The 110,574-nt window shown below is 34.4% G+C and overlaps 13 protein-coding genes and 1 pseudogene across 20 annotated transcripts; 7 read left to right on the forward strand and 7 right to left on the reverse strand.

The window, feature by feature from the left end:
- The first annotated feature begins 15,333 nt into the window (after positions 1-15,333).
- On the forward strand, positions 15,334-16,705 carry LOC116028330 (F-box/kelch-repeat protein At1g15670-like). The gene has a single exon (XM_031270006.1). It carries the CDS (start codon positions 15,428-15,430, stop codon positions 16,445-16,447), a length of 1,020 nt encoding a protein of 339 aa, XP_031125866.1. The 5' UTR covers positions 15,334-15,427; the 3' UTR covers positions 16,448-16,705.
- A 2,713-nt stretch (positions 16,706-19,418) lies between these two features.
- LOC116028610 (dual specificity protein phosphatase 1-like) lies at positions 19,419-24,189 on the reverse strand. 5 transcript variants are annotated; one of them, XR_004100180.1, is made up of 7 exons: positions 24,106-24,189; positions 21,505-21,606; positions 21,261-21,396; positions 21,048-21,165; positions 20,816-20,963; positions 20,046-20,218; positions 19,419-19,540 (listed from the first exon to the last, which is right to left on the reverse strand). XR_004100180.1 is itself a non-coding variant. In XM_031270375.1 (7 exons), exons 3-7 carry the CDS (start codon positions 21,589-21,591, stop codon positions 20,183-20,185), a joined length of 525 nt encoding a protein of 174 aa, XP_031126235.1. In that variant the 5' UTR covers positions 21,592-21,606; positions 23,819-23,873; positions 24,106-24,172; the 3' UTR covers positions 19,607-20,182. The 5 variants fall into 5 exon arrangements, 4 of the variants coding, with proteins under 4 accessions (XP_031126235.1, XP_031126234.1, XP_031126236.1 ...); XM_031270375.1 differs by lacking the exon at positions 19,419-19,540 and adding an exon at positions 23,819-23,873 and having other exon boundaries at positions 19,607-20,218; positions 24,106-24,172; XM_031270374.1 differs by lacking the exon at positions 19,419-19,540 and adding an exon at positions 23,819-24,015 and having other exon boundaries at positions 19,607-20,218; positions 24,106-24,168.
- A 1,051-nt stretch (positions 24,190-25,240) lies between these two features.
- LOC116028395 (mediator of RNA polymerase II transcription subunit 7a-like) lies at positions 25,241-28,683 on the reverse strand. The gene is made up of 5 exons (XM_031270111.1): positions 28,396-28,683; positions 28,067-28,136; positions 26,855-27,021; positions 26,644-26,717; positions 25,241-25,696 (listed from the first exon to the last, which is right to left on the reverse strand). Exons 1-5 carry the CDS (start codon positions 28,528-28,530, stop codon positions 25,636-25,638), a joined length of 507 nt encoding a protein of 168 aa, XP_031125971.1. The 5' UTR covers positions 28,531-28,683; the 3' UTR covers positions 25,241-25,635.
- Positions 28,684-29,020: 337 nt separating this feature from the next.
- Positions 29,021-30,175, reverse strand: LOC116028396 (mediator of RNA polymerase II transcription subunit 7a-like). Its single transcript, XM_031270112.1, has 3 exons — positions 29,889-30,175; positions 29,560-29,629; positions 29,021-29,439 (listed from the first exon to the last, which is right to left on the reverse strand). The coding sequence occupies exons 1-3, from the start codon at positions 30,021-30,023 to the stop codon at positions 29,411-29,413; spliced, it is 234 nt and encodes a 77-aa protein (XP_031125972.1). The 5' UTR covers positions 30,024-30,175; the 3' UTR covers positions 29,021-29,410.
- Positions 30,176-34,570: 4,395 nt separating this feature from the next.
- Positions 34,571-38,239, forward strand: LOC116030461 (IQ domain-containing protein IQM6-like). Its single transcript, XM_031272714.1, has 9 exons — positions 34,571-34,826; positions 35,297-35,732; positions 35,959-36,073; positions 36,161-36,226; positions 36,329-36,417; positions 36,496-36,583; positions 36,715-36,954; positions 37,042-37,143; positions 37,285-38,239. Exons 2-9 carry the CDS (start codon positions 35,314-35,316, stop codon positions 38,026-38,028), a joined length of 1,863 nt encoding a protein of 620 aa, XP_031128574.1. The 5' UTR covers positions 34,571-34,826; positions 35,297-35,313; the 3' UTR covers positions 38,029-38,239.
- Positions 38,240-42,025: 3,786 nt separating this feature from the next.
- On the forward strand, positions 42,026-42,932 carry LOC116029518 (ethylene-responsive transcription factor ERN1-like). Its single transcript, XM_031271570.1, has one exon. It carries the CDS (start codon positions 42,026-42,028, stop codon positions 42,791-42,793), a length of 768 nt encoding a protein of 255 aa, XP_031127430.1. The 3' UTR covers positions 42,794-42,932.
- A 1,804-nt stretch (positions 42,933-44,736) lies between these two features.
- Positions 44,737-48,892, forward strand: LOC116030496 (5'-adenylylsulfate reductase-like 5). Its single transcript, XM_031272751.1, has 4 exons — positions 44,737-45,096; positions 47,350-47,531; positions 47,666-47,790; positions 47,987-48,892. Exons 1-4 carry the CDS (start codon positions 44,920-44,922, stop codon positions 48,400-48,402), a joined length of 900 nt encoding a protein of 299 aa, XP_031128611.1. The 5' UTR covers positions 44,737-44,919; the 3' UTR covers positions 48,403-48,892.
- Positions 48,893-50,592: 1,700 nt separating this feature from the next.
- Positions 50,593-51,880, forward strand: LOC116028842. Its single transcript, XM_031270670.1, has 2 exons — positions 50,593-51,308; positions 51,644-51,880. The coding sequence occupies exons 1-2, from the start codon at positions 50,772-50,774 to the stop codon at positions 51,692-51,694; spliced, it is 588 nt and encodes a 195-aa protein (XP_031126530.1). The 5' UTR covers positions 50,593-50,771; the 3' UTR covers positions 51,695-51,880.
- Positions 51,881-54,537: 2,657 nt separating this feature from the next.
- On the reverse strand, positions 54,538-56,986 carry LOC116029519 (the record flags this gene model as incomplete). Its single annotated transcript, XM_031271571.1, has 8 exons — positions 54,538-54,785; positions 55,163-55,227; positions 55,447-55,497; positions 55,943-56,008; positions 56,101-56,168; positions 56,546-56,636; positions 56,728-56,793; positions 56,885-56,986. Coding segments are annotated over 8 exons (558 nt in total), but the record flags the coding sequence as incomplete, so codon positions are not given.
- Positions 56,987-57,307: 321 nt separating this feature from the next.
- LOC116030251 lies at positions 57,308-61,698 on the reverse strand. The gene is made up of 11 exons (XM_031272439.1): positions 61,441-61,698; positions 61,289-61,345; positions 61,070-61,156; positions 60,250-60,348; positions 59,038-59,133; positions 58,880-58,945; positions 58,698-58,788; positions 58,254-58,321; positions 58,096-58,161; positions 57,600-57,650; positions 57,308-57,380 (listed from the first exon to the last, which is right to left on the reverse strand). The coding sequence occupies exons 1-11, from the start codon at positions 61,654-61,656 to the stop codon at positions 57,312-57,314; spliced, it is 966 nt and encodes a 321-aa protein (XP_031128299.1). The 5' UTR covers positions 61,657-61,698; the 3' UTR covers positions 57,308-57,311.
- Positions 61,699-71,200: 9,502 nt separating this feature from the next.
- LOC116030783 (glutamate dehydrogenase B) lies at positions 71,201-77,219 on the forward strand. The gene is made up of 10 exons (XM_031273118.1): positions 71,201-71,219; positions 74,995-75,106; positions 75,202-75,315; positions 75,448-75,669; positions 75,745-75,819; positions 75,931-76,047; positions 76,132-76,382; positions 76,470-76,545; positions 76,647-76,733; positions 76,840-77,219. Exons 2-10 carry the CDS (start codon positions 74,999-75,001, stop codon positions 77,023-77,025), a joined length of 1,236 nt encoding a protein of 411 aa, XP_031128978.1. The 5' UTR covers positions 71,201-71,219; positions 74,995-74,998; the 3' UTR covers positions 77,026-77,219.
- Positions 77,220-79,037: 1,818 nt separating this feature from the next.
- On the reverse strand, positions 79,038-85,027 carry LOC116030293 (probable glutamate carboxypeptidase AMP1). Of its 4 annotated transcripts, none has more exons than XM_031272507.1 (10): positions 83,866-85,027; positions 82,612-82,854; positions 81,929-82,081; positions 81,767-81,835; positions 80,933-81,062; positions 80,756-80,839; positions 80,419-80,507; positions 80,142-80,279; positions 79,845-79,979; positions 79,038-79,621 (listed from the first exon to the last, which is right to left on the reverse strand). In XM_031272507.1, exons 1-10 carry the CDS (start codon positions 84,820-84,822, stop codon positions 79,439-79,441), a joined length of 2,181 nt encoding a protein of 726 aa, XP_031128367.1. In that variant the 5' UTR covers positions 84,823-85,027; the 3' UTR covers positions 79,038-79,438. The 4 variants fall into 4 exon arrangements, with proteins under 4 accessions (XP_031128367.1, XP_031128368.1, XP_031128369.1 ...); XM_031272508.1 differs by having other exon boundaries at positions 80,166-80,279; positions 83,866-85,024; XM_031272509.1 differs by having other exon boundaries at positions 80,933-81,020; positions 83,866-85,023.
- A 2,070-nt stretch (positions 85,028-87,097) lies between these two features.
- Positions 87,098-89,282, reverse strand: LOC116028919. Its single transcript, XM_031270776.1, has 2 exons — positions 89,137-89,282; positions 87,098-88,331 (listed from the first exon to the last, which is right to left on the reverse strand). The coding sequence occupies exon 2, from the start codon at positions 88,318-88,320 to the stop codon at positions 87,511-87,513; it is 810 nt and encodes a 269-aa protein (XP_031126636.1). The 5' UTR covers positions 88,321-88,331; positions 89,137-89,282; the 3' UTR covers positions 87,098-87,510.
- A 1,503-nt stretch (positions 89,283-90,785) lies between these two features.
- Positions 90,786-106,998, forward strand: LOC116029447 (annotated as a pseudogene).
- The last annotated feature ends 3,576 nt before the right edge of the window (positions 106,999-110,574 follow it).

The following is a 110,574-nucleotide window of genomic DNA, read 5'->3' on the forward strand; positions in this document are numbered from 1 at the left end:
CAATCACAATCAACCAATCATCATATAATAAATAATAGAGATGAGGTGGTTGAAGGGCTTCCCTCGGTACAGCAAGGCGGGAACCCAGCCGACCGAGAAATGTGTGTCACAAGCCGTATGCTTAATGCAAGTCGAACGTGATTTTGCGGGGAAAATCTAAGCTTAGTCAAGAAAGGTCGACCTTTCTTTGTTGTCTAATCGAAAGGCTAATTCACGATAGACGACTGGGTGAGAGAGAAATGGGGGTCGTGGCAAAATTGGGTTCGAATCCCATACATACATACATACATATACATATATACATACATACATACATACATACATACATACATACATACATACATACATACATACATACATACATACATACATACATATATATATACATACATACATACATACATACATACATACATATATATATACATACATACATACATACATATATATATATATATACATACATATATACATATATATATATATATATATATATATATATATATATATATATATATATATTAAAAATGCAAGTAGTAGTAGTAGTAATAATAATAATAATAATAATAATAATAATAATAATAATAATAATAATAATAATAATAATAATAATAATACATTTTTATATAGGGGTATTTATGTCTTTTAAACGCATTCCATTTCTATTCCTTAAACTAACCAAATATTGAAATTACATTCCTAAAGTCTATTCCTTCGGCGAACCAAACAATAGAATACAATTCATATTCTATTCCATTACCTATGAAATACTATTCATATTTCCTTAAAATTCATTCCGTGAACCAAACACATTGTTAGGTATTAGACCTATGCCTATGAAACTGTGGTTTTCTTAGACTATATGCCTTTTGCCACTCTAAACAATATGAACCCCTATGCTCACGTCAATAAAGAAAATCATGACTATTCATTTCTTCATACCTACAACAAGCACAAAATAGAGTTTCAATTTGTCCTATCTGTCTTTCCTGGTTACTTAGAGTCGTTTCGAAGATATCATTATTTGAATCTCAATACTGAAAATATTTTATCGCATGCCATGTCCGATTTGATGAGAATTAATGTTTTCCCTTTTGTAGCAAATATGTTTCTATAGGTTCTTATTCGTGCTCAAGATGCATTATTATCATGAGTTGTTATTAGCGCTTCGAGCCAATCGCACTACCAACAAGAGAACATAACTGTGACACTCCCTGCCAATTGAGCTAAACTTGAGGTTAAAACTTTTTAACTTGTGACTTGTCAAACTACTTGTGAGCCATCTTCGGTCCACCCATCCACATACAGGTATAGTTCAAACTCGAGCTCAATTTGAGTCATTTGAACTAAGGTTGAGCCCCATAAAAATTAACATGTCAAACTCAAGCATAAACTTTTTAGTTAGATTAAGCTCGAACTACTATAACTATTTCAAATCTGAACTTGAATCAATTTATGTTCAAGCTCGACTCATATTGTTTGCATCTCTACTATATATAAATGTGAATTATTGTTTTATAGTGAAACTAACAACCACATTAGAGAATAAGAGTGATGGAGTAGTAGAGATTATAACTCCAGGAACAATTCCTTGTATCAAATCAACATGAAAACTCAAATTCCAGTGTCCTTATCTACTCAAAAAATTCTTTTTGGGGTAAAGAGTACATATAATTGAGGAGTAACTGAGTAAGCAATGACTTAGTCTTGTGTTCGCAATCAAGTGGAAATTAAACTTGAGTAGGGTATATACATCTGTCATAATCTGTATTATACTATTACATAACAGTATTTCTTGGATATATAATGACTTTAATTTACTTATATGTCAACTTCAACAATATAATCAATTAAAATTTAATGAGAAAACTACTCCGAATTAATTATTTTGGGGCAAAGTCATATTCAGTTGACATCTTCCTCTTGCATGTATTCCGCCTTTGCATGTTTCTCATGTAATCGGACAAATACTGGATAACCTAGGCCACGACGATTTTTTTTTTTCCTCAATAATTTTGGGATTTTTTTTAGAAAATAAAATTTCGACCACTTAAACGTGTAAGGCTTTAAACGTTTGGAAGAGTGGATGTTGCTATCAATCTGAAAATGAGTTGTTACTTATATCAATTTATATTATTATGAGTGACGAGGAAAATGTATTGTTATTACTTGATGATAATGTGTATTGGATAAGTTTTGTCTTGTGATCCTAGTTAATAAAGGATCATAAGAAGATAAACTAGCATAATTGATCGGCTCAAATTAAGAAGACTAATAAGTTATTTTCATTGGGAGTCAAATTACTTGCTACTTTGTAGTTACGAAGCTAATAAACTTATCAATTTAATTAGGGTTACCCTCACTTTATATTATCTAAATAAGGTATTATATGATGGAACAATGTATAGATAATTAATGCATTTGGATCGATAAATATAATATAATATTTAATATAATTTTTTAAGGGTAAATAACATTTTTGTGATAAGAAAGTATTAGTACACAGGCTAGCTACATGCATTTTGTAACACAATCTATGTATGGTAATTAAAATTACAAAGCATGTGTTTGGTTCGCATAAGGGAATCAAAATCATAATGTGAATCAAATACTTGGTAATAGTAATGGGTTTTGGTGAAAATATTTTGTATGTTCGGTAGTAGGGTGGAATTAGAATGATTATTAATATTAATATTTGATTATGTATAACTCTATAATGTGAATAAAGATTTTAAAAGTACAATAAAAAAAAAAGGTAATTGATGATTGATCCTAATATAATGAAACCCAAATCCCAATATGAACAAAAAAAAAATCAAAATAAAAATTTAAAAGCACTAATCCAAACTTAAAAATCATATTACCAATAAGATGGAATGATGCCAAAGGCCTTGTAGTCAAGTGGCATGAAGTGATTCTCCCAAATGGGAGGTCATAGGTTCGAGTCTTAGTGGGGGCAATGTTGTTTTTGTTGGGCTTCAAATCCTATAGTTGTGTTTTAAAAAATTATCAACCAAACATTAACTATGTTTTGATTCTCATTCCTTGTATGTAAATCCATGAACCAAACGCACCCTAAATGTGATAATTCCATCTTGGGTTTTCTTTTTTAAAACTTACTTTTGAAATTAATATGTGCCCCATATTTTAATTGCTAGAATCAAGAATTTATGGTTAAAAAAATTCTCCTCTATAAGCATTTTAATAATTATTTAAAGTAAGGATATATTAATAATTTTGATCATATTACCTTCACACAATAATGTAGTACATACGCATCCTAATTCAATTTACTTCACGCATATAATTTATCAAATTTATATTATACATACTTTCAAATAATGACTACATATTTTTTATCGTTACATAATAATAATGTAGCACACACACATGTATCAGTGGGGCCAATTGATCCACCGCAAATGAATATAGAGCAATTGAATGCCGTATGCTGATACTTTCAACTAATAACTTTTAAGATTCAAATTTCCACTTTCTAGCCATGCATAATTGCTTAAAATCAAACCTTGTGATTGGCATTTGTTTTTTCAACGCACTAAATTTGTTTGATATCTCTACCTCGTGTGTCTCTAACCAAATATAAGAAGTACAAACAATAAACTCTTTATATTCATTAACTACTCATAAATTATTAACTGACTTAATTGAAATTAAAATATCAGAAAAAATATAATTTTAAAAAAAAATATCTCATTTTTTAGACATAATAATTGTTATGCATGTATATAATATGTAAACATAAATATACAGTTCAATTATTAGTTAAAATTTAATACATCTTTCAATTTAGTATCAAAGTCAACATTCTATCATATCATATATAACAGTAACTGTTAATTATTAGGCTTTTAATTTTTTTGAATACTACTAACTCTGTTAGAATGCAGTATCTGTTCATAACTACTTTCTTCACCTTCCGTATAAAGAGAAGGGTTTGATGCCACTGGACCACAAGGTCCTTGGCAGACTTTTAATTATAATTGAACAAATATTCTAATTTTCTTTAGCTATATATACACGTTACTACCATTAGTTCGGCTTATAGGACTTTAGAAATTACAAATGTATTCCATCGTTACATGCATGCATTATGCACATGTAGCTGACGATCCAATTACTGGCAATTTTGACCACGCATCCACATGTCACAAACGCCACACAAATTAAACCCTTCCAATTGTAAGGCAATCAAAAAGTAGGCTTATTCATGTGTATTAATCAAGAGATGTATAGTGAATTAAAAGGGAAAGGAATTAGAATTATGTGAAAAAAGTCAAAGACATTGTGGTCAAACGGTATGAAGTGACTCTCATATATGAGAAGTCATGAGTTTGAGTCTCAATAGGAGCGATATTGACTAAACAGAAGAGTAATACTCCCTCTCAAGCGGGCCGTAGCAAATCGCACATGAAACCTCCCCTTACGAAACGATATGGTAAAACTTTCTAACTGTTTTAGCGCCGAGAAACACACTTCATCACTGTAGGACAATAACGATAGAATGGGAATGAAATTGAGATTTAGATATTTGTTTGGGATGGAGATTCCCGTCCACGTGAATGCAAATTGGACAGTTAAGGGTTGAAAAGGATTGGCAGCCAAATTAACGTTGCAGTCACGTATAGTATGCATATGCAGGGCATAATAATGTTACAAGTTGATCTGATCTGATCTGCCACTCTGCCAAACACACAACAACCATAGTACCATACAACAACACATTGGACACTTTACTTATAATTGAAAGGATACTTCTGACCTGACCTGAATCTCACCCTATACAATCACGCCAACTGCAATGCCCATATCCTCATTTAATGGATTCATTGGTGTACTGTACACTCTATCCTCATAACATCATTTCATTTATCCTTTTTTTTTTTTAAACTGAACGAAAATTGAATGTGTAATCTCGTATTTAAAGTTCAGTGCCAATTATGCGTAAAGCAGCAATTATTTATATGCGGGAATTATATTATTTATATGATGGCTAATTGACTATACATAATGATGAGTATAAAATTTATAATGTAATTGCAACTTACTAAATTAAAATATTTCTGCAGACATTCTCTTCTTTGTTTATAGTGTGAGTTATTTATGACCAAAAAAAAAATTGTTGAAGTGGCCATTTAACATATTGATCCACTTGAAATTTTATAATTGTAAGTGTCAATAAAATCAAATAATAGCGAAGCTAAGCACATGGTCAGGTTGGCTAATCAATCATGGAATGAACAGTAACTTTGGACTGGTTATTCTTTTCTTTAATTTCAAGTTAACTCGGGGACATTTTCTGATATTCCATGCAATATAATTATTAATTATAAATATATAATGGTTAGATGAAGCTCTCTTATTAAAATTAATATTAGTTAAATTTAATTAGTTTGAAATTTCTAGAAGCCGTCTTATTCTTGCTTTGCTAATAATGTCCACTGTTTGTACTACAACATCAAGCAATTATCTTATACTATATTTAGAATTAACCTCACTAGATTGGGACATCTAATTTTAATTACTATAACGTATATATCATCGATCATTATCCTTTTGAAGTAGCCCTTTCGTAGTCCAAATAATTTAACCAAATATAGTTTAATTGAATTTATTAGTTGATGGAATCATTCGAACGTCAAATGATGTCTTTAATGTATTTGCACTCATCATAAAAGTAAGTACATTGCACGTAGACTAACTTTACATTGAAAACCACTTGATATAACAAATTAGTAACCTTAGCTCAACACAATTATTATTACTCTTTTTTTTCATACGCTATAAAACAATATTTAAAAAACAATTAAGTAAAATTAAAAATTTATCTTTCAACTCTTACTCTCTTACATCAAAAAGCAAGAAAAAAAACCACAAAAATAAAAAACAAAAACAAAGAAACAAACTCCCGAAACTTTGAAACGACTATTTTAAAATAGTCTTATTTCACGCTCAATTATTCTAAAGATCTTCACAACCCAGCCTAATAAAATTGAAAGGATGTCCACATGAGCAGCTCAGTTGATTACATAGGTGAAGTTTGAGAACAATGACTCTGAACCGAGTCTCACCAATGTCAGTATTGAGAGCAACCTCTCAAACCGAGGGAGTTCCTTGTGCATAATAAGCAATGATCTAACCTTATCATAATTTATTACATCCTCCCAGATGTACTGTGGGACCTTGAGATTGCGAATTTAACCTTTTGCAGACAACAATAAAATTGAAAGTGTAAAAAGGAGTCACTTACATTGAATATAGGCAAAAGGGTCAAATAGGCCCATGTACTATCATTGATTGTTCATTTAGCACCATGAACTAAAATATGGTTCATCTAGGTCATTATACTCCTAATTATTTTTCATCTAGCATTTTTAGCCTATTTCTAACAAGTAACCCATATAATTTGATGACATGGAAAAATAAAATTAGAAAAAATGATGACATGTTATTTATATGGATGTTTTGAATGATTTCTACCATATTTCATTAATGAAAAAAATAATTTATTGCAGAAATCAAAATTGTTATATAAAGTTTTAACTACATGAGTGTATGTATAGTGGGGTATTCACTATCGTTCGGCAATGAGATTTCATGAAAATCGATATATGAAAATTAAATTATTTTTATAATAACTTAAGATATATTGTATTGGGTAAATTTTATTTTATTTTAAAAATAAATTAATATTTTTGGATTTTTAGATAATTGAATAACTTAAGATATTGTATTTTTGGATGATTTATTGGAAAGAAATAAGGCAGAAATCAAAGTTACGTTGCTGTATAAAGTTTCAATTATAGTGTACTGTGTATGTATAGCGGAGTGTACTGTATATGTATAGCGGGGTATTCAGTGTCGTTTGACAATGAGATTCCATGAAAATTGATATATAAAAATTAAATTATTTTTTTAAAAATAATAAAATTCACCCAATATAATATCTTAAGTTATTATATTTAATTTTAATATATCAATTTTCATGTAATTTCATTGCCGAACAACTTTGAATATCCCACTATACATACACAGTCGTGCAGTACACTGTAATTAAAACATTATATAACAACTTTGACTTCTACCGTATTTAATTGCAATAAATCATTTTCTTCATTAATGAAATAGGGTAAAATCATCCAAAATATTCATATAAATAACATGTCATCATTTTTTATTATTTTATTTTTCCATGTCAACAAATTAGATGGGTTACTTGTTAGAAATGGGCTAAAAATGCTAGATGAAAAATAATTAGGAGTATAATGACTTAGATGAACCATATTTTAGTTCATAGTGCTGGATGAACAATTAGTGTTAGTACATGGATCTATTTGACCATTTTGTCTTAATATAATATTTATGTTGTAATTGTCAAAGTACATTGAATATAATTTTTATGCTGTAATTGTCGAAGTCCAATCTTGATTCTTGAATTCTCACTGTTAATCTACTATCTAAGTACCATATTTAAATATGAGTCGTATTTAATGAAAATGGAACATAGTATTGTGTGTTGTTGCCCATGGAATGTAATCTTCTATGGGCAGTTTGTCTTTTTTACTGCAAAAGATATTACAAGAACTGCATGCCGACTCACGCCTACTAATCATTATGGAAACCATTTATTTTGCTTGTCGCCTTTATAATTTCCAGTAAAAAACTTTTGACTACATCTTACACTCTTTGTCCCCTTCTGTACGCGCTATATATATATATTTTTTTCAGAAAAATATTGGAATCTTTTATTCCAGAAATGAAAATAGTGAGTCTAATTTTAAAAATTTTATTAAAAAAAATAGATTATAAATAATTTAAGTCAAATCTAATTATATGTCACATGTATTTTCAGATAAAAAATTAATATTAGATAAAATTGTACATTTTATTTTTCAATATCCTAGAACTCCGAGGAACATATATTCTCAATCATCCAAAAATGGTGTCTTATCTCATCGGAGTCTAGATGACCAACCGTTACCGACTATAATTTTCTCTCATTAAAACAAACAAATAAATAAATAAATAGATAAAAGAGCCAATTGTATTAAATGCGGCCATGGGGGGCTGAGAGACCGTTTGGGGATAAAATATCGATAGACATCCGATTCATTCATCTTTCATGTCTTTGTCACATTATCGGCCACGTGTCATAAGCTTAGGTCATGATGAAGCGTGCGCCGTAGATTTGTAACACGAGGGGCCCACTTGAGGACCCCACCTTATCCTTCTTTCGCTGACGACCAAGTCAAAGCTTCGCCACTCGATTCCCCAAGTCCCGTTGGCGTTAACTCTAACGTCCAGACGCTGAGAGGTTCTTTTCAATTCGATGTGTAATATAGCGGCGCGTTGCCGTTACAATGAAAAGGACCAACGATTAATAAAATCGGGGAAAACTATACCATGTAATCGATGAACACTATGAATACTTTTTATTGTTTTAAGGACCAAATAATTCTTGGAAGGTAAAAATTTATGAGACCATCTCACAAGTCTTAATTCGTAAAATGAGTCGTTTTAGCATAATTTGAATCATAATTAGTATTATGAGCTAATTTTTGATTAAATTTTATGACCTAAATTATATTGATTCTACCCGTCTCACAAATTGAGACCCGTAACGATTTCACACAAGTGTGACCTTCCTTTGAATTATTAAAATAAAAACTCAATTACATTATAATTATGGTTACACAATTATTTTGGTCATTACTCATTTTACTATGTGTTAAATGAACGATAATTGCCAAAGATTTTGTGGTCAAGCGGCATCTGGTGTACACTCCCATATGGAAAGGAGTGGGTTCGCCTCCCAATGGAGGCATCTGTTGACTCTTTATGCATTAGGTTGAGAAAGTAGCTATGAATGAACGGTATTTAGCAGCACAATTTAAGGTGCATCACTTCGAACTCTATTATTATTAAAATAACCTATTATGTTTAATATTTATTGATTAAACCAACATTCTTTTAACCATTTAAAAGCATTTTTGTATAATTATGAAATTTGGTCAATTGGTATTTAGTCAACTTTATTAAAGTTTTTAAAGATGCATACAATTATAATTCTTGAACTCCAAAATGTTTCGAATCAACATGCAGAGTACAAACTTGCAAAAGGAAAATTAAAGTGCAATTAAATCTTGTTAACATGCAATGTTTCCTCCATTTCAAACCAAAAGTTACTAACTTAACGCATTACACGATGTTGACATCAAATATTTTGAATTTGTAAATTAAAGACTAAAAAGAAAATGGAAAATGAAAGAAACCTAACGTAGGCAGTCTTGGAGATCATCTTCTTCCAATGCCCAATTTTATATCCTCCTACTTCATAGAGTGGGCCAAAATTTTCTTTCTTTCTTCTCCAATCATAACCGCTTTTGCCTAATTGTAGGACAAATGCATTCATGACTGTCCTTTAAGCAAAAAAATTGTGTAGCAATCTTAGGGGAATCGTCACTACCTGCTCTTCCTTTATTTTGTTAAAATTCAATAGTTATGTATCATCCGACGAGGGAAACCGCAATCACTGCTTTGAGAGTTCTTATGTGATAGCCTTTGTAACAAGAGCTCAACTAATAAAATGTTGACAATTATTGAACGTAAAACATTTAAATACGAGAGTCAATAGGTTTAATACGTGTCTCGGTTAACACTCCCACATGGATGATGTGAGTGGGTTCGAGCCTCAGTGGAGACAACTGTTGACTCTTTGTGCTTCAGTAGGTTGAGAAAGTAGCTATGAACAAATACTACAGTCAGTAGTACTCAAAAAAAAATACGAGAGTCATGTTTCACATATTCAACCACGTCTTTAATTATATCTTTTGTTTATAAGTTCAACTGTTTATTCAAACTAAACCGGATACATACACCAAAATGTAAGGTGGACAAACTTGCATTAAAATTGGGAAATCGGAATAATATTGGTTTGTAAGGGAATTTTATAATTCAAAAAGAAATTCAAAATTCATGCCACAAAATTAATTCAAGACATGTGTGTCATTAAAATCAAGTTGCATCCTCCTGAAAGTGCAAATGGCGTTAAAACGTTAATTTTTCAGAATACAATGAAGTATAATGAATATATTTGACCATTCAAATATAAATGTTATCAACAAACTTGAACAGAGATAGACACTTCAAAATTTGAGTGAGTGTTTGACATAATTTTTGACAAAATAGAGTATGTGGGTTAAAAAAAAAATCTAAGATTTTGAGGTATCAAAAAGTTCAAAAACATTTCACCCAACACGAGATATTTATAGGAAATTATGAATTGATTACATTCAAAAGTTGAATTTAAAATTAAAATTAAAATTAATATTGTATCTCCCAAAATTGATAAATTAATTAAAATAAAGAGATAAAGTACAAATAAGCCATCGTACTATTTGGGAAATAGCAATTAAGCCATTGAACTCGAATAACCCCAAATAAGTCACCGAACCTGGAAAAAAAAGCAATTAAGCCACTGAAACCGGAAAAAATAACCATTAACATTTTTAACCGGTTAACTTCAGGTTAAAGAACAAATAAGCCACTGAACTATCTAAGAAACATCAATTAAGCCATCAAAGTCAAATAACTCCCAAATAAACCATTTTTTTACTTTTTTTTTTTAAAAAAAAAAACGTTTTTATGAGTTAATTCCATTTTTTGCCATAAATTTATAAGTGACAATTCACTTTTAGTCTTTTTTATCCGAACATCTTTATTTATTTTTTAAAATTTTTTTATGAGTTATAACCAAGCATTTAATTAATCAAATGAAAAAAAATAGTAAAATAAAAAAATATTAAAATATTAAAAGCCTCCTGGGCGAACTACGAATTAGTTCGCCCAGGGGCGAATTAATATTTTATTTTTATTTTTATTTTTTCATTTGATTAAAAAGGTAAAATAAATAAATAAATAAATAAATAAATAAGGATGTTTTGATAAAATAAGAGACTAAAAGTGAACTGTCACCTATAAATTTAGGGGAAAAAACAGAATTAACTTATAAATTTCTTTTAAAAAATAAAAAGTAAAAAAGTGGCTTATTTGGGAGTTATTTGACTTAGATGGCTTAATTGATTTTTCTTAGATAGTTTAGTGGCTTATTTGTACTTTAACTTTAAGTTGACCTATTAAAAATGTTAATTGCTCTTCTTTTTTTTTTTCAGTGGCTTAATTGCTCTTTTTTCCGAGTTCAGACTTATTTTGAGGTTATTCAAGTTCGATGGCTTAATTGCTTTTTCTCAAATAGTTCGATGGCTTATTTGTACTTTATCCCTAAAGTAAATCTGATTTACAAAGTTAATTCTCAAATAAATTAAAATTTATCATAATTATTATTAAATTATCAAAATTAACTCAATATTTTCAATATACTATTATTATAACATTAAAAAGGAAATACAATAACAAAGGATGTGAGCAATAAGCAATACAACAATTAGCAAGGGTCACCCTTACTGCCACAACATCAAAGCAGGAACACTGCCGCTCTCTTACTGCTCAAACTAGTAACGCTTTAACGTGTCGGTTTTCTTTATCATTCATTGTTTATCCATTTTAGGCGTATAATATATTAAATTTATCATTTTAAATATGAAAATTCTTTTTTTTTTTTTTTGAGAATTAAAATATGAAAATTCTAATATTTCAAACTTAATTTAAATTAAAAATAAACTCCAATCAAATTGATACCCCTATCGCAACTTCAACATATCAGTTAAAATGCTAATTTCTAATAATCTTTTCAACAAATACAGTAACTTGTTACTGAAATACAATGCCGATGAGAACTGAATGAATTGTATTGAATGAGATTATTGAAAGATACAGATTACAGGGATATATATAATGAGAGAATTTAAACGAGACTAGAAATAGGAGAGTCACAGTAAGCCTAGAATAGGGAGTCATGAGCTGGACCCCAAATATCAGTGTATACTAAATGAAGAACATTCAAACTAGACGACTCAACACGTGGTAAAGGAAATCATATTTTCCCAATTGACACGCATTATACAAACTAGAATTATCATGAATAGTATTTACAGACCCACTAACCGAACATGACCGAAGAACGCTACTAAGGACACGATGATGAGGATGACACCTAGTCGGTTCTGCCAAATAGAAGCAGAGGCACGAGCTGACAAAAAGGCGGAAGGAGATGAAACTGGAATAGGAAGAGTATAGAGTCCCCTGAAGCTATTCCCCTGCAAAAGGATTTCCTTAGTGGTGATATCCTTTACAACAAAAAAAAGAGGGGTGAAACTCAAAAGACACTTTATTATCTGACGAAAACTTTTGAACAGACAATAAAGATGTTGACAAACCAGGAACATGGAGAATATTAGATAACTTAAGAGACCTAGATGGGGTATCAAAAGTAGCATGACCAACATGACTAATAGACATGCCATTACCATCACCGACACGTAAAGTGCCATTACCAGTGTACTTCTCCGAAGTAGAAAGGGCAACTATGTTCGGAGTTGCATGATGTGTAGCTCCGCTGTCCAATAACCAAGGATGAGAATTTGATGAGGCACCCAAACCGTTCAGAAACACCAAATTAGCTTGAGGATCCGAAGTCCTTGAACGACGCCAAACACAATCGGTTGCCACGTGACTGAAACTAGAACAAATGAGACACTGTTTTTCAAAGCGCAGAACACAATTGGGTGCCGTGTGGCCAAAACCATTACAAAGTTGGCATTGAACAAAGCGTCGAGAACAATCGACCGACATATGACCAAAACTATAACAAACGAAACACGATTTTCTAAAACGTAGAAAATAATCGGATGCTGTGTGATCGAAGCCAGGACAAAGTTGACACTGAACATTAAAACCGTGTCTGCCGCGGCGCTTTTGGTTCGATGCCATCTGCTTCTAATTCTCTGCACCCAATCAACTCCGCCTAACGAGAAGATTTAAATCAACTCCGCCTAAGGAGAAGATTTAATGTCATGCAACGAATACGAGGCAATGCAACCAAAATTACGCTCCAATTTGCAAATCAAATATTGAATCATTAAAGTTGCATCTGGACTTTCAATTTGGGTTTACTTGCTTTGAACCAAAAACCCAAAATTACTATTCACAATTTCGCGAACAAAGATTTGGTCGACCGTCGTAGGTTCGTGGAAATTGGCGATTTTAGTTTTTGTTGGATAGAAACCTTGGTTAATTGATACAAAATGAGAACTGAATGAATTGTATTGAATGAAATTATTGAAAGATAGAGATTACATGGATATATATAATGAGAGAATCTCAAGAAGACTAGAAATAGGAGAATCACAGTAAGCCTAGAATAGAGAGTCATAATCTAATTCAAATACATAGTGTCCTACTATGCCCAGTGGTTGAAGATTTGTGTTTCCAAAGCCGGTGTAACTTTTCCCGACCACATGATTTTTCAGCTAATCAACCACTTTTAACTTACTGACTTTTAGGATAAACTAATTCTAACCGATAAACTCAGATAAATATAAAAATTGATAAAATTCTAACAAACTAAATATAAAATAATTTTAAGATAATCTTCCCAATTAATTAATAAAACTAATTATAACCTATTCCAACAATCAATTATTGATTTCCGTGCCCACACAACACTATGCATAGTAAAACTCATAAAATAAAGTGCATAATGCTTGTTTTGTACGATGCCTGAGAGTTACATTACCTGCAACATGTCACGTAGTTCGCCTTTACTAAAATTTAGCAAAATATGAAATTGAATTTGATTATTCAACAAATGCTTCCTACAAAGCGTATGTGTCAAATTGAGGGGTTAATCCCAAGTTTAGTTCATGTTCGACCGCTATAAAGGGTGGATATGGCTACTTCATTTAGGGCCTATTTGGTTGAGTGTAATTTGAGGAATTACACTTCATTGAATTTCAGTTTAGTGAATTTTCAAATTAAATTGTTTGATTGGGATGAATTATAATTTCGCAAAATTGCAATTTCCTCCATGAATTGTAATTCGGTAGAAAGAAGGGGCAATTTTGTTAGTGTAAAAATAATTTTGTCTATCATTCTATACCTTTGGTCTTTTTTTTTTTTTTCCCTTTAATTTGAGAGAATTATTATTATTATTATTCTTTTTTTAAAGAATTATTATTTTGAAAGAATTATTATTATTATTTTCTGAACGAATTATTATTATTATTATTATTATTTCTAAGCTATTAATTGCAATTCCACCAAATTACAATTCCTTCCCTTCCCCCACCAAAGGCTCTGTTATACTACAAAATTAGACTTTAATTTTTTACTCATGGACCAAACATTGAGCCGTACATTTTTTAAATATAATATTTATATACACTTTAATAGAGTAATTTTTATTAATCAAATCGAACTAATTCGATTAAAAAATAAACGGGCCAGTGGCAGTCTGGTTCAAGCCTTCTGTTTGCCACTTCTACTACAAAGATAAGAGGATATGATAGAAAGAGAGACACCATTACTTTTATGTATAACAACATTTAATTATAAAATGGGAAAAGAGATATAAACTTACTAAAAAAGTTAATTAGGACTTTAAACTTTCAAAAATTACAATTAAACTCGTACTCATGTTATTTTAAACCTAAGGGTTCGATGTCCCTTCTATCATTTTTCTGGCCACAATTACTAGCGATCATTCATAAATCAATATAAGTTATTAATAATTAACTGACTCAAATTAAGAGTCAAACTTATAATTTTGTGATTACTATGCTAATAATTATTTCCTTCCCATTTTGTTTGTCTGATTTGGTTAACGAAGATCGATTGAAGTTTTTTTTTTTTAATTCAAAATTTCATAATGTAAAATTTTGTATTAGTATATAAAATTTATAAATTATATTAAAATTTTTAAATATAAATTTTTTTAAAAAATAATTAAAAATTACTAACGAAAATAACAGTGAAGAAAGAATTAATTTGATTTATGAATAGTAAATCTGACATGTAATAAAATTTGACCAGAATTGTCGCAGTTTATTTGTATTTTATACGGAGTAATTTTTTAGTGGAATTAATTGCAATTCTTGAATTTAGCTTAGCATCACGGGAATTAAGAATATTTCTCGTCTTTCCCAAAAAAAAAAAAAGAATATCTCTTGTCTCTAGTCTCTAGGCGTCTGGGTTATCATAATTTTCTCTGTGGCATACAGACACAGTGCACTGTCATGACAGAGACTCCAAATCCTGGAGGACACGTGGAGGAATACGGTTGCTGGTTAGGCAGAGCTCAGGTGACCGCCTTGTCATTTTTCCCTCTCCTCCATACTATAAATATTCTAGATAGCCTTCTAGTCTCCACGCACCACTTTTTTCCATCATATTCTCTTCTTCTTACTTTATCTTCTCAGAGATAAGCTTCTGGAGAATAAATAATTAACGAGTCATGGACTCAGTACAACTCGCGGAGTTGCTTCCGGGTTTACCCGAGGAACTCGCTCTCGAATGTTTGACTCGGTTGCACTACTCGGCTCACTCGGTGGCCTCGCTCGTTTGTCGGCGCTGGCGGGAGATTCTTCTCAGCCGGGAGTTTTATTATCATAGGAAGAAAATGGGGCATACGCATAAGGCGGCATGTCTGGTTCACGCGCGGCCGGTTCCGTCCGATTCGAAACCGGTGGGGCAACCGAGTTACGGCGTTTCAATGTTTGACCCGGTGAGTGGGGATTGGGCGTGGGTCGACCCGATTCCGAAGTACCGGAATGGGTTACCGATGTTTTGCCAAATTGTGAGTACGGAGGGGAAGTTAGTGGTGATGGGCGGGTGGGACCCGGAGAATTGGGACCCAGTGAAGGATATTTTTGTGTACGACTTCGCCACGCGCGGGTGGACTCGGTGCTCGGACATGCCCTCCAAGCGGTCGTTCTTCGCCGTGGGGGCCGCCGACGGGCGCGTCTTCGTCGCCGGCGGCCACGACGAGAGCAAGAACGCGCTGAGCTCGGCGTGGGTGTTCGATATCCGGCGGGACGAGTGGGCCGAGCTGCCCCGGATGGCCGAGGAGCGAGACGAGTGCGAGGGCGTGGTAATCGGGTCGGAGTTCTGGGTCGTCAGCGGGTACGACACCGAGTCGCAGGGCCGGTTCAAGAGCAGCGCCGAGTCAATGGAACTCAGTTCCGGCGAGTGGAAGCGAGTCGACGACGCGTGGGGCGCCAATCGCTGCCCAAGAGCGTGCGTGGGAATCGGCAAGGACGGCAATTTACTATGCTGGGCAGAGTCCGACCCGGGAATCCGGGTCGGAGCCTGCGGGATTGATCTGGGCGAAATGACAATAGTGACCGGGGCACCATACCAGGGTGCACCGCACGGTTTTTTCTTCTCTGGAGGGCAAAATCGTAAACTGGTGAAAATAGACGTCCCAGATGAATTCCTTGGATTTGTGCAGTCTGGATGCGCAGTTGAGATATAAATATTTGTTTATAAAATATATATCTAAAAATGAAAACTCCATAATTATTAGTGTGGGGGTTTGTGGTGACGTCGGCATAGTAGTACTGGTTTTTCGTACTACTATGTTGCCACCTCTATCAAAACAGTTTATGCTTTCAGTTGGGTTTTTTGTGTGACGGTTATTGTATTTTCCTTTTATATAAAATATAGATAAATGTAGATATTGAGTTTGTACCTCTTTGGTTCAAATATTAGAATTAATGAGTTTAAGAAAGAAGAATTTATTTATTTAGTTTTAAATATTAATCAAAATTCAAAATAATTAATTAATTAAAATAAAAATATATAATACACATATATGTGCATATTTAAATAAAATTTTATGATTACTAAGAGCCATTTGAATATTATATTTTTTTAAAATAAGTTTTTGAGGGGCCAAATTGCCAAAGGGAAATGAGAATAGTTCTTTTTTTTTTTTTTTCTTTTGTTTCTTAAATAAGTTTTTGATGGGCCAAATTGCCAAAGAGAAACGAGAAAAAAATAGATGTGACATGAAAAGGAAAAAAGAAAAAACAAACGAACAAAGCGCATTTAACGTGCCCGTGCACTTTATGTGTGCTAAATGCACAAGTTTGCGCCTCTCTTTTCCCTTTCTCTCTTATGTAAGACCCACACAAATCCAATCTCATACAGGAAACTTTCAAATCTTCTATTTCATTTTCCTCTCTCTTCAACATAAATTATGTTCTCTTCAAAAATTAAGCAAAATTTACTAGTATAGTTGCTCTAAAAGATTTAAATTTATTTTATAATTACTAAAAGATTTGAATTTAATAAAATAATAAAAGTTAAGGCAAAAAATATAGTCCTAATGAATATTAAATAGGATAATAGGATACAAAATTTACTAATCCTGTGCTAAAACAAGATTTATAATTTTAAAAATGTACAATTTTTTTATTTAAAAAAAAAAAAGAAAGTATAAATGATGCACATTGATATGGTTAACGAGATCCGATGAATGCTTGTGGAAAAGATTTGAGTTACGTGGGAAAAGTTTGAATTAATTAAAGTGAATACTAAAATATACTTGAAGTGAAAAAGTAAGTTTTACAATTTAAAATGAGTTTGAATTGAGTTAAAGTGACTAAGTGAGCACCAAATATATTTATGTGGAGAAGTTTATGAATGAAAGTGGGTGTCAAATACAAGTGATAAAGGGAGCAACATTATTATTATTATTCGTGACTCACTTTGTGGGGTTGGGAGGTTCCAACCTCTATTTGTCAATTGTCACAACTTGTCACTACAAATGGCTATTAAATGGGATATTTCTTGGCATGAGTCTATATGCAATATGGTAACACCAAGGGTTGTGCCCAATTAGCTAAGCTAGGCAAATTATACGTAGACTATGGTTGACATTATAATGTGTAATTAATAAATATATATTTTTAATGTATTGAAAGTTCACTTTTTAAGTATTCATTGTATTAAAAATAAACTTTCATTATACTAAAAATGAATTTTATGTCAGTGGTCTATGGTATAATAGTTGGCTAAGCTAAGGGTTGAAATGGTACAAGGGGCTCAATTTTATGAGAAACGTATTCAAAGGAGAGGTATGTCCTTGACGTATTGATTCAACATCTCTCGAATATACCTTGGTGTTGAATCCTTATTTGTGCACCTAGGTTTATGCATATTTTTTTTTTGTGGTGATGAAGAAAATCCGCAACTACTAGCCGAAGGTGTGCACTAGAATACTAGATAAACTCTACTGGCTACAAAGAAACACAAGAAGGTAAACCAACCTAAGCTGTCCATAGATGACTGACTTAAATAAAAAAGGATGGAATTCAAACTCGTGACATTGTAATTACAAATTTGTATCATTAGCCATCTTAGTTGATGTTACTCCACCTCCAGGACATTTGTGCACCCAGGTTTATGCATTGATTTAGTGGAACAATGAGTAAGATTATTTTAACAGATACGAATTGTACAAAATGCAAAAGCACCTCTCTAAAAGTTGAGATACATTTAAATAACACGACTAAAATGCTCAAATGTTCCATGTTCACTATTGTCTAAATTAAATAATTCTATGTGACACACATTCCACTAGAGCCGAAATCTTTTTATCAACAACAGTGGGCGGAGGGAAAAAATAAAGAGAAATTATTGTGTAATTCCCCTGTTTTGTTATTTCAATAATGATTATTATAATAAAGATATATACACAATTGGGTGCTTTAGATAGCATGTAATATTTGTGGGGAACCACAAAAGATTCATGTTTTTGAGACTCTTATCTTTTTTGCAGGAGAAAGGGGGAGAATGGTCACTTTGTAGCCTACAAGCAACTCTTTTACTCAATACGTAGAAGAATTGTACTCCAAATACAGACACACCTATGGCCCCGCTATACAAAAATTATTGGAAAATATTATATATACTCCTATTTTTTACTCTCAATTTTTATTCTACATACAAAATCTTGTTGTACACTTGTATTGAGATCCACATAAAAAAGTAATTTATCAGTGCTTACCATATCAAATAATAAAATTTGGAAGTCCATGTATTTTTTTTTTTTGAAACCAGGAAGTCCATGTATTAAAACTCAAAGTTATATATGTAACAGTACAAAAATGGGACATTAAAATGGAGAAACAATATTTTAAAAAATATAAGAAATATAACACCCATAATATATATATATATATATATATATATATATATATATATATATGGAATGGTTCAAGTGCGGGTATATCTTCCCATGCAATTGTGTGGTACTCACCTTAAGCAATAAAACGACGCACCTTACACAAACCATGCACCTTAAGCTAAAAACATAAACAACACACCTAAAGATTTTACCGCATGTGAACTGAATTATGTATTTATTTATTTATTTAATCAGGTGAGAATCATGCCCATGTGAGAACCTATTGAACAAATCTAAACTATTTACATTGATATAAAAAATAATGCAGTAACTAAATAATTAAATCATCAATTTGAAGTAAAAGTACTAAACTGAGGCAAACAAATATCCTTAATAGGACCAAACTCTCCAAATTGCTCAAGAAGGTCTTCAGACCTGTCACAAATACTTCCTTTTATATATACATAAAAGAAATGATGCAACACTAATAGAGTAAATGCATTAAATAAATAATTCCTTTTATACACAAGCAACAAAACCTGATTAGAACAACAATTGGACTGTATCAACCATTCCCAGGTTGGATAAACTTGTTCTCAGTTCATTAAGTAGAACTGTGATTGGAACGAAGATTTTAAGCATATTTAACCCAATAAGTTCAGAATTTCAAGGCCTAATTCCTGACAAGTTCTCTGTTCATTAAGTAAAGCTCATCATCATACAAATTGAGTATAACCAGCACTATATAACTAAATGTTATCATAAATGAGACAAATGCAGAGGCTTATAGAAATCTGTATGTCAGCCAATAAACCTGTAAATCCTACAATCCTATATATATGCATTTATTTTTTTTTTTGAAATTTATTTAATCAAAAACCATGCACTTCAATGGTATGAAACATGATCTTGGAGGAAAGAGATTGCAGAAAGATCAGACCTGCAATCATGGGGCAGCTTGCGGACCAAGAGACTGGTAGGAGGTTCCCAAAATCGCCCTCCACGGTGACCTCTTGAGCTTGGACTTCGGTATCTCCTGCTATAGCCCCGAAGTGGTGAAGGACTGTAACTATAGGTCTATAGCTTCTTCCCTTCGTATTTCGACTTAGCTTCCTAATTCAAACACCAAAAAAACAATCACAACGAAACGGTAAAAAACTCCATTTTCCTCAAACGATTCCTACTATCTCTAGAATTCGACACCATACCAAATCATATATATATATATATATATATATATATATATATATTCCAGTGACGAACTTATAAGCAAGTGAAAAACAGAGCACCCACAGGCCACAGGTATGTACTTTTGTGTCTTGTTGCATGTATCAACTTATTCTACAACTAATTTTATCAAACACATCTAGCCCCAATCACCTAATTTAAAGTTTTAAGGCTTTGAATTAACTTTTCAGATATAGCCCATTGATCCCCTTGGGCCAAGATACACACCCCTTAGAGTAGTAACCCATGCTTAAGTTGAGTTTATTATGTTGAGCCAACCCCAATAAAACTAACAATTATGATGTATGAAAATAAATGCTACCTAAAATTGTTATGACCTATATGAATTATGAAATCCCTTTGCCAAATTTGATAATTCTTTGAAGGAAATTAACAAGTGACACCAGGCCAAATATTTGGTTTTAACCAAAATTGAAATGTTGAACTTTGTTCAATCAAGTGATAAAAAGTTGAAGGCAATACCTCTATAAGAAATTTTTCATAATTCTGTAGCAGCAACATAAAACCAGCATTAGGACAAGCCAATGGCCTTTTACTTTTCACAAGTTCCAGCGCTTCAGACATGCCCATACTATGCTTTTTCATCAGATAAGAAACAACAACCGTCACACTACAATATAAACAAAAGTTTTTTGTTATCTTCATCTCTAACGTATGCAATCACGTGAATTCAAGGCAAGGAACAAAAGTCCACCTTCTGGATCTTCCCATATAGCAATGAACCAAAACACCACCTACTCTTTTGCCCTCTTCAATGAAAGTGAAGCATTCATCGAAGTACTGTGAAATTTCTACATCTTCTCGGTCCAGCACTGTTCACAAAACAGTAATTTCTACTCATAATCAACTACTGAGCACTCCAATATTCAGAGAACTTGGTTTACTTTTCATTAAATAATTTTCCTACCAGCAATGACCTTGTAGGTAAAATCATTTGGATGAGCGGGTGGCAGTGCATGGGCAACTGTCAAAATATGTGTAATGTTCAAGCTTTTCAATCTAGTTTTATCATTTGCAGCTCCAACGGAACCCAAATAGAGGCCCTATAGAGGTAGAAGAAAGCTCATTTACTAAGGACATCAATAAACTGGAAATAAATAAATATATAAATAAATAAATAAAAAGAAAAAGCTAAAATCCGTAGTTAGTACCTCTTCAATCTTGCAAGGAACATTATCCTCCTTAATTATCTTTATTGCACATAATGCTTGCCGTACAGCTGCAATTCGCTGCTCCATTTGTCTGCCTTTTGCCTTTATAATCATATATAGGTATCAGTTTTATGCTATTGAAGAGAGGTAATCAGTGTGGACATAAATACAGAAAGAACTCAAAGAAGAATAGGAATTGCAATGCCTTGAAAGTATAAAGATAGAATATTATTCAATAATGCTCAATATAAAGTGCTACTAACTTTAAAAGTACCATTCATTACATCGCACTACATGATATCATTCTCAAATCTTTTTACTTCTTGGATTGTACATAAAGGTTAACTTTGCTTGAGTTTTAAAATGTTAAGCTATTGATCAGTCTCTCACTACTACAACTTTCAAAAGTAAGAGGTATATACTATATAATGGGTGTATATAGCATCAGATAAATGTCAAATTTCAACACCTCCCAATCCTTCCCCCAAATAAATAAAACGAAGGATTACATTTCCTTGTAGCACTTAACCAATTCAAATGAATTGAGACCAATTTCAAGAAAAAACGTATACAGATATTCAACCCTGCATAACCTGCATTCTTCTGTGAATCCCAATATACTATGTAATGAACTTGCTGTGAACAAAAATAGAAATAATGCAATATGAAATCATCTGAATATGGCTGGTTAAATCAACTAGGGAATGTTGATAATTATGAAAATGGTCTGGCTGTTATAATAGCTTCAACAGCTTGTAGAGCCTTCTTGAACTGAATTCGTTATGCAGTATTATTCCTTTTCGACTGTAATCATCGATAAGACAAATGAGTATGAGAAGGTTAGGTGTAAGAATTTCCAGAACAATCTCAATATTATCTTTTCCTAGTCTTTTTCCTTCTTTCCTTCTTACTAATCTCCTACATTTCTGCATATCTTCATTTCCTCTGTACAATTCTACTTGAAACGGTTACATACTACACATTCCAAAAAGAATGGGTATGTAATGGTCAGATTAATGATAAAATTGAACCAAATGTCGTCCCAACTGCCCAAACCCCAAAAATTATCCCATTTCCATGTGTCAAATTCAAGAATCCATTTTCTCAATTAATTATAACCGTATTCAGATGCCTAAAGATGGTTTGGGTTCGATTCAAAATTCCAAACAAAAAACGAAAGTAAAACCTAGGTTTTTCTCAGAATCCCAATAAACACAGCTAAACAAGAAAAAATGTGTAAGATCATAACAAAAATGAAAACCCAGTACATAGATCACAAGTATAACAATAATTCCTATCCAAAACCGGTAAGAAAAAAAAAAAAAAAAGCATACTTGTCGCCTGTGGGTGCCCTATTTTTCACTTGCTTATAAGTTCGTCACTGCAATATCTATCTTTTACGGAGTATATGATTTGGAATGGTGTCGAATTCTAGAAATAGTAGGAATTAGGGGTGGGTGTTTCGGTTTTCAGTTCAATTTTTTTAAGTTTCTCTTTGTTCGGTTTTGAAAAAATGAATCCATTTGGTTTAACATTGTAGTTCAGTTTGGTTTCAAAAATTTCAGATTCAGCTCAGATTTGGTTTGGTTCGGTTTGGCATCTTTTCACCAACTAAAATATTTAAACAAAATCAGAGTGTATTAGCAGTTTCTTCTCAAGCTCAAATCAATACTTGAAAGCAAAACAACTTCATGAAGGAACACATATATAGTACATGATTTTGAAGTGCACACATATTTCTTAAAATCAAAATAAATAGAAATGAACTTAACAGTGGGCAAAGCAGACTACATCAGCTGCTTTTTTACAGCTTTACTCACTATTTGACAAACAAAACCAGCTTAAGGAAACATAAAGTTGCATGATCTCAAGCAAACTCAAAATTATATAAATCAAATTATATTCAAGTGAAAAAAAAAAAACTAAAAAGATGTGCACCAGCATATTCCAATTATTAGACTTTAAAAATTAAAACACACCAAACTTTGAGATTCCTACCATATACAAGCATCTGCTGAAGTCCTAAAGAAAATTGTTCATAGGCACCCTTGAACAGTCGATCAATGGCAGTGACATCTTTCTTTAAATATAAGATTTACATATTCTAGCTAAGTTATATGCACAGAACTAAAACCCTGTTCAAAATAAGTAAATGTCACCCACTAAACAAAATAATCTAATTTAACATGAAGAGTAAAAGATAATTCAAAATAAATAGAATAAAATTGAAAGGATAAACCTCACAAACAAAGCTGAATTCAAGATTATTTCCATCCATGCAAATAATAAACCGGATAAAAGGAAATTCAAACACCTTGAAATCCTTCTTCCAATTCAGAAATGTGATGCACCACCACCGTCAATTCTCTCTAAAAAAAGCTAAAGCGCATTCAAAACCCACTTAATTGCAGAAAATGAAGACAACCAGATTTCAGCTAGTCTTGGACAATCGACACGGCAGGGAGAATTAAACCATCCCTACTTTCAACCCATCCCTTCACAAATCCCAGCCTTCGCAATGAAGAAAACTTAATTAACCCATCCCTACTTTGAGTGGCGAGGACGAAAAAGCTGAAATCTAAAGGGAGCAAGAAGACGAACCTGAGAAAGTCAGAAGGGATGGACAGAGCAGGGAGAGGAGAGGCAGAGAGCAGAGAACTCGAAAACTTTGCTCTTGGACCTTCTTTAGACCGTGTTTGGCCATAAGAAAAATTTAAAGTCAATAAAAATTAAAAAATTGATCAATTAAAAATAGCTTATATTTTTAAAAAATGACTTTTTTTTTTTTGGGAAATCATTTTTTGTTTATAGCAATGAAGCAACCAATCACCTCATTGTTGTCCCTCCTACCACCACCTCTACCACCAACACTCCACTGCCACCACAACCACCGACCACCTCCTCTACCTCCACCTCCACCGCCACCTCCACCTGCACCCCCCCCCACCACCACCACCACCACTACCACCATTGTATATTTTAAATATTTAAAATTAAAAATAATTATGCTCATTTTCTAGAAAATGAACCAAACACACCAAGATTGTTTTCTAAAATGCAATCAAGCACGGGAAAGAAAAATAATTTTTTAAAAATAATTCATTTTACAAAAAAACATTTTTCAAAAGTCATTTTCCTACTTTCAAAAGGAAGCTATAAAGTATTTTCTAAAAAAAAGTAGGCTATAAACTTTTGTTAAAAACCCCTTATGGGCCATTAAATTAAGGAGCAGTCACATACTTGTTAGTTTTTTTTTTTTTTTTTTTTTTTCAAGTAAATATAAATAGTGGCATTTTTTGTAGGGGCATTATTGTTCTTATTATCATTCTTATTCCCTTGTTCTAGAGTCCTCACATCCAACTGGACCAACTCGATAGGATAATGGAGAGGTAAATTGATAACTCACTACATTAAGTGTAATCCTATATTAGAACTCTTCGTGTGTGAATGTCAACTTGACATAATTATCATATATATCTTTTAATTTGTATTTTTTTTTAAATTTCATTTGCAAGACTAGCAAATTTAAATGAGTTTTTCTCAACCTTTTGACAGCTTTTGTCACTTTTTCTAATAATAATTACTCCGTATATTATATTTTGAAAGTAAACAAAAATTGTTGAAAAAATGAATTATAAATGTGACGAAATGACATTAAGTTTACTTTTGAAACTGTTGAGTTGTAAATAATGATGAATTATAAATGTGCATTTATGACATTAGAGTTGACTAGATATTCGGAGTTAGTTCAAACTTGAAAACTGAACAAAATAACTGACTGTGTCCAAAAGATGTACTTACGGGAGAAAACATCTTTGCTCTACTGAATCTCATGTTTAGCCAGAAATCACAAGGAGAACTTAATGGACATCAAAAGGAGTGACTAGTAAGAATATAACCAACAGTGTTGCATCATTCATAAACTTCCTATCATTTTACAGGCAATGACCCTCTGCTGTGCTACATATTAGCCTATTTGCTTTTCCAGCTGATATTGGTTTTGCTCTGCAACGTTCCTTTCCAAAGTATGAAATATCATCACCAGGATACTATTGCATCTTACCTTACAGGCTCAAATCATATGCTTCTTCAAAGTTCAAACCAATATAATAATTTTCAAAACTATGCATTTTACTGCCCCTCTAGAGTCCCCAGTGCTTCCTTCAGAAGTTTTTGTGCTTCTTCTCTTCTTCTGCACACAGAAAAAGGTTCAAATTTTCATTAGTTGAAGCACTCAACTAATATTTAGACATCCCTTAATTAGGACCTAATAAAAGAAAGCATCAAATTGAGTCAATTTTCTCATACAAGCATGTGCATGTGGTATTAAAAGAAAGAAGTGGACACCTGAAACTAATACCTACCCACTTTTATTTAGTCATATTAAACTTGTAACATCAAATTTCCTCTCACCCATCCCACTCAAATAAAGACACAAAGCAAAGGCACAATCTTAGATAATGATCCCAGTCAGAGATGCTCATTACATGTCTTTCTTAAAGCCTCCTTATCAATGATGCCCCATTACATAACTGTGTTTCTCAAACCCAAAATTAAGCATTGAAGATATCAATAAGATCAACAGAATGTTGTGCTGGAATTGATATCCTAAAATGAACAAATGAAAGTGACTAAACAGAACAATGCATTTGAAGCATGAAGCCAGAAATCCTAAATCATTTCTTGAAAATTTCAACTAATGAAATAAAGTTGTTCATAGAGAAGCATTCAGCATAAGCTAAGCTCCTCTGGTGCACGATTGAACATCTACTGATTGGAAATCATGAAGAACAGTTGCTTGCATGTATTTTGACTGTATTCTAATAAACTCACACTGCATATATTCCCGTATTTACTGCCCATAGCCTTGAAATATTCAAGAACAACCAGTGGGAGACCCTAGTCTAACTAGTTGGAAGTTACAAATCTGATTAGGATGTTGGTATTAATGGACACATTGAAAGAGAAACATCATTTAACAGTTCAACATATGGCTCCTTCTCTTTTTGACACACCAATTTAAGAATTAACGTTAGGGTCACATATTATATATTTTTATTTTGGAAGAGCTAGCAATTTCACCATGAACTACTTAGTACTTACACATATGTTTCAATAATAATTGCAAACATCACATACCTTTTAATGTCCTCAACAGCTTGTTTACGCCGTTGTATCTGACGTTCTAGGATATGGATAAGGGTTGCCCTGGCCTATCAAAATGGAAGACAGATGACAGAAAATAACACGAGAGTTTAATGATGGTCTATCCCAAAAAAAATAATAATAATAACAAACAAACAAATTGAAAAAGGTTGGGGTCAAGATGGAATTAAACAAAGAAACACACCTGGTGGGGACGTAATGAATTGAGAAGGTGATGTAAGTTCTTAAAGATGAGAGATATTTCTTCCACTCTCCGAGCATACTGTGATGGCCTCTCTACAAGAATATCAGCAAGCTCTAATATATGTAGCTGCAATTCTCTATTGAGTGATCTCAGCTCCTTCTTGAAATCTGTAGAGTCAAAATTTAGACATAAAGCAAATTAAGCCATACTTGATAATAACATCCAAAGTCCAAACTGGAAATAGAATCAAAGTCTCATCCTGCTCAGAAAAAAATTAAAAACTGAAGTGAATCAGGTTCAAAAAGAAAAAACCTGGGAGAACAAGATGACCAGAAAAAAAAAAATTACAAAACTTTCACTCGCACATATAACTACCCTATGAGTTGGATTTTGAATCCACCCTCAAGGACTGATCTATCTCACTCTCACTCAGTGTTGTAAAAATCAGCCCAGGCGCCCCTAGGCCAAGGGGATTTTAGCCTTAGGAAGCCAAGGCACCCAAGTCTGTCAACTCGGCATCTTGGCCAAGGTTTTATTTTATTTTGTTGTTTCGCTCAAAACAACACCCACATTGTTTTTAGCGAATCAAACCAATTTCCAAAATCCCCCAAATTACTAAATCCCTAAACAGCTACAACCAAAAAAAAAAAAAAAAAAAAACTGCCAACGTTGCAAATCTCCCTCGCCCTCTCCATAGCCTTACTCCAGTCTCCACAGCCTGAGCCTTGCCAAGTCGCCGTTGTCCACACACTCACACAGTTGTTGTCGCCACAGCCACACTCCACAGCGTGCAGTCGCAGCGTCTGCACGGAGCAGCCTTTTTTTTTTCTTTCTGTCCCCCGCCTAGGCTCTCTAGGTGCTAGGCGCCCATCAGCGCCTTCTACAACACTGATCTCACTCTGGCTTTTTCACCTTCCCCCTTGTTTAATTTGCAGAGCTAAGCACTTGATTCTCTACACAATGATCTTTCTTAAAGAAAATGTAAACATGTTCCAGCAATATAGCCAGTCTACCTCTTAACAGAGAGAGTAGTCTTAGATTTCAGATTCAAGATACTGATCACTCAACACATTAAATTTATCTTTGGGAACCCTTGAAAATAAAAGAGAGGGTAAAGTATATCAATAGGTTGTAACTAAAGAAAGAGGATATATATGTACATTAATATAGCATGCTTTCCTTAAATAACAAGGATACAGAGAAATATCCTACCGATATTTGGCCCTTTTGGATATAACTGGCGAACACCCTGATCCTCCAAACTTGGAAGCGCATCATCAGTCTGCATTAATCGTAACAAGTGACAAATCTCAGAAGCAATATTCAAACAAAAATTATTTTTCAGGGAAAAAAAAGACTTGTTACTGAGCACCATAGATTTTGCATCCTTCATGCGACACTATAAAATTGATCCATATAAAAGTAAGTAGATGCTAAAGCGAAATAACTAATTAATTCAAGGGAATTTAACACAAAAACACGCCAACAAAATGAAAATTTCATGTTCGCCAGGAAGAAATGATTAGATTAAAGGATTATACAGTGTAATTGCAGCCGTAAAGGACATAAGTCCCTTCAATTGGAGGAGGGGGCTCCGGAGCGGATTTCGGGTCATTGCTGTAGTCCTTGTACAGCCTGTAAAACGGCGGTGGCGGTGGGTATGTTGCTGTCGACATGATTTACTTCCTCCAAATTCAATTCCCCTTCTTCTTCTTCTACTTCCGGCGACGGGACTAAAGTTCTTCTTTCATGCGTTCGCCGGCGTTCAATCGGCGAACCAGGAGTGAAACCTGTCTCTCTGAAGTCTGAACTCGCTAGTCGGAGTTGAAATTTCTGAGCTTCTGCCTCTGATTTTGGACTTACACCGGTTAAGGCCAGAATGTGGGCCTAAATCTAGCCCCAATTAGTTTGTTAATCCAAGGCCCATGTCTAGTGAAGCCCATTCCATGAGCTGCGGCAAATTATGCCGTGGACCCAGGTCCACTTGCAAGGTGGACCTGGGTCCAAAACTACGTCGTTTTGTCTTTTTTTTTTTTCTTAAATTAGTAAACACATTGCTGAATTAGAGTTGCCCAAAAATGTGTTAATGTAGAGGTTTCAAAGTGTGAATGTAGAGTATAGAAATCGTGAATGTAGACTTATGATTGTGTGAATGNCCAACGTTGCAAATCTCCCTCGCCCTCTCCATAGCCTTACTCCAGTCTCCACAGCCTGAGCCTTGCCAAGTCGCCGTTGTCCACACACTCACACAGTTGTTGTCGCCACAGCCACACTCCACAGCGTGCAGTCGCAGCGTCTGCACGGAGCAGCCTTTTTTTTTTCTTTCTGTCCCCCGCCTAGGCTCTCTAGGTGCTAGGCGCCCATCAGCGCCTTCTACAACACTGATCTCACTCTGGCTTTTTCACCTTCCCCCTTGTTTAATTTGCAGAGCTAAGCACTTGATTCTCTACACAATGATCTTTCTTAAAGAAAATGTAAACATGTTCCAGCAATATAGCCAGTCTACCTCTTAACAGAGAGAGTAGTCTTAGATTTCAGATTCAAGATACTGATCACTCAACACATTAAATTTATCTTTGGGAACCCTTGAAAATAAAAGAGAGGGTAAAGTATATCAATAGGTTGTAACTAAAGAAAGAGGATATATATGTACATTAATATAGCATGCTTTCCTTAAATAACAAGGATACAGAGAAATATCCTACCGATATTTGGCCCTTTTGGATATAACTGGCGAACACCCTGATCCTCCAAACTTGGAAGCGCATCATCAGTCTGCATTAATCGTAACAAGTGACAAATCTCAGAAGCAATATTCAAACAAAAATTATTTTTCAGGGAAAAAAAAGACTTGTTACTGAGCACCATAGATTTTGCATCCTTCATGCGACACTATAAAATTGATCCATATAAAAGTAAGTAGATGCTAAAGCGAAATAACTAATTAATTCAAGGGAATTTAACACAAAAACACGCCAACAAAATGAAAATTTCATGTTCGCCAGGAAGAAATGATTAGATTAAAGGATTATACAGTGTAATTGCAGCCGTAAAGGACATAAGTCCCTTCAATTGGAGGAGGGGGCTCCGGAGCGGATTTCGGGTCATTGCTGTAGTCCTTGTACAGCCTGTAAAACGGCGGTGGCGGTGGGTATGTTGCTGTCGACATGATTTACTTCCTCCAAATTCAATTCCCCTTCTTCTTCTTCTACTTCCGGCGACGGGACTAAAGTTCTTCTTTCATGCGTTCGCCGGCGTTCAATCGGCGAACCAGGAGTGAAACCTGTCTCTCTGAAGTCTGAACTCGCTAGTCGGAGTTGAAATTTCTGAGCTTCTGCCTCTGATTTTGGACTTACACCGGTTAAGGCCAGAATGTGGGCCTAAATCTAGCCCCAATTAGTTTGTTAATCCAAGGCCCATGTCTAGTGAAGCCCATTCCATGAGCTGCGGCAAATTATGCCGTGGACCCAGGTCCACTTGCAAGGTGGACCTGGGTCCAAAACTACGTCGTTTTGTCTTTTTTTTTTTTCTTAAATTAGTAAACACATTGCTGAATTAGAGTTGCCCAAAAATGTGTTAATGTAGAGGTTTCAAAGTGTGAATGTAGAGTATAGAAATCGTGAATGTAGAGTTATGCATGTGTGAATCTGTAATAGAGTTAAGAAGTTCTAGCAACTTGTAGCCTTGTAATGTGTGATGTGTGAATGTGGAGTTCTTAAGTTGTGAATATAGAGTTTTGAATGTGTTAGTGTGAATGTAGAGTTTACAAACTGCGAATGTAGAGTATAGTGTATGTTATGTGAATGTAGACCCAGGTCCACCTTGCAATGTTAAGGTGGTACTGCTGAGGCTCAAACCCACCACCTCCCGTATAAAGGGAAGGGTTTGATGCCACTGGACTACAAGGTCCTTGGCAGTTTCATATATACTTTAATTTGCTCCTTATTTTTATTCGAACATTCTTAGCAAAAACACAAAATAGATATTGAAATGCAACTAGCTCCTCTCCGCCGTTGTGCTTTTCTCTTGGAATGCTTCCTTTTGATGATTATATGTGTAAAAGACTGTTTATTTAATAGTTGGTGCTGCTTCCTTGGGCATTGACTTTATCATCATGTTTAATTTGCTCCCCTCTTTAAGAACACGGTTGAAGGCATAGCATTTCCCAACATCTATCCTCCTCAGATTATATTTTTGGTTTTAGTTATAGTTGTGAAGGGTAAAATTGAAAAGAAAGTGTAAAGGAACAACATAAAAAATAATTGAAATATTTGATACAATTTATATTACCAACACAGTTTCATTTAAGTTAAGGACTAATAATATTGAGTCTTATTAAATTTTAGAGATTAGAGAATGAAATAGATATTTATTGGGCAGCAACTTAGAGGGCGAGTGCATGCAATATCATGCATGTTACTGGAATGTGCTGATAGTTGCTATGCAAGTATAAAGAAATAAAGTTGTGTATGAGCTAATAGTTATAGCTTTTGGCGTAATGGTTGCTGGAGAATAAGTTGATAACAAAAAAACCTTGGATTCAAAATTCTTATTAGAATATAATCATCCCAAAAGGTCAACAGTATGAAACCAAAATTCTTTCAAGCCTTTCCATAACTATTTTTTCAATTCAAATAGGTATACTTTTTTTTTTAATTTAAAAATAGGTATATTTGATACTCAATTTTTCATTCACTCATTATTCATTTTGAGTGTACAATATATCAATTCATTCGTCTCACTTATGAGAACCCGAATCTACTTTAATTTGTTCCAACCCAAATCAGAAGTGAATTCCACAATTAATTATACCACAAAATGATCACTTAAAATACTATTTTAGTTAATTAAAAAAAAAGAATTTAACGGTGGTAATCGCTTGATCTTAACAATATCAAATTACATTCTAAATTTTAAATTTTAAGTTAAATAATTATTATGCAATTTTAGTTAAATTTTGTCTTTAACACATTTGCTATATTGAAATTCAACAACTTGGCTTGAATCACATGTTTTTAGCTGCAAAGTTGGATTCAATAATCGTACATAAAACTTTCCGATTCAATATTTGATTTGCGAAATCAGAGTAACGTTGTCGGGGAGGTAAGGCTGACTATATGTTAAACTCCGCGTTTAACCGTCCAATGGGAATATGGGATAATCAATTTTGAGACATTCAACCTTACTTTCAGTAATTCTTAATAATTAAATAAATAATATTTTTTTATTGTTGAAAAGTATAGTATTTATTATTATAAAAATAAAAATAATTATAATTTTTAAAATTTATAATAACAGTAAATATGTTTTTTTTTTGACATTTTCAAAAATATTTTAATGAGAAGTCAATACACATTAATAGATATATTTACAGACACACCAAAAAAAAAAAAAAGTTTGAGAGAAAGACTTGTCACACATTGTATTAATAATTTAGTATGTAAGTGTGAAATAGTATTTAAATATCTGTAATTTTACAAGAATAAATTGTATTGTTAGAACTTAGAAGGCACTCTATAGACTTAATATAATCGTATATTAATTTAAAAATTAAAATTAAAATATCAAAATATACTTTTTATATATTAATTTTATTTGTATAAAAGTTAATAAACTTAAGTTGAAAGAAAATTTAATTTGGTTCACATTACAATATGGACAATGGTCCATTGTATAAAATTCTCCTTAATTGATCAGCTCGAACAAAAAATGTCAATAGACAACTTTCACACAAAATAAAAAAGTTACCTGGATTAGTTTAGCTTACTGGTTCAATACACAGTATTTGAAAGAAGAGACCAAAGTTTGAAACTCGACAGTGACAATGTGAAAATTATGCCCAAAAAATTAAATTAAACACCTTATGATTACCAAATTAAATGCTCCTCCCACATGTTTTGTCGGGTCGGAGTGTGAAGGCCCATGCGTTGAAGATTCAATCATTTGGAATTTAAGAGAAGAAAATTAAAAAGTTAAACTAAATATTTTGTGATTATTAAATCAACCTAACTAACTCAGCTAAAATAACATGATAACTATTATTGCAAATATATTATATGTGTCGGATAATTATAAGGTAATGGATGAGGCTCGTGTTTCACGTCCATTAGCCATTATAAGATATAACATTCACGTGCATGCATGCGAATTAAATTAGATTAAATATATGCATGGTACGTATGCAATTGAGTGTTAGCCTCATTTTATAGACCAAGGCAGGAAGTAGAATTAATCAAAAGTATCTATATAAAATATTAATAGTTGAGTTGATCTTTTGATTGTAAATGATTGTGGATAATAATTGACAATGTTGGGCAACTCAATCGCAGATGATGTTAGCTGTCTCTCGAGCTAAATATTAGACTCTAGATCTAATCTCAGGATGATCTAGGTTAGTTCTGCCGATAATAGTTTCTCCTCTGATGGCTATCTCATGAATTAAGGGTTGGACGCTAGGTCTGGCCCTCGAGGGGCCTTGGTTGGTTCTGCCGAAGGTAGTGCCTCCTCCTCTGACAACTATAGTGCCAGTTGGATCTCTCGTGTTCCTCAGATGGAGAACTGACCCTCGCCTGGCCTTGCCTGCTAATGTGTTCCTGCGGATCTAGGGAACGTTGGCTTTGTAGCTCGGCGGCCATTTTGGTGTATCTCGGGGTTTAATTGCCTAAAGAGAAATATTGTAGAACGGGTAGAAACTAGGAACGCAGACTTTTCGTAACGTTCTCACATATGACGCTAATGATGGTTTTGTTGGAACCGGATCCACCATAAGTCGGGTATAGAGATATAGAACGGGGATAGAAAAATAGTACTATTATTAGCTCGGGGCTCTGGGCCCAAAAGACTACGTACAAAGCCCGAGATACTGGCTCAAAACGGCGGTCCAAATAATAAATAATACAAGTTATAATCCAAATGATGGACTAAGAATAATAAATAATACAAGTTATAGCTCTAATAATGAAATAGAAATAATAATGTTGGTAGGAGGGAGAAAATTCAGACCGGACCAGAAGGAGTTTGGTGAGCCAAGGATGGTTTTTAAGGGGAGGAAATGATGACTATTTATATTGTTGAAGACCCACGGATGCTTGACAAATGAATGACATCGAGTAGTCTTTATTCTTGGCCACACATGTGTTCTGCCACTACTTTACTTGTCCCACCCCCATGCATAAGTAAAACTTCCTGCCTTTTAGTACACAAAAGATATAGTGATTTGGTGGTTTGGGGCTTGTGTTGTTAAGTGGGAGGTTGTAGGTTCTTTTTCCATTATTCTTATTAGACCAACACTTCACCCATAAAGATGGACACCCCGCTTGGACAGTTATTAGGACATAACTTTTCCAATAAACGGATATACTTGAGGCTGTTTTATTGATTAAAGAAAAACATTTTGATTACATAACTAATTGCATGGTTTTGATGAATAATAATAATAATAATAATAATGGTCGTATGAATGAAATTAAAGGAGTATTGTATAGTGGTGTAGTGAAGAAGTAGAGAAACACGTGGTTGAAAAAGCATGTCATCAGTTACACACTCGATCATCATCTGTTTCCCCATGGACGGAGTATGATATATAATTATGTTATGTCGTCCCCCTATAAAAATGGTGTAATTGTTGGATTACATTAAGCACAGCTAAAGCATACATCGTCCCTCTATTTAAATTCCTCCACACACAATGTCGGGCCTGTTGAGGGGAAGAGAAACTCCGAAAAACAATTGAGTGTTTTTCTTTCTTCAATTACCAAGGGGATACCCACCCCCCCTTTCACTCTTTTCATTTCCCTTCCTCCTTCCACAATCATCCTCCTTATCATCATCCTATTTGCCCTCTCTCTGCCACTCTTTCTCCTTTTTGCATCACGAGCTATCCTACCTTCTCATTCCATTCATTTATGCTCTTTTTTTCTTTTATTTTTTCTGTTTGAACGTGCATCATTGTCATTGAGGCCTTCTTTATCAGGTAAAAACACATTTTGTTGTTTATTTATGTAGTTTTGCTTAAAAGATTGGATTTTGAAATTTGGGTTTGTGTTGGCATGAGGTGTAATCTAAGAAAATGGATTCAGATTGTGCATGCATTGGAATTTAGGGCCGGTTTTTTTATTTGCGTGGCTGAGGCCCTATCAAAGTATAATAAATTACGAATGGAAGAAAAATTGCAAAGAGAAAAAAGCAAAAAACCTGGGGTTGTGTTGATTTTGGTGTATGAATTCACATAAATGAATATGAGGTGTTCCTTTGGATTGGTGATTGGTTTGGTTAATTGCATTTGAATATATTGGATTAAATCCAACATTGTAACTTTGCTGTTTTGGAGTGAATTTTAGGACAATGGTAATGCTATGATATTGGAGGAATCTTATAATGCTTAGGAGATAGGGTTTCTTCATAGAATTATTGTGTTGTCATTATAATTTGATACATTCACAGGTTTTGTTTTTGCAAACATGGGAGCATCCTTTTCCTTCTCAGTGTCCAATCTTAACAATTTGGATAGTCAGATTGAATCTTATTTAGTGAGAACAATAAGCTTTGGAGGAGAGGGTGTGAAGAAGAAGAAGGCTAAACGACCGACGAGTTTAGATGATTCTGGACCTTCCATGTTGAAGTCCTCTGTTAGCTTCAATGGGAGTGGGAGTGAATTTAAGACCAAGAAGACATTGTTGTCTCGTAATGTGGTTAGATCATACAGCCATGGAAGTCGAGAATTCTCTCTCAAATCACCTTCACCAGGCTCTATCTCAATGCCGCCTCTAAATACTCGTGACCAAAGAAATCAGGCTGCAGTAAAAGTGCAGAAGACTTATAAAAGTTTTCGCACAAGGAGACAACTAGCAGATTGCGCTGTCCTCGTCGAACAAAGATGGTAAGCATCAAATGTTGTTCATGTTGTTAGGGATAAGACGTTCTTGGATAACAGATTGATCCATTTCATATTGCTTGATTCATTTTATATTTAATATTTAAATCAAACTTAGAAAGGTCACATTTGCAACATCCTAGAGTAGGATAAATGATGAAAAACGATAAAGTTTAATCACAGATGCTTTGTGCTATTTGCTCAATTTTGTGCATATGTCTTCGGGTTGCAGGTGGAAGCTTGTAGATTCAGTTGAACCCAAACTCAATGCTATATCGTTCTTCGACATTGATAGACCCGAAACTGCTGTTTCTCGTTGGTCAAGAGCAATGACAAAAGCCGCTATGGTAAGGATTGGCTCACTGCTCAAAGAATCCTTCGGTCAAACTATGACATTTAATCCTGAAATCGAAGTTTCTTTCCTATGTTGGTAGGTGGGAAAAGGTTTGTCTAAAGCTGGAAAGGCACGCAAACTTGCTTTGCAGCATTGGCTTGAAGCGGTAAGTTCTATTCTACAATTCCAATAATAATACTTCATGTAAGCATACTAAGTCGCTTTCACTGTTTGTTTCATTGACATCCATTCAAACTTGTGTATATAGATTGATCCTCGCCATCGCTATGGTCACAATCTTCAATTTTATTATGCCAAGTGGCTTCAATGTGACAGCAGACAAGCCTTCTTTTATTGGTAAGTTTTGCTTTGACTCGGAAAAAATCAATTAAAAGACACTTAGGTTCAACGTCTAGAATCAAATCGCCACTGCAGGTTGGACATAGGTGAAGGCAGAGAAGTAAATCTCGAGAGATGTCCACGACCAAAACTTCAACAGCAGTGCATCAAGTATCTCGGTCCGGTGAGCTTCTTCTTCTTCGATTGTGGATATCCTATTATTTTCATGGACCAAGCTAGAATCCATAATTATTTGCTCTCTCGGTGTCTTCGATTATGAAAGAAGCTCACCGATCATTTAATGCAATTTCACAGGTAGAGAGGGAGCCCTATGAAGTCAAAGTGGTATATGGAAAATTTTTCTATAAACATTCCGGGAAGTTGCTTGACACGAGGGAAGGCACCGATGATACGAAGTGGATCTTTGTGCTTAGTGTGTCGAGGGTTTTGTACGTTGGGCAGAAGCGTAAAGGAACTTTCCAACACTCTAGTTTCTTGGCTGGTGGTGCAACATTGGCCGCTGGAAGATTAGTCGTCGAAAATGGCATTTTGAAGGTACATGATCATAACTCGACTTTAACTAGCTTCTTTAAGTCTTTATAACTGCAGATTGATAATCTTTTATGGAATGGTATAATATAGGCGGTCTGGCCTCACAGTGGACATTATCTCCCAACGGAGGAGAATTTCGAGGAGTTTATTTGTTTCCTCGAGCAACATAACGTTGACATCACTTTGGTCAAGGTACAAGTAACTCGCAGTCTTGAACAATCAAAGTTTAGATGAACAGATACTACAATGTAGCAGAGTCAGTAGCATTCCAAAAAAAAAAAAAAGTTTAGAAAATTGTATCTAGTGAGAACTCTTTTTGTCGTGATTGTGCAGAGAGCACCAAGTGTCGACGAGGAGGGCTGCTTCATTAAGAAGGAATACAGCTTTGGCCTCCGTAGTAGCATGTCAGAACCAGATTTCAGAACAACATCTAGTGAAGAGAACACGGTGAAATGTGTAGAGAGCGAAGAAGACGACTCGAGCAGAACATATAGCAAAGGAGTAGAAAATGTGCGGGCGCCCAGGTCAAGGCGGGCTAGGAGATCGCGACCAAACATCCCAGTACTTCAAATTCCAAAGAGGGAGGATATACTCGAGAAGTTCAGGGGTGAAGAGAAATGGCAGCCAGGAACGAGTAGCACCCCCGTAGAAACGCCTGCAGACGGGTACGAAACAGCAGAAGAGTACTTGTCAGACACCGAGTTCTCGGTCTCTAAGCATAACTTATTCGATGGAGAAACTGAGGAAGACTTCGAGGAGCCTGTCCCGAGAGAAAAGATCGCGAGGAGAATAGTGTCACACAAAGGAATGAAGTCGTTTCAGCTGGCGGACCAGTTATCGTGCAGGTGGACAACGGGGGCTGGACCGCGAATTGGATGCGTGCGGGACTATCCCGTGGAGCTCCAGTTTCGGGTGTTGGAGGAGGTGAATTTGTCTCCCAAGAGCACGTATTCGTCCCCCCCGCGAAAATCTGCTCGTACAACGCCCACGCAGCTGTCGTGCAGAGAAGCAAATGCAAGCAAAAGTCCTCTGGGAAGAGAATCAATGTTGTTGAATCATCAAGTTGCAACACCATGAAATTAAGCAGCAGATTGATTGACCCATGACTAGTGTTTAGATGGAAATTTAAGGAGTCTTTTGTGTTTGTTTTTTTTTCTTTGTTGTTGAAGTTAGAGAAATTTGTGTTAGGAATTGTTGGCAAAAGTAACATATGGTCGGTCTTGTTGCCAACCAACCAACTTAACCAACCAGAATAAGAATCTCATTCACAATGGCTGCATTTGTTACAGATCAATTTTTTAATTCCAGTTCCTGCATCTCTTGTACTATGTCGGGCCGGGATGTGGGGCCCTTGGAGGTGGGAATTCAACCTTTTGAAAAGAAAAATTGCATAAGGAGCTAGTCAGGTGCTCGGGCCGTCCTAAACTGCCTAGTAATAAAATAATAATAATGAGAGGAATAAAATAATAATAATGATAATAGGCTCCAGCCACTCTACATAGTCCATGGACCTTAGCGTCAATGAGTTGTCGTTGCCTGTCCAAATCTTCATTTCTCCCATATAACAAAGTTATTATGAGACTCCATTAATGGCTTCCAAATAAGGCCAACCATCTATATGTAACATTACAACAAAATAGATGAATCCTTTTAACTTTGCTTAATCTAAAAAGGCTCATGATTTTCCTCTTAAATTTTCTTTCATTAAAACTTTGACTTATTTTAACAAGCTAAGTATTTTTTTTTCAAAATAATACAATAAAAGTTTTTAATATTTACAAAAATATTATTACATTTTTCATTTAAATATGAATCTCATTCTTCAACTATTTTACAATAAATAAATGAGATTCATTTTTATTTTTTTAAGAGAACAATTATTTTTACACGATTCAATTCGATCTATATAACCTAGGTTGCATCCCCATCCACAATTGTGAATCTTCAACATAGAAATATAGAATTATATTCATCCATGTCTTTATCACCTTTTATTTATTTATTTATTTGTACATATTCTTTTGTTTTTTGTTTTTTTTTTTTACATTGATAATATCATTCTCTAAACATAAATTACAGAAAAAAAAAAGCATTACAATTTTAGATTAATTTTTAATGCTTGGAGATGCGAGAGGGAGCTCTAGATCGAGCTGGCAAAAACAACTTGGAGGATAAGATTTTTAATCACTTGGGATGACGAGGGAAAGGATAAATTTTTTAATTATTTGGGATAATGAAAAATTTGTAATTATTATTGAGAGTGAGCATTTTGTAAACTCCGTTGTGTAATAGTTTTGTGTGACGGATTTAATTAAAAGGAACAAAAATCAACTCAAAACCTTTTAATATAAGAATAATGAATTTACCTACGCACCATTCGTTCCGGACATATTTTAATTATTTGGTGTTTTGGTTAAGCTCATTAACACTTATTGAGTAGTGAGTACTTGTCTTTCTTTGTAATTGTTATTAATGGGTCATATATAATTAAGGCTTCTATTTTTTATCCACGTGGCACCATTTCGTGTTTCTATACTCCCTTTTTTACATTTGACGTAGTTTTTAAGATTTTCTTTTAAATAAACTATAAAATTGGAATAAAAAGGACAATAGTAATAAAACTCTTGTTAAAAAACTCTACAATCAAGTTAAGGTAAACAGACAAAAAAACCAATGATAATGTATAATATATTTAATGCTTCAATGCAACTTTATATGTTCTATGTTCTACACATTACAAGAGATTCCAAACTCCTAAGAAAATTAGCAGTACTCATACAGCCTCATAGTATTTAATTTGTTTGCATTAATGTTGTTTCACTCACCTCGTACTATGCTTCCTTGTTGCAATGAGCATATACGAGGGCAAGACTGCATATATATAGCTCATTGGCTCCTTTTCTTGAAAGGTCACTTCTAGCCTTGGAAATAGTAAACGCATATATATATATATATATATATATATATATATATATTTTGGTTCAAATGCGGCCGTGCTCTCCCGTGCGGCCGTGCGGTCACACACCACTCAATGTTACAAAACACACCACTCAATGTTAAGAAACACACCACAATGAAACACAATGAAACACACCACAGTGTATATTTGTGTGGTGTGTTTCTTAACATTGAGTAGTGTATTTTGTAACATTGAGTGGTATGAACCGCACGGGAGAGCATGACCGCACCTGATCATGACTCTATATATATATATATATATATGNATATATATATATATATATATATATATATATATATTTTGGTTCAAATGCGGCCGTGCTCTCCCGTGCGGCCGTGCGGTCACACACCACTCAATGTTACAAAACACACCACTCAATGTTAAGAAACACACCACAATGAAACACAATGAAACACACCACAGTGTATATTTGTGTGGTGTGTTTCTTAACATTGAGTAGTGTATTTTGTAACATTGAGTGGTATGAACCGCACGGGAGAGCATGACCGCACCTGATCATGACTCTATATATATATATATATATATGTAATCTCCACTGTGCAGACTGCAGGAAGTATATATCTTAAATGTCACAATCTTATTATGTAGAAGAATTGGTCATTTTTCAAGCAACCCTTGTCATTGCAGACGAAACAATGCCCCCTAATACACATAAACACAAGATAAACGATTATTTATCTTCCCCTAATACACATAAACACAAGATAAACGATTATTTATCTTCATCCTGTGGGTCTCAAGTAAAGATAAACGATTATTTATCTTCATCCTGTGGGTCTCAAGTAAAATGTCAACATTAATATTTTATGAGAGGAAGTAAAAGTTGGGAGTAAAATTTGAGAGTACAAGTAGTATTTCCTTCTTTTTTTTTTTCTGTTTTTTTTTCTAGACCACAAGATGTCATGAATAGCAATTGTTATATTATGGACCATGGTTCATATTGCATTGTGAACTCTAATACAAAAATTATATACATTCCGTTAATACATTTTGTACCTACAGTTAACCGTTTTTACATTCCGTTAATACATTTTGTACCTACAGTTAACCGTTTTTGTATTCCGTTAATACATTTTGTACCTACAGTTAACCGTTTTTGTACATGTAAACAAATAACTTGATAATTGCTGACACGTAATAAGATAACTACATGTACAAAAACTGTCAACTGCAGGTACATAATGTGTCAACTACAAGTATAGATTATAAGGTTATTTTTGGAGACGATTGCAGACGAAACAATGCTCCCTAATACACATAAACACAAGATAAACGATTATTTATCTTCATCCTGTGGGTCTCAAGTAAAATGTCAACATTAATATTTTATGAGAGGAAGTAAAAGTTGGGAGTAAAATTTGATAGTACAAGTAGTATTTCCTTCATTTTTTTTCTGTTTTTTTTTTCTAGACCACAAGATGTCATGAATAGCAATTGTTATATTATGGATCATGGTTCATATTGCATTGTGAACTCTAATACAAAAATTATGTACATTCCGTTAATACATTTTGTACCTACAGTTAACCGTTTTTACATTCCGTTAATACATTTTGTACCTACAGTTAACCGTTTTTGTATTCCGTTAATACATTTTGTACCTACAGTTAACCGTTTTTGTACATGTAAACAAATAACTTGATAATTGCTGACACGTAATAAGATAACTACATGTATAAAAACTGTCAACTGCAGGTACATAATGTGTCAACTACAAGTACAGATTATAAGGTTATTTTTGGACCAGGTTCTACAATGCAAGGCAGACCCTGGTCTATATATGGTATAATTTGCCCATGAATAGGCTTTAACTGTAGAAGCATCTTTAAACCTGTATCATACTTATACTAATTTTGGTTCGTATTGGGTCGACCCAATTAAGAAGCAAAGTGTTGGCCATATTAATTTTTTCATACTAGAGAAGATTTTTTCTCAAGAAATGAGAGTGCACGGTTACTCACAACTTTTGGATCATAGAAAACTCAAACCTTCACATATATATAAGCGATAGCACGTACTCCTGGATCAACTGCAAGAACAAAGACATCCTTAACTAAAAAACCTTAAAAGCCTCAAATCTTTACCATATACTCCATGGAGAATATTCATGCCCAACAACATCATAAAGAAGCGATCAAACCCCAGGAGAGGAGGCAGAGCGACAACAACCTTAACAAGAAGTTTGTGGGAGTGAGGCAAAGGCCTTCTGGGAGATGGGTTGCAGAGATCAAAGACACAACACACAAAATAAGGAAGTGGCTGGGAACCTATGCAACAGCAGAAGAAGCAGCCCGGGCTTATGATCAGGCCGCTTGCCTGCTTCGTGGATCGAACACGCGGACAAACTTTGTCACTCGTGTTCCTGCAGATTCTCCCCTCGCTGCTCGAATCAGAAACCTTATTCTCAACAGCAAAAACTGCTCAAAACTTCGGCCTCAACCAAAATCCTCCTCTAATACTAATGTCCTTCCTAGTATTGTTACCAGAAGGAATAATTCAGATGATGATTCTGTGTCTAATGGGAAGATTCCAGACACAGACAAAGATTCGTTTTCTTATGATGTACAGACACAGTTTGATGTTGCTACATATAAAGCCGATGATTTGCAAAGGTGTTCATATGAACTCCAAAAGGGCTCATCATCATCGTCTTCTTGTTCTTCTTGTACGCTATGGAGTTTCGAGAAAAGCATTGAATTTGGTGAAGAACTAATAGAGTTTCCCAAGACTAGTACAGTAGGTGAAATGGGAATCTCAGAATTTGAGAGAATGAGGGTTGAAGAGTATATGCAAGCCATCAAAGATGCAGGTGAATCCCTGTGGGATTTGCCTCCCTTGTGTTCTTTGTCCAACACTTATTAAACTGCAGATTCCTAGCTAGATGCTAATGGGGAGTTCATAGCTGCTATCATCAATGGCCCTATTTGCTGCAACTGGGATCCTTATGTCGCCAAGGCACTGGCTTGTAAAGAGGTGTTCTCATGGTTTGACTGAGGTCAGTGTTCGGTGGCAAATTATACCGTGTTCCGTCGTTGCCGTGGAAAAAAAACTGCACTCATTTCGCGTAGATAGCTCTACTTGTATAACATATTTAGTTTCATTTTATATATGTAGTTTTATTTCAGTACAACTAAGGCAACGAGACATGTTATTGAATTTCATTTTATATACAATGTAGTTTGATTACAACATCATTAAATTATTATAATTCTAATTCAACTACGATTTTATGAGACGATATACACCTAAATATGTGAAACTGCTTTTTCAGTTTCATTTTATATACATTGTAGTTTCATTACAACACAATCACAGTATCATTTCGATATAACTACAGTTTCATTGAACAATTTGCACTCAAATATGTGAAAATGTTATTCAGTTTTATTTTATATACTCAATATGTGACACATATTATTCAGTTTTATTTTATACATACTGCAGTTTCATTTCAACACAACTAAAATATCATTTCAATTTAACAGTTTCATTTGATAATATAAACATAATATGTGAGACAGTTTCATTTTAAATACACTATAGTTTTATTTTGTTATGAACACACAAAAAATACAGAATCTGTTAAAACTTAACGACAATAGTTTTTTTACTTAAAAAACGACGCTAATTTTAGACCATGGTTCACAGTATAACGACTAGTGTTCGGTCGGACTGTCAACTGGATTTGTCTTATGTTGGTATCTTGGCCGGCCCAACAATGTCTAACGTTGTGTTCATCGTTTAGATCGGTATCTGTCTCTTATGTTAAACGAACATAATCTGGTAGCTGCTAGAGAGACTGAATAGGCTGATTGCTTGTCCTAGGAAACTCCCCCCTGATTTTGTTGCTAATTTTCTCACTATAAGGGCTTAATAAAACTGGTTTGTTTTGGCTTTCAAAAATATTTCTTCAGTTCAGTTAAGAAGATTGTTATGAAAAAAAATTAATTATTGGTTAAAGGAAAATGACATTTTTTTCTCTTGAGTTATTCATGTATTCATATTTATCGTTTCAATTATTTCAAAAGTGACAGTTTTTATTTATTTGATGTTAAATAGACATTTTTATCCTTAAAATAATTATTTCATTTATTTTTCTTCTCCAACAAATTATTGCTTATATGTAGTGATGACTACGGTACGATTTTGAATCAAATTGGACACAATAGCAATTGAACTGAAACAGTAGGGACAGTTATTGTAACGATTTAGAACTAGAAAAAAAAAATAATTGTTGAATTTAGACTATTTTAAAAATAAAAAATAAAATTTACAAAAATAAATAAATAAATTTTGAATTTGGTCATCCCGTAAAAAGTGAGAATTGATCGTACATCAGGGTTCATCAATGGTTGATGACTTGATGTTTTAGTAAAAAAAATACGGCATTAATTTTATAACTATTAAAAACTTTTAAGACTATAATTCATTTTATAATTATTGCAAATTTGAAAGTTTAATAATGTTAAGATTCTATCCTTTGATTTCTGAATATGAATGGTGTTTAAAAAATAACTAAACAAGCAAGTATTCCACCCATTGTTTCCTCTTGTTAAAACCAGCAGAAGGTAAAATCAACTGAATTCATACAGGATAATCAACCTAATATGAGCTCTGACTTCTTTTAATGAAGATGAATTGGATTAATTAATTAATTATGGTTAATGAATAATGATAGTGGAAGGGTGGCTTTCTTATCACCACGACTTTGAACATTGAGCAGACAAAAAACGAAGATATAAAAATAGATAATGCTATTTATTATATATTTTCAGCCTAAATTATGATCAACCACCTCCAGCGTTGACCGGAAACCCAATACCCTTCTTTCTAAGCCAGCCGGTCAACACCATTATTACTATTTAATTAAACAATCATCGATTCGCATACGCGGGCGGATACATTTTATAGGGAGCAAAGTAGGAATCTGATAGCTCCGCAATTTCTCAAATTTCTTCTGAGATTTGGAATTGTGATCTCCCTCCCCAATGGCGTCTTCCACGATAATGCGACTGTTTTTGCTCTGCGTCGGTTTCGTTTCTTCGATTCAGACCGTATTATCATCTTCCCCCTCGTCTATTTGTCGGTTTCAATCGAGGCCGGCGTTTCTGAATCATCTCCGTTCTCAATGCCCTCTCTCGGTTTCTCTCCACCCGCCTCTTGAGGTAAATTTACGGATTTTCTGTGTAATTCTTTTTGTTATACTTTTAATTTATTCGTTTTTTTTTTTTTTTGAATTTGTTGTGAGTTGGTAAAATCGTTTCTTTTTTTCTTGTGCGGGGAAATTTTATATTCATAATATTTTGTTCACAAATTTATGGGAATTCTATGTTTGAATGCATTGGTGCACGTCTTTATTTCTTGGAGTAATTTTGTTATAGCTTGTAGTGAGTGAAATAGAATTTTGGAATATTGCAGTAATTCAGGACTTTTATTTGTTACTTTTTAGATACTTTTCTTGAATTGCAGGTATAACCAATTTTTAGATGAAATACAGATTACCCACTACAGATCCTGAACTCTGTTATTGGCGTTTAGAATTCATAATGCCTAACTTAGGTTGTTTAGCTAGTGGTGTGAGTGGGGGTGGGTGGATATTGATTGATCAATGGTTAGTATTTTATTATTAGGCTTATGCATATCCTATCTAGTCATTCATTGCAGAGTCAAATATGAAGAAAAATTAGTTTAGACCAAAGATGTCACATTATTCTAGAAGGTTTGAAATTCTTATGCTTAATTTCTTTTGGTCATGTTGGCACCATTATTGAATTTAAAGGAACAGTGTAGCTGGTATGTAGAATCTACCTTACGGTTGACTTACATTTTCAATAGCTGGGAACCATTTCTATCCACAAGGATCAGAAGTTGAATTTTACTTGCAGTTTAGGAACAAAAAGTGGAATTATTTTGAAAAGAATTGTGCTTAGTTGGCTATAGCTCTTTGGTGATATGTAGCCCTTTTGCCTTGTTTTTTGAGGTCTCTAGCAGTCTGGCTGCTCAGTTCTTCAAAATCAAAATTGACTTTTGTTTGTCTTTAAGTTTTAGGAGCTTCCAACAGACAAGTCACATGACCTTAGCTTTCTTCTAATACTTGCTCTTTTTTCTTTTTCTTTTGAAATATCTTTCCCATTATAATTTTTATCTTCTCAATTTGAGACAGATGATTATTGGTTCCTAATATAGGTGAAAGGGTGTGATCCTTCCAAGGAAAAAAAAATTGGCAATATCAGTATGGGCCTATTCTTGCCAGAAATAGGCAAAGAATAGAGAGAGCAAAAACTAATGTTTAGGCCAAAGGCTACAAGCATATGGAGAGAGAGAGAGAAAGAATGTTTAAGGTAGAAAAGAAAAAACTACTACTAGTAATAGGAATTGACCTTACGGTTGACTAACGTTTTCTATAGTTGGGAACCATTTCTATCCACAAGGATCAGAAGCTGGATTGTACTTGTACTCGAGGAACAAAAAGTGGAATTATTTCGAAAAGAATTATGCTTAGTTGGCTATAGCTCTTTGATGGTATGCAGCCTTTTTGCCTTGTTTTTTAGGTCTCTAGCAATCTGGCTGTTCAGTTATTCTGCAACATCAAAATTGACTACTTTTGTTTGTCTTGAAGTTTTAGGAACTCCCTACAGACAAGTCACATGACCTTAGCCTTCTTTTTATACTTGCTCTTTAAAAAAAAAAAAAAAAATTGTTCCCATACTTTATAAATTTTTTATCTTCTCAAATTGAGACAGAGATGATTGGTTACTACAAAAAGGCCAAGGGCAGTATGGGCCTTATTCTTGCCAGAAATAGGCAAAGTATAGAGAAAGAGAATAAAAGCTTATTGAAATTTGGATCACTTGGTGGATGTTTAGGCCAAAGGCTACAAGCGTATGTATACAGAAGTACTGCTAATGCTAATAGGAACCATAAAAGAATGTTTAAGTTAGAAAAGAAACAAACTACTGCTATTAATAGGAGTGATAATTAATTTAGGCAAAGATGTCACCTTATTCTCCATTTTTTGTTACCAAGGGATTATGTTTCTTCCTTCCAATTCATTGTAAATGCTATGTGTTTGGTATATATAATGGTAACTTTGATTTTGCTGTGGTTGAGAACTTTTACCATGGTGTGTATTATTGTTTTCATTGTTTTTTTTGGATGACGAGGGAAACCCCACAACCTTTTCGAGTATGAGTAAACCCCGCCTTGTGACCCTAGCTGGCAAAGGACCACAAGGAAGTAAACCAGCCTAGGTTACCCATTGTTGACTGGCTCAAACCTAGGGCCAAGGATTCGAACTCGTGACCTTGTGGTTATAAGCGTGGATCTCTTGTCATTTTGGCTGTGATTATTATTAAGTTGTTATTATTACATTGTTCATTGACGATTTGAAATCCTTTTCATTTCTCTCTGAGTTTCAGGTCAGTGGGGAATTCATTGAAAGGTTGTTGGCATCCACAGATCAGGATGTGTACACTTCAGTCTTGTTTTATGCTTCCTGGTGCCCATTCTCAAAAAGTTTCCTTTCTGTATTTGAAGACCTGAAGTACATGTATCCTCAAATTGAACATGTGGCAGTTGAACAGTCTTCAGCAACGCCTAGGTGAGACATTGATGACTATATTCCTGAAAAGGAATTAATAAAATGTCAATGGCTTAAACACTATTTGCAATTGTGTTGTATGTTTGGCAAGTTTGTCTAAAATACTGAACTACCTATCGTGGATTATATAACAGATTGCTTTCAAGATATGGCATTCATAGCTTTCCAGCAATACTAATGGTGAACCAAACATTAAGGGTGCGATTTCATGGTTCTAAAGATTTGACCCCTCTCATAATGTTCTACAGGAAAACCACTGGTAAATGCTGCTTCTCCTTATTAAACGTATATGCATGTAGAACACTAATGTATCATTCATTGTTTTAATCTTATTCTGCTTTCCTGATATCGAAGAGGCTGCAGTTGATCTATGCCGAAAAACCAAGCCAGACTATTGCTTCTACTAAAACTTAATTAACCGTGACCTCATGCTGAACTTATTCTCTTGAAAGCAGGGCATGTGCCAGTTCACTTTATTGGCATGAATCGATCTGGCAGCTCGAGAAATGATGGGAATCCCACCATGGGACCAAATATCTGGCCGTCACTGAATGATAAGTTAGTACAAGATCCTTACTTGGTATTTGCTATGGCATTCCTCTGCTTACGGGCAATTCTTTTTGTATGCCTGAGAGTCTGGCATCAGGTCAAAGCTCTGTGTGTGAGGTTCGAACCTCATTTAAACTTGGGAATTATCGGTGAGAATAGCCAAATTCTTGGGCGAATTCTTCATATGCTCAATGTGAAGATGATTTGGACTAGGCTAAGATTGTGCAAAAATAGGAACTTCCACCACAGCGCAACAAATGCTCGACTCTGGGCATCATCTTTTCCTTCTGTCTCCCTGGGTGAATCATCAACTTCCAGATAAATACAACTGTGCAATTGGCTCAAATAGGACGACAATGGGTGACACAACAGTGTTGCTGAACTTCATGATGCGCTAGAATCAATTCCACACCCAGTCAAAGTAAGAGAAAATTGAGTCTCCATGCGCCAAGTCAGTCATGCTGTCCAGGTGATTACCGATTCCGGATACAAGCTTCTCTCCCTTGTTCTTGATCAGAGGTTAGGTCTTTTATCAAATAACTGTTGGGTATGGTATAAAAGCATACAGGACAGCCTTGAAGAATCATCTAAATGTTTACATCCTGTAGATTACATTACATATAGAACCAAATGATATGGTTGGCAGATGAGGAAATGAGAAGCCTGTTGTGTATACTTGTGACACCTTTGCAAATCCAGCTTGTACTAGCAATTCAATGAAGTAATCCTAATCCTAATGTTTGTAAATTTACAGAAAAATAGACTTCTGAAACATCATCTATGCATCATCTTATTAGTAGTTTTAAGTTTTAACATGCTACAGCTTAGGCATCTTACATTGCGGCCTTCTTTCAATTTTATTTTATTTTTTGACAAAAAAAATTATTTGAGATACTCTGTGGGAGTAATTTTATATTTTCACTTTTTATTCTCTTTGTGGCATGCTTTGATTGATTAAAAAAAAGTGATCAAATTTTGTCTTCCTGTGATAAAAACAATTTGGGATCACTTTTTTTTTGGTCATTACCCCTACATGCTATTTTTCTGTTCTGTTTTATTTTGTTTGTCATTCTGTCTTTTAATTTTAAAACATTTTATTAAGTTTTTCAGTAATAATATAAATACTACTAAATAATATGATTGTTCATTTTTAAATACTCCGTTACTATGTTTCTAAAAGCTTAAATGAGTTGGATGGTATTTGGTTGATGACTTTGCACTCTACTATAAGTTTTGATATTCATTACAATGTTTGTTTGTCTACCTTTGTTATTTTACTATAAGTTTCAAATTCTTTAATAATTATAAAATTCATTACTTGTTAGTTTTTGCTCCTTTACTTTTGAATAATGGAATAAAAAATAAGAAAAAAATGAAAAAATAAAAATAGAATAAATCACCAATTTGGTCTCTCAATTTTTTGCGAATTGTTAATGTAGTCCCAAAAATTAACTATTTTATAAATTAAATGAGTTAATTTCATTTTTGGTCTTAGATTTATAAGTGATAATCCACTTTTAGTCCTTTTTTATTAGAACATTTTTATTTGGTTCTAGTATTATTACGGCATGACTATTTTTAGTCTTTTATCAACAAAATCGTCAAAATATTGTTAAATACAAAGACATTCCAATTTTTTATTTAAAGTATGTTGAATTGATATATTTTTTATGTTTATTTTTGTGAAAACATCAATATTGTGAAAACATCAATATTAACAATATTTAAACCATTTTGTTGATAAATGACAATAAATAGTCATACCACAATAATACTATAACTAAAAGTGGATACTCTAATAAAAAAGACTTAAAGTGATTGTCACTTATAAATTTAAAACCAAAAATGGAATTAAGTCTAAATTAAATTATTTGCATATACATATTTAATAATGTATTTGCCAAATTGCGATGATATCGTTGGCCGTTTCACTGCTATCTTTTCACATTTTGTCTATCAAACATGTCACTCCAAAGTCCAAACAGACTCCCACAAGAAATCTCCACTAATTTTTCTTTTCTTTTTTCAGTGGTATTTCTTTTTACCATTTGCGCTAGCAGGAAAATGATGTTGTGAAGTCAGAATATCCTCTATAATTTACATTTTTCTAATCACTTTCTACAATCTTATATAAGGGAGTCTATTTTTTTTAAATAATAATAAATCTAAAAAGAATGAGAAATCTTTTTTAATTTTAAAACTTATATGTACATCAAACTATACAAGTTTTAACAAGTTAAAAAAGCGTAATTCACAAATTTTTGCCTAAATTAGATAGGTGGAGTGGGCTTGCCTTCGGAATAAACATAAATATTTAATAATTATTTAATTATGTAAAATTATGTCACATCATTAAAAAAATCTCTCCTATTCTTGTTTTGTTCCTGTTTATCTAGGTGACACCAAAGTAATCTAAATACAAATTCCTTAATTCGATTTTAACAATTTAAAGAAATATCTGGTTTCCCTAAAGTGGGACCCTGAGCACACTTGCCTTGTCATCTTTGGAGCTTGGAGGTGGATAATCTCACAACTCTCAACTTCACTGTCCCAAAGAGCAAGACAGACACTGGGGTACTCTTCTCTGAAATTGAGAACTTGAAAGCCACCATCTTCAGTGCAATAATTCAACACAAACTAACCAAAGATTCATTTCCCCTGCCTGCTGAGAGTTTTACAGATTCTCCATTGATGGATCTTGAAGGGTGGGAAATCTTACCAGACTATGGATTTCTTGAAATCCATGATGTTGATGGAGGAGGAGGCAAGAAAATCTTCTCCACAGAATGTTACACTGACTCCATCAACATCAACCATGAACTGCTCACTCTCCCAGTTGATGATCATGGTGTTGAGTCTCCAGTGGTATATGATCAGGCAGAGCAAGAAGTGTCTCAGGTTTTCTTCAAGAAGATGGAGGCTGAATTCGCGGGCACTGCAAAAATAGAGTCACCAAGATCAAACAGCAAGTCCTTTGTGCCCAAGATTGAGGTAGGAGAAGCTTACAGAAGGAAGGCCATGGAAGGTGATCAGATGGATGGTGGTGTTCATCAACAGAATGGAGGAGTCAAGATATGGAGGTGGAGCTTGAATGGAATTGGAGCTGTTTGTTCCTTTGGGGTAGCTGCAGCTGCTGCTGCCACTCTCTGCATAATTTTCATTGGAAATTCCCAGAAGCACAGGCACCAGAATCACAAACTCTGTTTCCAGATCTGCACTGATGACAAGGTTTGCAAATATTTTCCATCAAATTTCATTCAGAACCAAACCCAAAAAAAAAATCATATTTCCAGCAAAGAATCATAATATCATGTTATGATGTGATATATGAGAACCTGATTCCTACCCTTCTATTCCCCAACTTCATATCTGATCAGCAGAGAATCAAACAAGCTTAGTTGGTTCTTTTAATTTGTTCTGGATAAAACAAAGTAAAGCAGAGAATCAAACAAGCTTAGTTGGTTCTTTTAATTTGTTATGGATAAAACAAAGTAAAGCATATGCTGTTCAATGAATCAATTAAAGCATATGCTTTATCTAACACCACTTTTTTTTTGTTGAAGAGAATCAAGAAAGCAGTTAACCCTGCACCCAAGTTGGATGAAGCAAATTGAGGGAAAACAGGACTTTTCACTGTTCATCAGGTCTTGTGAATCCTTATTTTCCAATTATGCTATCTCAGTGTTTCATAAGATCCCCCAATGTAAATATGTAGAGAAACATTTTAAAACTGCTTCTACCTGGAATGTAAATATCCTTCATATTTTGCAGAAATTGAATATTGAAAATACTTTTCAATAGTTAGTTGTCAAGACAACAATCCTTCCCAGTCTTTATATCCAAAGAATATAATAGTTGATATTAGTTGAAAAGGTCAACATTATTAGCTAATCATAATCCTGTAAGGATAATATATTATTATCACAACTACTACTGGTAAGCATGAAACTTGAAAGGGAAAGAAAAAGACTAACCAAAAGGTAAAGAAATAATATTATAGTAAAGAAAATTTTATATTTACCATCTTTACATTGATCAGCCAGTTGAGTGTTGTGTTCGTAATAGCATCCTGTGGTAGCTATGCTTTGAGACACCCCTTAACTAGCAATTCCAGTGCAATTGAGTATATCATATGCTCAAGTTAAAAATAAAAGGATTTCCATGGCCAATTGGCCACAAACTAATTCAAGAAAAAATATATATTGTCTTGCCATAAAACAAACCCTAATTGCTACCCTGCATAATGCGCATTCGGTGTATTCAACGGCGATTCATTCAAACACGAACCAATATAACTAAGAACGAATGTTGTGAAAACGATTCTATGATATGGGAACAAAGCCGATATAGAAATCAATTATAATAAATATTACGAATATGTCCAAGGTACAATCCCCAAATTATTCAACAATATCAAAGAATTCATCTCAAAGCCCAAAACAGAAAACGAAACTCTCAAATATATATATTTCCTTTCAGAAATCTGAACGGACTAATCTCCAGAGCCATGGCCTATTCGGAATGCAGAAGAATAAATTGAGCGTTTTGAACACCAAATACATTGTATGTACTTCATAGCTTCACCAATTTAGAAGAGGAATCCGAATGCCAGAGCAACGGCGGAGGCGAAAGCGGCGGGAACAAAAGCGGCGGCATCGGAGGAAGGGCCGGGCGCCGGTGCAGGAGTATCAACTGCGGCAGCGCCTTGGACGGCGGAGAGCGCCACGAGAGCGACGACGAGAGCGGCGAAGAAAACTTTGGCGTTCATTGCCTCCATTTTTTTGTGTGAGTAATGGAATGATAGATCAGTCAAAATCTGTGAAGAAATAGAGAATTTCTGTCACAGAAGCAATGGAGGAAGAATGGGAATGGAATGGTGAAGGAGATGATGAGAGAGGAGGTTTATATACGGAGAGTGAAGGGTAGAACGGGCAGTGCGGTCCGAGAAGTGAAGAGAAGGCCGTTACCACAAGACATGCGTCTTTTGCTCTATCTTCTCCATTGATTTAGATGCCCCAACTGACCGACCGTTCGTTGAATCCTGACAGGGTGTCCCGCTTGCCTTACAGCTGTCGCCAACGGTAACATGCCCCTTTTTTCTATAATTTAATATTCCAAAACAATTATTTACGGCGCTACTCCAACCTATATCTTATAAATGACAACTCAACAGTAATAATCAATCTATTGTCTAATGAACGTTTTTTCATTAATTTTTTGGATATGAGAGAAAAAGAGGGGGAGGTGATAAAAGAGGGAGAATGGTGTGCTTTTATATTATTTTGAATTTTGAATTTTAATTTTTTAGTTTAAAAAAATAAAAGAAAAATGTGATCGAATTGTTGAAGGTAAGTATGTGTCAAACAAGCGCATGCTCTTCACATGCTCACTAGACACTTGAGAGTTGAGAGTGAACGCCAAGTCGCTAACTCACTTTGACAACTATTTTTTTTCCTTTTTTTTTTCTTTTTAAAGTCTTAGTTGGAAAAAAAAAAAAAAAAAGAAAAAAAAAAAAAACTTGAACAAAAAGCATCACCATTGAAGCATTGGAGGTGTCTTAGTTAAATATTTACTTTTGACATTAAAAATAAAAATAAAATAAAAAATAAAAAACAAAGTGGGTGAATGTAGACTAAGCCTCCTAAAAGATTTTAATTTGAACATCTACAAATTTTGAAACAAAAAGTCCAAAATCTAGTTAATCCAAAAGGTTTAACAAAAGTTTGAACCAAGTTTATACACAATTTGAATTATATGCTTTAGATTCAAAATCAATGTTATTAAAAATAATTTTAAAACCTTCAATATCAATTATACTCCGTATATAACAGTTTTCATTGCATTAAAATTAAAATCAAATCAATCAATATGGTATATATAACTTTAGGCTCTTTAAAAAAATTCCTATATCCACCCTGATTATACGGAGTCATTGCTTCTAATCAAATACTATAGCTAAATCAGTTAATGATGATATCCATGAAACAATGAATGATGAATTTCTCTGACAAGTAATAATTAGTAAATCCTAAAGTTTAATTATACGGAGCTACAATCTCATATGATAATCTATGCAAATTTTTTTTTTCTCAACTTCAAATAGTATTTGCAATCCTTCCAACGCTGAAAGAATTGCAAATACTATTTCAGTACCTTTTTATTAGAGTTTGAAAATGAGTTAGAATGGTAAGAAGGTCAAGAAAATAGTAATGAATTATAAATATTTGGAGTACGCTTTTTAAAATGAGAATTGTAAGGATAAAAATAAATTTTGTTTGATAGAACTTATAACTTATTCCAGTTCTTGAATATCTAAATTTTTTTAAAACATTCTTCACCTTCTGGTTCTGAACTGTACGTGTATTTTTTCTAAACTTTCTTATCCTCCCAGTTATAATGATGTTCTATTTTTGAACCAAAAAGGAATTACATAATGAGCACCTAAAACTCCATCCACTCATTCTGCAAAATTTCCATTCCTATTCTGGGAAAATCGTCTACAAGCTTTGTGCAATTCTATGTATCAGTTCAATAAACACAAGATGGGATTACAAATGTCAATAAAGAAGTAATACACCATATTTTCCTATCATATATCAGATGTTGTAAACTGGAAGATACAAATGCTGATGTGTTGAATCAAACATTCGAACACCTTAAGTCCTTGCAGCCTGAAGCATTTCGACAATCAGCATCTTTACATCCCTGCAAAATAGGTGTGGTGCAAAGGGATTAGTCTTGGGAGCCAAGCATAGGACCAAGGCCAACACTTCTCAACGTCTATAACAATGTCCATAAAAATCACCATTTGCAAAGGGATGCGTATTAAGTATTATTGTTATAAACCTAAGAGGTTGTAGCTAGATGAAATCTGTTGTGGGAAGTGTAAAAACCAGTGCATGACCATCAGACATGCCGTTTACATTATGCAATAGAAAGATAAAAGAAAGCAAAGCAAATGAGAGGCAACTGGAACGGACATGTCATCTTACTTTCTATCTACTGCTTGTCTAGGAAAGCAATAGAAAGATAAAAGAAAGCAAAGCAAATGAGAGGCAACTGGAATGGACATGTCATCTTACTTTCTATCTACTGCTTGTCTAGGAAAAGGAACCCGGAGCTTGAAAGTGCTCCCTTGATACCCAGCCTGAAAATAAATAAATACATACACACACACAGCTTAATCATCTATAAACTTCTAATTCTGAGGAAAGAAATATAATAACTGATCCCTACAACTGAACTATGTAACGTAGGAAAACCAATAGAATCTCAAAGTTCAAAAATCCCAAAGTTAACAAAGTCAACATATCAGGAACACCAACAGATCACCAATGGATATCAGGAAGATGGTAAATCACAACACCTTAACATTAAATCCAAGACTGTCCACATCCAGTATGTAAGCAAACTCCACCTGGGCAACAAAGTAAGTTTTTACTTTAGATGTACAGAAAATTTTCATAAAAAGAATACTATCAGATGCAGGCAATACACAGGGAAGAGAAAAGGATGAAGACACATGCTAGTATGCTACATCTGGTCTCATACTGTGTGTCAATGTCTCCCTTTCTCTCACAGATGAAAACACAAAACAAAGTCACATTAAGACTAAATAGCATCTCAATTATTAACCACTATTCGATCCAAGCATCAGAAAGCTGCCACTTCAGAACATATATCTGAGACTTATTAACATTATATGATGCCACTAGAAAGCATTTACTTTTGTTGTTATGAATATTATCCACGTCTTTACCAGGTAAATTATCTAAGTTCCACAACTACTATTAGACAATTGTAATCATGTACTAAATAGCAGATTCTATGAGAAGCTAAACACAAAGGAATGCCAAACTTACTGGAACAGATGTTGAGTGCTGCACAATTAGTTTGGTATCTTCTGTGTGGTCTTTATTCATGTGGGACTGACAAATTAAGGGAGCGGAATTAGATAGATTGCATTAAATTTAATGTACAAGTGATCTACATTATAGCAACAATCATTAAGAGGTAATACCGAGATTGGCTTAGAGAATTGGTAAATTGGATCTATTTTTGCAGCTCTGAATTCCTCTTTGCTGAACTCTGAAAGAAAGCAAAGAGAAAGAAAGATGCAATAATATTGGCATGAGTTTACTTCAATTATCTGTTTTCCATTCCATTCTCCGTTTTACAAATGTACAAGCTAATGTATTTCTCTAGTTAGTAAATGCAAATGCACACAGTAAAGGAGGACACACTCAGTTGAGATTCTACTTAAGTAGATTAAACTTTATTGGTTACTCATCTTCTAGGGTGAATGGGAAAGCAGGAGCCAGTTCAGACATTAGTCCATTACATAACATAGATTATCTCATAAAAAGGGGATAAGAAATGTCAAAGGTAAAGAAAAAGCGGAGGATGGTAAGTCATGAGATGGCTATTTAAAAAAAAAAAAAAAAAAAAAAAAAAAACCAACAAACCTCCGGATCCCAATAAAGCTGTTGCAACACCTGATAAATATCGCACAACCTTGGGTTCAATTCTAAGGAACTGGAAATCTCCAAAGTCAACCTTCACAAAAGAAAAACATCAAATGAAACAAGAAGAGGTGCTGATTATAAGACCATAATACTATTCAAGAAGTAAACAAACAAAAACTTACCCAGAATGCATCAGGATGCCTGGCCAAGTATGCAGCACGAACAGCATCTTTATCAGTCTCAGACACCTACATCTTAGAGCATAGCATTAAATATGTGGAACAGGCTAAGGTTCCCATAGAAAGAATGAACAGAAACCTGATAAAAGTGACAACTTACAGGAACAGCATCACCATGCACAATTATGACTAAATCAGTCCTATCCTCAGGATCTTTTGCCACAAGCAATGAGCATTTGGGATTAGCTAAGAGATCCTGAAATAGGATTCAGATTAAAATTCTTTTTTTTTTTTTAATGAAAATATATTCCAGAAAGGAAAGAAAAAGAATTCCAAAAGACTCAAGATATTGGCAACGCCAGCTAGTAGCTAGATGAAATCTGTTGTGGGAAGTGTAAAAACCAGTGCATGACCATCAGACATGCCGTTTACATTATGCAATAGAAAGATAAAAGAAAGCAAAGCAAATGAGAGGCAACTGGAACGGACATGTCATCTTACTTTCTATCTACTGCTTGTCTAGGAAAGCAATAGAAAGATAAAAGAAAGCAAAGCAAATGAGAGGCAACTGGAATGGACATGTCATCTTACTTTCTATCTACTGCTTGTCTAGGAAAAGGAACCCGGAGCTTGAAAGTGCTCCCTTGATACCCAGCCTGAAAATAAATAAATACATACACACACACAGCTTAATCATCTATAAACTTCTAATTCTGAGGAAAGAAATATAATAACTGATCCCTACAACTGAACTATGTAACGTAGGAAAACCAATAGAATCTCAAAGTTCAAAAATCCCAAAGTTAACAAAGTCAACATATCAGGAACACCAACAGATCACCAATGGATATCAGGAAGATGGTAAATCACAACACCTTAACATTAAATCCAAGACTGTCCACATCCAGTATGTAAGCAAACTCCACCTGGGCAACAAAGTAAGTTTTTACTTTAGATGTACAGAAAATTTTCATAAAAAGAATACTATCAGATGCAGGCAATACACAGGGAAGAGAAAAGGATGAAGACACATGCTAGTATGCTACATCTGGTCTCATACTGTGTGTCAATGTCTCCCTTTCTCTCACAGATGAAAACACAAAACAAAGTCACATTAAGACTAAATAGCATCTCAATTATTAACCACTATTCGATCCAAGCATCAGAAAGCTGCCACTTCAGAACATATATCTGAGACTTATTAACATTATATGATGCCACTAGAAAGCATTTACTTTTGTTGTTATGAATATTATCCACGTCTTTACCAGGTAAATTATCTAAGTTCCACAACTACTATTAGACAATTGTAATCATGTACTAAATAGCAGATTCTATGAGAAGCTAAACACAAAGGAATGCCAAACTTACTGGAACAGATGTTGAGTGCTGCACAATTAGTTTGGTATCTTCTGTGTGGTCTTTATTCATGTGGGACTGACAAATTAAGGGAGCGGAATTAGATAGATTGCATTAAATTTAATGTACAAGTGATCTACATTATAGCAACAATCATTAAGAGGTAATACCGAGATTGGCTTAGAGAATTGGTAAATTGGATCTATTTTTGCAGCTCTGAATTCCTCTTTGCTGAACTCTGAAAGAAAGCAAAGAGAAAGAAAGATGCAATAATATTGGCATGAGTTTACTTCAATTATCTGTTTTCCATTCCATTCTCCGTTTTACAAATGTACAAGCTAATGTATTTCTCTAGTTAGTAAATGCAAATGCACACAGTAAAGGAGGACACACTCAGTTGAGATTCTACTTAAGTAGATTAAACTTTATTGGTTACTCATCTTCTAGGGTGAATGGGAAAGCAGGAGCCAGTTCAGACATTAGTCCATTACATAACATAGATTATCTCATAAAAAGGGGATAAGAAATGTCAAAGGTAAAGAAAAAGCGGAGGATGGTAAGTCATGAGATGGCTATTTAAAAAAAAAAAAAAAAAAAAAAAAAAACCAACAAACCTCCGGATCCCAATAAAGCTGTTGCAACACCTGATAAATATCGCACAACCTTGGGTTCAATTCTAAGGAACTGGAAATCTCCAAAGTCAACCTTCACAAAAGAAAAACATCAAATGAAACAAGAAGAGGTGCTGATTATAAGACCATAATACTATTCAAGAAGTAAACAAACAAAAACTTACCCAGAATGCATCAGGATGCCTGGCCAAGTATGCAGCACGAACAGCATCTTTATCAGTCTCAGACACCTACATCTTAGAGCATAGCATTATAATATGTGGAACAGGCTAAGGTTCCCATAGAAAGAATGAACAGAAACCTGATAAAAGTGACAACTTACAGGAACAGCATCACCATGCACAATTATGACTAAATCAGTCCTATCCTCAGGATCTTTTGCCACAAGCAATGAGCATTTGGGATTAGCTAAGAGATCCTGAAATAGGATTCAGATTAAAATTCTTTTTTTTTTTTTTAATGAAAATATATTCCAGAAAGGAAAGAAAAAGAATTCCAAAAAGACTCAAGATATTGGCAACAGCCAGCTAGCCAGCATTAAGTACAAGCAAAGTATATTTAACACAATCAACAACTATATCATGTAAGAACCTCAAACACTCCAAACAGTGGTAGCAACAACTATATCATGTAAGAACCTCAAACACTCCAAACAGTGGTAGTCTTCAAACATGGCCTACTTGAATATATAGGGGGTATTTGGCAAATAGTTGTTAGTTGATAGCTGATAGCGGATTAACTTAGTTGATAGCTGTTAGCGGATTGGGTTAGCGGGTTTGACTAGCTGATAGCATTATCTAAATATCTAGTTGTAGTAAGATGTTTGGTAAATTAGTTATTAGTTGATAGCTAATTACATGCAAAATGACCTTTAAGAGTATGAGTGCATTATGTTATTTTAACCTATAATAATAATAATAATAATAATAATAATAATAATAATATTATTATTATTATTATTATTATTATTATTATTATTATTATTACAGAACTTATATTAAAAAAATATACATATGTTCACGGGCTTAGGAAGCCAGTGAACACTAATTGCCCCGTTGCTAATTAACTTCATGGTACTAGCACCCCGTTGTATTATGAGCCCCGCTGATGGGCTCAAGCACCCTGTTGCCTAGTACTGTGAAGAGACAATAAGAGTAACGGGATTGGCAGACGGGACTGCTGAACCCGTCCCTTTTAAAAAAACAAAAATTATTGAGGGGTGTTTTGGAGAAAATAATTTATTTTCTCAAAAAGCTTATCGAAAAAGCTGCTTTGAGCAGCTTTTTTAATTTTAGCGTTTTGGAGTAATAGGCTGTTACAAAAAGCTTATTAATCAAACACTTATATTGAGCTAATAGTGGTCAAACAAGCCAAAATTGGCTGATAAGCTATTTTACCAAACAGGGTCATAGGCCCAGGAAATTTGTAAGGTACTAAGGTATGATGACTTCACATTAGCAGAACAAGAAAATTTTTCAGAAACTGTCATCTGGCATTCTAGAAAAGTGAGAACTAAATATTGATTAAATCAAACCTTTGAATGAACTGCTAAGCTGCTGGTTGCTAATATTGGAGATCCATAGGCATCGCATGCAAAATCAACCATGGAACCTGATGGATATCCTTCATGTTTCTGCTAATAATAAACACATGTGAGTAAATATGTAAGCATAAATGCACTTGTGAAGAAACAGTGGAATAAAAAAATTATGCATGACTATGGCATTCAGCATTCTTATCAATTTAAGTGCTTAAAGTACTATTTGCAATAGTAGATATGCACTGTGTAGCGGGAAAAGCAATCATACAATTCTGAAAGTTAAATTAGATGTAATAAACAGCTATCAAGTACATTGAAGAAGGACGTGCAAAGTGACCATTCATATTCTCAAACACTTTTAGCCATACATGAGAGTAGTAGCCACTTCATATGTCTCTGACTCTCTTCTATCATCCTTTAGTTCATGTAAACAACAGATATGCAACAAGAGAAATAATGAGATTCGCCTATTGCATTGCATGGTCTACATATTATATGCATCCCAAGCTTTGTCAGAATTGAGCAAAGTTTGTCTCCCTTCACTAGGCATGGTAGAAAATGATCAATAGCTGACCATCACGCAAAACCACAACACTAATAGGGTGTCAAGCTCTGAAACATTTCTTTGATTCTATTCATTCAGACAACACCAATAAACCTAAAACCATTATTCTAACTAGACACAGCTTAACCACATATAACGCTTTGAAGTGATAATTTACTTCATCATTGATTTTTTTTTTCCCTGAATTGCATTCATTAATAGGGAATCATACAGACTAAATGCATAAGAGTTGCAACCGAAGAGGACGACCTGGGAGAAAGTGGAGAGCACTCCACGCAGACTGTAACCGAGAACAGTCCTAACTTCCTCTATAGGAGGCAGCCTTGCAGCTTTTTCCTGCCATATAAAACCGTAATCAATTCAACAAATCCTAATTAAAATTTTCCCCGGTGTGGCGATGTATATATGAATACACGAAATTCCTGATCAAACTAATCACTAAAAAAACACCATAGATTAAATCCATACCTGATGAACCTGAATTAACTGGAAAACATTCACTCCATCACCAGCATCACTCACACTCTAAATTTAAAATTGAAAAACGATATGCTTAATTAATGATTATGAAGCTAAATTTGATTAATAGCGAACATATATAGATAGAGACGTAGAGAAACCTGAGTAGGAATATTAGTAGAAGCAGCCATGGCGAGAGGAGGAAGACGAGGAGGAGGAGCCGGAGAGATGAGCGGGAAGAAAGGTCTGGACGGAGGAAGGTAGTTGAGGGGTGCATAATTGTAATTACGGAGATAATTAATGTGATTATTGTGAAATCCTGAAAATGGGTTGAAGCAGCAGCGGAGGGTGGAAGGAGCTCCAAGATGAACCTTCATCTTCACGGCGCAGAGAAATAGCAGGACACGTAATCAGACCCAACCTTTGAATCTTTATTCACCAGTAGGGGCTTCTATGTCATTTCAGCTGTAGTTTTATCCATAAATTCCATTTGCATCAGATTTATACAATTTGTCTAAAAATATGATAAATTTACTGTTTATTTCCTTCCAATTATAATATCGCGTTACAATGAAGAACCAACAATATTTACAACGAAAAGATTATAAGAGTTTATTAGAGTAGGTCTAACATATATCTTCAAATCGTGCACTTAAACTTTTCTCATATAGATGATTGATAATGGTGAGAAGTTGTAAAATGTTGATAAAAATGAGAATGTGTTTCCCTATGATTTTCTACAAGTTAGGTCATTTAACACAAATGATTTCTAGTCATTAACATTCAAATAATGATAATTTAAGAGTATCCTCATCTGTGTAAGTTTTTCATAATTTTTAAGGTGCCACGTAGGATAGAGGTGTGGGAAAAAAATGAAAAGCACAAAAAAGAAATACATATTGCAAGAGTAAAATTTTTTTTTATTTGTGGCAGGGGTTCCACAAACAAATTTATATACAGCGAAAATCCTTTCTTTTATTCGTGGCAGTGGGTTCCACAAAAAAACTTATATTTGTAAGAGTAAAATGTTCCTCTCACTTCTTTCTTCCACATAAGCCTAAAAGTGAAAAAAAAAAACATTAAAAAATGTAATTATTGGGATTGCTCTAAGCATTTACAAATACTATATTAATTACATATGCAATGTTCATTGAAGATCTAATATCATTGATTGAAAACACCTACCAAGGATCACTTGTGTCGTTCAAGGATTTGTCTCTTGAGATGTGTCATGCAATTTGTCGAGTGCAATGCAAAATCATTACCAAGAACATCGTAGAAGAGTTGGCACTTACTACTTTTTTCTTTTTGGATAAACCAAACTTTTATTAATAATAATTCAAATAAGAGTAAATAACATCCACAATGGAAGGGGGAGGTAATTCCTCCACTCCGTACAATCAACAATGAATACAACTTCTCTAGTTAGAATATGAGTTGTTCTATTTGCAAACCATTTAGCAAACATAAGGCACTTACCACTTAATCATCAATAAGAAAAGATAACTTATATTTGCCATTTTATTGAGGCCATCAAGATTAAAAAGGAAGATGATTTGGCCCCTACCACATAGATGAACCTAGAAGAAAAAGACACGACACCTATTAGAAAAAAATAACTTCCCATATGTTACTTAGTTGAAAATGCACATACTTATCTTTAATCTCATCCAACAAAATTCATGACCAAAGTTTTGACTTGCTCTTAAGCCCATTACACCACATAGCATCAAAACTTAGCATAAAACTTGAGTTAAAATTCAACGGTAAAAAATTATTGACATGTTTGTTGCATATGATCCTCTAAGCCAATATCATACAAGTAAATGAAGGAATTAAGGACAGAACTAATATTAATTACAAAAACATCCAAAATCTCGTAAACAATTCTCCGAATGCCCTCTGATTTTCCGCTGCTTTGCAACTCCATGAAACGGCCTGTTTGAATGTTCGTTTCAATACATAACTACTGCTATCATTCCGCACCGACTTTATCGCCGCTCTTCATCGCCCTGATGTTCCGCCACAGGTACTTTCCGCTCGCCATATCAACGAACACACACAGCCAATTCTGAACCATCGCAAGCAAATCGCGTTCCTGTTTATCTTCTGCAGCTGCTTTGTGCTGGAAGGTTGATGATGAGTCGTCGGAGACGGAGAATTCGTCTAGCTCCGATGAAGACCGCACAGTTCTCCAGGCGAAATATCCGGCCAACACTGCGGACAGGAACACCAGGATGAATCTTAGAGGACACATTATACTGATCTCTCTCTCTCTCTTTCTCTTACAGAAATTGATTGTTGAGATTTTTTGAAAGTGGTTGTGATTGTACTGGTAGTATAGCCAGACACTTTGCTTTAAATAAAGGCAATAATTTTCATTTTTTCTGAGGATTAGTTGCCAATCAACGCGTTTGGATTGTTGAATAAGGGTCAGAAAGGGACAGCTTTGGGTTTGAGCGTTTTGACATTTTCCCCATCGTGCTTTGGGTTAACGTACCAAGTCAAATTACAGCAAATTTCAACGACCAGCATCTATAGTGTGATATACTCGTAGATAAATAAATAATTTATTTCTTTCTTTTTAAGCATTAGCTGTAATGAACTTCCAGAAGTTTGTTGGGACTTTTTCGTTTCAATAAATAAATTCTAGGAACTCTTTATTTTGTTTTGGTCAACGAAGGAAATTTACAATTATATTTGCCTATTTGAGATTTGGGAGGAAAAAAGTCAAATATGGCATAAATCTCTAAGCGCGCTTGTTTTCCAAGCATGTAAATGCTGAAATCTCTAGTTATACTAAAACCCAACGTAACCCTCCCCACTTCTTTGTAGTGCAAAGGAATTGCCAAGATAGCCAACGAATTCCTTTACCCTCAGCTCCTTTCTATTGCAGCCCCATCAAAACGAATTCATGAGCCTCTCAATTTCATTGCACATCTCATTCAGCGACAAGACACGCCCTCGTAGCATAATAAGTAGGGATATCTTGAATAACATTTTTTAGTAAAAATTCCTGCTTTGTTCTTGATAACATTTTTCATTACTTCAACAATACTTCCTGTCTCGAGTGAATCCTAACACTTCCCTCTTTCTTCTACCCACTAGAGATTATATATCGAAATACCGATGGTCTTCTTCTGCTTCTTGAATACCCAAGATCTGACTCATCATTTCCCAAATTTCTTTCTTAGTATTTCTACTGAAATAAATAGATAACTTATCTTATCATAGCTTATTATTACTTGTCTAGGTTGTGACATACTCTTGCACTATTTCTTTCTGGTCCTTATGGATGTTATTTAACTCTTTTTTTTTTCTTTTTCTTTTTTTGAGATTTTGAAGAAGCAAGAAAATGGGCCACTTTCCCACTATGTCTTTATGCCTCCTAAGTAAATATCCAACAAACACAAACCAGGTTGGATCACTGGCTCATTGAAACACCTTATTGGGTTAGGTTAGCACCGGTATGGCGATATATGAACTTCGTAATTCGAAAAGAACAAAACTCACCTACGAATACGGAGGTGTCAATTCACTTTCACCATGTAATCAAATGAAAGTAAAAAATTTTAGGGATTATACTGAATGTAATTAATACTGATGATGTCAATTAACACCACAAATCTTTTCATAACCTTTTATATCTCATTATAATAATATTTTTATTTTTAATATTTAACTATTAATTACCTTAAATTTAAATTTAACTTTTTGGATCAACTGAAGTCAGTTAAAATGCTCCCACTTATAAAATTGTAAAATTTGGTGAAATGTTAAACAAGTGGAGATATTTTGGACCAAATTTATCTACCTTAATTGGCCATTGCAAATTATATGCAAGTGGACCATATATGAACCACAGATAAATATTCATTTTTAGTATATTGAATGTTTACTTTTAATGTACTGAAAATTCATTTTTGAGTAATATATCAAATACTAAACTTTAATTACACGTTTTCAAAAAAAAAAAAACTTTAATTACACAAAAAATAAATATTCAATATATTAGAAATCAACCTTCAATATAAAATAAAAATAAATGATTTCATTAGTTCGCCTTGTCCATGGTATAAATGTATAATGGTCCAATTGCCGTACTTGGGTGCTGGAAGAATCAAATGCAGAAATGGATAACATGCATCAGAATAATTATCTTTTAAAGCACACTTTTCATATGAAAAATGGTATGTATCATCACAACAAGTACGAGCCGGGTTTACTTTATTTTTCTATTCTTCATCTCTTTAATTTTTATTTTCAAAAAATAATAATGTTATAAATTATGCTATTATTAATTATTGAGTAAATAATTATATAATACTATTAATAAATGTAATATGAATTAATGAAATAGATAGATGATGGCAGCGACGTGACGCTAGAGATGGAGGACGGAGATGTTGGCCTGTAGAGGGATGCAAGATGGAGACAGAGGTTGGAGAAGGAAGATGTGCAACGAATAAAGATTAAAGAAGAAAAGAAAAGAAAGAAAAGTAGGGATTTCATTTCTCTAATTTGTAAGTGGTTTTTTAAAATTTAAAAAAAAAATGAAGAATGTGAATTGAATTTTTATTGTGTTTCAGAAAGTGAGTCATTTCTCATGTTAGTAAACTTAAGCAAGATCCTAGAGCACAGCTCATCGTATTAGTAGTGACTTGATCGACTAGCATGTCGAATAATGATGGGTAGGGTAAGGTCTATGATTGACAAACTAGGAAGTGTAAAGCCAAGTTAGAGCTAATGTGCTACCTGCTAGTGGGTCTTGTCGAGTAGCCTAACCCACCGTCTCTCTGAACCAATAGGAACACACCACGCTGAATTAACTTGCCACCAACCACCTTTCCACCATATCACTAGTTAGGACTAGAGCCATAAAAAAGGGCTTTGCCCGCTGGGTTGGCTCACCCTGCCCCCTACTTAGGTAGGGATGGATTTAAAAAATAGCAGCCCGCCAAAGCCTTTTTAATTAAAAAAAATAAAAAAATATAGATATATAAAATCTAAGTATTCTAATTTTTAAAAACGCTAGGTTCCTAATCGTCGCCTCCATTCAAAGCCCAACACAAAGCACTACTATACGCCACTACAATAGCATTATCGGTCTCTCCAGTGTTCACTCTCCCTCTCCACAGTCCAAACTCCAGTTGGCAACCCCGGCCACCTCTGATCTCCCAGTCTGTCAGACGGCAGACACCCAGTTGAGGGACAAATCTCACTTACTACCACTCGTTTATTATACTAACCCTTGTAATCGTAATCGATTGGACAATTCTAGATTCCTAGACTGACCAATTGTGTTGTACTCAAACCATTAATATATTCACACCTCTGGATTTTATACAGTATCTAATTTCGAACCTCTTGAATAGATATACACTATGCAAAACCTTTTTTTTTTTTTTGTTACACATGTCTTAATGCACTTATTATTCTTTTGTAAAGAACACATATCTAACTAAAACAACAAGAAATTAAAATATTCAAATTGGTTTCTTTTGTAAAGAACACATATCTAACTAAAACAACAAGAAATTAAAATATTCAAATTGGTAATCAAATATAAAATGTTTAGATTACTTAACATACAAATTCGAATACAGCAGCTAATTAAAACCCGCAAGAAAATGCCCAGACAGGCAATCAAATCTAACATCATTGTATCACACTATCACATAACAGGCCAATTGGAATATCAATCCATGCAAGATCGTTTGGCGTGCAAATGCAAAGCGGTTTAGGATTCGACATATCATCTCATGTACTCCGACATGTACCACATTTTGTTACCAACAACTTATTATATATAGCTGATTTGGTTCATAGAAAATAATTCAGAATGAATATAATAAAATTTAATTTTATTAAAAAATTAGTAAAAAATTGATTCTACTGTTTGGTTAGAGAAAAATAAATTATTATAACTATTTTTTATACTATAAATATTGATTCCATTATTTTGATTGGATTTTGAACTATAAAGAATAATTAATATAAAGACTAATATGTCCCTAGACAATAATAATGATAATAAAAATAATAGTAATTTATAAATTAAAATTTTATAAATTTAAAATTTCTAAATTAAAATATTATAATTATATATTTTATTATAATCATATAATAAATATTATAGCAATATTTAAATATGCTTTATTTGATAACTTTCATCTCCAATTCTCCAAACCATTATCAATACAATCTAGCTAGTTATATGAGAGTAGTTTGGTCATTGAACTTTGTTCTCAAATGTCATGGGAAAAAAATACCAAGAGTTTTTTTTCCTTATATTTGAGGAATTCAAATTTCTTCGAAAAAAATAAAATAAAAATTCATGAACCAAACAAAACATAATTCAATTTTTCTCCACTTTTAAAAATTTTAGTTCCTAAAAAAAATCCAACAAGCCAAACACCCCCTATAGTATTGAACAATAGTTTTGCAATTGTTATACCATCGACCAGAGTTCATATTGCATTGTGAACCTTGATATAAAAATTTTGCACCTTCCGTTGACACATTTTCTAAGTTAACAGTTTTTGTACATGTAAGCAAGTAATTTGATAATTGCTAACATATAATAATAATAATATGATAGTTACATGTATATGCACTGTCAACTGTATATACAGAATGTGTATATTACAAATACATAATCTGAAAGTTATTTTTGAATTCGGAGCTACGGTAATACAAGGTAGACCCATGTCCATGGTATAATTTGTGTTTATATTGCTGGTTCAGATCTAGAGCTGAGGAAACATATATACGTAGGTAGGTAGTACTCCGGATAAGGAGAATCTTTAATTTTCTGGTGATTTGATGGCATGTATGATGTAAGCGTTAATAGATTCTGAGATGGAATTCCACACCTCAATTAAGATTCCTCCCCTGGTGGAATATAATTTTTGAAGATCATTCTATTCATTAATGGATTATTATGGGTCCAAAGATGAAAGAACAATGCTTTTATTCACAACTTTTAGCCAACTTGAAATTAAAGTTGACATTCACCATTTTGTTTTGTTTGTTGAGTATATAAGAGACTACGATTCTCTAAAATATACATATATATTTTCTGTTGTATATATATATAGGTTTAAACTCTCGATTTCATCTGAAAATGTACCAAATTACCAATGTCGTCTATCTTATAAATTTTTAAATTTTTAATTTGGACCTTATTGAGTTATGACACATGTTGCACTGGTTTTCTGGAATATTATTGAAGAGAGAGAGTGGTGGTGTTTGTTAATTGACACTAGGAATAGCACTGCTAGATGTGTGCCTGCATGCATGGTTGCGTTCCATCATCACTCTTCCATAAGCAAAAAGAGGGGATGAAAAATCAGTACAACTTCAGTCAAGTTGGTCAAGCAACTGATGGTTTGATAATCACGAAATTCTATGTTCGACGCTTAGTGGGAGAGGGCAGGTCTATTAACTTTCTTAGTTTGAGTCGATCAGCTATATATGCGTAATTTAAGTTATTCCCGTCATTAAAACTTTCCTAATAATGTTTTTAATCGTCAATATATCATTGCTATATACAATATTTAAGAAAAAACATATAATTAAGAGTTTAATAAAACAAATGTAAATTAATAAATCATATGCCAAAATTCATGTTTGTGACAAGAATATTTAAAATACAAAATAATACGTAGGTAAAAAAAATCACTAAATCATTAAATTAATTAGATACTCAAAAATTAAAATTAAGTTTTTTGAGTACTACTGACTCTGTTATAATGCAATATTAAAATTAGATATTTTCTTAAATTACTGAGACTGCAATCGACGTCACTAGACCACAAGGTCTTGACAAAAATTTAAAATTAAGTTAAAAAAATATCATCTAGACTCAACCACAAAGAATTTGTTTGGCATACATTTCACACCCTACTTTGTTGGGGAGTGTTTTACATCATTATCTTGTCTAATTGACAAAAGAGATAAATTTCTTATATTTATAAGAGAGACTTTTTTACATGGTGTTAAAAAGAATAATTACATAATTGAATAAATTTTGTACATTCTTAGTTACACAGAAAAAAGATTGAGAAACTTTTAACATGGTACTAAAAGGAATAATTACGTAATTGAATAAATTTTGTACATTTTTAAATATTCATAAAAATGAATCATGACTCTTAGACGGGATTTATTTTTCATAATGTCACGGGATTAGATTGCTTGTTAACTCAAATTTTCTAGTCAAAAAGTTGTACCAAACATGGAATAAATTTCTCATATTTTAAATCCTCAGGAGGCCAAATGACATCTAACATCCTCTTTCCCTAATCCATGTTTAAATTGAAGGGCAAAGTGTGAGGTCATTGGAATTTTTTTATTTTTTTTTTTAGTGTAATTGGATCGATCCGTAATCAAATTTCCTAATGAATAAAAGTGAATAGTGAATGTATAAATATTTCATTTCAAAATGGAGCAAATATTTTATTAACATAGTAGTATATTGTTATAAATGATTAAGAGCCAAAGACCTTGTGGTCTAGTGGCACCCGGTTGCACCCCATATGGGAGGAGTGGGTTTTGTGCTTCATTTAGTTGAAAAAGTAGTTATGAACAGATATTACATTGTAACAAAATTAATAGTAAAAAAAATGATTAAGGCCTTGTTTGGTAAATAATCAGCTTATCAGTCAATTTTGACTTATTTGACCACTATTAGTTGTTTGGTCAATAAGCTTTTTGTAACTCTAAAATGCTAAAATTCAAAATGCTACTCAAAGCAGCCTTTTCAATTAGCTTTTTGAAAAAAGAAATTATACCAAACAGCTATCAGCTAACAGCTAATCTATTAAACAACTTTCTACAATCAGCTAATATTATCAACAAATCATACTTTCTAACCTAAACAACTAACACAATCAGCTAACAGCCATTTACCAAATAAGGCTAAAGAAAAGATAGAGCGAGTAAAATGGTTAAAATGTGGGCATGTGAGAAATGAGAATGGTGTCGGACTCAACCGAATTCGCTCCTTTTACTGTTCTTTTCTCCTTCATCGAACAAACAAATGTTGTGCGCTTTCTAATGGAAGATGACAATGTTGATACGATGAGATCACTTCCATCGATTCCACTAATAATGTTGGAAAATACACCCTTTTTTTTTCTTTTTTTTTTTTATCAAAATGTTAGAAAATACGCTTAAATTCTCAAATTATATTCTCTACTCTTACGGTTTCACACAAAAATTTAATATTGACACTTTCTGAGACCCACAGGGAATGAAAATAACTTATCTATCTTAGCACGTCAGGAAGTAAAAGTGATGGAATATAAAATGAGAGTTTATATAGTAGAACTCAATAATGTTTTAGGTTGAATAGCATTACTTTTAGTTATTAGCTTAATTAATTATATTTACTTTACAAGAGAAGTAGTATTTTTTTTTTGTCCTTGGTACAGAGAGAAGGGTATTTAAAAATTGAAATACCGTATTTTTTTTGAATGCTATTGACTCCGTTACATCAAACATGTGACCTCTCACTTGGAAGAGTTACAGCTATGCCGCTGGACTACAAGACCTTTGGTGGGAAATACCTTAGCATTTGAAAAGAAAAATAATTTATCATCAAATTATATACCTTAGCATTTGAAAAGAAAAATAATTTATCATCAAATTATATAGGGAGTAATTGATACGGCATTGAAATGACAGCTGCACTGACGTCTACTGTGGTTGTGTATTTATCCGGAAACTATCTGGCCCCAAGATTCCGGGGAAAGAATTGATTCTGATTCTTGGGGTTTTTTTTTTTTTTTTTTTCTTATTTTTTTATGCATATTTGTTGATATATTTTATATATATTGGACAGAGAGGGAGTGTTTTGAGTACCAAAACCTGCAACTTATTCTGCTTGCTTTAAGCTTCTTGCTGGCGGAGTTCAAGATATCTACACTCTAATCAGGTATTTATTTATCGTTATGGCTCTCTTTGATAACATAGTTAGCTTTTCAGTCAATTTTAATTTATTTGGCTGTTACTGACTGTTTGACTTGATTAAACAATATATAAGTGTTTGATTAATTAACTTTTTTAACAACTTATTACTCTAAAATGTTAAAATTAAAAGAAAATTCTTAAAACAATTTTTTCAATTTTACATGTAATAAATTATCAGAGTACAATCAGCTAATGATATCAATCTTTGCATTCTTTGGTATATTTTATTTGAGAACTTTTAAAATACTCTATTATTAAGCATAATCCTAATCCAAATCCTGGTGGGGAACTGGGGAATGTCTATGAAAGCTTCTTTTATGCGTAGGACCCGATTTTTATTGAATACAATTTTAGTCCCTTCTTTGGGGGTTAATTAAATTACTCTAATTGAGTAATTGTAGAGATTAATCAAGAGTTTGTTGCAAAAGTTCAACAAATTCTAAGTATAAATTCTTCTCACATGTTACTAGATCCATATATTACGTTAATTGGGTTCGCGCGCATTATTGTTTTATAATCTACCTAAATAAAAATAAACAAACAATAGTTATATCGTGGACTTATTAAAAAAATTTCCCTTCTTAATTTTGTCTATTTTTCTTTTTGTACAAATAAAATTTAATGTATAAAAATATATCATTAAAAACTCTATTTGAAACTTTTTAAATGACACATTTTTTCACTTTTTAAAATAAATCTAATGGTAATTTAGGTATATAAATTTAGTTGATAAAAGTCATTTTAAAAAAAAAAAAAAAAGAACAAAAGTCATTATTGTAATTTTATAAATTCACTACTATAAATACATGTGTACATATATTTACTACTATTGGTGCCATTTTGATTTACCTATAGTATTATTTTTATGAACTTGGTGGTGGATCCTATTTCACGATATAATTTATCATAAATTAAAAATTTTAAGCAAGTTAACGTTGAACATTAATATATTCACACACAACGTTTGATACATCATCGATGTAGTGCTATATATCAGGAGTAAATTACAATGTGTTACAATAAAGTCAAATATTGACTGGCTCCTTTTTTACAAATATCATATTGGATCTCTTACACTAAATATCAATCCTTGGGATTGAAATGGTGTGCAAATTAAGCCCCACATAATAATTTTAATAAACCTCATATTGTAATCCTAGTCGATCAAGGATCAAAAAGAATTAAGAGGGTGTATTCAATCATGACTTTCATATACTTTTAAAGATTTTTACAAACTTTAAAAGTTTAGTGGTATTCAATTTAGACTTTTCAGAACCCTTTAAAAGTATACTAATATTCGATTCAGTCTTTTATACAGTCTTTAAAAGTCTACTGATATTCAAAAAGTTATTAACTTTCATAGACTCTGTCAGAATAGGATTTCTGTAGACTTTTTCTTCATTAATGTAAATAGATAAAATCTAACCCTTTAACCCCAAACTTTTCAACATTCTCTACAGACTTTTATTCCTCTATCTAAACTAGACAAATTTTTTATCAATTTTACGGTACGTTTCAAACCTTTAATAAATATTCATATACTTTGCTACAAAAAATTATTATTTGTTGATGTTCTGAACAAAAATTTTTGCTACGAACAATCGCATCAAAAAATAATTGCTGCGACAGCAAAAAAAAAATTAAAAAAAATACTGCAATCGAAGTAAAAAATCTGTTGTGAACAAGCTGCTGTTCGCAACATAAATTTCCTGCTGCAAAGCATAATTAATCAAATTATATTACTGAACCAAAATAAAGAAAGCCTTGTATATATGTGCGAAAACACATAAAAATAGATACACATTTATATGTGCAGAATTGATCTAATTATATATATATTAGCAAGTTGCTACCTATTTTGATAATTATATTACTTAAAATTAGATATTACTTAAAATTAGTTGTTTCATTAGTTCAAGAAATATTATTATTGGTTATATTCATTGAAAATTGATCATATTTTCTTTATGTATAATATACCCTATTTTCGTGACAATTAATAATTATTTTTTATTTTTATTTTTTACAATGCATTAATTTATTTATGATATATAAAAATATATTTTTTAGAGAAAACTATAAATAATATATTAATAAAAGTTATGGAATGTTTGTGAGAGATTTAGAGTTTTAATAACTTTTGTAGACTTTTTAATATAAAAAAGTTTTTTAAAAGTCTATAAATATTTGTCTTACATATATTTATAAATTCTTACAAAGTTAATAAAAGTTTAAAAGAATATAGGAAAGTTTACAAAAACTCTACAAAAGTCAATTAAAATCCATCATTTCAAAAGCTTTTAAAAGTTTTTAAAAGTCTTGATTGAATACACCCCCTCTAAATCAAACATAAATGTACATATATTAGTTTATCTTTGACTGAAGTTATTTTTAATCCAATTTTTCATAATATTAAATTTAGCATTAATATATAAAATTTATATATTTAGAAACTACATTAAAAGTACTATTAAACACAAAAAATTAAATTTAAAAATAAAAAAAAATTACTAAAAAAAATAAGCAATAAAGAAATAATTGATTTGACTAATAAATATTAAATAGGACAGATAAAATGGGACAGATTGAGAGTATTTAATACGGAGTATATATATAAGATCTAATTATCATTTTCTAAATTTTGATTGAAACAAACCTATCATTCAATTGTAAATCCGTTTTAAATCATCATAAATGCTTAATTATGTTAATGTTGAAAATATTAAGTTTCATATACAGAATTAAGGGGTAACGTTGGAATTTTCAAGATTTCATAAATTTTCATTTAATGATGATAAGATTTGGCTGCTGCCTGTTGGAGGTTCAAATGGGGAAGGTCAAATCCAAGATCGTTCTTATCCCCACAAATCCACATTCTATAATTGCCCATTTTTTAATACTAAAAAAAAACAATTTAAATTAAGTTTGTCAGGCTATTCATTTAATAATCACACTGTTATAAATTTGACTTTCAAAAGAAATGGCCTATTAGACTGATTGATTTAAGCCGATCAGATATGAATAACCTAGACTTTACATTATTATAGTCATTTACCGGCTAGGATCACAAGATGAAATACTCCTAGGACTTAGAGTAATGGTTTGTCGCTTGACTTGATGTCGCCCATTATGTGCATATGAAGACTAAGATTTGACTGATTGACTGATTGCACGACTCAAGATTTACTTATGCAATTACTCTAAGGACAAGATCTTGTGGGCTTAAAATTAATCTGCAAAACTCGAATCACCTGAGTATTAAAAAAAAAAAAAAGTAAAAAAAAAAATGTGAAGAATGGGAACCGAGAATGTGGTCTAGATTCACATAAACATAGATATTATCGGTCAAACCAATTAGAAATTAGAAATAGTACTAGTAGTAGTAATTAAATGGCATTCATTAAACTCATACCCTCTAATAGGGGGAATGAATCAATGAATAAAGTATAAAGATTATTTTCTACAGGTTATGTTTCTTGACTTTTGGGGGGGTTTTTAACATGTTGAACTAGGCAGCCATGTTCTTTTATACAGATAAGAAAAATTATGCAACTACCACATGCCAAATACTGAGATTGTATAAATTTTTTCATTAGTGTTGGCACCTTGCTGGAAACTTTATCTAAACTTTGATTTTCTGGCCTATAAATATGGATAGAGACAGTTGCTTACCAGGGCATCTCCATTGACTCATTTCCATCTTCTTCCTCCATCTGCTTCTGTGCTGAATTCTTGTTCAGGATCATGAATGCCTTGGCTGCTACCAACAGGAACTTCAAGCTGGCAGCGCGGCTGCTGGGTTTGGATTCGAAGCTCGAGAATAGTTTGCTCATACCATTCCGCGAAATCAAGGTGCTTTTCACAGTTTTGCTTCATTTCACTCACCACAAAGTATGTGAAAAGATGAATGTGGCTTGTGTTTGTGACCTGTTGAACAAATTTTGCAGGTTGAGTGTACAATACCAAAAGACGATGGGTCGTTGGCGAGTTTTGTGGGGTTTAGGGTTCAGCATGACAATGCTAGAGGTCCCATGAAAGGAGGGATCAGATACCATCCCGAGGTAATATAATTCTTGGATTTGGTTGTTCCTAAAGGGACTGAAATCAACATTCTGTTCTGATATCATGCTTGATGGTCAATTTGGTAGAGGAAAGTTTCAGGTGTTCATACAAGGTTGTTGTGTGTAATGCAGGTTGATCCAGATGAGGTGAATGCCTTAGCACAACTAATGACATGGAAGACAGCAGTAGCCAACATACCGTATGGTGGAGCCAAGGGCGGGATAGGATGCAATCCGAGCGAGCTGAGCTTGTCTGAACTGGAACGGCTCACTCGAGTTTTTACTCAGAAGATACATGATTTGATAGGCACCCACACAGATGTCCCAGCTCCTGATATGGGAACAGGTCCACAGGTACATATATATCTGAACATCTTATGTTTATGTCGTAACTAGTTCGAAATGATTAAACTCCATCCATGTGTGCAGACAATGGCATGGATTCTGGATGAGTACTCGAAGTTCCATGGCTATTCACCTGCAGTAGTAACAGGAAAACCTATTGTAAGTGCACATAACAAACAGACAAAAAAAAAAGTGAAATCTCGAGTTTCTTTCTTTGTTCATGCCATGTTTTCAGCTACATTTTCTCTAATGGGAATGGTTGAACATCAGGATCTTGGAGGCTCTCTAGGTAGGGATGCCGCTACAGGGAGGGGTGTTCTCTTTGCAACAGAAGCCCTGCTCAACGAGCATGGCAAGAGCATTGCCGGGCAGCGCTTTGTTATACAGGTATGGCTGTACCTACAATCCTGTAGGGGGGGGGGGGGGTTGATTCATTGACATTATAATAGATCGGTGTTTCTGTTAACACAGGGATTTGGTAATGTTGGCTCTTGGGCTGCTCAACTGATCAGTGAACAAGGTGGAAAGATTGTTGCTGTTAGTGATATCACTGGTGCCATAAAGAACAACAATGGGATTGACATACCAAGCCTGATGAAACACGTGAAGGAGAACCGTGGAGTCAAAGGTTTCCACGATGGAGTTGCAATAGATCATAATTCAATATTGGTTGAAGATTGTGACATCCTCATCCCAGCTGCCTTAGGAGGCGTGATTAACAGGTTCTTCTTCTGTACCTAAAAAAAAAAAAAAAATTCTCGTAAAACTGCAGCCATGGTATTGATCATCTGAGTTAATTTTGATTCAAGGGATAATGCAAAAGACATCAAAGCCAAGTTTATCATTGAGGCAGCTAATCATCCAACTGATCCTGAAGCTGATGAGGTTAGTACTTAGCCACCATCGAGGTTTTACTATATCTCAGAGCCACTGATCAAGAAAGTTGTAGCAAAACCACATATGTTAACTGTCTGAAATATTTTCAGATTTTATCGAAGAAAGGAGTTGTCATTCTGCCAGACATATATGCAAATTCAGGTGGAGTCACTGTCAGTTATTTTGAATGGGTTCAGGTAATGAACTAGGTGTGAATTATCGGCAATTTATTGTTCCTAGTATTCAAGGTTTACATTGCTGTTAGTAAATAGTAACATTCTGATTTAACTGGGATAACTACAGAACATTCAAGGCTTTATGTGGGATGAGGAGAAAGTGAATGCTGAACTGAAGACATATATGACCAGAGGTTTCAAGGATGTGAAGGATATGTGCAAAACCCACAACTGTGACCTCCGTATGGGCGCTTTCACTCTAGGTGTTAATCGGGTTGCCAGGGCAACACTTCTGAGGGGATGGGAAGCTTGAAAAGCGGATGCATAAATTCATAATCACCGCTTTTTTCTTGAATAAAGGAAGGCTCCAAGAATCCCTCACCCTCTACCAGTTCTGATTCATTCCAAACTCTGCAATACAGTTCTGGCAAACGCCTCTTTTTTGTGTTTGACAATGTAACATGTTTCTTTCTTGTTATGATTTATATATTCCCCTGGATTTCTAAATCTTCGAGTATGAGCTATTATGCAGTTTATAAATCTGCATTAATGAAAATTTAAAAATGGCTGAGGCAAACAAATTCACGGGACACACAAAAATGAAGAACTTCTACCAAGCTAATTGCTAATTTCATTGAAGAAGCAAAGATGTTTGCCAAAACAAGAAAACATATAGGGTCATAAACCTACAATATCCCGAGGAACAAAAGCATCAAAAATCTAGTAAAGCTTTATAGTCTACACTCTACATCATCACGAAGGGTGTGTTTGGTAACCCGGAAAATGATTTCCGGAAATCATTTTCCGGACTTTTGGTGTTTGGCAACATCCGGAAAATGTGGTCAACGGAAAACATTTTCCGTTGACCATGGAAAATGACCTCCGGACAAAAAATTCGGAAGTCATTTTCTGGAAACGGAAAATGGCTTCGTGCGACGTTTTTTTGTAAAAAAATATAAAATATTTCTAATTTCTAATAAATATTATTAGTTTATATATTTTTATATTTTAAATAAAATAATAAAAATATATAATTATACATTTCTACTCATTTTCCGGAAAATGAACCAAACACACACAACCAGTTTTCCAGAGTACATCCAAACACCGAAAATGAACTTATTTTCCGGAAAATGACTCATTTTCCAGAAGTCATTTAACTGCTTTCCAAACACACCCTAAATATCCATTAGTCTGAGTAGTTATTATATTTTATTTAATGATCACCAGCAGGTAAGATCGTTATCTCTCAAGAGTCCTAAGAGCCTTCATTCAGAAGGCAATACTATATTGAGGATTCAGGGTACTGTTAACAGATAAGACAATAGCACATGTTTTCCGATAAATCTTTTTAAAAAATAAACAAAGCAAGAATAGCATTCAATAGCACATGTTTTCCGATAAATCTTTTAACAAATAAACAAAGCAAGAATAGCACTCAATAGCACATGTTTTCCGATAAATCTTTTAACAAATAAACAAAGCAAGAAATGTTTTCCGATAAATCTTTTAACAAATAAACAAAGCAAGAATAGCACTCAATAGCACATGTTTTCCGATAAATCTTTTAACAAATAAACTCAATAGCACATGTTTTCCGATAAATCTTTTAACAAATAAACAAAGCAAGAAATGTTTTCCGATAAATCTTTTAACAAATAAACAAAGCAAGAATAGCACTCAATAGCACATGTTTTCCGATAAATCTTTTAACAAATAAACAAAGCAATAATAAGGTAAAAAGGATGTACCAAAATCCTAAAGATTCAATTTCATCTAGCACTCTCACATGTTTTCCAATAAATCTTTTAACAAATAAACAAAGCAAGAATAAGGTAAAAAGATGTACCAAAATCCTAAAGATTCAATTTCATCTAGCCCCAAAGTGTATGGTTTAGTTCTTTTGGTATTAAGGTCTGAGTTCATCTTCTCAACAAAATCAAATTCTGTTCTAAGGTAAACAGAATCTAATCCATATATAAATTAAGCTAATAAAACACGAGTATATTCCTTTTCTTCATTGAGTAAGAAAAGCATACCATTGGTTGAGTAAGAGAAACATACCATCGGGACAGCAGTTGAGCGACTGCTTGAGAGCGTGGAACGTCGTTGCAGAAAGTGGGGAGGGTTCTGCTGATGCTTCCTCATTGATGTTTGTGAGCTAAACACCTGTAGCTCAATGGATAAAGCATTTGTTTCCTACATAGAAAGTAAATTCGATCTCCATTCCATTTCTATATCATTAGACATGAAAGCATTATTAAACTGTACCTATGGATTAATTATCCAAAGTTTAAGTAAAAGCACAAACACACCCTGACTATATTGGCCATAAACTTCTTGCTATTCAAGTATTCATTTAATTTAAACAAAATGTTATTCATTTACAATATACAAACTAGTTGATCCTAAACACGTGGAGTAGAAGTGCTAAGATCCATGATTATCAAATGAACCTAAAACATATGGAGCAAAAACATAGCATACATAGGTGTGGCTGATGTGGAAACCACGACACAAAATGTTAATATATTTGGAAAATGTCATTTGGCCTGCAACCGGAACAAAAATACTACCAGACAGGACAAAATTCGGTCGAATGATAGCCAAATAGGAGATTGGCCATCTGCCAATTCAACATTTTACAGGTAAGACGTGTTGTTGAAGAGACAGAATTAACAGTGAACTGAGGGCACCAACTGAATATTTGTTTAATGCTTGTAACTTCAGGTTAGTTGGCCTTTGAGAGCATAGGCAGCTCGTTGAATAGCCCTCCCAACTCGCCAGATCTCATGTCGAATCACGCCTTCCCTGTCTATGTTATTCATGCCAGTGGATCCAGCTATGGCATCGACAATTCCAGGGAAGAAATCTAGATTGTTTTCATGGTTAGTACAAGGCCCATAAACCTGCAATTCAACCAGTCAAGAATCAACTCTAAATATCGAAGCTAACCACTTATTACATATGAACACAACTTCTGCAAATTTCAAAAGGATCTCTAAAACTCCTCAATGGATGAAATATGTGATCTTATGCGGTCTGGTTCAGAAGTATCAAGCTACAAACTTCTAAAACCTCTGGTCTACTGCTCAATAAAACAATATATAGTGTTCTGGAACAAATGCTTACAAGATGCTTGAACCATTGCTTTCCTGGAAGCCCTTCTCCATCTAAGAAACCCCTTTCGGCAAATATCAATCGATCATTTAACATCCGCCTCTTCAGAATAAAAAGGTCATCCATGGTTTCATCCTCGCTCAGTTTCTGCATTACAGAATTAAATAGTGGAAAAGAACAGTAACATCATTAATTCTCCAACTATACCGATAACATATAAGAGCAAAGTATGAATCAAAAGTCACACGTGTTCGTATTCTTTTGTGCTTCCACCTCCATATAAAAACAAGACAAGAATAAAAGAATTACACAAGAAAGCATCTTCTCTAGAACCTTCACTTCTTCCTCAATTTCTGTAGCTGCAGCCATAAATTCCTGAATGGCATCCGTTATTGGATGCAATGAAAAGCTCCCTCCCAATTTTTCAGTCAAGATATGTGTATACCCCTATAATTTGACACAGCAATATTAAGAATCATTAGTTTTAAAGCGCACTATGTTGTATAGAAGTTCCAAAATGCTATAGAAAAAAATAAAGAAATAATTAATTAATCAACACCTAATGATCTAGACAAAAAGTTTATACCAGCAACTGTCTTGCATAAGAGACGTAGTTAAAACGTAGAATTGCATCATCAGCAAGGTGAAGACCAATAAGTCCCCAAACTCCTGTTACTGTTGTCAGATTTCAAATTTCTTAAAAAGGATCATCTTAAATCATGAGGTTATTAAGAAAACTTTGAAAGCAAGATAAATATATTTTTAAAACAATAAAATTAAACAAAATAAATACCAAAAATCATATTGCTAGCCTACAAAAGCACTCAATATATCTTACACAGAATATCTAATGAGACATCAGGCTCCTGACTTTTGACATAATGAGGAACATTTATACAAGCACTAAAGAACAAAGCAGCTACCTGCCACATGCCGATGAAACAATGGATCTCCAGAGTTCACCATCCAATCGTATGAGTCAAAGGCTGTGTGGTATACTGGGAAATCTGCAAGAGAGTAAAAGAACATTAGAAATCCAACTGGCACAAGAATATGCCTAAAATACTATAAATGCTAAGTGCAGGTGATCAACACTCTACCTTTGCCATAGTACATATCAATGGAAGGAATTCCAGCATGTTGCAAAAATGGAGCAAAATCTGAATCTACTTGGCTAAGTCTCTGGATCTGCAATGCAGCCAAGAATATTGCAGTTACAGAGGGAGTTTTCTAGCATAAATGAAAACGGAAAATTAAAAAATAATTTATATAAAGGACTGGATAGGATGCTGTCAAAAATAGGAATTAACAGGAGAGCACTACCATTACAATTGCAAACAAAGTCAAGTGAGAGTAATTGACTGGCTAAACAAATTTCATAGTTTTGGAAGCCTGAATATGAAACTGACAAAAGAAGTTAATGCAAGCTTTGGGTTAGAAAATCACCTGCTAATAAGTGTGTTAAAATTAGTCATTTAGCAGGTTTATTAACTGTCTCTTTCTCATTGACTTATGCACAGGAGTCAATCTTCCAATTACATTTGACAATCATGGTAACTAAGGAACAAAGTTCCAGCATGGCTAGACATTTTCCTTATTCATTGCTAGCCTTATCTTTTCAGCCTCCATGGCAGTATTTAAAGTATGTGTGCAGTTTGCTGCATCCACACGTGTGTCTATGCGTGAGTGAGAGAGGGGTAAATGATGTATAATTTTTTTTGAAAACGAAAATGATGTATAATTAAGATCAAAACAAATAAAAAGGAAATAAGGCGTTCATTTTGAATTGATCAAGCTGTCTTGAAACGAAAGACAAAACACACATGTAGAATTAAAATGAAAGTAGTCAATTTTAATTCTGAGGTCCCAATCCTTTAATGCCCTTTAGGTGTCATGAAGAGCAGAGAAAGAAAGCAGGGAGTGGAAAAACTTACATTCATGACTTGGTTGGTAACTGTCTCTTTCTCAAATATTGTCATCATCTCCGTATCAGGATCTTTAACCTTACATAAGGGCATTAGTGACGATCACAGCAAAAATTGTTAGTATGAGCACCAAGCCAAAACACCAAATCAATTGAGGCAGAGTTGGTTTACCTTCTTAGCAATTTCAAGAAGAAGGTCATCAAGTTGAGGAGTTGCACTGGCAAAAAATCCAGGTCCTTGAACGGCACAATCAACATTTATGTAGGCTACAGATTTAGAGGCCAGATTGAGAAGGTTCTGTTCAACCCATTCAGTGGATCCAATCTGAAGCAACAAGAATAACACTTCATAAGTCGTTTTAAAGATTTGGTTTCAATTCCAAAGCCATGTGCTATTTGAGCAGCTGGAAATCAGAACACATTTTTTTGTTTTATCAAACAAGCACATCTGAACAATCATGATATTTAAAGAATCCAGAAAGAAACATTAAAACAAAGTCCAGAAGATGAAACATAGCAGCACGAAAAGCAATATATAGAAACTGAAAATGAATAGGAAGTTAGATAAAAGAGGTTAATTACTTTCCATCATGAAACTAGCATGTGAAAAATTGTTAAACCACTTCCGTTATTAGCTGAAGAAATTTTTTCACTCTTGATGCCCAAAAGCTTACTGCAATGAATAAGATTGAATGTGGCAGTGAAAGTCATATGTATAATACTATAATGCCAATACAGAATTCACCGAAGTTGTTTAAATCTCCACAGACAAATGCTAAATATTACTGGAACATAGCAACCTGCAAAATATTACTGGAAAATTTAAATGAATGCTCGAAAGGTAATATTGCCTACCATCCCAAACTCTTCAGCATCCCAACTGCAAAGAATGATTGTTCGTCGAGGTTTCCAACCCATTCGCATGAGCAGAGCATATTGACGTGCAATTTCAAGTAGGGCAGCTGTGCCACTATTAGGGTCAACTGCTCCATAAGTCCATGCATCTCTATGGTTCCCAAGAAGTACAAAGCGATCAGGCTCTTCTGATCCTCTTATGACAGCAAAAACATTATGTATTGTAGACATCTTTTTCTCCCCCTACATACATTAAACAAAAAAATTCCTTAATTAGAGATAGAAAACATTTAAAGTGAAACTGTGAATCCATCATATCTCCCCACTTCAGCCCCGCCTTTCTTATGTTAGCTTAAATGAAATTACTATAAATAGAGCATAGACTTTCTTAATATAACTATTTACCAGTCAATTCATGAAAAAGTTAAGGCTGCTAACCCTGATACACCCATGGTGCAATGTTGCTGCAGTTACTATTATCATTATTATTATATTGGAATGACTACTATTATAATTAGTGTAAGGGAGGTTAACTCTACTTTAAGAATAGTGGATAGTGGGTGGTTTAAGGTAGTTATCCATGTATTTATACCACTCATAGCCCAACCATGTCTTTTCTCCCCCACTTTCTGGAGTTTAGCTCTTGACTCAATGTTCTCCCGCACTTTCGGGAGTTTAGCTCTTGACTTGAAGAAGAGTATTCCGATACAACCTCAGTGTTGTATCATAACCCTACAATTTGCTTCCTAAACCCGACTACCTAACATCAAGGCTAAGCATGTGGAAAAGGGCATTTGCATATAAACAAGGTTAGAGATACAACATTTCATTCCTGCCCAGCCACTCTAAACTTTGGTGATACCTGTTATCTATTTACCAAGTTAAGTACTATTTTTTCTTGAAACCAACTAGCTATTGCATTTATGATTCTGTCAAATCTAACTGCTATGACCCCATTAGAATTTAGAATAGCAACCATTCTAAGACAAGTTCCCTACTGTCTTCAAAAAGTCAACTTCAGATCAGCTAAGTATGTAGACAACCACCAAGCAACTTATGCTCAGATGGCACGCAGTAAGTCTCCCATATAGGGGTTATGAGATCAAGCCTCTGTGGAGGCAATATTGAGTTAGTTGTATTCAAAAAAAGTATGTAAACAACCAAACAAAAATCCTATATCAATAGCATAGACTAACAGACACACATCAAACCTCCAAAAACTCATAGAAAGACAAAATTTTAAGGTGAGCTGACCTCGTATGAAAATTTCAGCATTGTGGGGCCAGGTCCAACTCTTCCAATATCAATGCTACTACTCTTTAGATCGTTTTGCCATTCTTGAGGTACTTCAGCCCCTTTCAAGGACCTCAATATCGTCTTGGCGGCGTCTATGGAAATCGGAATCGATGGAAGTTTGGGGAATTTCTCTCCCACTCTCGGGTTGTCTAATTGGAGTCTCTCCCCGGTCTCGAGCCCGGCCCATCCGGGGCTCAGTGGGTCCCCTAGGCTACCCCCCATAACCGTCCCTCTCTCCACCCCTTCAGTGAACGTAAACTCCTCCCTGTCACCATCATCGGTGTACATTAGCACCGCCGCCACTCCATGCACCGCCGCCCTCTCGACCACCTCGTACCTCGACATCCCGCCGCCTCTCCTTACAACCCCTACGCATCCCTCGACCTCCACCCCCTGCGCCGCCAGCGCACGGTAGTCCTCCTCCCTCCCGTGGTTCAGAAACGCGGCCTTGCCGTACGCGGAGCCGGAGGGGGAGTAAGCGTGGTACGGCATTACGACGCCGTTTCCCGGGACCCCGCGCTCGGACAACGAGACGGAAATAACGGAGCCGTTAGCGAAAAGCGCGGTCAAGGAAGAGGACACGGGGAAGGACAATAGAACGGTGTAGTTAGTTAAGTGAGTCGCGAGGTTTTCGGACTCGAACTGAGCCTTCACGTAAAGCGCCGTTGCGAGAGACGACGTCGTGCCGGCGAGGTGCGGTCGGAGGGTTAGTTCGCGGAGGTAGGCGGCGATGGAGTTGTTGGAGGCGGAGGAAAGGAAAATATCTTCGTAGAAAAGGATACTTCGCTTGGCGGGAGAGGAGCGGAGGTTTTGCTCATGGCGGAGAGTAGCGAAGAAGACTAGCGTGAACAGAAGGATGAGGAAAGCATACATAGATTTTGATCCAAACGGCGTTTTCATAAGTAATGGAGGCATTGTTTGCGATTCTTACGAGTTACGAGAGAGATACCATGGAGGAGTTTAATATAAGAAGAAAAAGTTTGTGGCGGTGGAGATGGCGGAGGTGGCGGCGGACGTAGGTGGTGAAAGAAAATGATTTGAAAATATCCGTCATCTTTCCTGCCCATGATAGACTCTTCATCTTTTCAATTTTTAATGCTGTGAAAATCTTTAATAATTGATCACAGCTTTGATTTATGAGGAACCCACTGTTGCTATCCAAAACTTCGTTATGTGTGAAATGCGTCTAATCCAAAACTTCGTTATTGGTGAAATGCGTCTAATGACTTTAATAAAAAGATTTCAAATCGGCTCAAATCAATAAAACTAATAGATAATTTTCATAAAAAATTAAATTTGGAACTTAGAATAAAAAGTGAATAGGTCAATTGCATTAACACAACTGTAATTTAAGAAAATTTTAAAACATGAATGGTAAATTTAGAAATTATTTTTATAAGGAGTTAATTATATTATAACAAAATATTTTAAATATCGTTAAATACAAGGGTAATTCGGTCTTCAATTTTGAATTTTCATAAAAAAAATATAGTGGATCAACTTAATACATATATATATATATATATATATATATATATATATATATTGTAAATTAATGGATGGGGCATGGAGCTAAGTTTTGATGTGATTGATCATTGGTTTGTCATATATATAATTATATATACATATTCATGTATGGGAGAGGTTAATGCTACATGCAGACGTTGTCTCTTTATACATTATTAATCAAGACAAAATAAAATTACTAATGTCTATAATTGTCTTGTACGTGCAATTTGGTAAAGTAGTGTATCTCACCACAAATTTGGTAAAGTGTATCTCACCACAAATGAAAAACATGTGATTTATAACCAAGGAATCATGTAACACTGATAAGATAGATGCCTAATTATCTTGTATTACAATTTACATATGATATGGAAAGAGTTTCTATATGTTATGGTCATATGGTGTATACATTATAAAGTTTAAATATACGGAGTACAAAACAAGTGACAACATTACATCAATATCAAGTTATTCTTATTAATAATTATAACTTGATTCACTAGTGACAACAAAACATTGGGATAAAACTCTAGTTTTCAATAATAAAAGAGTATAGTTTACTCTCAAATATATATTGAATTATTATTATTATTATTATTATATGTGTGTATACATTGTGATAAATGAAAATAATGAGAAAGTACGTGAATGACATGACATTTGTGGAAGATGAAATGAAAGTTTTGTTAGTTCCCCCAAAAAGCCATTGCAATCGTAGTATGAAGACAAGTTGGGGAATTAAAGCATAGGCAATTCTAGGTGGATGGGTTGACATCATATACATGCATGCGCACAAAGGTACATATTTACAATTGGGTACATTACGTGTTTAGATTGCATATATGTTGTCAGTCTCAAATAGATGACACCATATTACCCAATATGTGGCTGCAATTTGCAAATGCACTCAATAATGCCTTTTTCCTGCTAGTGAGACTCATCATCCCACACCCACTTCTCTTGCTGTGGACCACTCCCCTTTCTTTCTTATCTAATTTATCATTTAATAACACACCAATTATTAATATACTACCAACATACGCAATGAACAGTGAGTATGACTCACCAGAATCAATGCCTCTGCCTTTATTCTTTTCAGGCTGTAAATTATTTTAAATTCCTGTAACTAATGAATTTGTTTTAGCAAATTGCATCCCACTTGTTATTATCAAGTATCAATTCATGTAAGATTGTGGTGGAATTGGACTTAGAAGCGATGCTTTAGGTGATGAATGACAATTATTCTGGATTTGATGAGGTTGTTTTTTCGCATGTATTAAAGGAAAGGATTTTTTTTTTGAATACTATTGACTCTGTTACAATGTAGTATCTGTTTATACATACTTTCTTAACCTATTGAAGCACAACGAGCCAACACCCCCACTGAGGATTAAAGGAAAGGAATAGACGTGAAGACTACCTTATCCAAAGCATACAGTACAATGCATAAGCTAACGTCATATTATAAGCAGGGAATAGTTGATTGAGTAAAAAGCATCTTAGCTTTTGGCTTAATGGATTTTATTATTGTTATTTTAAGGCAAAGATGAGTGGGAAGAGCACCATCTTTAGAGGCAGCCAGCCAGCATCTTTTTCACCTGACAAATAATCACGATTGTAGATTCTCCCATTAAGGAAAATGATACGATGCAAGTGATTGTAATGAAGAACATCATGGGGGTCCAAGCAAGTGAAGCAACATGTTCCATTCTTTTAAAAAGTGAAAACAAAATAGAATAATAAACAAAAACTTCTCAACCTTCCAATAGGATTTATGATATCACCTGACTGGCACTAAAGGCTGCCTGCATTAGTATGTCCCATATTTTTTAGGGCTGTGCCCATCTTTGGTGGAAGATGCCAAGATGGGTACTGCACTACTGCTACTACAATTTTAGTATCTCATCTAAATCTAAATATAGTTCTGAGTTTCGAATTACATATCACAGATATAGGATCTTTCACAGGGTATATTTACATGTATTGAAGACGGGCCTAAAGGATAGAGTATACCTTTCGCAGGGAATGCTGCCCTGACTTTGTCAAATGCGGAGAAGCCATTACTATCTCATGAGCTCATGCATGATTAGAACATTATGGATGGCAAAGGCAATCAATAGCATGTATCAGCTTTCTCCGGGGACCAACAGCAAATGAACCCATGTCCTTCAGCTTTTCCATTGTCAAATTCGCCAGCTGAAATTTATTGACATTCTTACCCTGAAAGATCTTTATAAAATGACCAAGCCCTAATGAAACTAGCCAATTGGTCAGCCCACCAGCTCTTTGAAGCCTTCTCTCGAGATTAAATGCCCTCATTCTTTTATTAATCATTGAACCTCCATTGGCAATAATCATAGTTTGCTTGCTCACTTTTGTCACATTGCAAATACCATTTATCTTGCTGGATCTAAAACTACAAACTGGTGGATTTTCTGAACCAATACTTAATCTTGACGGCTTCGGGAAATGCAATGTGGGTTGAGGAGGGGCAGGTGCTACATTGATAGTTTGCACAGTATGTTTATGGCCCAAAGATATGGATTTCTCACATTGAACAACTGCATGCTTCTCAGTGTGCATTTCTTCTACTAGAGAAGGCTGGATATTGATAGTTTTTCTTGGTTGTGCCTGCCGAGGGCTTTCTCCACAATTAAGCACTAAGGGCACTGGAGACGACGGGGTATTCATAGCTTTGCTTGGCTGTGCCTGCAGAGGGCTATCTCCACTATTAATCGCTATGGGCTGCTCAAAGGCAGGTAAAGCAGGAATAAGAATAGTGACTCTCTGCTTCTTGACTATCACCCAATCATCTTCAGCTGGTTGGTCAATTTGCTCAGCATCCGGATCATCATTCTTGTTTGAACGTGAATGCGCAGATTGTCTCTGTTTTGGCTTTGCCATTAATTGGAAATCTGCCAAACACCAAATATATAAGAATAAAAAGTTCAAGTGAAAGAGGGAAATGCACAAGACAGTAACGGTATTCAGAGAACAAGAAATGATAAAGATTAACTTTACAAGACCATTAATAATACCAAATAGTCTATTTGAAATGGTTTTACTACATCAAGGCAATGGTAAACCCAAAACTAACATCATAAAACACTTCAACATAGAAAGAGGCCATGGCCCATGGGCATATATTTGGGACTTGGAAGCACTCAAGCCTTATGCCTCTTTTTCAATAAACTCCTGCAGCTGTTGATTCTCCAGAACAATTGCTAGAACTGATCATAATTGATAACTCCGATACGATTGAAACTATCGAGTTACTGAATTCACATAACTTGACCATTTTTCCCCAATGTTACACACCAGAACCACAGAGGCAAACCATGTATACTGTACTAAGTTATACTGATATGGATCCAATTAGCAATAATGTGATTGATACCGAGCAACATATCACATTGCTTGGACAGATGCCCCGCAAAAACTAACAATCCATTACACTGATAATCGAATGGAGATATAAATTTCAGGAACTCAACCCTCTACCTCGAGGACACAAGGATGGATAAATTACAGAAACGCCCAAACCATATCTATATTACATGAAATCATCAATCAGGAGCGTCTACAACAATGCCGATAGGAGGTTAAATGCATATACTCGTGTCTCCAATACTAAAATCAGATGATAATGGTAGCGCAAATTGCTAACTTCAAACTCGAACACAATTGAGTACGACTTGAAATGGACTACTAATGGATTACCTGAGAATGAACTACCACCGTCGGAGAAATATAGCCGGTGAGATCGAGAGAGGGGTCACCGGAGTAAGGGTTTGGGGCTTTGGGCTGCAATAGCGTCGGTTTGGGTGAAAAGGCGCTGAAATGTCGAATTAGCCCCTATACTGAACCATTTATGACCTCCTATATAAGTTTGGTTGAACTCAAGTCTTGTACGTAAAAGCATAGATATGGTGCAAAATGCATAGAATCAGATCTTGTGTTGTTCTACTTTCATGTCTTGTGTATATGCATGATAGTTCTTTGTTCATCAGGCGCAACTAGTGTTTTTTTTTCCTTTTTGGGTAAAGATATGATTTTGCTATGATGTTTCTGGTTATGTATTACTTGTATAAGGTATTTAGAATCATTTATTATTTAGCGTCACACGACCAACTAATATCAAACAACTATAGACACTTACTTTACATTATAATTAGTTATTTTTAATTGTATTGATAAATACTACATTTCCTCACTATATTTATGAATGACGGTAAAATAAAGATTTATAAACACATGTGTGGTATAATCAAAAAAGATATTTATTAAATCCAATTTGCATAGCCAAAGACCTTGTGGTCCACACACCATGATCAATGGAATAATGATTGGTCTATAAATTTTATAATCCTTTATGAGTTAATCACATATTATCACCATTGTTGTTGTCCTTCCACCGGCTCCTCCTACGTTGGTTTAATCATTTTTGCTGGGAAGGAACTCTTTAGTTGCAACTCTCAATACAACACCAAATTGTAAGATCCATATAAAGTAGAGAAACATAAAGGTTATAAAAATCAAATCATTATTCCTATAAAAAATAAATAAATAAATAAAAATAAAATTCTTGTTTCCATGGTTAAACAAAGAACGAAAGACCTTGTGGTCTAGTGGCACCTGGTGTCCCGGTTAACACTTCCACATGGATGATGGAAGTGGGATCGAGCTTCATTGGAGGCAACTGTTGACTCGGCTCGGAGATACTACATTGTAACAGAGTCAGTAGTACTAAAATAAAATCAAGGTAAAAATCAGTCATGGCATGAAGTGGTGCTTGCGAGATATTTTTGTTCAGTGGCACTCCTAAACGGCTTGGCATTTCACTTTTTTACTTATTTGAGTTTCTATTTTATTGTATTTGGAGGTAATTAAATAAAAATTTAAGAAAAATCAGTTATACAAATAGTGACTATATATATCTTTTACACTTATACAATATTGTATCCGATATTTTATTAAGATTATTTATTAAGAAAATTATAGTATTGAGAAAAAGTGTAATATTATAAAAAATCTAACTCATGAATAAGAGTATAAGACCGTCATATTTTGTCAAGGTCGAAAGGTTTTACTAGCCGTCGCAGCCTGTAAAGTCTCTCAACTTGCAAAGCTTCCACATCACCTTATTTGCAATTCATTTACTATTCACACTACATCCCTGCAATATCGCATCACATTAAAATATTAATAAATAAATAAATAAAAAAGTAAAGAAAACAAAAAAACCAAATAAACAATTAAAAAAAGGAAAATTGTGATTGCAAATTACACATGGGATTGCCAATGGGGAAATGGCAGGGATGGGGCTAGCCTAACATTCAAAAGATTTTGAATTTTTTGTGAAGCGCCGCAAAATCGCCAACGTTTAATACTGACCACTGCGCATAACGGTAATGATTTATCTTCCTCACGCAGTCACGCTTCCAGTCCCCACACTCTCTCTAATCAAGTCAACCCAAGAAACCAAAACAGCGAGAGAAAGGAGAGAGAAATGGCGGTTGCGAATACGATGAACAACGGGGGCAAGGCAACAACGCTATCAGCCTTCCGGCGATGCCGCCGACGAGTCCGTCGACACCCAATCCGTTCTCTAAAGGTCTTCCTGACCTTATCTGTATTTTGTGTATGCATCTTCATTCCACTTGAATTGCATCTGATCATCTGATCCAGTATTCAATTTTGTTTCCGTCAATATTTGATTCAGTTAAGGCTTCAAAAGAATTTTCTGAATTAATTCGTTAAAGATTAGGTTTTGGGTATTTGATTCATTTCTCCTGATTCTTATTGATGAATATCTTTCATCTTAATGTCCTACCAGCCTTCCGGTGATGCCGCTGACAAGGCGGACGGTGCCATCTGCTGAGTCCGTCGACACCCAATCCATTCTCAAAAGGTCATTCTGCCCTTATCTGTATTTTGTGTATGCATCTTCATTCCACTTGAATTGCATCTGATCATCTGATCCAGTATTCAATTTTGTTTGCCGTCAATATTTGATTCAGTTAAGGCTTTAAAAGAATTTTCTTAATTAATTCATTTTTTCTTCAATCTAAAAGATTAGGTTTTGGGTATTTGATTCATTTCTCCTGATTCTTATTGATGAGTATCTTTCATCTTAATGCCCTAGTTGTTAATTAGCTAGGGTTTGTAAGAAACTGAGTTGAAGTATTAGGGTTTTACTAACATTTAAATTGATGTTTTCCTGCCAACTTACTATGCCACAGCTCCAAGATCCTTTTATCCATAATAGGGCTATTGCTAACTGAAGTTCTATAGTGCCCATCCATAATAGGGCTATTGCTAACTGAAGTTCTATAGTGCCCATAGAGTGATAGTAGAACAAAAAACTCTTTTGGCATTAACTGAAAAATTACATGAACTCTTTGAGACTCTTTTGGCATTAACTGAAAAATTACATGAACTCTTTGAGTTGAAACATTTTTCTTGCTTATAGCTCCTTCATGTGTTTGAATGACTTCGCTCTTCACAACATCATTTTAAGTCAATATTTGCATTTTCTCTCTATGTACCTTGTATTTCATTTGGATTTCAGATTTTCAGTTTTGTTTGCTTCAAAATAGTAAATGCAATCAGTTCCTTGAAGGTGGGAAGATGGACTTGCTGATAGAGTAGAGTATGACTCTGCTGGTAATATTGAAACAGAGATAATTAACAAATCTCCTTTTGTTCAGGTATCTTATTTATAGAAATCTTGCTGATGAGTTAGTCATATTATTGCTCTTTTCTATTGTTGCTGTTGAGTATTTCTAAAGTTGAACCTGTCTTGCAGATTCCCCTTGGTGTAACTGAAGATAGATTGATTGGTTCAGTTGATGTTGAGGAGTCTGTGAAATCTGGAACCACTGTTTTTCAACCTGGCCTTCTGGCAGAAGCTCATTGAGGAGTTTTGTATGTTGATGAGATTAATCTGCTGGATGAGGGCATTAGCAATTTACTTCTGAATGTGCTGACAGAGGGAGTTAATATTGGAGAAAGAGAAGGTATAAGCTTTAGGCATCCATGCAAACCATTGCTAATAGCTACATATAACCCTGAAGAAGGTGCTGTCCGTGAACATCTATTGGACCGCATTGCAATAAATTTGAGGTACACCTTCTGATACCATTTGATTTACCTATATAAACAATTCCAATACTCCTATAAATATATTCTACTAATAACTCAGCAACTACATATACTTACTATTTTATTCTCATGCATATATCTTTTTAGCTATATAACATTTGGTCGAACTTTAAATCCTCAAGGTGTATTGTGATTTTCATCCTCATATTAGTTTATCAGGGTGGCCAACTCTTCTGAATCCTGCATCTGAGAGCTTTGAGTCTACTCAATTTAACAATAATACAATCCTTTTGCAGTGAAGACCTTCCAATGAGTTTTGAAAACCGTTTTGCAGCAGCAGACACAGCAACGCAGTCTCAGGAGCGCAGTGATGAAGTTCTTAAAATGGTGGATGAAGAAACAGATTTTTCTAAAACACAGGTACCATTTGTCAAAAAAAGAAAGATTCAGATGATTTAGATGACTATTCTACTCAAGTGATTGCATTATTTGATGGAATTGGTGCTTTGAAAATAGTCTTCAGATAATGAAGCTCTTAAAATGATGGATGAAGAAGCTTATTATGCAAAAACACATGTTTGTCAAAAAGAAAAATCTAGATGGTTTAGACAACTATTCTACTACAGTGCTTGCATTGTTGGGCATTGAAAATAGTCTTCAGAAAAATCAGTTAGAACTAGTAAAGGGTGAGGTTCATATTTTAGTTGGAAGGTGAGCATGTGCTGACATAATGTAGAAATGATTAGGTTCATTACCTGTAGATTAGGATATAGATTTGTTCAAAGATGGCAGCAACCATTTGTTGATTTGAAATCCATAGGCATCATGTCTAATTTGTTATTTGTAGAAGGATGATTAGCTAGCCATGACTCCATGAGATGAAGATATTAAATTAATCATCTCACCTTCAAAGCCCATTAAACATTGAAGTTCTGTCCTAAATCAGCACGTTTGAAAATCTTATTAGTGCTAGCTATACTGATTACATTAGTTAACAATGCTAAGTTTTGTCCTCTATTTAGTCCATAATAACATGTCTGAGGTTCCTCTATACGAAATAATCCTTAGTTAACAAGATACTTCAATTGACTTAATTGAAAAGATTTTTCCTTGTAAAAATTGCAACAATTTCTCATTGCATNGTGATAGTAGAACAAAAAACTCTTTTGGCATTAACTGAAAAATTACATGAACTCTTTGAGTTGAAACATTTTTCTTGCTTATAGCTCCTTCATGTGTTTGAATGACTTCGCTCTTCACAACATCATTTTAAGTCAATATTTGCATTTTCTCTCTATGTACCTTGTATTTCATTTGGATTTCAGATTTTCAGTTTTGTTTGCTTCAAAATAGTAAATGCAATCAGTTCCTTGAAGGTGGGAAGATGGACTTGCTGATAGAGTAGAGTATGACTCTGCTGGTAATATTGAAACAGAGATAATTAACAAATCTCCTTTTGTTCAGGTATCTTATTTATAGAAATCTTGCTGATGAGTTAGTCATATTATTGCTCTTTTCTATTGTTGCTGTTGAGTATTTCTAAAGTTGAACCTGTCTTGCAGATTCCCCTTGGTGTAACTGAAGATAGATTGATTGGTTCAGTTGATGTTGAGGAGTCTGTGAAATCTGGAACCACTGTTTTTCAACCTGGCCTTCTGGCAGAAGCTCATTGAGGAGTTTTGTATGTTGATGAGATTAATCTGCTGGATGAGGGCATTAGCAATTTACTTCTGAATGTGCTGACAGAGGGAGTTAATATTGGAGAAAGAGAAGGTATAAGCTTTAGGCATCCATGCAAACCATTGCTAATAGCTACATATAACCCTGAAGAAGGTGCTGTCCGTGAACATCTATTGGACCGCATTGCAATAAATTTGAGGTACACCTTCTGATACCATTTGATTTACCTATATAAACAATTCCAATACTCCTATAAATATATTCTACTAATAACTCAGCAACTACATATACTTACTATTTTATTCTCATGCATATATCTTTTTAGCTATATAACATTTGGTCGAACTTTAAATCCTCAAGGTGTATTGTGATTTTCATCCTCATATTAGTTTATCAGGGTGGCCAACTCTTCTGAATCCTGCATCTGAGAGCTTTGAGTCTACTCAATTTAACAATAATACAATCCTTTTGCAGTGAAGACCTTCCAATGAGTTTTGAAAACCGTTTTGCAGCAGCAGACACAGCAACGCAGTCTCAGGAGCGCAGTGATGAAGTTCTTAAAATGGTGGATGAAGAAACAGATTTTTCTAAAACACAGGTACCATTTGTCAAAAAAAGAAAGATTCAGATGATTTAGATGACTATTCTACTCAAGTGATTGCATTATTTGATGGAATTGGTGCTTTGAAAATAGTCTTCAGATAATGAAGCTCTTAAAATGATGGATGAAGAAGCTTATTATGCAAAAACACATGTTTGTCAAAAAGAAAAATCTAGATGGTTTAGACAACTATTCTACTACAGTGCTTGCATTGTTGGGCATTGAAAATAGTCTTCAGAAAAATCAGTTAGAACTAGTAAAGGGTGAGGTTCATATTTTAGTTGGAAGGTGAGCATGTGCTGACATAATGTAGAAATGATTAGGTTCATTACCTGTAGATTAGGATATAGATTTGTTCAAAGATGGCAGCAACCATTTGTTGATTTGAAATCCATAGGCATCATGTCTAATTTGTTATTTGTAGAAGGATGATTAGCTAGCCATGACTCCATGAGATGAAGATATTAAATTAATCATCTCACCTTCAAAGCCCATTAAACATTGAAGTTCTGTCCTAAATCAGCACGTTTGAAAATCTTATTAGTGCTAGCTATACTGATTACATTAGTTAACAATGCTAAGTTTTGTCCTCTATTTAGTCCATAATAACATGTCTGAGGTTCCTCTATACGAAATAATCCTTAGTTAACAAGATACTTCAATTGACTTAATTGAAAAGATTTTTCCTTGTAAAAATTGCAACAATTTCTCATTGCATGTTCTATTTCCACACACTAACTTCTGTTATTGGCATAACAACTAAGTCTAACTTCATTCTTTGAAGATACTTTTGGCCAGGGAGTATCTAAAGGATGTTTTGGTCGAGATCAGCTAAAATACTTGGTTATGGAAGCTATCCGTGGTGGTTGCCAGGTACACGCCAAAAATCTCTACTAGTTTTCCATTAGGAATGCTCGAGACTGGTATTTGACTGAGACTTTCCATGTCATAATTATAAGCTGTCTTATGTACGAGTTATTAAGATAATAAGATTCTTTAACATTTTTTAACTCATAAGATGATAAATTGTATCAAGTTGAATAAATAAATGTATTCCACAGTCCACACTACAAAAGAATAGCTTTATGGCATTGATATCAAGTTGTTTTTCCGAAAACTATGATACTTACCTAAGATGACTTATCGCATTGTTCATTTGATAAGGTTGTAGCTTACAACAAGATAAAAGAATCATCCAGAACCATCTCAAATAAAATTTTCACATTTATTTCATGGAAGAAATTGTTATATCTTGCTACTAAATTTCTCTAAAATATGGTTGTTTCTTAAATCTTAAGTCCTAATGCAATTGACTGACATCCATTTTGGAATTACAGGGGCATAGAGCTGAAATGTATGCTCCTCGTGTTGCGAAATGCTTAGCTGCTCTTGAAGGCCGTGACAAAGCTAATGTTGATGACCTGAAGAAAGCTGTAAGCTGTGTTATACTTTGTATTTTCTGAGTTATTCATGTTTGAACTGTTTGAGTGATAAGCAATATGTCATGACACTTCAACTTCTTACATCCATTCCAGATTTTTTTAAATTACTCAAATTGGTGGTACAGTTTAGGCAGTAGTCTCTACCCTATTACGAGTACTAGTCTCAAGAATTAAAATCATATCAAACTTCATATCAACACTGAACAAATTAAATTTTACCATTAATTTGGGGTGGTGTGATGTCTCTACGCAATTTAAATTTTACCATTAATTTAATAATAATACAATCCTTTTGCAGGGCAGATCTTCCAACGAGTTTTGAAAACCGTGTTGTAGCAGTAGACATAGCAACTCAGTTTCAGGAGTGCAAGTTCTTAAAATGGTGGATAAAGAAACATCTTTTGCTAAAACACATGTACCATTTGTAAAATAAATAAATAAATAAATAAATTAGTGTGTTTGGTTCGCACATGGGGATCGTGATCGGTATGGGTATCAAATACTTGATAAGGGTAATGGATTTTGGTGGAAATATTTTGAATGTTCGGTAGTAGGGTGGAATGGCAATGCTTATTAATAATTGGGAGAGAAAGGAGGAAGGGAAATGAAATCCTTATTTAATAAGGGTATGAGTTTTTTAATTAGTGGGGTATTTCAAACCCATAGTAGTATTCTAAAAACCTGTCAACCAAACAATAACAATCACTTTGATAACCATACCTTGTACCAAAACTCGTCAACCAAACACACCCTAAGATGATTTAGATGACTATTCTACTACAGTGATTGCATTATTTGAATATTTGGTTCTTTGAACACATTGTCTTCAAATAATGAAGTTCTTAAAAATGCAAGCACTGTAGTAGAATGGTCATCTAAATAATGAAGAAGCTTATATTTAAATACACATGTAGAATATGTGTATGTGTATATAGAAATGTTATACTGTGAAAGCTGTCAAGCTGTACAAAGGAGCTTATATATACATACTAACAGGACTCAGCCACTCATTTGAATTTCAAAATGAGTGGTAGAATAGTCATCTAAATAATGAAGAAGCTTATATTTAAATACACATGTAGAATATGTGTATGTGTATATAGAAATGTTTTACTGTGAAAGCTGTCAAGCTGTACAAAGGAGCCTATATATACATACTAACAGGACTCAACCACTCATTTGAATTTCAAAATGAGTAGCTGAGAGTTATTTCCTAAGAACCTTCTAATAGTCCCCCTCAAGTTGGAGCATAAATATCAAACATGCCAACTTGTTACATATATATAAAGTTTGACTCTTACTAAGACCTTTATATGTCAGCCAGCTAATCATCGCTCCGAACGTGCACAATAGATGTTAGTCCTTGTTCCACTTTCTCCCGTTAAAATGACAATCAACTTCAATATGTTTCGCCCGCTCATGAAAAATTGGATTATTCGTGATATGTATGACAACACGATTATCACACAACAAATCTACCGGTAAATTCACTTCCATACCCACTTCTTTTAGAGAATATTATGCACCCAAACTATTTCACTAGCCCGCTGATGCATTCTGGGGGCGTGGTTATGTTCGTAGAAACAGATCAGCATAGAAGCTGTAATCTGGGAAATTGCAGTAAAGAAGGAATCTATTTCATTACCATATTATAGTTTAGAAAGTTGTTAGTTTATTACTATATCATAGTTTAGAAAGTTTTAGAAAGTTTCCTAACTTAGTTTTAGTAATTTCAGTTTTGGATTCCTTGTACTGCCCTATATAAGGGAGTATCAATTTCAATATCAGTAAGCAAAGTTTTAATCCCAAATCAAAGGGCTAGGGAGTTTTGGGACTCAAGAAAACCCAGCTTATCCTTTTTTCCACAATTGTTCCTTTCTTCCCATTCCCTTTTTCTGCAATTCCATTAAGCCTGTGACGTAGAACACATAACATTTGGTTCCGTTGCCGGCGTCATGGGCGATCGTTCTTCCAGCAGCACAAACTCCAAGGAGGACTACGCAGACCTCTGTGAGTCAGTTAAGGAGTTGAAACAATTACTGGCGGACTTTATTCGGGCCCAGCAACCAGCAACCCCACCGAGAAAAAGTGGGCCTCGCAGCATTCAACATGATCGGTGAAGCACGACTGTGGTATTATCAAATCCTGCGGGATGAACCTCCCCTATCTTGGCTTTTGTTTAAAGAATATTGCAAGTTGCGTTTCGGGCCGCCACGCAGCAACAATCCTTTGGGAGAGTTAGCCAATTTGAAACAGCGAGGGAGGCATATTGATGAGTATGTGGAGGATTTCCAAACGTTGTTGGCTCGTGCGACCTCTGTTCGTTTTGAGCAGCAAGTTGATTTATTCACAGCAGGACTAGACGAGCTTTTACGAATTGATGTGGAGCGTAGCAAGCCAACCTCTTTGGCTGAAGCTGTGAATACAGCCCGGGATTTTGCAAGGAAATTCCAATTATTGGGTCTCGCTGGGGCTCGACAATCCCCTCGTCCAGTCTCTTCTTTTCCGAGCAGCCCAGTAATCACAGTCACAAAGCCCCGAGCACCACCTAAACCAAGCTTTAAGCCACCCCCGCTCCGTCGGTTGTCACCTGCAGAGCAAGAAGAACGCAAGGCAAAAGGCCTCTGTTTTAATTGTGATGAAACATGGTTTCGCGGCCATCGTTGTAAGCATCTCTTTTGTATTTTGAATGTGTGATGAGGATGACCCATTGGATGCTGAGGAAGAAGCCCCAGATGTGGCAGAAATCTCCTTGAATGCCATCGCAGGGGTCTCTACGGGCAAGATGATAAAACTCAAGATAGTGATTGCAGATCAACCATTGCTTGCACTAATTGACACAGGCAGCACCCACAACTTTATCAATGCTACCACAGTCAAGTCCCTGGATCTTGCAACCAGCCCTCGTCCAGGCATGCGAGTAGCAGTCGCAAATGGGGAACACCTCCCGAGCTCTGGAATCTGCAAGCAAGTTCTGGTTCACCATAACTCCGATTACTTTATGGCAGATTTTTATGTGTTTCCTTTGGCAGGTTTTGATGTTGTCTTGGGAGTTAAATGGCTGAGTACATTGGGACCTATTTGGTGGGATTTCCACACATTAACTATGCAATTTTCACTTAATGGCAAGCTAGTTTCTTAGTTAGGTGAACACTACACTGTGAGTTCGGAATTGCATACACTCCAGCCACTTTCCAACCTTGCAGCTTTGGACAGTATTTTGTCCACATTTGATTCCCTCTTTGGAGAGATTACTACTCTACCTCCAGCCCGTGAGTGTGACCACAAAATTGTTCTAGTTTCGGGGATAGATCCTGTAGTGGTGCGTCCTTATCGCTATCCACAAATTCTTAAGGATGAAATTGAGAAGCAATGCAAGGACATGTTGAAAAATGGAATAATTCGGCCAAGCAGGTCTCCTTTTTCATCCCCTATGCTTTTGGTGACCAAGCAAGATGGCTCTTGGAGATTTTGCGTCGATTACCGGGAATTAAATAACCACACCATCAAGGACAAGTTTCCTATTCCAGTGATAGATGAGTTATTGGATGAACTGCATGGGTCAAAATTCTTCACCAAACTTGATCTCCGGTCAGGGTACCACCAGATTCAAATGCATCCAGATGATGTGGAAAAGACAGCCTTCCGAACCCATCATGGTCACTTTGAGTTTCTGGTAATGCCTTTTGGGCTTACCAATGCCCCTTCGACCTTCCAGTCCTTAATGAATGAGGTCTTCGGTCCCTTCTTACGAAAGTTTGTATTAGTTTTTTTTTATGATATTCTCATATATAGTGCTACATGGGTTGAGCACTTGCAACATATTCGAATGGTTCTCTCATGCTTGCAGCAGCACAACTTATTTCTCAAAAGGTCAAAGTGTGTCTTCGGGGAGGACCATGTTCATTATCTAGGGCATATCATCCATGACCATGGTGTATCTGTTGATGCTGACAAAGTGCAAGCAGTGGCAGATTGGCCAACTCCAACTTCACCAATAGGCCTTCGAGGTTTCCTCGGGTTAGCAGGTTTCTACCGCCGATTCATTAAAGGTTATGGAGTTCTGGCAACACCTTTAACAAATCTGCTACGCAAGAACGCATTTGATTGGTCCCAAGAAGCTGCACAGGCTTTTGAGGAGTTAAAATGTGCATTGACAATAGCACCAGTATTAAGCTTACCAGATTTCTCACTCCCATTTGTTGTGGAGTGTGATGCTTCAGACAGTGGCATTGGGGCTGTGTTACAACAAGGTCTGCACCCAATAGCATTTTTCAGTAAGAAGTTGGCAGATCGTCACTTGAAGCTTCCAGCTTATGAAAGAGAACTGATCGGCTTATCGCAGGCAGTCTGGAATTGGAGGCATTATCTCTGGGGGCGAAAGTTTTTAATTAGAACAGATCATTACAGCTTGAGTTTCCTTCTGCAACAACGACTTACAACTTCCCCACAACATCACTGGATGAGCAAATTATTGGGCTATGACTTTACTGTCGAATATAAGCCCGGGAAGTTGAATGTAGTAGCAGATGCCTTATCACGGAGGAACCAGGATACAGCAGAGTGTTTCACAATATCCTTGTTGCGTTCAAAGTTATTAGATGATATTAAAATTGCTGTACGCGACTCAGAGGAGTACAAGCCGTTCATCCAAAACTGTGACCATCAGAAGGAGGAAATGTGGTTCTTGAAAGAAGGATTGGTTTTTTTATAGAGGGAAAATCTTTATTCCCCCACACTCAAACCTCCCTCTGCGAATTTTGCAGGAAATCCACAGCTCCTACCATGAAGGGGTGCAGAAAACGATCCACCGTGTCCGCAGAGACTTTTATTGGCCGGGGTTGAATAAAATGGTCCGCGAATTCGTTTCTAATTGCTCCACCTGCCAGCAACAAAAATGGGAAAATCTCCGACCCGCGGGGCTGCTCCAACCACTCCCAATCCCTCACCAAATATGGGCTGATATCTCACTTGATTTTGTGGAGGGGCTGCCAAAGGCTGGGGGCAAATCAGTGCAATTTGTGGTCGTAGATCGCTTCTCTAAATATGCCCACTTCTTGGCTTTACAACATCCATATTCAGCTCTTACTGTGGCACACGCATTCTATGCCAATGTCTTCAAATTACACGGCTTACCAGAGTCAATTGTGAGTGATAGGGACAGAACCTTTACAGGAAATTTTTGGAAGGAATTGTTCACACTCAGCTGGACGAAGCTTAACTTCTCTTCAGCATACCACCCACAATCGGATGGTCAAACGGAAGTAGTTAATAGAACTATCGAAATGTACCTACGCTGTTTGGTGGGAGAGCACCCTCGGCAATGGGTTCAATTGCTTCCGTGGGTGGCGTATTGTTACAATACTTCCTTCCACTCTGCTCTTCGTACAACCCCGTTCCAAGTGGTGTATGGCAGACCACCTCCTCGTTTGTTATCATATGAACCGGGAGTTTCTAAAATAGATGCAGTGGATGATGCTTTGCAGAGCAGAGATGAGATCCTCAAGGATGCGAGACATCATCTCCAACTTGCACAGTCTAGAATGGAACAAACATATAACAGACTGCACCGGGAAGTAACCTTTGAGCCAGGACAATGGGTTTGGGTGAAGCTACAACCATATCGCCAACGCTCCATTGCCAAGAAGAAAATGACTAAGCTTTCACCTCGCTTTTATGGCCCCTTTCAAGTGGTACGCCGAATAGGGCAAGTAGCATATCAACTGGACCTCCCACTAGATTCACGTATTCATGATGTTTTCCACTTGTCTGTCCTAAAAGAGTTCAAATGTGCACTACCAACAGTAGTTTGTCATCTACCCCCATCTGATGAAGTTCGTCTGATACTTCAGCCCGCATCCATCCTCCAAAGTCGAGTCAATAGGGGTAGCCGTGAGGTTCTCATACAATGGCAAGGGATGTTGGAAGAAGATGCAACATGGGAGCAGTTAACAGATTTTCAGAGCCGATACCCGAACTTCAAGCTTGAGGACAAGCTTGTTGTCCCGGAGGGGAGTGATGATGCATTCTGGGGGCGTGGTTATGTTCGTAGAAACAGATCAGCATAGAAGCTGTAATCTGGGAAATTGCAGTAAAGAAGGAATCTATTTCATTACCATATTATAGTTTAGAAAGTTGTTAGTTTATTACTATATCATAGTTTAGAAAGTTTTAGAAAGTTTCCTAACTTAGTTTTAGTAATTTCAGTTTTGGATTCCTTGTACTGCCCTATATAAGGGAATATCAATTTCAATATCAGTAAGCAAAGTTTTAATCCCAAATCAAAGGGCTAGGGAGTTCTGGGACTCAAGAAAACCCAACTTATCCTTTTTTCCACAATTGTTCCTTTCTTCCCATTCCCTTTTTCTGCAATTCCATTAAGCCTATGACGTAGAACGCATAACACCCGCCACATGAGCCATAGCCACAGTCAGATTCAACACTTGAACGCAACACTACATTCTTCTTCTTACTCTTCCATGAGACCAAGTTGCTTCTTGCAAACACACAATAGCCTGTCATAGACCTTTTGTCACTAGGTGACCCAACCCAATTTGCATAAGAGAATACCTCAACACTCGTATATGGGTCCAGCATAAAGAACCCCTTTTCCAGCCAGGAGCACCTTTCAGATACTTTACAATCAGAATAACTGCTTTCCAATGAGTTTGTGTAGGTGCACTCATGAATTGACTAACCACACTCACAGGAAATGCAATATTTGGACAGGTAATTGTGAGGTAGTTCAACTTTTCTACTAACCTCCTATACCTTTACAGATCTTCAAATGCCTCCCCCTGACCTGCCAACAACTTCGCACCCTGTTCCATAGGCGTGTCACACAGTTTTGACCCAAGTAGCCCCGTGTCACCGAGCAAGTCCAACACATATTTCCTTTGCGAGAGAAATATGCCCTTCTTGGTCAACTTCAATCCCCATAAAGTACTTTAGCACATGATATGTAGAATATGTGTATATAGAAATGTTTACTGTGAAAGCTGATGATTTACAAGCTGTACAAAGGAACCTATATATACATACTAAAATTATAGGACTCAACCACTCATTTTGAAATAAGGTCACCCATAACACGGCTCTCCACTTGAGTTATCTTAGCCTACCCCCTTCCCATGCTGCTTGCCAACGACAACTGGTACTTTCGGGTCATCCCCTTCCCCTCTACCCCCTTTCGGTTCTGGCAAATACCAAACTGGACTCGGCCACTCATTTGAATTTCAAAATGAGTAGATGAGAGTTATTTCCTAACAACCTTCTAACAACACATGTTTGTAAAAAAGAAAAATCTAGATGATTTAGACAACTATTCTTGGGCACTTGGAAAATAGTCTTCAGAAAAATTGGTTAGAACTAGAAAAGGGTGAGGCTCATATTTTAGTTGAAAGGTGAGCATGTGCTGACATAATGTAGAAATGAATCAGGTTCACTACCTGTAGATTAGGATATAGATTTGTTAAAAGATGGCAATTATCATTTGTCTATCTGAAATCCATAGGCATCATGTCTAATTTGTTTTTTTTTTTGTAGAAGGATAATTAGCCAACGATGAGATGAAGATATTAAATTAATCATCTGATTCATCTCATCTTCAAAATCCATTAAACAATGTTCTGTCCTAAATCAACATGTTTGAAGACCTTATAAGTGTATTGATTACATTAGTTAACAATGCTAAGTTTTGTCCTCTATTTAGTCCATAATAACATGTATGAGGTTCCTCTATATGAAATAATCCCTCGTTAACAAGATACTTTCAATTAGCTTAATTGCAACAACTTCTCATTGCATGTTCTATTTCCACACGCTAACCTCTATTATTGGCTTTCTTCAAAAAAAAAAAAAAGACTTCTATTATTGGCATAACTAAGTCTGACTTCATTCATTGAAGATAATACTCTAAAGGATGTTACAATTAGTTGAGAGCAGCTAAAATACTTGATAATGGAAGCTATCCGTGGTGGTTGCCAGGTACTTGCCAAAAATCTCTACTAGTTTTTCATTAGGAATGCTCCTGATTGGTATTTGACTGAGAGTTTCCATGTCAATTATAAGCTGTCTTATGTACGAGTTATTAAGATAATATGATTCTTTAACATTTTTTCACACATAAGATGACAAATTGTATCAAGTTGAATAAATAAATGTATTCCAAACTACAAAAGAATAGCTTAATGGCATTGATATCAAGTTGTTTTGCCAAAAACTATGATAACTTACCTAAGATTACTTATCGCATTATTCATTTGATAAGGCTGTAGCTTAAAACAAGATAAGAGAATCATCCAGAACCATCTCAAATAAAATTTTCACATTTATTTCATGGAAGAAATTGCTATATGTTGCTACTAAAGTTCTCTACAATATGCCTGTGTGTCTTAAGCCCTAATGCAATTGGACTGACATCCATTTTGGATTTACAGGGGCATAGAGCTGAACTGTATGCTGCTGGTGTTGCCAAATGCTTAGCTTCTCTTGAAGGCCGTGACAAAGCTAATGTTGATGACCTGAAGAAAGTTGTAAGCTGTGTTAGGTATTTTCTGAGTTATTCATGTTTGAATTGTTGCAATATGTCATGACACTTCTACTTCTTATTACATCCATTCCAGATTTTTTTTAAATACTCAAATTGGTGGTACAGTTTAGGCAGTAGTCTCTACCCTATTACAGAGTACTAGCCTCAAGAATTAAAATCATATCAAAGTTCATATCAACACTGAACAAATCAAGTTTTACCATTAATTTGGGGTGGTGTGATGTCTCTACGCAATTTAAATTTTACCATTAATTTTCCTAAAAAATAACTTCATTCACGCTTGTTCTTGAACTCCAAACCAGTCAATATTTTACATAAAACTGAATAGTGAGAGTAGTATTTTCTGGACATACTATCTGGCTCCTGGAAAATGTGTAACCATCACATATCTAAAAGGAGAAGCCCCAGTATTTTATACTGTTGTGTTGTAAAATTTCTGATCTAAACCTAAATCACTCATTTATGTTCTTTAACTTTTAGGAAAGCTGAAAAGTTCTATTTTGCTGCCATCAATGATAAAAACCATTTCAAGTCAGATTCTTTAGTGCAAGGTCCAGTCAAGAGATTAGCTGTTGATGCAACTTTAAGAGCAGCTGCATTATATCAGAAGTTGCGTAGAGAGAAGGGCATTCAAAAAAGTAGAAAAGTTTTTGTAGAGAAAACTGACATTGAGAGCCAAAAGAATGGCACGCAAAGCGGGAGCCTTGGTAGATCTCATTACTCTCTCTCTGCAGTCTGCACAACCTGCCTCAGTTTTAATACCGTTAGTTTCAAGCTTTCTTCTTACTATTTATATTAATCCTATTTGATATAATAGAGTAGCCTACAAATTTCTTGGGTTAGAACTAGCAGCTTTCAAACCACGAAAGAATGCAAGAATTTGTCAAAAGAAAAGATATTTGAACCTTGCAATTGGATCTTGATTACTTGACATTTACACATTTGAAATCCACTAAACTTAAGCTGAAACTGTATTTGTTGGAATTAGGCAGTCTATTTTGTTGGGATGGAATCATAATGTTAAATCTACCTCTCATAATAAATTGTAGTTAGTTCTAGAGCTCTTTAGCCCGGTGTTTGTTGCTTTTCACATAAATTTCTTTATTGCAGGTGATATTTGTAGTTGATGCTAGTGGAAGTATGGCAGATCAGGTTAGTTTGGAGTCACAAAAAACTTTACGTATTACTCCATATTACGGTGAGATGATATATGATGTTGTGAAAATGTCTACAGGTTTGCATTATTCCTTTTTGTGGAGATGCTGCAGAAGTTCTGTTGCCTCCTTCAAGGTCAATCTCAATGGCAAGAAAGCGTCAGCGTCTTGAGAGACTTTCCTGTGGGGTGGGGGTTCTCCGCTTGCTCATGGACTAACTACGGTAGGTGAATTAGATTGGTATATGTAAGTGTTGCTTGTCGTGCAGTTCTTTGTATAATTTATAGTGGTTGCATATAAGGAATTTCTTTTCAAAATTTAATCAAACTTCATGCTTTGAATTTTTTTCATAAGCAACTTTTGCTTTCTCACTTGATAAATTGCAGAAAATAGTATTTTAGCTTTTCAAGCATATTACTTCTTATACTAACCACCATATAGCTTGGGGTATGTTACAGTACAGTGGTCTCATAGTTCAAGTGTAACCATGTTCAGGCAGTTAGAGTTGGGATGAATGCAAAGAAGAGCGGTGATGTTGGACGCATAATGATCATTGCAATTACTGATGGTAGAGCAAACATATCACTAAAAAGATCTACTGATCCTGAAGCAGCAGCCTCTTCTGATGCACCCAGACCCTCTACTCAAGAGCTGAAGGTATACACTGATACTAAATTAATTGTTCATTTTGTCATGATGACTGCTAAATTTTAAATGAGTCTAATCTACTTGTGCACTTGGGTGTCATGATTTTTAAATTATTATTGGGTTTCATTCTGTAAATATTGTGTGCAGGATGAGATTCTTGAGGTAGCTGGTAAAATATACAAAGCGGGTTATTGATACCGAGAACAAGTTTGTGTACTCTTGCTTTCCAAAAGAAATTGCAAAAATTGCTCAAGGTTTGTTCACTGATATGGTAGCTTCCTTAGAGCATCCTTATCATCATTCAATATCTCACTCAATCACAAAAATTATTCTTCACACTAGTTTTTATTTATTTGAATTATAAATCTATACTATACATAAAAACAATTTCCTCCTCCCAAATTTTCCCCCCAAAACTTAGGGGTATTTTGGTAAAATCATTTATTTTATTTATTTATTATTTTATTATTTTATTAATTATCCATCTTATAATATTATTATGGTAATATATGATAATTGTTATGAAATATTAATTATAACTGTGATATTAATAAGAAATTGAGAATCTGAAACTAAAGATGAAGAACACTGAAATGGAGAAGGATTCAGAGAAGCAAAGGAGGAAGAAGCATTGTATTGATGATTCTGGGGTTGATGATTTACAGGGGAGTGATGGGGTATTTATATTACCCGGAAATGAATAAATAAATATATTGTATACTGTAGATGACCTCATGGCTGACATAGCATTGCTGGATTTGTTAAAGCCTGAAAAGGCTTAGCTGCCCCTATGGTCACGAGATTGAATCCTGTAGCTCCTAGCTTTTGTTTGCATCTTGAATTAGCTCTTCAACCATTATATACAACTAAATGTTCTCCAAGCATTCTTCAATAGTAGTAGCAGCAAAATGGATTGAGTCTTGAGCTTTAAACAATAGGTCCAAGGTTCAAATCATAGCTTGGACATCCACCATTTTCTTTTTATTTCATAACACTCCCCCTTGGATGTCCAAAGGATGAACACTATATTGCCTCGTTAAAAACCTTACCAAAGAAAAACCCGGTGGGAATAAAAACTTTGAATAAGGGAAAAAGAGTACAATATATGCTCCCCCTGATAAAGACATTATTGAAGATCAAGTTCGTGTGCTCCTCCTTGTTTCTGAAGACTTTTTAGATGATGCCATACTAATTAATAATGTTCTCCATTGGCCATCATCTTATTATACTCATGCCTCATTAAAAACCTCGTTAGAAAAACCCTGTGGGAAAAATCTAGCCGAGGGAAAAAGAGTACATGGTATGTTTAATTATGTATTACACTGGTTGCCTCATTAAAAACCTTACGCTAAGAAAACCCAGTGGAAAAAAAAACTTAGCTAAGGGAAAAAGAGTACAACCATATCCCCAACATAAACTTCAGAGCATAATATTCGTGATTCATTATGCTCCCCCTGAAGATAACATTTTTCAAATCCCTTATTTTAAACTTCAAAATATAGAGGGATTTTGTGAACAATCATGTTCAACTATCAATGGAGAAAATATATTTCATAATAATTGCGTGACTCTTTTTAGAGCTCACGTGGGTATAATACTGACATTATCATGTCTAGTCAATTTTCATAATATACCCATAACATTATTCTTATTGTCCACTTATAGAACAATGGTGTAAATTATAGTACAACCAGTTTTTGGGACTTGGCATCGTGGGATATAATAATAATAGCCAATACCAAGTAGCCCATTATATAGTGGTTTGTCTAAGTAGCCAACCAGAATCATTTATGGGCTAACTAGTGTATAAATTCCTTTCCAAGGAAATACTCGATCTTTCAAGTCGAGATAATATTTAGCTTTCACATACAAGCTTTTCTTTCAAATCCCGTCTTTAGACATGAGCTAACATCATTAAGCTCTTTATATATTTCATTGATGTTTATACCATCAATATTGACTGAGATAATAAGTTCATTAGTGACTCTTTATTAAACACAAAATGGCACATATTATCCCTTCTTCACGAGGATAATAACTCCATTCGCAACTCTTTAAAGAGTACATAATGTCACATAATATATTTATATTCCTTCTTCAGAAGGGAAAAATACTCAGTCTGTTTCACGTCATATATATAGACCTTAAAATCCATTATGAATTTCCAAATATACTGTCCAATGACCCATATTTATGCGGTCATGACATTCATCATATATTATCCAATGACCCATCTTATGTGGTCATGATATTCATTAACTGCATATTATTCACTGCCAATGATATAATCAGCGAAACTTATTGCCATCCATTTATAACGAGAATATGGAAGAGTATATCAATTATGGGTATCTGTGTAAACCCATGAGCTCCAAGCCTCGCCTTTTATCACATCATTATTCTCTTTTGTACCAACACCTATTCAACGGTGTGTACACATAATATAGAGAATAGCGAGCTGAGCTATTTGCCTTCCTTAATTGCTCATTTTATTTATCAATTAATCAAGGCATTTCTTATGCCTAATTCTGGCCAGATTGAGCAATTATAAAGGCAATTGAGTTGTCGACAACATTTTCATAATTTTCTCCCATATCCATAATAATTATGGCAATTTCAAAATCAACCAGATGATAAACATTTCCCATCAATATTCAAATCTAGTCGTGTCGCATCCCAGTATTAATTATTTGGTGCACCACTGGGTATTTCGTCCTTTGACGAATGTCTCTTTTAGACATCATTGATAGATATATCAATAGATATATATTTGGCAGGAATTAATAATTTACTGAACATTCAGTTCAGTCAATCTAGTATGTGGATTTTTGAAGATCTTTTCATTTTATGAAATTTTCTCGGCATTCAAATTTTTAAAATAATTAATTTGGGCACATATCTCCCCCTAATGCCGTGAAAATGATCTTCATGCAGTCAGCGTATCAAATGATCTTTTATCATGGGCTCTAGGTTTTTATACAATACATGGATATTTACAATCAACATGTATACCTAGCTTTATTTAATAGCCCGTAGAGATACGCAATGATGTGATAATAAAATAGACTGCATATTAATACAACACAGATTNATCTATATCTATATATCTATATATATTTATATAATTGACATGTAATTAACTATATTAGAATGAAAAAATTATATAATATTGTAGTAAAATTTTTACATGTCAATCATCTATATTTACATAAAATTAAAATTAATTATACTTTCCTTTTGAAAAATCTTCCATAATATGTTTATCCTCCACTATATAATGATGAGAAATGACTCTTCTCTCACAACGTACCAATATATGTGCTCTCATATTAGTTAGAGATCTATAATATGTAATTCTACGAAGTTGAAGATCGAACTTTAACACGCGTAGNATACATGGATATTTACAATCAACATGTATACCTAGCTTTATTTAATAGCCCGTAGAGATACGCAATGATGTGATAATAAAATAGACTGCATATTAATACAACACAGATTTGGGAAATGTTCAATTTTCACCACGTACTAGATGTAAATTAGGGGTATTCATTGTATGCAGTATGTCAGATTTTGATAAAACAGTAGTATATCAATTTTTGATCTCCCCAATATATAATTTCTTTTCAAGCATGCTTCATATGGGAGACTACTGTTTGACATATATACAATGTCCAATAATATTAGTTCAAATCTGACATTTCAATATTTAGCCCAAAGTGACCCAATTGCTCATGTCATAATTTATAATAATTTGGGTCTTTAAATTGCAACAAACGATATACTCAAACGTATATGAAAACATATAATGTATATATGATATGATAGATAAAGCAAAAACATAATTTAAAAGCAATAATTTAGCAAACCAAAATGAAATAAGAAGTAAGGCATATATGATTTCATAAAGTGCCAAAATAGAATTAATCAAAATTAAAGCAATTAAAGTGAAAGTCACTTCACTTTTATAATAGGATG

This window comes from Ipomoea triloba, chromosome 9, assembly GCF_003576645.1.
Source record: "Ipomoea triloba cultivar NCNSP0323 chromosome 9, ASM357664v1".
Classification (NCBI taxonomy): domain Eukaryota; kingdom Viridiplantae; phylum Streptophyta; class Magnoliopsida; order Solanales; family Convolvulaceae; genus Ipomoea; species Ipomoea triloba.

Bases quoted from the DNA above. Each gene is read 5' to 3' on its own strand.
- LOC116029518 (XM_031271570.1), top strand. From the start codon at position 42,026: ATGGAGAATATTCATGCCCAACAACATCATAAAGAAGCGATCAAACCC.
- LOC116028396 (XM_031270112.1), bottom strand. From the start codon at position 30,023: ATGTCGACAGCAACATACCCACCGCCACCGCCGTTTTACAGGCTGTAC. The intron at 29,630-29,888 runs GTATAATCCTTT...CGATTAATGCAG, and splicing joins TTTACGGCTGCAATTACACT to ACTGATGATGCGCTTCCAAG. The intron at 29,440-29,559 runs GTAGGATATTTC...TTTATTTTCAAG, and splicing joins TCCAAAAGGGCCAAATATCG to GGTTCCCAAAGATAAATTTA.
- LOC116028610 (XM_031270372.1), bottom strand. From the start codon at position 21,591: ATGGAGCAGCGAATTGCAGCTGTACGGCAAGCATTATGTGCAATAAAG. The intron at 21,397-21,504 runs GTACTAACTACG...CTACCTCTATAG, and splicing joins TTCCTTGCAAGATTGAAGAG to GGCCTCTATTTGGGTTCCGT. The intron at 20,219-20,815 runs GTATTGCCTTCA...TGTTTGAATTAG, and splicing joins ATGAAAAATTTCTTATAGAG to GAAGCTAAGTCGAAATACGA.
- LOC116030251 (XM_031272439.1), bottom strand. From the start codon at position 61,656: ATGAAGGTTCATCTTGGAGCTCCTTCCACCCTCCGCTGCTGCTTCAAC. The intron at 59,134-60,249 runs GTTTGATTTAAT...ATCCTATTTCAG, and splicing joins GCTTAGCAGTTCATTCAAAG to GATCTCTTAGCTAATCCCAA. The intron at 58,322-58,697 runs GTTTGTTGGTTT...GCTTTCTTTCAG, and splicing joins AGCTTTATTGGGATCCGGAG to AGTTCAGCAAAGAGGAATTC.
- LOC116030461 (XM_031272714.1), top strand. From the start codon at position 35,314: ATGGGAGCATCCTTTTCCTTCTCAGTGTCCAATCTTAACAATTTGGAT. The intron at 35,733-35,958 runs GTAAGCATCAAA...TTCGGGTTGCAG, and splicing joins GTCCTCGTCGAACAAAGATG to GTGGAAGCTTGTAGATTCAG. The intron at 36,418-36,495 runs GTAAGTTTTGCT...TCGCCACTGCAG, and splicing joins AGACAAGCCTTCTTTTATTG to GTTGGACATAGGTGAAGGCA.
- LOC116028395 (XM_031270111.1), bottom strand. From the start codon at position 28,530: ATGTCGACAGCAACATACCCACCGCCACCGCCGTTTTACAGGCTGTAC. The intron at 28,137-28,395 runs GTATAATCCTTT...CGATTAATGCAG, and splicing joins TTTACGGCTGCAATTACACT to ACTGATGATGCGCTTCCAAG. The intron at 27,022-28,066 runs GTAGGATATTTC...TTGACTCTACAG, and splicing joins TCCAAAAGGGCCAAATATCG to ATTTCAAGAAGGAGCTGAGA.
- LOC116028330 (XM_031270006.1), top strand. From the start codon at position 15,428: ATGGACTCAGTACAACTCGCGGAGTTGCTTCCGGGTTTACCCGAGGAA.
- LOC116030496 (XM_031272751.1), top strand. From the start codon at position 44,920: ATGGCGTCTTCCACGATAATGCGACTGTTTTTGCTCTGCGTCGGTTTC. The intron at 45,097-47,349 runs GTAAATTTACGG...TCTGAGTTTCAG, and splicing joins CTCTCCACCCGCCTCTTGAG to GTCAGTGGGGAATTCATTGA. The intron at 47,532-47,665 runs GTGAGACATTGA...ATTATATAACAG, and splicing joins CAGTCTTCAGCAACGCCTAG to ATTGCTTTCAAGATATGGCA.
- LOC116028842 (XM_031270670.1), top strand. From the start codon at position 50,772: ATGGATCTTGAAGGGTGGGAAATCTTACCAGACTATGGATTTCTTGAA. The intron at 51,309-51,643 runs GTTTGCAAATAT...TTTTTGTTGAAG, and splicing joins AGATCTGCACTGATGACAAG to AGAATCAAGAAAGCAGTTAA.
- LOC116028919 (XM_031270776.1), bottom strand. From the start codon at position 88,320: ATGGCAAAGCCAAAACAGAGACAATCTGCGCATTCACGTTCAAACAAG.
- LOC116030293 (XM_031272507.1), bottom strand. From the start codon at position 84,822: ATGCCTCCATTACTTATGAAAACGCCGTTTGGATCAAAATCTATGTAT. The intron at 80,840-80,932 runs GTAGAGTGTTGA...ACTCTCTTGCAG, and splicing joins TGATATGTACTATGGCAAAG to ATTTCCCAGTATACCACACA. The intron at 80,508-80,755 runs GTAGCTGCTTTG...ATCTGACAACAG, and splicing joins GTTTCATCGGCATGTGGCAG to TAACAGGAGTTTGGGGACTT.
- LOC116030783 (XM_031273118.1), top strand. From the start codon at position 74,999: ATGAATGCCTTGGCTGCTACCAACAGGAACTTCAAGCTGGCAGCGCGG. The intron at 75,670-75,744 runs GTACATATATAT...CCATGTGTGCAG, and splicing joins ATATGGGAACAGGTCCACAG to ACAATGGCATGGATTCTGGA. The intron at 76,048-76,131 runs GTATGGCTGTAC...CTGTTAACACAG, and splicing joins GGCAGCGCTTTGTTATACAG to GGATTTGGTAATGTTGGCTC.